General features: G+C 48.9%; 3 protein-coding genes across 8 annotated transcripts; all 3 read left to right on the forward strand.

Moving 5' to 3' along the window:
- Positions 1-817: 817 nt before the first annotated feature.
- Fbxo42 (F-box protein 42) lies at positions 818-68141 on the forward strand. 2 transcript variants are annotated; one of them, XM_076565585.1, is made up of 10 exons: positions 818-954; positions 22833-23098; positions 26049-26165; positions 35399-35533; positions 60171-60324; positions 61517-61627; positions 64094-64190; positions 64631-64687; positions 65373-65489; positions 65926-68141. In XM_076565585.1, the coding sequence occupies exons 2-10, from the start codon at positions 22849-22851 to the stop codon at positions 67039-67041; spliced, it is 2154 nt and encodes a 717-aa protein (XP_076421700.1). In that variant the 5' UTR covers positions 818-954; positions 22833-22848; the 3' UTR covers positions 67042-68141. The 2 variants fall into 2 exon arrangements, with proteins under 2 accessions (XP_076421700.1, XP_076421699.1); XM_076565584.1 differs by lacking the exon at positions 818-954 and adding an exon at positions 11136-11160.
- Positions 68142-77573: 9432 nt separating this feature from the next.
- Positions 77574-82863, forward strand: Cplane2 (ciliogenesis and planar polarity effector complex subunit 2). Of its 4 annotated transcripts, XM_042272247.2 has the most exons (8): positions 77574-77730; positions 77992-78142; positions 80606-80758; positions 81261-81385; positions 81666-81802; positions 82001-82082; positions 82180-82253; positions 82579-82863. In XM_042272247.2, the coding sequence occupies exons 2-8, from the start codon at positions 78031-78033 to the stop codon at positions 82580-82582; spliced, it is 687 nt and encodes a 228-aa protein (XP_042128181.1). In that variant the 5' UTR covers positions 77574-77730; positions 77992-78030; the 3' UTR covers positions 82583-82863. The 4 variants fall into 4 exon arrangements, with proteins under 4 accessions (XP_042128181.1, XP_042128178.1, XP_042128176.1 ...); XM_042272244.2 differs by having other exon boundaries at positions 82001-82253; XM_042272242.2 differs by having other exon boundaries at positions 82001-82863.
- A 13667-nt stretch (positions 82864-96530) lies between these two features.
- On the forward strand, positions 96531-110874 carry Arhgef19 (Rho guanine nucleotide exchange factor 19). 2 transcript variants are annotated; one of them, XM_076565586.1, is made up of 16 exons: positions 96531-96677; positions 99829-100275; positions 100614-100895; positions 101049-101157; positions 101229-101305; positions 101517-101779; positions 102644-102804; positions 102886-103038; positions 103229-103358; positions 103927-104001; positions 104085-104174; positions 104314-104474; positions 108119-108277; positions 108553-108632; positions 109966-110070; positions 110402-110874. In XM_076565586.1, exons 2-16 carry the CDS (start codon positions 99858-99860, stop codon positions 110557-110559), a joined length of 2421 nt encoding a protein of 806 aa, XP_076421701.1. In that variant the 5' UTR covers positions 96531-96677; positions 99829-99857; the 3' UTR covers positions 110560-110874. The 2 variants fall into 2 exon arrangements, with proteins under 2 accessions (XP_076421701.1, XP_015849851.2); XM_015994365.3 differs by lacking the exon at positions 96531-96677 and adding an exon at positions 98769-98852.
- The last annotated feature ends 28853 nt before the right edge of the window (positions 110875-139727 follow it).

The following is a 139727-nucleotide window of genomic DNA, read 5'->3' on the forward strand; positions in this document are numbered from 1 at the left end:
AGGCATGAGCCCCACCGCCCGGCTATTTTTATTTTTTAAAACAAAGTAGTTCTTTTTATTTTATTTACTTTTTCTCTTGAGACAGGATCTCTAGTATGTAGCTCTGGCTGTTCTGGAACTCACTTTGTAGACCAAGCTGGGATTAAAGGCATGGGCCACTGCCACTGCCTGGCTCAGAGCTTTCTTGAAGTGAGACTTTGCAGGACCCCATACCCCGGTGATGGTGACAGTGGGAAGCACAGAGAAACACAGAGGCCTGTTTCCTCCCGGGCCCCGCTCTACGTGGGTAGCTTTGAGCCTGGGTTTCCTCATTTATTAAAGAAAAAAAAAAGGGGGGGGGGTGTGGTTTAGCAACATAGCTGTTGCTACAGTTTCCAAAGGCTTCCAACGCGGTGAGATGACTCTCTCTGGCGAGATCGAAAAGCACTTCCATTCGTCACTGCCCTTCTCTGTGCTCAATGGGTACCCTGGGGCACAAATGACTTAATCTAAGTCTTTAGTCTCAAACCAGCAAGAAAAGAGCTCAGGTATCCGGGCCGCGCCGATTTCAGACCGAGTCCTGGAAAGCTCCGCTCCCTTCGGCCCTTCTCAATATGGCGCCGCCCAGCGGCCACGGCGCGCAGGCAGGCCGCGCTGACGTGTGTGCGCGCGCGCTTCCTCTGCGCCCCGCCCCTGCGCATGCGCACTGCGCGCTGTCTTCTCCCAGCTTGAGCAGCAGCGGCGGCGGCGGTGGCGGCGGCGGCATCAGGGACGGCGGCGGCGGTGGCCACCGCGGCGTTTGAGTGGAGGAAGATGGCGGCTCCGGGCGGCCCCGGGTCCCGCCAGCTGTGAAGATTCCCCGAGCACGGCAAGCACCGGTCTGAGGCAGAGCGGCCGTGCTCTGGCCCTGGCTCTGGCTCCTTCGCCATCGTCGCCGGAGACGCGAAGCCGAGAGCGCGGAGCGGGCTGGGCCAGGTGAGGCCTCTCCCGGTGCGGGGCCGCAGCCGGGCGCCGACGCCTCCTGCGCTTTATGTCCGGGGATCCCGGGGCACCCTGAGTCCGGCGCGGGCCCGGTGTAATGCGCGGGGGTGGGTCTTGGCGGGCCTGGGGTCTTGCTGTCGTCATCCTCGGTTCCCCTGGCCGAGGTGGAGACAGGCGTCCCCTTTGCAGCTGACCCTCGGGATGGATACAGACCTGTGCCCTCTCCTCAGCTGGGTGGTTCTGGTCCTGACCCGGGCCAGGAGAGGATGCGTGGCCAGGGCAAGAATGGCTTTCGGGGTGTCATCGAGCCTCACCCCGCCCCCTGAAGCCCTTAAGTCCTCGGAGAAGAGCGGGAGACGGCTGTCCTCCCGAATTGGGTCTGCGGCGAGGGGCCGGCGTCTCGGAAGCTACAGCTGCAAAGATGATTTTTTTTTTTTTTTTTTTTTTTGGAATTGGCTGAGGAATTGAAACACAAGCAGTTCCTTTCCTGACCCCTAGCCGTTTGAGCGTTCTCTTAGGAGTGGGAACTGCAGCTCTCCTTGCTGGAGACAGCAGCAGTCCACGTTGTTACTGAGGAAGGCTTGCCCTGGTGAGAATTGTCTGTTCAGAGAACTGTGGAGGGTGGGAACGAGTTTGTAAATCAAGAAAAACAAACAAACAAACAAACAAAAAAACAATTGAGTGAGATCCTGATAGTCTCAGTAGAGAAACTTCAGATGATGGAGTTGGTTCGGAACGTTTGGAACAACCGATTGCTTTGTCTGTTGAATCTTCTGAGTTTTAATAGGAAAATAAACGCTTCGTTTTGTTTCTCAATGACCAAAATATTTGGACTTTCATGTGGTAGCGTTCCAATGGCTCTAGATGCAGAACCAGACACATTTTCACTTGCTGGATGCAACATTGTGCTATTTTGTTATTTTGTTGTTGTTTTCTTGGAACAACTTTTTGTTGTTGTTGAAATGCTCGTAATTGAGTGACTTTGGTTTAGTTTTTCGAGTAGAGAAGACGGTTTGATGCCTGGTGGCCTTTTCATTGAGGAAGAATGGCTTCAGTTTTAATTGTGGTGTTGTGAATTGTTGGGACCATCTCTTTTGCTTGGACACACCAAACGTCTTTTGTAACAAATCGGGCTTTGCTTGTGCTTAAGAATGATGACATCATGGATTTAAAGGGACAAGGGAAATTGCCGAAGAAACATCATCATTTAGTCTGTAGCTCTTAAGCTGGTCAGGGGTGCTCTCTGTCAAATTCTAGCTGAGTTTATTCAGTTGTCTAGTGCGGTTGGGTGTCTTTTCTGTTGCATGCTGATCAGTTTATATCCTATAGCTGTTTGCTTTAGATAAGCCCAATTTAATATAGCGTTCAATCTATGTTGAGCCATGAGTGTTTTTTGCACTTCAGCCAGCTTTTAATGACAGCTATTAAGTTAAAACGACAATGACTTCATTTAATATTAGCTACTTCTTTGGCCATTTTTTCCCTTTCTTAAATTAGTGTTTTCTATAGAAATGTGTAGGTTTCCTTAGTGTCTTTGCTAAAGATGTAGACTTGAAGCAAGAGTTGGAGACTGGGGGGCCATTCTGCATGTTGGTTTGTTAACAGGTCATAAAATCAGTGGTGCTTTGACATTATGCTCCTTGGCATCATCTGTTATGTCGCTGTGCTTCATAATCATCAGGTATTAATGGAACTCTGTGACATCATTCACTTGCAGCGTTTCAGCTTTATTTCCTTACCTGTCTCTGGTACAAAATGAGAAAGATCAGGAAAAGCAGCTAAGGATGCTTTTTTCTTTTTAAGGTTTATCTATTTCATTTTATGTGTACAGGTATTTTGTCTGCATGTACATTATGTGCACCATGTGCGCGCCTGGTGCCATGGATCCCCTGGAACTGGAGTTATAGACAGTTGTGAGTTGCCATGTGGGTACTGGGAATTGAACCCAGGTCCTCTAGAGGAGCAGCCAGTGCTCTTAACCACTGAGCCTCGGATGCTTTTTTTTTTTTTAAGATTTATTTTTATTTATTTATTTATTTATTTATTTATTTATTTATTTATTTATTTATTTATTTATTTATTTTTTGGTTTTTCGAGACAGGGTTTCTCTGTGTAGCTTTGCGCCTTTCCTGGAACTCACTTGGTAGCCCAGGCTGGCCTCGAACTCACAGAGATCCGCCTGGCTCTGCCTCCCGAGTGCTGGGATTAAAGGTGTGCGCCACCACCGCCCGGCAAGATTTATTTTTATTTTTAAAAAAATGTGTGTGCGTGCCTGTACATGAGAGAGAAAGAAAGACGGGGACAAGGCTAGAGAGAGAGAATCCATGTGTTAGCAGAGGCCAGAGGCATCCAATTCTCCGGAGCTGGAGTTACAGGCGGTTGTGAGCCTTCTGGTGTGGATGCTAGGAGTTGAACTTGGATCTGCAAGACCAGTAAACACTTTTAACCACTGGGCCATCTCTCTAGCCCCAGGATGCTTCTTAATGTTGATTTCTGGAAGGGCTTTATTGAATATCATTTTATGTAGCTGTGTGATGTAACCTGTAAAGAGCAGGCAAAGAACAAGTCAGCCAGACCTTCGGTTTATAACATGCTGAAGCCTCCAGGGAGGCTAGTCTAGGGATGAAGAGTATGTGATTATGTGTTTTCGGGTGTTTTAGTTAGTGAATTAATAATTCTTTAGAAAACCCAAAGCCCTGTGGTTCAGTAATGGTATTCCCACACTACAAGATCATTATGTAGATAAAGAGATAAGTCTGTGAAAGCACTCTGAAAAATGTTTACTTTGAAATATGTAAAATAGTTGGTCATGACAGTCCAGGTCATTGATCCCAGCACTCAGGAGGCGTAGATAGGCAGATCTCTGTGTGTTCTAGGCCAGCCTGGTCTACTTACCGAGTTCCAGGATAGTCAGGGCTTCATAATGAGACCCTGGCTTAAAAATAACAACAACAAAAGGTACAATACAAGGGAAGTAGAAGATTATCTCTCTAATAAAACATCTATTAAAAGGCCCCCTCTCTGGGTTGGGTCCTTAAGGAAAGCAGTACTGATGATTCTGAGTTCAGCTTTTTATCTAAAAGTTGCCTAGAGCCTGGTTGGAAAGCCAGACAAGAAGACTAGTTGCTTATTATAGTACAGTGAGTCCAACCTGGAGAGAGAAGGGAGGTTCTCAGAGCAGGGGGAGGAGGATGTTCTCCAGCTTTGCTTATTCTGTCAATCATTTATTTCTTTAAAAAAAAATTGTTTTTTTAAGATTTATTTTATTATGGGTATGAATTTTTTTTTCCTCAATGTGTGTTCACATGTGCTTAAACTTAGTGCCCTCAGAGTTTAGAAGAGGACATGGGACTCCCTAAATCTGGAGTGGTGGATGGCTGTGAACCACCATTTAGGTGCTAGGAATCCAGCCATTGTCCTCTGGAAGAGTAGCTGGTGCCCTTAACCACGGAGGCATTTCTCCATCTCTGGGGTTTGTTTATTTCTTGTCTTAGTATGTATCCTGTGCTAGCCCAGGTCCTCACCACTCTCCTCCTGCCTTCCCTAGGGCTGGGGTTCTAGGTGTGCACGGCTACACTACACATAGCTTAGGAAAACTTAATTTTTTTGTTTTTGTCCTGAGTTCTTTCCCCTTTTTGTTCATTCACTGTCATGATGCTTCCTACATAGCCTGGCCCACTTAGGCTTTCTGAATTGTCAAAGATCCAGCAATCTTGGGAGATCCTTTCTGAGTGAGTCACAGATGAAGCAGGAAACATTCCCCTCAGTGAATGTCCCTCAAGTTGTGAATGAAGAAACTTCAGAGTGACACTTTTTTTTTTTTTTTTTTTTTTTCCCTTGAGACAGGGTTTCTCTGTGTAACAGTCCTGGCTGTCCTGGAACTCCCTTTATAGATCAGGCTGGCCTTGAACTCACTGAGATCTGCCTGCCTCTGCCTCCTAAGTGCTAGGATTAAAGGCAAGCAGCACCACTGCCTAACTAGAGTGACAATTTTTATTTATTTATTTTTGGACAAATCAGCACATGAGCATTGTGTTTTAAGTGCTGCTACAGGGGTGGTGGTGATGATGATGATGATGATGATGATGATGATGATAATGATGGAGAGTGCTTGGGGGACCTAGTCCCGGCCTTGCAAACACAAGCTAAATACTTTGCCACTGAGCTACATCCTCAGCCCTGTTTTGTGTTTTTATTTTTCAGTGTGATTAGGTCTTTTGCCTACATGTATGTTTGTGCACTATGTACATTCCTGGTGCCCACAGAGGCCAGAAGAGGGCATTGGATCCTGGGAAACTGGAGTTACAGAGGGTTTTGAGCTGCCATGTGGTTCTGGGAATCCAGTTCAGGTCTTCTGGACAAGCAGGGAATGGTCTTAATTGTTGCTGAGCCATCTCTGCAACCCTCTCCCCCATTTGTTTGTTTTTTTGAGACAGGTTTAGTTGGTTCCAAGCTGGCCTGGAACTTGTCACCTTCCTGCCTCCTACTCCCCAGGCTTGGATTACAGATGTCCACCATGCCCAGCGCTGTGTATTTTCACTGGCCTTGAACTCACTGTGTAGCAGAAGATGACCTGGGATTTCTGATCCTCTTGCCTCTGCCTCCCTAGCACTAGGACTCCAGGCCTCTATACCAAGTCTGATTTATTTGGTGCTGAGGATCCAGTTGTAGGTTGTGTGTGTGTGTGTGCTAGACAAGCATTCTCCCAGCTGAGCCGCATCCCCAGCCACTTGTTATGCTTTGTTTTAACAGTTTGTTGCATGGAAGTAGGATATGACCTATATATATATGTCATTTTAAAATTACCTAGAATTGAGTGCATAATACATGTTATTTCTGAAATTGTTCCTGTGACATTACAAGTCTTAGAAATTATGACATAGTGGCATTCCTGTTGCTTGAATTTTCCATTTGCTTACTGTTTTTTTTTTTTTTTTTCCTCTTTAGTGGCTGGAGAGACAGCCGTGGGTGCTGGGAACCGAACTCTTATATTTTTGGTTGTGAGCCTAGCCTTTAACGGCTGAGCCATCTCTCCAGCCCTCCATTTGTTTACTGATGCATCTATTAGAAGGCAAATTTGCTGTGAATTCTGGATGTTCTTCTTGTATTAAATTTTTTACCTTTATTTGTAAAAAAAAAAAAAATGCACTTTGTTTTTATTCTGTTTTGGTTCAGAAGGTGGAAGTATTGCACAGTACTTTGAGATGGTGTAGCCCGGCGGTGGTGACGCACGCCTTTAATCCCAGCACTCAGGAGGCAGAGCCAGGTGGATCTCTGTGAGTTCGAGGCCAGCCTGGTCTCCAGAGCAAGTTCCAGGAAAGGCGCAAAGCTACACAGAGAAACCCTGTCTTGAAAAACCGGAAAGAGAGAGAGAGAGAGAGAGAGAGAGAGAGAGAGAGAGAGAGTGTTTTTATGTGCATATGTGAATCTGATAAACATGTAGGTATATGTAAAATTTTATTGTTCTGGATTGTAGTTTAGCTTAGATAATCTTCCTTCTTTTCCTCCCTCCCTCCCTTCCTTCTGAATTGAAGCTGGGGACTTCTGCCTGCTCTGGTCACAGCCCCCACTCTGCCACTTTCCCCTTGAACTATGCTCTTAGCCCCTGGCAGTAACTATTTCACATTTCGACATAGTCATACGTAGTTTTGAGGCAGTTCAGTTTCTACAAAGGCAACCGAGTTTTAATTTTAGCTGGTAACATTCCTTAGACTAGTTAGCCATGCTCTTCCAAATGCTCCTTTATTCTCTAGGCAGGCTGTTTTACATTTTTTTGCTCTTCATTATAAAGTTTATTTAAAAAATTTAAAAAGTGCGCTCTCTCTCTTTCGTGTGTGTGTGTGTGTGTGTGTGTGTGTGTGTGTGTGTGTGTGTGTGTGTGTCTGTCTGTCTGATGGAACCTGGAAATCACAAATTGGCTAGACTGTCTGGCAACCAGGCCAGTACTGGGACTTCAGGTACATGCTGCTCTGCCCTGATTTTTGTGTCGGGGGTTGTCTGAATTCAGTACTTTCCCACTGAGCTGTCTCCTGAGCCTTAATTGTGGGAATTCAGACATTTCTAGAACTGGCTGGTTAAGTCACCTGGCATGTCCTTTAAAAATGTTAGAGCTGTCAGTAGCATCTAGAAGCTGGGGCAGCGGAGGATGGGGAATGCACGGTTAATGGGTGTGGACTGTTTGAGATGGGTAATGAGCACAATTAGCAAAAGGACTTAATGCCACCAAAGTGTACACTTCGAAACAGTAGTGAGTGGAATAGTTGATTACAAGAAAAAGTTGAAACAAGGCAGGGGAGCGGACACTGAAGAATTGGCTCAGCAATTAGAACTCTTGGCTGTTGCTCTTCCAGAAAAGCTGGGTTCAATTCCTAGCACCCAAAAGGTGGCTGACAATTGTCTGTAACTTCAGTTCTCTGGGACCTGACCTCTTCTTCTGGCCACTGAGGGCACTGCATGCAAGCAGTGTACAGACATACATGTAGACAACACGTTAATTCACATAAAATAAATAAAAAATAAATCTAGGAAAGTTTTTCTTTTTTCTTTTTTGTATTTTCGAGACAAGATTTCCTTGTGTAGCCCTGGCTGTTCTGGAATTCACTCTGTAGACCAGGCTGACCTTGAATTTAGAGATCCGCCTGCCTCAGACCTTGCCTCCCCATGACTGGGATTAAAGGCATGCATACCACCACTGGGCTAATCTAAAGAGCTTTTTTTTTTTTTTTCCTTTTTTTTTTTTTTCCGAGACAGGGTTTCTCTGTGTAACTTTGGAGCCTGTCTTGGAACTCCCTCGGTACACCAGGCTGGCCTCCAACTCACAGAGATCCTCCTGCCTCTGCCTCCCGAGTGCTGGGACTACAGGCGTACATAACCATTGCCCGGCTCTAAAGAAGCTTTTAAGCAGATCTGGGGATGTAGCTCAGTGGTAGAGTATTTGTCCAGCACACACAAGGCCCTGGTTGGCTTCAATCCATAGCACCTTCCTCCCAGAAAGGAGTAATAAAAGCAAAGAACAGGTCGGAGCAGGCGAGATGACTCAGCAGTTAAGAGTGTGTAGTGCTCTTGAGAGGACCGGGGTTCAGCTCCCGTTACCCATATGGGGCAGCTCACAACCACCTGTAACTGCAGCTCCAGCTCCTATTTCACTGGCCTCTGTAAGCACCTGCACTGAGTCCCGTACATATACATAATTAAAAACAAATCTTTTTTTTATATATACTTTTATTTTTATGTGCATTTGTCATGGGTGTCGAGGTGCCCTGAAACTGGAGTTACAGACAGGTGTGAGCTGCCATGTGGGTGCTGGGAATTAAACTCGGGTCCTCTGGAAGAAGAGTCAGCACTCTTAACCCCTAAGCCATCTCTCCAGCCCCCTAAAAACAAACTTTAATAAAATGTCATGCCAATGGCCTTTTGGTTTAAAGAACAAGGGTTCAGGTGGTTATTTATTTGAGACAGAGTCTCACTGTTTGCTCAGCTTGGGTGGCCTGGAAGGCTACATTTACTATGTAGCCCAGGCTGACCTTGAACCTTTTTTTTTTTTTTTGAGACAGGGTCTCACTATGTATCTCTAACTGGCCTAGAACTCTCTATATAGATATATAGATCAGGCTGATCTCAAACCCATAGAGATCCATGTGGCTGTACCTCTCAAGTGCTGGGATTAAAGGCATGTGTCACCATGCACAGTTGGCATCTCATAATTTGTTTTTTGTTTTTTTGTTTTTTCTTTTTGTTTTTTGAGACAGCGTTTGTATAGTTTTGGTGCCTGTCCTGGATCTCACTCTGTAGACCAGGCTGGTCTCAAACTCAGAGAGATCCCCCTGGCTCTGGGATTAAAGGCGTGCGCCACTACCGCCCGGCTCTCAGTTTTCTATTTTTTCCATGTGTCAGTTCAATGTATTTAATTTTGTCTTTGTATTAACTTTTTCAGTATGAAGTACCTAGTGGAGTCATTTAGGAACAATGCTTCATGGGAAATGTGATCTGAGCACTCAGTGGCTAAAACAGGAGGTTTGGCTGTTCTGGGCTGTATCCCTCAATGATAGAGAGCTCACACAGCATACCATGTCCAAGATTGATCCCCCAGCATTGAAAACAAAACAAAAACAAAAGATACAGTAAGAACTTGGGGTGCTTCTACTTACTTATTTGCTAGTACAACCCACATTGGTGCATTCTGTTTATCTAGCATTGCTCCTGTTGGAAGTGTTTTCTGTTTTTAATTTTCTTGTAGTGCTTAGGATTGGGCCCAGGGCCTTGAACATGATAGAGAAGTGCTTAACCACTGAACTAAAGCCCATCCCATTTCAAGTCTTGATTTATGGTTTGTAGCTTTAATGAAGTAACAGACTAAATATGGTGTCATATACCTGTAATCCCAGCACTCGGGAGGCCGAGGCAGGAGTTTGGAGAGTCTAGGTATCGTCCTTCTCTTGTATGGATGCTGTGTGGTGGGGTGTGTCAGCATTCCTTTAGAGTTTGTAAGCTGATCCAGAGTAGTCAACGTGAAACAGTGAAATTAGGATTATTCATTATAGTAGGGCATATTCTTACTTGTGGGTTCCTTTAAAGAATTTATCATGGCTGTCTGCCTCTCTGCCTTCTGGTACTGGGATGGAATCCAGAGCCCTTTGCCTAGGTAGGTGCTTTTTTCTTTTTCTTTTCTTTTTTTTTTTTTTTTTTAAAGTTTTTAGTCAGCATATAAAATACTGGATTTCATTTTGACATTTTCATATGTATATATCATTTTACTTCTCATATTTGCCCCTCTTCCAAATATTTATTTCTAAAATTTGTTACTTTTTTATTTTATTTTTTAGAGACAGCGTTTCTCTGTATAACAGCCCTAGCTGTCTTGGAACTCAATTTGGAGATTAGGCTGGCCTCAAACTCACAGAGATTCTCTGCCTCTGCCTCCTGAGTGCTGGGATTAAAGGCGTGCATTACCAGTCCTGGCTATGTTACATTTTTTGAGTATGAGGATGACATGCTACAACCTGTGGGAATTATTTCTCTTTTTCCATCTTGTGGGTCCTGTTGCTAGAACTCAGTTGACTGTTGGGCTTGGTTGTCAAATGACCCTCGATGTGTAGTTGACATAGAAACTGGCCAGTAAGAGGGAAGTGAGCGTTTCTTCTTACTCTGTCCTTTAAATGCTGACTGTAGCCATCCCTGCTTTCCCACTGTGGGAGTACATTAGGAGGTGACACAGAAAATTGGGGACAATCTGGAATGGCACTTTCCATGTATCTGGACATGGTTTCTTTTTGTTTTTGAGGTAATCTCCCTCTGTAGCCCCAGCTGGCCTAAAATGCATTATGTAGAGGAAACTAGCCTTGAACTTGCAGCAGACGTTGGTCCTGGGGAATCACAGTATGACCCATGGATGGACACTGTATCTTTTTGTTTGTTTTGGTTTTGGTTTTTTCATGACAGGGTTTCTCTGTGTAACAGCCGTGGCTGTCCTAGAACTCACTCTGTAGACCAGGCTGGCCTCGAACTCACAGATCTGCCTGCCTCTGCCTTAACTTCTTGAGTGCTGGGATTAAAGATGTGAACCACCATCATTTGGCTTGTTTTGTTTTTTTGAAATGGTCTCACTATGTACCTCTGGCTGTTCTGGAACTCGCTCTGTAGATCAGGCTGGCCTCAAACCACAGAGATTCACCTCTCTCTGTCTCCCAAGTGCTGGGATTAAAGGGGTGACCACCAGCTGGCTAGACCCTGTATCTTGAGGTTTACTTGTTACCTTCGAGCAAAATTCTGGCTCTGTGTGTTACATCTTATTATCTTCCTGCTATTTATTGTCTTTGTCTCCCCTTCCGTGGAAACCATAGCAATGAGAAATGAAGTGTGGGTTTTAATTAGGATTAGTGGGTAGAATCTAACTTGTGAGGTAGTGAAAAGAAGAAGCTCTCTGCATGGTTGTATGAATTGGCGTTGGTCTTGTAGGCCACCTCACTGGGGTTCACACAGCTCTAAGACAGTGATAGCGCCTGTGGAAGAAGGATGGAAGAAGGTCGGAAGAAGACCTCACTGGCTGAGGGTCCTACCACTCTCCAGGTCGAGAGGGCTGTTTCAGAAGTGGAGATGGCCAACAAGAACAGAGCCAGAGGTTCAAAGACACCTGACCATGTCTGAGGAACAGGGGCTCAGTGGTGGAAGTGGAATCTGTAAGAAAGGCCACTAATCTCACTGGTAAACAACCCCCCACCCCCACCCTCGGGGCGCAACCTGGTAGACACTGTCTGATCATTCTCTTTTGTTTGTTTGGAGTCAGTGTTTCTCTATATAACCTAGGCTGGCTTTATACTTGCTGTGTATGCTTAGGTGGGCTTAGAACTCCAGATCCTCTTGTCACAGCTTCCATGCTGCTGAGATTACAGGAGCCCATCTCCCCACCTCCCATAACCAAGCAGCAGAATACACCAAGTAGGTGTCCTCTGATTCAGTCATTCATTTTATTCTGACACTACCTGGAGGTAGTGGTTGTTTCAGATACCAAGGTTGAGGGTTCAGGACTGCCAGAGTGACCCCACTCCCATTCCAATGCCAACTGTAAGGCTGGTTTCTCCTGACTCCTTTGGACTCACTGAGTCTCTGCAAACACTACATATACTACTTTATCATAAAGATAGTGATGGAGTGCTGGATTGGTAGAAGATCTGCATGTGGTCCCACAGAATAAACCAGCTGTGATCCCACACCGAATCACATCTCACAGCACTGATCGGGGCCCTGATAGGATTGCTGGAGTTTGTTGCCACCAGTCGGAAAACACTAACTCCAGGGTCAGTAAGAAACCCCGTCTCAAAGGAATAAGGTGAAGAGTGATAGAGGAGCAATCTCCTCTGGCCTCCATGTGTATGCACAAGCCACACACGAGCACACACACTCAAACTCGAACACTAAAGGCTATAGTAAGTGTTGCCTACAGTGAGTCAGGTGGGAAGTGCACAAAGTCTCTGTATCCCTGGGCACCACCCTCTAGATGCCTCTACATGGTCAGTAGTCTGGACTCTCCCCAAACTCAGATTCCTTCATTTTACTTCTGGTTTTTTTTTTTTTTTTTTAAGACAGAATATTGTGTAGCCCAGACTGACCTCAATTATAGATGAGCATGACTTCCTGATTCTACTGACTCAGCCTCCTGAGAGTTGGGGTTACAGGCTCGTACTACCATGCCTAGTGACTTTTTGAGTTTGGTTGATTAAATCGTTGGCCATTGGTAGTCAAGTTAGCAGTTGGAAGGTGGGCCAATGTGTTCGCCTTCTAATTATGCCTTCATCTTTCTTATGAGCAGCACCAATCCTGAAGCTCCTGGGGCTGCAAGCTGTAAGTCAACTTACTGGTACAGAAAGATTCTACTTTGGAAATTCTCTGGTTTTTAGTTGTGTGCCAGGAAGTAGAAGAAAGGCCAATTATATATTTCACAGTTATCACAGTCACACAGGAATTCTTAGGATTGACCATTTCAAGGTTATATTTTACAACTAATCATTAACATTAACTTCCTCAGTAAAGAACTTTATGGTTATTCATTAGAGTATTGACAGCCAGGCATGGTAGTAGGTGCCAGTAATCCCAGCACTGTGAGGCAGAGACAGGCAGATCGATGTAAATTTGTGGCCAGCCTCACTACATATCAAGTTCTTGCCTTAAAAAACAAACACAGGGGCTGTTGAGGTGGCTCAGCAGTTAAGAGTACTGGTTGCTCTTGTAGAGGGCCTGGGTTTGGTTCCCAGCACCCACATGATGGCTCACAACCTCTGTAACTTTAGTTCCAGGGGATCTGATGTCCTCTTCTGACTTCCACAGGCACCAGGTACACGTGTGATGTACAAACATATGTGCAGGCAAAACACTCACATAAAAGATAAAACAACAACAAAAAGGTGTTAAAATTGCCTGGGAGTATAATCAGATGATAGAGTGCTTGCTGTGGGTTTGATCCTCAACAGTATAAGAAAGCAAAATAGTGATATTATAAGTACCTATTAGTATGCTAGAGAGGTGAGGCTTTAAAAGCACACAGGCTTCCTGACATCCATTGGAGATTAGCAAAGGTTAAAGGTTCATTTAACGTTTAGAAGCTGAAATTCCTTGTGGAAGGGTGCTTTAGATGTCTGTGGAGCCCACTCATCTCCACCTAATGTCTGTTTAAATTATGTGGGTAACAAAAGGGGTAGTTGAGGCCAGCTGAACTACTGTAGTGAGTTCTAGGCTAGGGCAACCAAAGCTGTGGGACCCAGTTATAGCATTGCTTCTCCCTAATGACACCTCAGTTTTCCAAGTTTTTATTATTACAAGGGATGTGCTCGAAGTTGCCTCTGCACATGTGCTGTGTGTATACGACTGTTTGCAGTGGAAAGATGCCTGAAAATTACCTTGCTCAGTCAAGCCCCCTCCCGTTTACATATTTAAATGGATGGATGTTGCCAAATGAAGTACTTAGACTTTTCTGCCCTCTTTTCCTTCTGCCTATGCAGTAGCAGAAATCACTCGGATGGCATTTGCAAATGCAGCTCTAGGAAATGTTAGGAAAGACCATTTCACTCTGCAGAACTGGTGTACAGAGCACGGTGAATTAAGTTCATAAAGCTGGTCCTTGTATGGACACAGGCCTGCTGTGGATGAGTGAGCTGCTCTGCTCCTCTTCAGCCGACACCATGAAGCAGTGGGCTTACCATGTCACATGTTTCTCTGCATCATGAGTTTTCTGGCCTGTATAACTTTGGAATAAGGTTTGGACTTTTTCTTCAGTGGCATTAAACTAATATCATATGAAAACCTATTAGTGAAACACCAAGCTCTGTTTAATAAGGTTATAAAACTCTGTGATTTGACTGTAATAAAGTTTCATTGATATAATCAGTTGGAGTTTATTAGATAAAAGTAAAATACAGTGTAGGTAGTTAAATCTTATTAACAATTGACCTAAATAATATAGTGAGAGAGCTGGACATGGTGGCACAGGCAATCAGGAAGCTGAGGCAGGAGGATTAGCCTGGACTGGATAGAGACCAAGTCTGGAAAAAAAAAAGGGCACTGTTTGTAACTTCCCTTTTGATATTTACTGTACTTTACAGCCAAAGCCTTCTGTTTAAAGTTATAGTTCTATACCAAATTATTATCTTTTAAATTCTTTTATTTTTATGTATTTTTAATAATTTATTTTTATTTAATTTTATTATTTTTGTTGCATCGGTGTGAAGGTATCAGATCCCCTGGACTGGAGTTACACAGTTGTGAGCTGCCATGTGGTTGTTGGGAATTGAACTCAGGTCTTCCAGAAGAACAGCCAGTGCTCTTAACTGCTGAGCCATCTCTCCAGCCCCTGTATACCAAATTATTGTAAGCAGAGTTATCCTATACTCTGTATGTTCGTACCATCTTTCCTTAGATATAGAAATTCAGGGCTAGTGAGGTGGCTACTCGGGTTAAAGTGTCTGCTGCAGCCCAGCAGTGGTGGTGCACGCCTTTAATCTCAGAACTCGGGAGGCAGAGCCAGGCGGATCTCTGTGAGTTCGAGGCCAGTTTGGTCTACAGAGCGAGATCCAGGACAGGCACCAAAACTACACAGAGAAACCCTGTCTCAAAAAACCAAAAAAGAAAAAAAAAAAAAGGTGTGTGCTGCACAATCCTGGCAACCCGAGTTCAGAGTCTGCAGCCCTCAGCCTTCACAGAGTGGAAGGAGAGTTGTCTTCTAACCTCCATCTGTGCACCTTCCCCATTAATAATAAACTTAACTGCAGAAAAGGGAAACCCAGCTCTCAGGTGTGGTGGCACAAACCTGTAATCACAGCTCTCTGGCGGCTAGTCAAGAGGATCATGGGTTCAAGACTGACTTGGCTATATGATACCTTGTCTTTAAAAAAAAAGATGATGCACACTTTTAATCCCAGCACTCGGGAGGCAGAGGCAGGTGGATCTCTGTGAGTTCGAGGCCAGCCTGGTCTACAGACTGAGTTTCAGGAAAGGCGCAAAACTACACAGAGAAACCCTGTCTCAAAACCAAACCAAACAAACAAAAAGAGAGAGCCAGTATCTCCATTTTTGGCTGAAGATGTAGCTTGCTTAGTGGTAGTTACTCAGTATCTACAAAGTCCCAGGTTCAGTCCCCAGCACTGCATAAGGGGAAAAATGCAGGTCTCAAAAAATAGAAGTTAGAGCCAGGTGGTGGTGGCACACTCTTTAATCCCAGCACTCGGGAGGCAGAGGTAGGTGGATGTCTGTGAGTTGGAGGCCTGGACTATGTCAAAAGACTGTCTCCAAGCAAAAAGAATGCTGATGGGCAATACAGTAAGTAATACAGATAGGTAATTTGAGGACATACTTTATTTTCCTGTTTTATTAAAGGGAATCCTAATTGGGTAACAGACATGTTAACCATTGAAAAAACTTACTGCTGCTGACATCTGTTATTAAATGTGGGATGCTTTATAGAAGCCACTCAGTGGTGTCTGTATCAGAGGAACTCAGTTTGCTAATAGCAGCAGTACAGTGGTAGTTATGCCAAAACATTCTATTTCTAGACTTTTTTTGTTGTTGTTAAATCATTGACTGCCAGGAATGAAGGAGTCTCCTGATTATGAGCTTCTGTTACTATAGATAAGATATTTTAATATCGTGAGTGTGGTCAAAACATCTGTTTGAGTGCCAAATGGATTTTACCCTTTTTTTCTAGTGTGTTTTCTAACTGGCAAATTATCAGTTTAAGAACTGTAATGTGAAACCCTTCCATCCCCACTTCCCTTTTGATGCTCTGAAATCCTACCTATTAGCCAAGTGGAATTCAGCACATCTCTCCAGCATCTTACCACAGTGGGTGAAGTCCTTGCCTCTCTTGAGCTGCTCAAGCTTGATACCACGCATAATTTAACATACACTGCTCTGCTATTGCTCACGTATGATATGTGTTATTAGCTATTAGTGGGACTATTCTCTTTTTGTACCTTTTGTGAGATCCAAACAGTATTTTAAGTAATTAAAACAATTTAATTTATGTGTGTGTCCCAATATGCACATGCCACAGTGGAGGGCAACTTTTGAGAGTTGATTCTCTCCTTCCACCGTGGCACCCAAGGATGGAACTCAAGTTGTCAGGTTTGTATGGCAAGTACTTTGACCATCTCCCCAGCCCTGAGTATAGTGTTATTGTTTGTTTTTTCTCTTTCAGGGGCCTGCCACCAACTCCCAAATAAATCACACACAGAGACTTAGTCTTATTTATAAATGTCCGGCCTTAGCTTGGCTTGTTGCTAGCTAGCTTTCCTTAACTTTGAATTATCCCAGCTACCTTTTGCCTTTGGGCTTTTACCTTTCTCTATTTCTATATGCTTTTCATTATTTCTTACTCTGTGGCTTGCTGTGTAGTTGGGTGGCTGGCCCCTGGTGTCCTCCTTCTTCTCTTGTTACTTCTCTTCTTTGATCTCTCCTCTCCCAGATTTCTCCTTTTTATTCTCTCTGCCTGCCAGCCCCGCCTATTTCTCTCTCCTGCCTCACCATTGGCCATTCAGCTCCTTTTAGATCATCAGGTGTTTTAGACAGGCACAGTAACACAGTTTCACAGAGTTAAACAAATGTAACATAAACAAAAGTAACATTCCTTAAAATAATATTCTACAACATATGGTACTTTGGTCCATGTACACATTGCATTGATATTTGTTGACTTCATGAAATATGGCAAAATATTATCCTTTATAATTTTTCCACTTTCTGTAACTTTTCATTTGACTTGGTACAAAGATAAGGATGATAATGGCAGGATAATCTTAAGGCTTAGTGTTCTCTTTGGGTGAACCGTATTATGATTGTGTATAGGATCCTCATCCAGCAGTGTTTGTATTGTCGGGAGCAGCACTGTCATTAGCTCACACTGGTACCTCTGAGGTGGGTGTTGTGCCCAGATCCTGACCCCCAGAGTAGACCACCGAGGATGAGCGTACCAGAATGCAAAAGCAAGGTTTATTCTGCTACAAGTCATGACAGGGAACTCAACTCACTGGCAGTGAGGCAGGGAGGAGTTCCTCTTTCTTGGGGAAGTTAGTTTTTATAGGCAAAACCCACAAAATTTCTTAGAGGGGAGGGGGTTAGTATGGGTCCATTCTTGATTGGTCCAGTTTTTCCTGGGCCTGGACTTTGTCTTATTCTAGCTTATCTGTTTGCCCTGTCAGGAGTTTTACAACCCATCTCCGGGGTCTGGTCATGTTATCTCCAGAGAGGGGCATCTCGTGGTTAATCGGTTACCATCAGACATCCTGACTTTGTTCTTTTGAAAACACCTGACTTCACCCTCTCCAGGAAGGGGGAACTGACTCAGTTTTGTTTATTTTTAAGATATCTCTTTCCTCAGCTCTTTTGGGTTTCTGGGGAAACTGTGTCTGGGTCTTTTATCTCCAGTGCTGAGATTAAAAGCGTGTGCCATCATATTCCCATTCCATTTGGTTTTGAGACAGGATCTCTATAGGCCAAACTGGCCTGTGTTATGCCCAGATCGAGTCCCCAAAGAAGCCACTGGAGACTTTAGGTACAGAATGCAAAAGCAAGGTGTATTCAAATCTCTCACAAGCAGCAGGGAGGTTGGAAGGAGCACTCCCCTTTCTTTGTGAGGCTAGTTCTTAAAGACACAGACCATATAATTCATTTCAACCTGCCTCCCTCTTTTAGTCTTTTGGTCGAATATCCTGACTCTATGTTTTTTAAAGTCCCTGTAGCAGATAGAGCCACCTGGGAAAAAGGGGTCTAAGTTCTTATCTACACTTAGGAATCCTGGTTTAAGCTTCTCTTTGTCTGTAGGGGATAGAGTGGGGGGGGGGGTTATTGAGGTATCACAGTGGGAACTTCCTAATTTCTAACAGCATGTCTGTGATTATGGTCAATTTTTTTTTTTTAAGATTTATTGATTTATTATGTATACAGTGTTCTGCCTGCATGTGCCCTTGCAGGCCAGAAGAGGGCACCAGATCCAATTGCGAGTGGTTGTGAGTCACCATGTGGTTGCTGGGAATTGAACTCAGGACCTCTGGAAGAGCAGTCAGTGCTCTTAACCACTGAGCCATCTCTCCAGCCCGGTCAAATTTTTTTAAAGTTATGAAGAGCAAGATGGATTTTGTTCTGAATCTTCAACTGCATTTTAACTGAATCAACTGAGTTTCAGTTTTATCTGTCTGTCTGTGTACATGTTCTTTGGTGCATGTGGAGAGATAGGGTAGAAACGTGTGGGAACTGGCTCTTTCCTTCTACCATGTGGGTTCCGGGGATTGGACTGAGGTCATCAGGCTTGGCGTTAAAGTGTCTTCCCACTGAGCCCTCTCACCTACCTTGAAATCTTATTGGAGACAGTCTCGCGCTGAAGCTGGAATTCATTGGTTCAACTAGTGTGGCCAGTTGGCAAATAAAAATTGACATTCTCAAAAAACAAACAGACAAACAAAAACCCCACTCTTTCTGCTTCCCTCTTTAAAAACAAAACAACACTTGAGAACTTAAGGGACACAAACACATATTAGTTTTGGCCAGCAGACTACCTTAGCTCACTCAGTGACTTAAAGAGAGGATTTGCTGTCTTGTGAATCGTTTCTGTTATTTCTGTTATAAAGGGATGCAAGGTCAGCATACAGGTGCTCTGAGGGTGTGGTAGTTTGAATGTAATTGGTCCCCATAAGCTCATGGGGAGTGGCACTGTTAGGAGATGTGGCTTTGTTGGAGTACTATGGCCTTGTTGGAGGAAGTGTGTCACAGTGGGGTGGACTTGAGATGAGGTCCCATATATGCTCAGGCCACACTCAGTGTCTTAGTTCACTTCCTGTTGTCTTTGGATCATGATGTAGAAGTCTCAGCATCTTCTCCAGCACCATGCCTGTATGCTGCCATGCTCCCCTCCATGATGATAATGGACTAAACCTCTGAAACTGTACGCTGCCACCTCAATGAAATGTTTTCCTTAAAAGTTGCCATGGTCCTGGTGTCTCTTCACAGCAATAGAAACCATAACTAAGATGGAGGGGAAATATCTAGGAAACTCAGGCTCATTGGGATGCCCCACAGAAGGCAAAGAAGCCCAGTTAAACAGCCTGTCTTCGAGTTCTAGGTCTGTTGAGTTGACTTCAGATTGTGAGTTTCCCAAAAACCATCACTGGGGAAAAAGAAGAGGTCTGACACTGGTGAGGATGAGAATTTGCCTTTTGAAACAGCTTCATGGAAACCACATTCCTTGAGTTAATGCATTTACGTAGGAGATGCTTTAGGCCAAATGAAAACAAAACAAAACAACATTCAGAGCATGAACTGCCTCTGTGTCCTCAGGGGCTGTGAGTCCTTGATCACAGAAGTGAGAAGGAAGCACTGTGTGAATTGGTGTGGTATACAGTTACCAAGGAAAGGCATCTGCCACCCGTTGTTTCGAGGTGGAGCTAGCAAGTGAGCCCTTAGGGCATGGGACTGATGTTTCTGTGAACCATGCAAGGATTGACAGTGAAAGCTCCTTAAAACTTACAGAGGCAGTGGGAATGCTGCTCCACAGATTTGCTAATTGTGCTTTTAGAAGATTTGGACAGGGGCTGAATTGTTTTCTTGAATCAGACAGATTTACTCTGCTTGGGAAAAATAGAAATGTAAATGACCTTCCATAACCTCCTCTGATTGAGGTGTTCTGAGGCCACCCTGGGCTGGCTGATACATTTGAAGTAGATGTAAACGGTGGCCTTACCCAATGCCGGGGTTTTTTCTTGGATTTTTTTTTCTTTGGTGAGTTTAGAGCAGAGTGAAGTTAAAGTAATGCAGTAAATTAGAGAAGGGAATCAGTTGTGTGTATACAGAAGTGAAATAGGAGCAGAACTCTTTAGGGAACAGGGGAGTGAGGGGAGTGGGAGTGGGAGTGGTGAGGGGAGATGGGAAATAAGCTCCAAATGCTCTGTACCTGCAAAACAATGTATGTAAGAGTCAGGGTATGGAACTACAGGAAGCAAGCGAAGGGAACTAAGCCAGGCGTGGTGGCTCACACTTTACAATCCTAACACTTGGAAAGCTGAGGTAGAAGGAGTTCAAAGACAGTCTAGGCTACAGGATGTTTGGGGGGGCTGGGGAGCAAACAGGAGGAGCTAGAGAGCTAGCTTAGAAGCACTCTAATCCCAGGCAGATCACTGAGTTCAGTCAAGGCCAGCCTGGTCTACAGAGTAAGTTCCAAGACAGCCAGGGCTATGCAGAGAAACCTTGTCTCAAAAAACCAATACCCACCCCCCAAAAAAGAAAGAAAATAAAAAAGCTGTATTCCTTAGCTGAAGAATACAGCTAAGTTGTTTGCCTCTTCAAAGTCTGCCAGAGCTTTGCAGCCAAGTCTTCTTGGAGTGGTCCCTAGCCAGTGCCTTAGCCAAATAGTGATAGAGGAGCTTCACCCTGTCCATTCTTCACCAGATCTTTCTAATTGGTTGTCTTAGTAAGGTCTGTGAGCCAGGCTTGGTCAGCTTGGCATCATGATCTGTGTCTCCTCTTGTCTGGTCCCTGCTTCTCCCATATCCCTTCGAGAGTTTACTCCCCACTAAACCTTTTTGGTCCTCATTCTGCTTAGCTCTTTCTCCTTTCAGTCTATTGGGACATAACTTTCTTGTTGAGACAGGGTCTCACTGCATAGTCCTGGCTGGCCTTGAACTCACAGAGTTCTTCCTAACTCTTCACCTATCAAGTGTTGGGATTAAAGATGTGCTCCACTACACCTGTTTTTATATAAATGACATTTTCTTAATTTTACTGTTTTTACCTTAGGCTTTGTACATGCAAATGACTTGTTTGCCTTTGTGTACGATATAGAATTTCTGTGAATAGAACTAAGCACAAAAAGAAATTTAAATTATCGATACTATCTTCACTAGAAATAGCTACTGATGAGCATATTCTGATCAACTCTTGTGAAGTACAGGAGTATTCAGCCCATGACTTTTTCACAGACAGACACTTCTGTTCCCAATTAGGAACAGAATTTTTTTTTTTTTCCGAGACAGGGTTTCTGTGTAGTTTTGGTGCCTGTCCTGGATCTCACTCTGTAGACCAGGCTGGCCTGGAACTCACAGAGATCCACCTGGCTCTGCCTCCCGAGTGCTGGGATTAAAGCCGTGCGCCACCACCACCCAGCTAGGAATAGAATTTTACCAGCACTTTTGGAACTTGGTATGTTAATTACTGTCCTCGCTTATAATAGCGCAGATGAACTTTGAACTTGTGTGAACAGTCATGCAGTAAGCATTCTGCCCTCTTTGCAGAGAGTTGCTTCTGAGAGATATGTATGTGACATGTACCTGTCATTCTTAACTTCATAGGTTTCCATTGTGAATGATAGTTCATACTGTTGATTCTGTTGTTAGGCATTTGGGTTTTTATTTTTATTGCCTAGATTTGTCATATTTTCTGTTGTCCATATTGCTTTATAGTTGGCAGTTTAGCCAATTAGGCCTGTTCTTAGAACAGTCATTATTCTCTAATTGAATTGTCCTGTGTAAGGACAAGCACTCTAATCGTGCATTCTACTGTTAAACCCTACCTACCCCCTTTCAAACTGATATACATACATACACACACATACATACATACATACATACATACATACATACATACATCTCCCCCCACCCCCCAGACAGGTCTCATTATGTACCTTAGGCTAGCCTCCGACTCCTGCTTTCATCCTCCCAAGTGCTGGGATCACAGGTGTGCGCCACTGTACCTTGTCTTAAAGCTGCTGATTTTTTGTTTGTTTGTTTGTTTGTTTTTTAAAGATTTATTTATTTATTATGTATACAGTGTTCTGTCTGCGAGCCAAATCTCATTACAGATGGTTGTGAGCCACCATGTGGTTGCTGGGAATTGAACTCAGGACCTCTGGAAGAGCAGCCAGTCAGCCAGTGCTCTTAACTGCTGAGCCATCTCTCCAGCCCTTGTTTTTGTTTTTTTAAGACTAGGTTTCTGTGTGTAGTCCTGGCTGTCCTAGAACTTGCTCTGTAGACCAGACTGGCCTTCAACTGAGAGATTCACCTGCCTCTGCCTCCCAAGTGCTGGGATTAAAGGTGTGCACTACCACCCCTTCACCCCCCAACCCCAGCTTAAACTGCTGTTTCTTAACTCAGATCTTCCTAGTGTTTTGCTCTTTTGTAGGACCCAGAGTTAGTTTTTCTTTGTCAGTGAGAGGTTTTGGATCATTGGCTGTTCCCTGAATCATGTATTAGTCAGATTTCGGAGTTAAAGGGATTAGGAAATAACTGGTTTTCTAGGTTGTTTTGCTTGCTTGAGACAGGGTCTCACTATGTAGTTTTGGTTGGCCTAGAACTCACTATGTAGAGTTTAGGCTGGTCTAAAACTCAGATCTATCCACCTACCTCTGCCTCCCAGGTGCTAGAATTTAAGCTGCTATGTTACCATGCTCAGCTTGGTGGTAGGTTTTGTTTGTTTTTAAGATTTATTTTTAATGTATTTGAGTGTTTACCTGCATGTATGGTCTGTGTACCAACACACATGTGCAGTTCCCATAGAGGCCAGAAAATGGTGCTGGGTCCCCTGGAATTGGAGTTCAGGCTATTGTGAGCCACTGTGTGGTGCTGGGAACCAAACTTGAGGCCTATCTGTGGAGTGCTCTTAACTGCTGAGCCTTCTCTCTAGTCCCGGTTTCCTTGGTGTAAGGTTACACTAGAACTTGATGCCATTCTAGAGGAAGGAGGATGTGATGGGCTTGACATTTGAACTCTCTCAAATTCTGATGGTTCCAGCCAGTGTGGGGAAATGCTGGAGCACTCTCATGCTGTGTGGGAAAGAATCCACGAGCAGCTCAGGTGCTCAGCTGCTTCGGAAAGGTGTACACTGATGTTTATTTCTTACCTCTACAGCTTCAAGTGGGATGTCATGGCCAGCTCCTCTGACAGTGAAGATGACAGTTTCATGGCTGTGGACCAAGAAGAAACTGTACTGGGAGGGACAATGGAGCAAGATGAAGAACCCCACCCAGTGTTGGAAGTTGAAGAGACAAGACATAATAGGTCCATGTCTGAGCTGCCAGAAGAGGTTTTGGAGTATATCCTGTCCTTCCTTTCACCATACCAGGAACACAAAACTGCAGCTCTGGTCTGCAAACAGTGGTATCGGCTTATCAAAGGTACTGTGGCAAAGACAGAGGTTATTTCAAATTGGTTTTTTGTGTTTGTTTCTTTGTTTTTTCAAGATAGGGTTTCTCTGTGTAGTTTTGGAGCCTGTCCTGGATCTCGCTCTGTAGACCAGGCTGGCCTCGAACTCACAGAGATCCACCTGGTATTGCCTCCCGAGTGCTGGGATTAAAGGCGTGTACCACCACTGCCCAGCTTATTTCATGTATTTTAAAGAGATACTATTTATTTGTGTGTGTGTGTGTATCTGTCTGTCTGTCTGTGTATGTATATGCTACATGTGTGCAGATACCCCTAGAGGCCAGAAGAGAGCATCAGATCCTCTGAATCTTGAGTTATAGAAGGCTGTGAGCCCTCTAATGTGGGAGCTGGAATTGAACTCAGTCCTTTGGAAGAGCAGCAAGAGCTCCTAAGTGCAGAGCCCTGATTATGTCAGCCTTTATTGAGTAATTTAGTTTTAGAGCCCCCCTTTTTTAAAATTTGTATTTATTTTTATTAATTGAAAACTTAGACAATACATTCTGATCATGATTTCCCTTCTAGCATCTCCTCCCAGATCCTCCCCACTTCCTCAGTCCTCCAACACCAACCTTCTTTTTTTTCTTTTTTAATGTGTTTCCAACATAATATTTTTATTGATTATTTGGGAATTTCATATTATGCACTCTGATCACACTCACTTCTCCGTCATCCAAAGTCTGCCCCTCTACCTTTGTGACCCCCCCCCAAAAGAAAAACATGAAACAAAAACATGTCCAATTTGTGTTGCCCATATACTCACTAGAGCATGATCAAACTCCTGGTGGCCAACCCCTTATAGAAAACTGAGTTCTTCCCCAGCCGAACCCCCGCCAGAAGCCAATAACTGTGGAGAGCTACACTTCAGTATCCTTATCACAATTTTTAAGAGCTCTCTTTGATCACTGTGTTGACATCCATGGTCTATACTGCCACTGGAGACCATGCTGAGGTCTGTGGCACGTGCTGAGGCGTGTGGTCCTTACTGTCGCTAGAAACCATGTGGAGGTCCGTGATCCGTGCTCCTGCTGACTGTAAAGGCAAGGAAGCTACCTTTGCAGTGGTATAGATGACTGCAAACTCATAGTTGAGAAGGGGGGCATAGAAGGCTTCTGTGGCAACCCCCACCCCTATCCCCCCAAAAAAGTAACAACCTGGACAGAAAAAGCCATTGAAGAGAACTCTTAGACTCCCTTTTTTTCTTTTCTCTCTTAAAGACATTATGGTTGCAAAAATTACTATTAGATAAGTTAACACATTTTTCTTATCTTAGTTAATTTTATGAACAGCTAGAACATGAATATATAATACTATACAGTTGTATAATAGTAATAGTTTTTAATTTATTTACAGTTTTAAAATGATATTTTTGTTTTGTTTTGTTTTTAAAGATTGATTTATTTGGCCAGGTGGTACTGGCACACCCCTGTAATTGCAGCATTTGGGAGGCAGAGGCAGAGGCAGATAGATCTCTGAGTTTGAGGCCAGCCTTGTCTACAAAGCAAGTTCTAGGACATAGGACAGCAGAGCTGTTACACAAAGTAACCCTGTCTCAAAACAACAACAACAACAACAAAAGGTTTATTTTTCTTCATGTGTATGAGTGTTTTGCCTGTATGTATTTTCTGTGCTCCATGTGCAATGCCTGGTGCCTGTGGAGGTCAGAAGAGAGCATCATATGTCTAGCACTGGAGTTACAGACAGCTCTGGGCCTGGTGTGTCTGTTGATTGTATGTACTTGTTAGTGTGGGTGTATGGAGATCCACCTAGAGGCTGACTCCAGTGTCTTTCCTCAGTTGGTCTTTTTAAATCATGTTTTTATGAAGCAGAAGTGGGGGTAATAGAGATGTTTTAATATATGCTTAAACATAAAGAGAAAGAAAGGTGTACTGGAGAGATGGCTTAACAGTTACTCTTCCAGAGGACCCTCTGCACTTGGGAGTGCTAACTTTAAGAAAAGTTATGTATTAGTTTTACATGTATGTGTGTATGACTTGAGTGTGTGTGCACCATGTGTGTGCACGTGCCTGTGGAGGCCAGGAGAGGGCGTGGATCCTCTGGAGCTGGAGTTGCAGGCAGCTGTGAGTCACTCACCATGCTGGAAACAGAACCTGGGTCCTCTGCAAGGGCAGTGAGTGCTCTTAACTGCTCCACCAACTCTCCAGCCCCAAGCTCCTAATTTTTATCTATTTATTTTTATTTCATGTATTTGGGTATTTTACTTGCATATATGTCTGTGTAACACATGTGTGCCTGGTATCCACTGAGGCCAGAAGCGTGTGTTGGTTCCCCTGGAGCTGGAGTTGCTGACTGTTCTGAGCCTCTGTGTAGGAGTGAACGTGGGTCCTCTAGAAGAGCGGCCAAGTGCTCTTAACCACTAAGCCATCACTCCAGCCCACCCAAGCTCTTAACTTTTAAGACACAGTCCTTAGACACACATTTAACATTTCGTAATCTATTATGTAATAATGTACGTCTACGTTCTCGCTTAAGCTGGAGAATCCCTGATTGCCATGCTCTAACTGCGGAGCTTTTTGAGCAGCTCTTTCATTACAGACACTGCTTCATTGGATTCTTCACAAAGACAAATTACTCCCCACCCCTCTGCTTTGTAGTAAATGCTACCAATTATCTTTATTGCCACATGATATAACTGAAAGTGGACAAGGGTTATCATGTGACCTGATTTAGTAACCTTGCACACATCTCTGAACCTCCTGTACCCTGGTAAAATGTAGTTCTTTCAATTTTGACATTTCTTGATTCCATTTCCTTTCTTTGAATAAAAATGAGAGAAATTTGGACTTCATCAAAACATTCATGACTTATACAAGTGATAAAACAGTTAAAAGATAAAATTGTTATGATTTCTCCCCCCACAAGTTAGATATCCAAGCTGACGCCTTTGGTTTTTTTCATCTTTAGGTGTAGCTCACCAGTGTTACCATGGTTTCATGAAGGCTGTCCAGGAAGGAAACATCCAGTGGGAGAGCAGGACTTACCCTTATCCCGGAACGCCCATCACTCAACGGTTCTCCCACAGTGAGTATCCACATGGGAAAGCAGGTCCCACACTGCCTGTGCTTGTGTTTCTAGAAACTGTTTTGGAGGCATGCACATTGTCTGGCTTTTTAAAGAAGAGAATGGAAAGTGAGAGTTTCTAACAGAATTAGGAAAAGTGAGTCTAAACATGTCGTAAAGGCTGGCATGTAACTCAGTGGTAGAGTGCTTGCTTAGCAAGGCCAGGGTCCAATCCTTAACACCTCCACAGATGAATTGCTGGGGCTTGTTAATTTTATATTATGCTTCACTTGATTCTCCTCCAGCCCCAGCCTCCTGAAGGTGAGGATTTTAGGCATCTGCCACCATGCCTGCCTATATTTTGGGCTTTTGGTAGGAAGGAACATGTATTTGTTACCTATGTCATAAAAAAGGGACCCTAAAACTGAACAGCTTAAAATAGTATTTCTTCCCTGTTCTTGAAGGTGTGGGGTTTGGAGGTGGTGTTCTGGTTTAGGAGTGTTTCATGGAGTTGCCGTCATTGCTGTCCAGAGCTTCACTGTTCTGAAGCTTAGACTTGGATTGGGCAACCTCTTCAAAAGGGCCTCAGTTTCTTATTACATGGACCTCTAGCGAGAGCCAGCCACACTGTCAGCTGCTTACTGTAGAGCAGATGATGAGAAGGTACCCAAGAAGGAAGGAAGCCAGAGCATTTCTTCACAATCACTGAAGTGAGTGCATCTCTCCCTTTTTATTCTCTTGGTCACACAGGGAATGGTAGGGGCTGTAAACACCAGCAGGTGAAGATCCTTCAGTGCCTCCTACCCCCAGATTGTTCACTAGACTTCTATCTGGAGATGTTTAGAAATAGTTATGACTTGTTGTAGTCTTTTTTTTGTTTGTTTGTTTTTTGTTTTTTGAGACAGGGTTTCTCTGTGTAGTTTTGGTAACTGTCCTGGATCTCACTCTGTAGACCAGGCTGGTCTCGAACTCACAGAGATCTGACTGCCTCTGCCTCCCCGAGTGCTGGGATTAAAGGCATCCGCCGCCGCCGCCGCCGCCACTACCACCAACCAGCTCAATGACTTGTAGTCTTAGGGTTTCTATTGCTGTGAAGAGACACTATGACCACAACAACTCTTATAAAGAAAACATTTAATTAAGGGCGGCTCTCTTACAGTTCAGAGGTTCTGTGTCCATTATGATCATGAAGGGGAGCATGGCAGCGTGCAGGCAGACGTGGTGCTGAGAGCTGAGAGTGCTACATCTTGCAGGCAACAGAAAGTCAATTGACTGTCACATTGAGGGAAGCATGACAAAAAGTGACCTCAAAGACTGTCCCCATGTTGGCACACTTCCTCCAACAAGGCCACACCTCCTAATAGTGCCACTCGCTTTGGGGGCCCTTTTCTTTCAAACTACCACACTCATTTATTGCTTTGGGGTTGGATGAAAACAGACCAAAGAGACAATCAAGTGTTTCATGCACTCTCAAGGAGCTGCTTTTGTACTTGTGCTGCTCTATCCTATTCAAAGGAGGACATCCTCAAGACCTCTGTGGGACTCACTGACGTCAACACTGAGTGTGTGACAGTGAGGGTGCTGGATTTATAAGAGTAGTTGAGGACAGGTGAGCTGGCTCAGCAGGTACAGGAGCTCACTGCCAAGCTGTTACATGCTGTCCCATCTCTAGGACCTACATGGTGGAGGAGAACTGACTCTTGCTAGTTATCCTTTAACTGTGAGTTGTCCTGTGACCTCCACATTCATGCCATGACACCTCAACAGATGAATTGCTGGAGCTTGTTAATTTTATATTATGTTTCATTTGATTCTCCTCCAGCCCCAGCCTCCTGAAGGTGAATCAGTCAATACATATAATGGGAAAAAGAAATAGTTCAGTGGTACTGCCTTGACCCATGCTGAAACACCAGCAGTTTACCCAGTGCTTCTGAGGTGTTTGTACCATTGCCAGTACAGGGAAAAGTGGCGTGCATGCCTGTCATGGCAGCAGGGGCAGAATTCAAGACCAGCTGGGCTGTCTAGCAGAACCCTGTCGCAGAAGGCAAGTGCCATCATCATTACTGCTGTTACTAAAAGAGTTTTCAAAAGGTCTCAACTGTTTCTGGAGTTCGCAGATAATGATCCAGAATGGCTAGACAAATGACATTGTAGCTGTCTGGGTCCATATTTGATTCAGTGTGTGTTACTACTACAGATAGAGGAAGAGAAGTTGACAGGGTTTCTGAAGACTGTTGCTCTGGATTTTGCAAGGCTGGGGATCGAAGTCAGGGCCTCTTGCTGAGGGCAGGCTCTTTACCACTGAGCTATGTCCCCAGCCCTGAGACTGTCCACCAGTGAGAGAAGAGTAAGTCTGCATGTGTTAGTCACCTTTATATCATCACAGCAGCATACTGGAGGCAGTCAGCTTCTGAAGGGAAAGCTTTACTTACCTCACACTGCTGGACATTCCAGCCAGAGATTAGAGGCCCTGTTACTATGAGCCTCTGGTAAGGGTGGCTCACCATGCTATTTGAAATCTAGGAAAGAGTCATAAGGTAATTTTGTTTAAAAAAAAAAAAAAAAAAAAAAAAGTTTGTATCTCATTGCTTTTTATCTGAGTCTGACTATTTTTTTCCATGTGTCTCTATACACTGCCTAGTTGACTGGCAAACTGAAAAGGGCAATTTGCAAGTGGATTAAAAACTAAGAATTCCGGGGCTGCCGAGATGGCTGAACAGGTAAAGGTTCTTACAACCAAGCCTGACAGCCTGAGTTTGATCCCCAGGACCCACACTATAGATGGAGAGAACCAGTTCCCAAAAATTATCCTCTCACCTCCACACATGCATCTTGGTACAGGGGTTCCCACACAGGCACACAGAATGAATAAAGAAATAAATGTAATTTGGTTTTGTTATTTTGAGACAGGGTTTCTGTGTGTAGCCTTGGCTGTCTTGGAACTTGTTCTGTAGACTAGGCTGGCCTTGGACTCATAGAGCTTGGCCTTCCTCTGCCTCCTGAGTGCTGGGATTAGAGACATGTGCCACTACCACCTGGTTAATAAATGTAATTTTAAAATTAAAAGAAAACTAAGGGTTTAATTTTTCCCCCTTGGCTCCATCCTTTTTCTGTTCTGTATCTATTCTTGATCCTTCAGTTTTCTTTCATATCCCTAATTCATGTTGATTCAAGATCTGCATTTTTAATTCTTCACTTATGTTACCATGGAGATACTGGATGTTTCATATTTAGTTAGCTAAAAGTAGAGCTCAGTGGCCCCCTATTCCCAATTTTCTCCCTTCCTTAATTTAGTGAATGTCATCATCATCTTGGATATACAGACTTGAGGTATTAGATTCATTCTCAGTTCCTGCCCTCAAGATCCAAGCTGGATGTGGTGGTGCATGCTTGTAGTCCCAGCACTTTGGTGGTAGAACCAGGAGGATCAGGAGTTTGAGGCCAGCCCTGGCTGCTTAATGAGTTTGAGGTCTGCCTGGGCTACCTGAGATTCTATGTAAAACAAAACAAAAAGTCAAGTTTCTGTTCTGGCTCAAGCCTTTTCTTTTTTCATATCACTCTTAATTCATAATCTGATCATTACATCTAAATACCATCACAATATATTCCTCATTTTTTCTCTTGTGATGCTGGAGATGAAACCCTGAGCCTCATTCAAAGCAAACGTGAACTGAGTACCCACCTACCCCCCACCCCCGTACATTTGTGTCTTCTTTCCTTCTCTCTATCACAAGCTGGATGGAACTAAAGGTAGACCTTGCTTCTACAAAAACAGAAAAAGCCACACTGTTTGAGAACTACCCTGACCTCTCCACTGTACTGTCCCTCAGCTCTCCTGACACTCATAACTTCTTCCTTACCATTGTCTCTGTCAGTGAAGCTCTGTCAACAGCAAAGACCTTTGCATCTGGGAACCAAATTCCTCCGGCTTCTTACCCGGTTTTTCTATTTGTAAGATGTATGTAGCAGATACTGTTTATGTTACAGGTTGCTGAGAAATGTAGTTGAGAAACACTCGTCAAAATATTATTTAGGCTGTTGGACATGAGTATGATGTCCCTTCCACGGGTGGTGTGTACTTGAGGATAGGTCCCACATTGTAGACACTCTTGTACTTCTTAGTACCCAGTTCATAGCTAGTTCTAGAATTAATATGCCTTTCCAATGAGAAATCACTCCATGCACATAGGGATTAATAAATGAAAAAGCTCTTTAATATAATGAATACTGGGCTCTGGCTAATGGCCAAAGAAGAACCAGACTCAAATAGAAGATTGCTTTAGCTTATCTATACCTTAGGCTTATGCATTTCACCCACATTGTCATCCTCAAATCTCTTTCAGGTCCCAGCCCCACATTACATTTTGAACAATTTAAATAGAGTCAGGAGACTGCAAGTCTGGTCACTTAGGCAGATGGGAGATCTACACAGCAAAGATATTGCCAGAATTATTTTAGTATGCCAATGTTATTCTTTTTCAGATAGTTGTTACCCAAGGTCATCTTCCTCACCTGGCAGAATTATGCTTTTTTGAAAAAGAGAACTGAGAGGCTATATGGCAGGCCAGGACTTAACATTGGTTGTGAACCTGTGTTGCCCCCTTGAGCTGATACGGGGATGGACCTAATGGCTGGTTGTAAGTCAGGTTGCCTCCTTTGTTATGAGAGTGGAGCCTAATGGCTGGTTAATACTGATGAGTGAACATTAGCATCCTGTCATCCTAAGTTCTTCTTGTCTCTAACAGGCCTGAGTAGTAGACTACTCATCTTTAGGGTATTTAGGAGGCAGCTCCCTAAGTTCTGTTTTATGTATCTTGATGTCTCCTACAGATCTACTAGCAAATCCTTTATAACAGCAGTTCTGTTTGAGTATCTCTATCAGTATGAATACATTTTAATAATTGTCAAGATTTATAGGCTTAAATACAACAAATATGGGCCAGTGAGATGGTTTAGTAGGGAAATGCACCTACCACCAAGACCGAAGACTTCAGTTCAATTCCCAGGACCCACACAGAAGAGAGAACCTATTCCTGCAAGTTTTCTGACTTCTACATACCTTCAATTTAAAAAAAAAAAAAAAAAAAAAAAAGCCATACACACAACAAATAGAAGTTTTGTAATCTTTGGTGAATGTCTGCAAGTCTAATCACGCCAGCCTTGGTTAATGGAGGATACCCTTGTCCGATTACTATAGAGAATCCCCAACATTGAAGTGTTTAGGCTTCTCATATAGTCAAGTAGTTCCACATGCTGCTGATCTGGCACCTGCAGGAGCCTGCAGGCCCAGACTGGATCACCACCCTCGCCTGTCCTGAGTTATGTAATTACAGACTTTATCAAATATGTTCCGGCTTGTAGATGGGAGACACATAACAGCATAGTCTCTTTCTGCATGGGATAAATGCCTCAGGGCCTTTCCCTGGTGACAGTGGGAAACAAAAGAGAGTTTAACATCTGAAAGTCTGCAAAGTTAGAGTGTGCAGCTCACTCAGGAAATCCAGAACACCATGGAAATCCAGATGCCCGAAGATCTTGAGATGATTGTAGTTCAGTAGAAAACTATTCTGGTCTGCGAAGAACTGTTGACATGTGTGGATACAGTTAAATCATGGCTGTGTGCTTTGTCTCTGGATAGACTGTTGACAAGTTGAGATAGGTGTCTTGTGGTAGCTGTTCACAGAGCACACTAACCTACTTGGGACAAACTTGGGGATTTAACAATTGGAACACACAGCTTTTACATTTCTTAGTGCAGTATGCACGCTGCTGTGAGCTCTAAGTATTGTGACATTCCAGAGGTCTAGATGTTCCAGAAGGAAAACCTATTTGGGTGGAAAACTTGAGTCAAAGGCACTTAACAGTTGCTTTGCTAATGCTTGGCCGGTGGTCACTGAACTCTGTGTGTGTCACTTGCATCTCAGTCCTTAGCTTTGGGGCCCACGTTCCTGCTTCAGAAACCTTTGTTTGCTCAAAGAGACACAGGGAAATGCAGCCTGCCCTATTTTAGTATAGGATTAAAATACATGTGAAGGCCCTCATGGGCCCCACTGGCTGGGCTTTCAATCCAAACAGAGGAGAAGAATGTTTGCTATCTCTTTGAAAAACAAAGGCACTCTGCTCTTTTGCTACATGAGGAAACTGCTGCTAAGAGTTGTGTGTAGACTGGAGGTGCCATGAACTAGCCTTGACTGTCCTAGTGGGAACCAGGGATTGGCCTTATCCTGGAGTGTGTGTGTGTGTGTGTGTGTGTGTGTGTGTGTGTGTGTGTGTGTGTGTGTGTGTGTGTGGTTCCCAGGTCATCAGGCTTGTCGGCAAGCACCTTTACCAGCTGAGCTGTCTTGCTGGCCCAGATTTGCTTTATCAAGTGCCGTAATAAATGTTATATTTCAGAGTTCTAGAATACTGTTAGGTCTTCATCATTGCCCCATTCATTGGAATTACTAGTTCATCCCAAGTCTGAGGGAATCCAGGTGTGTATAGTACTCAGGAGGCTACAGTAGGAGAATCACCACAAGCTCAAGGCAAGCTTGGGCTATATAGTGAGCTCCTGTCTCTGTGGGACCAAGATAACCTGGAGCTGGTGAGTTTCTGTGCTGGAGATCCAAACGTAGTGCCAGAATTGTCCTCATTCCTGTCGTGCCCTTTAACTTAATTCTTTGTTATTTACTGTTCTTAGCAAATGGGAGCAATGGGATTTTACTAGACTTTTTACTCTATTATTTATATTACTTTATCTTATTTTATTTTGTGGCCCTGGCTAGCCTGGAACTTGCTCCATAGACAACGCTAGACTCAACTTCTTTTTTTTTTTTTTTTTTTTGGTTTTTCGAGACAGGGTTTCTCTGTGTAGCTTTGCGCCTTTCCTGGAACTCACTTGGTAGCCTAGGCTGGCCTCGAACTCACAGAGATCCGCCTGCCTCTGCCTCCCGAGTGCTGGAATTAAAGGCATGTGCCACCACCGCCCTGCTAGACTTGACTTTTAAAACTGACTTGTTTGTCATGAAGACAAAGTAACTCATTTAGATATAAATTCAAATGATTATTTAAAAGATTTTAAATTATTTTATTACATGTATATGGATTTTTGTCTGCTTGTATGTCTTTGGGCCATGTGTATGCAGTGCCCTGGAATGACAGAAGAGACTGTCAAATTATTGGAACTGGACTTATGGATGTTAGGAGCCTCCATGTGGGGGCTGGGAGTTGAACCCCAGTCCTCTGGAAGAACAGCAGCCAGTGCTTTTAACTCCTGAGCTGTTTCTCTAGCCCCTCAAAATTATTTTCAGACCAAAAACAGAGTCCATAGATAGGTTAACATTTAAAGGCTGGGCATGGTGGCACAGGCCTTAAGTCCCAGCACTCTGGATGCAGAAGGAGGTGGATCTCTGTGAGATCTAGACCAGCCTGGTCTACAGAGCAAGTTCCAGGACAGCCAGGGCTACATAAACTTTGTCTCAAAAACAAACAAACAAACAAAACCAGACCAGACCGAAACACCTGAAGCTCCCTGTATCACTGCCATGAGTGCTGGGCAAGCAGTGGGGGTGAGTCTGTGACAGCACTGCATTTATGTCCCCGAGGTGACGACGTCTGCAGTCATTTACTGCTTGGCTGGGATCACTGGGAACCAGTGAAGTGCATGGCTCGCTTTCTCTCCATTCAGCTAGTTTCCGACATGCCCCTCATAATGAGCTGGCTTCCAGGCCTTACAGCTCGCGGAGATGAGAGAGAGCCGCTAACTCCAGAACTGATGCACACCGCTGCTCTAAGAGTGGCAGTGGATACGGGGTGGGCTGCGGGGTAGGAGCATTTCCCTTTTTCTGAACTTGAGTAAGTGGCATTGCAGTTGAAAAGAGACCTGAAAGTAGTGGTTTGTGAGACTGAGCTCCACCTGCAGCAGATCGCTGGGTGATCCCTGCCGCTAAGCACTAGTGTCTCAGAACGCTGGAGTTTTTACTCTTTGTCCTTCCTTTCATGTGACACCTACTGTTGGGTTCGTATGAGAAATGAGAGGTAACTCCCCTAGCCTGTGTGGCTTCATGTAGACACTACGAGAAGCTCTCCTCAGTCTCTTCCTGGAGCCCAGCTGTTAACGTGAGGCTGCAGGGCTTGGGTTCATCTTTTCCTAAGGACAGCAGCTGGATGATCCTTCAGGGAGATGCAGCAGAGCTCAGCTTTCCCAACTCTCATCTGAACTCTGGATTAGGTCTCTCTGGGTTTAGCTCTTTTCTTTGTCTGTTTCTTGGGAATGCTCTGGTGATGTGCGTAGGGTCGACTGCTAACTGGCTCTCCTGTGGCCTTGCTTCTCTTCAGGTGCTTCCTACTGTCTGATGTAGTCCACAGCAGCCAGCACACCCAGGGGTCCAATAGCTTTCTGCTTCCCCTTCAGTTGCTTGGGGCTTGAACTGCTGCTTCCTCGGCTGTGTTTTCACTTCACGATGAAAACCTGTCTTGGGTAGTCACGTGGGTGTCGGTTTGGTTGTCATGGCACTGGTTAGAGCTGTGTTCACAGTTGTCGTCGTCGTGTTTCATAGGAAGGTTTGTGCTTCAGTCTTCATTTGAAAATACAAAACTTAGAGAACGGCCCATGGGAAACAGGAAGGACACGTGGGGATGCGGCTTTGCTGTGCTGTAGGACAGGATGCAGTGTAAGAGTGATACCGCTGGGCTCGGAGAAGCGCCACTCTCCACGGCCACCGTCTGAATGCATGTTACTCTTCCAGGAATCCTGCCATCTTGCTCCATGATGTTATTGTTTGTTTAGTGCTCAGAAATAAGATGTTTCGGGCTGGAAAGATGGCTTGCGTGTTAAGACCACTGGCTGCTTTCCCAGAAGATTTGGGTTCAGTCCCAGCATCTACACAGTAGCTAATAACTATCTGTGACTCCAGTTTCAGGGAATCTAACATCCTCTTCTGGCCTCCATGAGCACTCCACATACAACACGGTGCACATTACATCTGTGCAAGAAAGACACCCATAAACATAAAATAAAAATAAATCTTAAAAAATTACAAATATTAATTTAAAAAAAGATGTTCATAGCTTTTCTCTGGGCTTTCTTTGAAAGGATAATGTGATATTGATCAATGTGCGGACAAGTTGGGGATAGGAATTCGGTGTCTGGCACAGAGGAGTTGTTGAATGTGTAGAATATTAGAGTTTGAAAACAAAGGGGTTATGGTTAAGGTGTTGAAGATACCTCTAAATTAAGCTGCAGTCCATGTTTCTTGTGTCCCCTGCCCCTGCAGGTGCGTGCTATTACGATGCCAATCAGTCTATGTACGTCTTTGGAGGCTGCACCCAGAGCAGTTGCAATGCTGCCTTCAATGACCTCTGGAGGCTCGACCTAAATAGCAAAGAGTGGATTCGCCCATTGGCCTCAGGTAAGTAATGGACTGCTGATTTCTGCCTTCTCCCAGAGGCCTCCTGGCATGGACTCAAGCATATGTTCCTGGTGTCTAGGTTCCTTGTCAAATCTGCTGTGAAAATGCCTAGGGTCATATGCTCATCTAAGTCTTTGCATTAAAAATAAAATTGTAGTTGGGTTTAGTGGAGCACACCTTTAATCCTAGCACTTGGGAGGCAGAGGCAGATGGTTCTCTGTGAGTGTTAGGCCAGCCTGGTCTACATAGAGAGTTCTAGGACATCTAAGACTACATAAAGAGATCCTGTCTCAAAAAATAATAGAAATAAAAATAAATTGTGTTTTATCATAATATTAGTATTGGTACCTGTCCAAATCAGTGTACCACTGTGTGAATGCATTGGTGTGGTTTTCTCAGGTGCTTGCACAGGTGTGAGTTGTGTTTGGAATGAAGTTGAAGGGCAGAAAGAGTCGTGAGAACTGTAGTTGACTGACAGGAGCTATTGTCCCAGGGCTGAGGTCTTTGACTAACAACTGTTCTTGCCAGCTCAGATATTCGGGAGTGTATGGACGTGCCTCTGCTGGTTGCTCGGGAGTGTGGGAAGATTCCATAGTAGGTGCACTCCACATGGTCCCAGGAAGTAGAATTACACTGGAAAACAGATTTCTTCTCTCCTTTCCATTTGAATCTTTCCTTTAAAACAAAAACAAAGCAATGTTTTTGCACTCATGAGAGTCCTGTCTATTTGAAGTGTCAGTCATTAGATTGGAGGTGCTGGTGCCATGAGGAAATTGAGTCTCTGGGGTGTAAAATGCTCTGCTAGCTTCATTGGCAAGCTTTTCCTGAACAATCTTCACTAGGCTCTTCAAGGCTGGAGCTTAGTCTCAACACCAAGGACTTGGGTTTTCGTTTTCCTTGGGCGCTGCCCATTTACTTAGGCCCTGCCATACTGGTTGGCTTAGGTTGGGGTCAGCTTAGCCTTTTAGAAAGGGCCCTGGTGAGAAGGCAGGAGCTTCATCTCTGGCATGATCTCAGTTTTCAGTGACTGTGAGTTATGGCATCTCTCAAAGGTGTGGACTGGGTGATCCTGTCTTAAAGGTTGGGGAAGCCAGTTCACATGCCCTTGTGTTTGCAGAACCGCTGCTGTGAAGCCGTGCCCAGAGGCTGAGATCTGCTTCCACAGCTGAGAGCTCTGTGAGCAAATGGAGCAGGAGCATGCAGACAGTGTTCCTGGAGTCCTCAGGGAGGGCTGGGGTTTGTGCAGATCTATTTACAAATACTGAAAGTATGGCTAACTGTTGATCTTACAGAAACTTTGAAGGCCAGTACTATTTTAGGGCTCAGGATTTTATGCTTAGGAACGTCTCCTTTTCTAGTTCCCTTGTTCCCTATTCATTTAGTGAAGTGTTGATTAAATATTTGGAGTCACAAATTCTTCTTTTTTAAAAAAGCTTATTTATTTTATGTGTCTGTCTGTGTGCACGTATGTGAACCATGTGCATGCTTGTTGGATCCATTGGACCTGGGCTTACAGATGGTTGGTTGTGAGCCATCATGCATACATTGGGAATTGAACCCAAGTCCTCTGTAAGAGCAACAAGTGTTCTTAACTGCTCAGCCATCTCTCCAACCGCTTAAGTCACAGATTCTAAAATATAGAATATTGAGGCTGGAGAGATGGCTCAGCAGTTAAGAGCATTTGCTGCTCTTTTAGAGGACCCAAGTTCCATTCTCAGCCCCACATGGTGACTCACAACTGTCTGGAACTCCAGTTCCAGAGGATCCAACACCCTCTTCTGGCTTCTGCAGGCACCAGACACATACATGAAGACAAAACACCCTTATACGTTAAATAAATAAATAAAACTTTAAAATGTAGAACATCTTTTCAGCTTTAGTACCTTGTGGCCACTATACATGGCATAGGGCCAGATGCCATTTCAGAGCAGCCTCGATTGTCCCAGTGACAGTGCTGGGTCTGCCTCTGTCCTGTAACTTCACTTTGCACCTTGATGATCTGCCATGGGTATGTATTGTTCCTTCTTTTGCAAATAGAACTCTGGGTTAGGGACCTTCCCAACTTTCGCTAAGATAGACAGGAAACTTTCTTTTTTAATAAACTACTAAATAACTACTTTTTAAAAATAAACTATTGTTGTTGTGTAAGATTAACTTTAGGGGGCTGGAGAGATGGCTCAGCAGTTAAGAGCACTGGCTGTTCTTCCAGAGGACCCAGGTTCATTTCCCAGCACCAACATGGCAGATCACAACTATCTGTAACTCCAGTTTCTGGGGATCTGACACTTTCATACCAGTGCACATAAAATAGAAAGGTTTTTTAAAAAAAGATTTATTTTATTTTCTGTTATGTAGTGTGGGGAGGGTGCTTGCAGAGTCCAAAAGAGGACGTCAGATTTGCTTAGCTGGAATTTAGGCAGTTTGAGCAACCAGCACGGATGCTAGGAACTGTATTTGAGTCTTCTGCATAAGCGGAGTGTGCTGGTTTTGCTAAGCATCTCTCCAGCCTGTTAAACTTCTAAGTTTAAAGACTGTGCTTTGAAATCCTCATAGTAGATTTAGAGGAGCAGCTGGTTTGGTAATTCAGAGTTTATGTGAGGAGTAGTCATTGGGAATGTTCACTTTAGGTTGATTGATGAAGACAGGGTCTCTTGTAGCTCAGGCTGGCCTTGAACTTCTAATCTTTCTGACTCTGTCAAGTGCTATGATTATAGCACCACCATGCCTATTTTCTTTTTAAAACAAGCTATTGGATATTCAAAGCCATTTTCTGTTGAAGTGCATTAAATGAATCTAGTTGCCACCTCACTTTAATCTGTAATTACAGCCTAGTTTTTTGATGGGAATTTTTTAAGATACCTATGTGTCTTATGAAATTCTCATTTAGGCAGAATTCCCTTGGGACGATTCCCTGAAAGAATGTTTGTGTATTCCTTCCTGAATCCCAGCCCAAACCCCTCTCTAACTGAAACATTGGTGTCTTTCTGGACAACGCACGAGTTGTCTGCTGGCCTGCTGTGTCCGGCCAACCTCTCTAGTGCACGGAGAGGTAAGTTGAAGGGGGGGTGCTGTGCTCGTCCAGCACCAGCTGTGAGGCCATCTAGTAGAATTGGAGTGTGTGCCACCCATGCTTGCAGCTTGAACAGTGTTCAGTCTTCAGACTCGGAGCCGCTGGAGAAGTGAGGCATCCAACAGGCAGTGGAACGCTTCTGCTTGGAGGGGTCTTGGTGGTGACTGCTCTAGCAGGCGTCTTGGTCCATGTAGATTTGGGCGTGTCACACAGAAGCCTGTGGCCGTCTTGGTCTGGCTGTCATAGCTTAGGCTGCCATAGCGAAGTTTTCAGGTCCCCCTGCCCTGCACACTGAGGTGGCAGCAGTGCTCCAGCTGGGTTGAGTAGGGAGGATGGCAGATCTCACCGTGGAAAGAGACTGCAGTTGGTATATGTTGGACTTCTTCAGAAAGATCTCATATGGAGCTTGTACTGGAGTAGTAAAGCGAAAGCCAAGGTAAAAATTACACAGCAAACCACCCAGCAACAAACTAGAAACTAAAAAGAGATGACTACTTTAAACAGGAGTGCTAACTGAAGTAGAAGTGAGTGAGAATTCATATGCAGAGACCTTTGGGGCAGCAAAGAGAAAGACATACTAGAGGAGCTGAAAGCAAAATGTATGGGGGTCACATCATGAGTGTCTTAGTCACTGTTGTACTGCTGTGAAGAGACACCATGACCAGGGCATCTCTTATAAAGAAAACATTGAACAGGGGCTGGCTTACAGTTCAGAGGTTCAGTCCATTGTCATCACGGTGGGAAGCGGGACAATCCTCATGACACTAGAACAGTGGCTGAGAGCTACGTCCTGATCCACAGGCCAAGAGATGGACCGCCTGCCATGGGCTTAAAGCCCACCACCCCCATTGATACACTTCTTCCCACAAGGCCACACCGCTCAAGGAAGTAAATCAAAGAGAACAGATTGGAGAGGTTCCATCACAGTAAGAGCCATGAGAGACGGTAAAGGCTTGGACTAGAGTCATGGCGTGGAGATAAGATGAAGTGGATGACTTTCAGCTGGATCTTTAGATTAAAATGAACTCAGTGGATTGTAAATAGAGAGGGTCAGTCAAGGCACATCTTGTGCAGCTAGATACAAAAAGTAGAGCCTTTTTCAGAAGTAGGATACATAGTGGAAAGAAATATAGGTTTTATTATTTTACTTTTTTTGAGATAAGGTCTCATCTAGGCTGACCTTGATTCCTGTTGCAGAGGTTGAATTTGGACATTTTATCCTCCTGCATGCTAAGTACAGGGATTGTTAATCCCATCAAATTTGAAGCGAGCTTTAATTAAATACTGCCCAGGATAATGGACTCTGGCCAGGTCCATTCCAGGTTCCCAGAAAATGACCAGGCGCTTATAAAGGCACACACACAAGACTAAGTACCTTCTGCTTTCCTCCAGTCAGAGGCAAGCATACATCCTGACATATTTCCTGCCTCCTTGTGATTAAGCACATCCAGTGCAGCTGGGTCAACCAAACTGCTTAGGGAAGTGAAAACATGTGGCTTGTTATCTTACATGAACAACAGCCTTTCTCATCTCAGCAAGTACCAGTCCTTGGGTGAGAGGTCCTATAGGTTAGAGGTATTTTCCCCACTCCTCACTCTCATTCTTGGGTTACAAGGCTCATATTGTAACACATGGTTTGTGCATGAGTGTCAGAGACCCGCACTCAATCCTCATATTTGTGTGATAGATCCTTGACCCACTGAGCCGTCTCCCTATACCTTCTTCGTTTCTTCAAGGAACAAATATTTGAGAGCTGTGATGTGATCTTGCTCTTGAGGTTTAAGATGCTTGTGAGTCAGTGGCAGACAGAAATCCCAATTCTAATGGAGAGTGAATTCAAATAAGGGGAGAGGGTTTTGTGTTTTTTTTTTTTTTTTTTTTTTTTTTTTTTTTTTTTTTTTTTTTGAGGCAGGGTTTTCTATGTTGCCCTGGCTATCCTGGAACTCGCTCTGTAGACCAGGCTGGCTTTCCCCACCAGCCTTTGCCCCCCAGGTGCTGGGATTAAAGGCGTGCACCACCACCACCTGGCATAACCAGGTTGTTTAAAAAGTCAAACAGCCAAGGCATATCTTTAATCCCAGCACTTGGGAGGCAAAGAAAAGTGGATTTCTGAGTTCAAGGCCAGCCTGGTCTACAGAGTGAGTTCCAGGGCTACACAAAGAAACACTGCCTCGAAAAACTGAAGAGAGAGAGACAGAGGCAGGCAGGCAGGCAGACAACCAAAAATGAGTGAATGGAAATGACAAATATGGAGTTGGATGTAATGTGTATCTGTAATCCTGAGACTGAGGGTTATGATTATGCCAGCCTGGGCTACAAAGTAAGACCTGTCTTAACAAACAAAAAATAATATAGAAAACAAATATATGTAATATAGACTGTTAGGCAGTTCTAAGTAGAAGAGGAACTACTCAATGGGTGTATGGGGCTGTTCCAGGGGAACCATGACAAGGGACTCAAGGAGAGGTAACATTGGAACAAAAAAAACTGGAGGAATACAAGGACTGGAGGAACAGTTCAGTGGTTAAGAGCACTGGTGCTCTTCCAGAGGACCCAGGCTTGGTTCCTGGCATCCACATGGCACCTCACTACCATCTGTAACTCTAGTTCCAGGGGATCTGATGTCCTTCCTGGCCTCTCCAGTCACCAGGTGTACATGTTATCTATATACATATTTGCATGCAAACATTTGTAAACATAAAATGAATGTTGTTTAAAAAAAACAAACAGACTTAATGGATACAAGGAGCAAATGAATGGGCTATGTCATCTCAAACAATGCAAAGACCCAGAGGTGGGTGTGTGTTTGGGATAGCCCAGGATTCCAGGGAGGACCCAGTGAGACAGGAGCAGAGTAAACAGGAGAGCATGGAGGGCAAGTGTCTACACAGAATAAGAAGGCTAGCGTGTATATAAGGCATTCAGCTTTTTTTTTTTTTTTCCGAGACAGGGTTTCTCTGCGTAGCTTTGCGCCTTTCCTGGAACTCACTTGGTAGCCCAAGCTGGCCTCGAACTCACAGAGATCTGCCTGGCTCTGCCTCCCAAGTGCTGGGATTAAAGGCGTGCGCCACCACCGCCCGGCGGCATTCAGCTGTTAAGAGGACTTTGGGATAGTCTTGAAGTGGCCGGGTTTCTGAAGTGAGTTCCTGGAAGGGTAACATGAAGGTAAAGAATCTAAAGAGCTGGTCGTGATCTCTAGATGAGAAATGATGCCGGCTCAGGAAAGCATGAGCAGGAGGTTAAGAACCCGCGGAAGGAGTCGGACTGTGGTTTGTAGAGTAGGAAGGAGAGGAAGGCGCCAAGTGACACAGGCATAGGATCGAGAGGGTGGTTGTCTGGGATTTGTTTCCATTCTTTGGTTCTGTGTGTCGTGTCTCTGTAGTGTGGGGTATATGCGCTAGAGTGTTGGTATTCAAGAGGCCGGAGGTGTTGAAGCTGGAGTTACAGGTGATAAAAAACAGGCTGACGGCACTGCTGAGAACTGAGCTCAGGTCCTCTGGAAGAACAGTAGGTGCCACTGAGCCATCCCTTCATCTCCTAGTTGCTTTTTTGAGATAGGGTCTCACTGTGCAACCTAGGCTGATCCTAGAACTCTCCACGTAGACCAGGCTGGCCTTGAATTCACTGAGATCCGCTTGTCTCTGCTTCCCAAGTGCTGGGATTAAAGGTATGTGCCACCAAGTCCATTGGGAGTTTAGTTGTGTGTTGGGCGCCAAATGTAGCTGGAAGTTTCTCTGGACTAATCTCTCCCACCCACGGTCCTGCAGCCACTTATAAAATAATCATTCAAAGGCTTATATTAATTACAAACTGAACTGGAGAGATGGCTTAGTGGTTAAGAGCACTGGCTGCTCTTCCAGAGGACCTAGGTTCAATTCCCAGCAACCACATGGCAGCTCAAAACTGTCTGTAACTCTAGTTCCAGGGGTTCCCACACCCTCACACAGACATATATTGAGGCAAAAATACCAATGCACATAAAATAAAAATTAATAAATTATTGAAAAAAATTACAAACTGTATGACCTATAGCTTAGGCTTCTTTTTTTTTTTTTTTTGGTTTTTCGAGACAGGGTTTCTCCGTGTAGCTTTGCGCCTTTCCTGGAACTCACTTGGTAGCCCAGGCTGGCCTCGAACTCACAAAGATCCGCCTGCCTCTGCCTCCCGAGTGCTGGGATTAAAGGCGTGCGCCACCACCGCCCGGCTAGCTTAGGCTTCTTACTAGCTAGCTCTTACAGCTTAATTCAACATGTTCATATTAGTCTGTTTTGCCACGTGACTTCGTGGCATTACCTGTTTTCTCACATCTTGCTTCTCTTGGCAGCAGCTTGCAGTCTCTCCCCTGACTCTGCGCACGCGCGCACACACACACACACACACACACACACACACACACACACACACACACACACCGCCATCCCCCTCTCGCTCTCTTAGATTTCCTGCCTGGTTCCATCCTGCCCTGTCATAGGCCAGTGTAGCTTTATTTATTAACCAATGAGGGCAACACATTTTTGCATACAGAAAGACATCCCACAGCATAGTTGCATTTTTCAAATAGTATATTTTTCAAGTGTGATGGTGAATACCTGTAATTCCCATACTTGGGAAGCAGAGTCGGGGATTCACTGCAAGTTTGAGGCCTGCCTGGTCTGCATAGTGAGTTCTAGGCCAGCCATGGCTATGATTTTATAGCATTGTCTGCATGTCAGTTTCAGTGATCTCTAGAGGAAGTGGCTAAGTCGGACAGAGAGGAGAATTGTCATCAAGGGGCGGGGTTGGTAGAGATGGGAAGTTTGACCAACCAGGTGCTGGGCAGTGGCAACTAGTCCAGGCTTTCTACTGATTGTTTTATCACTCGTGAGGAAATGGAGGGCGGAACAGGAGAGAAGCCAGGGGAAGTTACGGCTGCTTGTGAATGAACAACTGTGTGTACATAATTCTAGTCTTTGCCAAATAGTTCCAGGAAATTGACAGACCTTCTAGAATTGTACAGAGGTGGCACCTTAATTCTTAATCAGGTTTGTTTGGTTCAGCCTGTGTTTAATTCCCAAAGTAAATAAGCCAGTCTTTGGATGTGTGTTTCAAAAGACTAATGTTTAAACCAGTTTCTCAAATAAATTACTGTTAATTCATTCAAACTGAAGCTAATTCCAGCACCTATTTAATAACAACTGTAAGTCACATTGCCCTTTCAGTTGCTGTAAGTCAAGATAAAATTATTAATTTTACATTTGATAGTTCTGCTTTTTAAAACTTCCTAAAGATTACCCCATTCTCATGTGCAAAAGAGGAGAGAATTTCAGTGGGTGAAACACATTTCCTCAGTTAGATACGGCTTTAAATACTGATGGAGTCTATAAATATTAACGACGCGGAGCTCAGCCTGTCATGTCTTAAATAGCCTTGGAGCTCAGTTGATTTTCCCACCGCTTTCTCCCATAGATTCTCCCAAGGATCCCCCCCCTTCCCAGTTTCTGTGCTTTCACATGGAGTGCCAGTACTGACTTGTGGGTTTAGAATCTTGTTTTAGAAGAATTTACCAAAGGACAAAGATATGCAGCCCTGTTGCCCGTTTGCTCTCAGCCCCACACCTTCGGCTGTGTGTCTCTGAACTTCATAGCTTCCATGTCCTCTAAGCCCCAATTCCTTTCTCTGTAAGAAAGAGCATAAGCTCCTGAAAAATAGACATGACAGGTCATCTTCATCCATATCACTAGGGATATTTAGGTGTAGAGTCTTTGGTCCATAGGAGACTCACTCTTCTCATGTGAGGAGATGGGGGTAGGATGATGGATTTGGGGAGTGATGTGGTGTGTTTGTATGGTGTATATGCAGGTGTGTACACACATGTGGAAGCCAGAGGAGGGTGTCAGGTGTCCTCTGTCACTCTCTACCTTATTCCTTTGAGTCAGGGTCTCTCCCTGAACCTGGGACTTGCATTGTTTTTTACTAGACTGACATCCAGAAAACCCCTTCCTGTCTCTACTTTCCAGAGCAGTAGGGTTTTACATGCTCATGAGACTATACCCAGCTTGTTACATGGATGCTGGAATACAAATTCAAGTCCTCCTAGTTGCCACATCAAATGCTTAACCACTGAGCCAGCTCACCAGTTTCCTGGATCTGTACTTTTAGAAGAGAAAACTGGGCCAGATAGATACCTCAGCAGTACCAAGCCTGATGACCCAAGTTTGATCCCCACTACCCACATGTTAGAAGGGGACAGCTAATTCTTGCAGGTCTTCCTCTGACCTCCAGTTGTGCACCATGGCATGCATGCACGCACGCATACACGCGCGCGCGCGCACACACACACACACACACACACACACACACACACACTACATGAAACAAAGGTAGGTAGAATACCTCCCTCCCTCCCTCCCTTCCTCTCTCTCTCTTTCTCTCTCTCTCTCTTTCTTTTTCTCTCTCTTTCTTTCTTTCTCTCTTTCTTTCTCTCTTTCTTTCTCTCTCTCTTTCTCTCTTCCTTTCTTTCTCTCTTTCTTTCTTTCTTTCTTTCTCTCTCTCTTTCTTTTTCTCTCTTTCTTTCTCTCTTTCTCTCTCTCTTTCTTTCTCTCTCTCTCTCTTTCTCTCTTCTCTCCCTCCCTCCCTCCCTCCCTCCCTCCCTAGGCTGGCCCCAAATTCAGAGATCTGCCTGCCTCTGCCCCCAAATGCTAAGATTAAGGCGTGCACCACCACACCTGGCTCTAGAAAATATCTTTTTAAAGAAGAAAACCTGTCCCAGTTGACTTTTTTGTTTTGTTTTGTTTTCAAGATGGGGTTTCTCTGTATAGTTTTGGTGCCTGTCCTGGATCTTGCTCTGTAGACCAGGCTGGCCTCGAACTCACAGAGATCCACCTGGCTCTGCCTCCCGAGTGCTGGGATTAAAGGCGTGCCCTCCCACCACCTGGCCTTCTAGTTGACTTTTAACATGGCTGAATTTGGGGATCCTGTCCCACAGTGTGCAGTCTGTTGCCTCCTCAGCGTTTTCACAGTCACAGGTGGGTCCGCTGTACCCAGTGGGACGCTTTGGCTGTCATGAAGAAGCAGCTGCTCTGCTCTCGTGGCTGTTTAGGGTAAAAGTAGCTCCCTTTCCCCCCACACATTTGTGTTCGGATTCCAGGATCCCTGGCAGGGTGCAGTAAGGAAGGGCTTATTCCAGCTCACACTTTGTAGGTGTGTCCCTCACGGTGGGGAAGGCAGAGTGATGAATGCTGGTGGACAGCTAGCGTTCTTCTTTTTATTCAGGCTGAGACCCAGGAATGATATCACCGAGTTAGCATGGGCTTTCCACCTCAGTTAACCCAGCCCAGTCTAAAACTCCTCACTTACGTGCACAAAGGCATGTCTCCTAAGTGATTAGGGATTCTCTGAGGCTGACAGTCAACATTAACCATTCCCAGTTCCAAGCAGTCTACTGTCCTTGGAGATGCTTATGGACTTGAGAGGGTTTTAGGAGTAGGTCTTGGTATCCCAGGTTCTTCACACACACTCTCTAGCCTTCATGCCAACTTGATGAGGCTGGTACCACCATCACCACCATGTTAGGAGCCCAGAAGCTGAGGCTCAGAAGAGCCTGCGGGGTGATTCATGCCAACTTACACAACCAAGGATGAGGGAGCAGAGATTGCAACCCAAGACTTTATCTCTCAAAACCTTCTGCTAAGTCACATTATGAGTGCTTTTCTTTTTCCTGTTACTTCATGTTATGTTTTATTTTACTTGATTATTATTAAGGGGTGGTGCATGATACCACAGCACCTGTTTGAAGTCAGAGGACAACTTCCAGGAAGGAGTTTGTTCCGTTTCCACTATGAGTTCTGGGGATTGAACTTATATCCTCAAGATTGTGCTTTACTTTGCTAAGTCATCTCTTGACCTCTTTTCATTTCTTTTTATAAGCAGTGTTGTAGAAAGACTGAGCCAGCCAGAACTCACTGTTCTCTGCTTCAGTTGCCCAAGTGCTGGGGATTACAGGCCTTCACTGTTGTGCCCATTTTAAAACATTTTTGTTGTTTTTTCAAGACAAGGTTTCTCTGTGTAGCCCGGGCTGTTCTGAAATTCACTCTGTAGACCAAGCCTCTGCCTCCTGTGTGCTGGGATCAAAGGCATGCACCATCACACCTGGATTTTAACTGTTTAATTTTTAAATATTGTGCGTATGATGTGTGTGAGTGTGCTATGGTACATGTGTGGAGGTCAGAGAACATGTTTCAGGAGGTGGTTATCTCCTGCTGTGGGATCCAGGACTCGAACCCAGGCTGTCAGGTTTGTACAGTGAGAGCTTTTACTGCTGAGTCATCTGGCTGGAGCACATTCTTTTCCTGTCTTTCCCTTTCCTTGGCTTTGGTCGTTGACATTCTGTTGTCTTTTAGGAGAATGACTAGATTATCGAAGGACAGGGAGTAGAGAGTATGTCTCTCCGGAAAGGAAGCTGAGAGAACTTAAAATCAGTAGTGTAGTTTGTCTTCCGAGATGTTTCATGGGAAAGTGTTGACTGAGAGAAGGCCTCGGTCCCTGTGCTCTCCCAGCTGGCAGTCAGGAGTGTTGTTGTGGAAGGAAGAGCCCTTGCTCCTCAGAGCTACTCAAAGAACATTCTTGCCCTTTCAGCTGCTTGGGAATCCCACAGAGGAGCTGGTTTCCCTTTGGAACCAGAGTCAGGAAGAAGAATATCATTTACAGCAGATGCTATAGAAAAACCATCACCTCAAGGCTGAAAAGTGTTGAAACTCTCTAGAAACACTTGCCCAAAGTGTCACTGGTTTTTGTTGTTGTTGTTTTGTTTTGTTTTTCTTGATGTAAATGATACCTTTAAAAAGAATGACAATGGGAGCTGGAGAGAGAGCTCATTAGGAGCACTGGCTGCTCTTGCAGAGGCCTGTGGCTCAGTTTTCAGCACCCACATAGCAGCTCATAACCATCTTTAGCTTCAGCTCCAGAGCATACAACACCTCTTCTGATCTGTGGACACTGCATGCACATGGTGCAGACATAGACTCAGGCACACACACTCACACACAACAGTCTGCAGCTCTAGTTCCAGATGATCTGATGCTGCCTCCTCCTTTTTCCTTCCCTCCCTCCCTCCCTCTCTCCTTCCCTCCCTTCTTCTCCCTTCTCCTCCTCCTTCTCAGGATTCGTTCAAACTCCAAGTGTTGGTAGGAGCCCACTTATTTTTATGTCATGTGCATTGGTGTTTTGCCTGCATGTATGTCTGTGTGAGGATGCCAGATTCCCAGAAATTGGAGTTACAGACAGTTGTGAGCTGCCATGTGGTGTTGGGAATCATACCCAGTCTTCTGGAAGAGCAGCCACTGCTCGAAACCATTGAGCCATCTCTCCAGCCCTTAATCTCCATGCTTTAGTTTTTTGTTTTGTTTTGTTTGTGAATGAGAAGACTTGATTCTACCTTTAGATTCTTTTCCCCTTGGTTACTAAATGCATTGATTGCCAAAATGTCATTGGCTTTTTCTTCTATGCTGCAAGTTCTTCATTCTTTGACTTTGAGTCATTTAGTCAAATTCAGGTGCCTTTTAAATCCTTTGTTACTTGAGTTAAGATCCCACAGTGTTACTGAAAATACTCAGAAGGATTGCTCTTGGGTTCCCTGTGCAGTACAATCTCAAGTCATCCAGCACTGCTTCCGTTTACTCCAGGAGTTCACGGCCTCTCCTAACACTGTGGTTTATTGTAACAAGTCTCTCTGTCCCGCCAGCCAGCTCCCAAATAATGAGAGATTTCTTATTTAGTATGAAAGCTCGGCCTATTAGGCTTGTTCCTAACTAGCTCTTATAACTTAAACTAACCCACTTATATTAATCTGTGTTCTATCATGTGGTATTACCTCTCTTCCATCTTGTACCTCCTGTTTCCTCTCCGTGTCTCCAGGGTGCCTCATTACTCCTCCTCTTCTTCCTTTCTCTCCCTGGAAATTCTTCCTATACCTCCTGCCTGGCTATTGCCCCTTCAGCTTTTTATTACACCAATCACAGCAGTACATCTTCACAGAGTGTACAAATGTCCCACAACAGTTTATGACACAATGAACTTCATTTTGTACGTTGTCTTATATATCTCTAGTGCCATCTAGTTGTTAACCTTTCTTTTATGCCCGGGATGAAATTGTAGAAAGCCAATTCTAACTATAGAAACAGGTTTTATCCTGAGTCACTTTTAACTTATGCTTTCTCAGTGTGGTGGTTTGAATGAGGCTAGTGTATTTGAAGACTTGGTTCATAGTCTGTTGTGGAAGTGATCACCTGCTCTTGCTAGGCAGATGAGCACTGTATTGGTCATTTATTGACTTAAGAGTGTCAGCTTGAATTCTAGGTGGAGATTGCTTCATCCTTCAGAGCTCAGAAGCCAACTGTCTCCCAGCCTTTAGGAAATGAGGTTGAACTACCCTTCGAAAAGTCTACTTTTCAAATAACTAGTACTTTCTCTCTCCCAATCTCTGCTAGTACCTTTATGTTGAGTGTGGCTGTTGCTCAGTTTCCTGTTTTTTCTGTCATCATTGCTATTTTAATAAGCTTTCTGAAATTTTAAAATGCTACTTGATTGATATGTGTCAGTGACATGATGACTGCATTTTATGTGAGGAATGATTGCTTTAAAAAAAAAAAACTTACTTGGGGCTGGAGAGTTGGCTCAGCAGTTAAGAGCATTGGCTGCTCTTCCAGAGGACCTGGGTTCAATTCCCAGTCCCCACATGGCAGCTCACAACTGTCTGTAACTCCAGTTCCAGAGGATCTGACAGGCTCACACAGACATACATACATGCAGGTGAAGAACCAGTGCACATAAAATAAAAATAAATTAAAAAATAATTAATAAATGGCTAATTAAAAAACAACAACCACACTTGTGGTGTGTGTATGTGCTTGTGTGCGTGCACACTTGCACACATTCGTGCACTGTGGCATATGTATGGAGCTCAGAGGCCAACATCTCGGAGTTGGTTCTCCTTCCTCCATGTAGATTCCAGGGATTGAACCCAGGTGGTCAGGCTTGGCAGTAAAATCTTTACTCAATGAATTATCTTGCTAGTCCCTAAGGATGGCGTCTTGAAAACCTCACACCAGGAAGTTTGAATTCTACTTGTGGTTGTTTGCTAGTTAACTTTTTTTTTTTTTTTTTTTACTATATATACTTTTTGATTGATTAATTACTTTTTTTAAAAAAGATTTATTTATTTATTATGTATACAGCATGTATGACTGCAGGCCAGAAGAGGGCACCAGACCTTATTACAGATGGTTGTGAGCCACCATGTGGTTGCTGGGAATTGAACTCAGGACCTCTGGAAGAGCAATCAGTGCTCTTAACCTCTGAGTCATCTCTCCAGCCCTAATTAATTACTTTTTAAGAACAGAGTTTCTCTATGTTGCCCTGGCTGTACTGGAACTCCCTATGTAGGTTGGGCTAGCATCAAATCTCAGAGAGATCTACCTGCCTCTGCCTCCCAAGTACTAGAACTAAAGGCATGTGCAACCACACCACACCAGGCACATAGAGCTACATTTGCCATTGTATATTCTATGACCCAGGTTATCATTGTAAAGGGCAGGGGTTATATATCTACTGGAAAAGATTGTGGGCTTTCCCTCCATTTAAAAAATTTTTATGTGTGTGGGTGTTTTGCCTGCATGAATGTCTTTGTACCGCATGTGTACCTAGTGCCAAAAGGGTGTTGGATCCACTGGAGCTGGATTTACAGACTGTCGTGAGCCACACTGTGAATGCTGGAAATGAAACCCAGGTCCTCTGGAAGAGCAGCCAGTGCTTTTTTTTTTTTTTTTTTTTTTTTGGTTTTTCGAGACAGGGTTTCTCTGTGTAGCTTTGTGCCTTTCCTGGAACTCACTTGGTAGTCCAGGCTGGCCTCGAACTCACAGAGATCCGCCTGACTCTGCCTCCTGAGTGCTGGGATTAAAGGTGTGCACCACCACCGCCTGGCCGAGGGTTTCTATTGTTACAAAGAGACACTATGACCACAGCGACTCTTTTTTTTTTTTTTAATTTTTGTTTTAGGAGAAATGGACAGAGAGGAAGCGCATCTCGGTGTATATTGTCCTGTTCTGACAACCTGTATCTCTTGCAGGCTTTATTTATACAGAATTTAGTAAGCAGAGATACGTTCATGATGTTCCAAAACATAGATCATATCATTTTTGGTTTTGGACATGTGTTTCACTTCCTTTTGCTCATCTTTTAGTCATCATTAATAAACTATGACAGAACAGTGTAGCATGAATCTTAAAAGTTCTTATTTTAAAATCAAACCTGAAGCCAGGTACTGGGGTGAATGCTGGAAGATCAGAGAAGCAGAACAAGCCACAGCCACCTCGCTTCACCAATTCCTCAGCTGATCCTGTTTCCTTAGACTGAAGCTTCTGTGTCCTCATCCAAATGGATCTCAGCTGAAGTGTTGCTAAGAGCTGAAAAGCTTAACCAGCACTAGTTCCTGGTCCTCACGCCTTAAATACCTTTCTGCTTTCTGCCATCACTTCCTGAGATTAAAGGCTCACTTCCTTGGATTAAAAGTGTGAGTCAGGCTTTAAACTCACAGAGATCTGGATGGATTTCTGCCTCCCAAGTGCTGGGATTAAGGCATGTGTGCCACCATTTTCTGGCTTCTATATCTAGTGGCTGTTATGTTCTCTGATCCCAGATAAGTTTATTGGGGTGCACAATATATCAACCACAGAACAGAGTTATCATTTCCAATTATTTTCCCTCAAGTTTTGACATATTAATAAGCAGAGTTATCATACTTACTCATTAATCCCATAACTCAATTTTAAGAATCTGGAGGTATATGACAGCCCGTTCTCAGGCGAGTAGCTTTGGTTGCTTCAAGGACATTAGACCAAAACAAAATCTTCAAGGTACCCTGGGCATTTTGCCATGTGACTACAGCAACTCTTATAAAGAAAAACATTTAATGGTGGCATACAGTTTCAGAGGTTCAGTCCATTATCATCATGATGGGGCATGGTGGTGTGCAGGCAGACATGGTCCTGGAGAAGGAGCTGAGAATTCTACATCTTGTAGGCAACAGGAACTGATCTGATGTAGCTTGAGCATATATGAGACCTCAAAGCCCACCTCCACAGTGACACACTTCCAACAAGTCCATACCTGCTCTAACAAGGCCACACCTCCCCTTACCACCATTCACTTTGGGGTCCATTTTCTTTCAAACCACCACAACCACCGAGCTATCTCTCTAGCCCCAATGCTGTGGGGTTTTATGTATACCAATTTTGATGACTCCAATGTCCTTTTACTCAAAAAGCATCTTCATTTGGGCTCTGAGTGGGCAGAGACTTGGAGTAGCCCCTATTTACCCCATTAGGCACGAATCATTTTGTTCTGTAGAGGACTAGTGTATAGTCTAAACTAGGGTCTTCAGCACCATCCAAGCAGTAGCGGTTCCCTGTCCTCAGCAGATACCCTGACACAGGAGAGAGAGACAGAAACAAGCAGAATGCTTGTATGGTGCAGGCCTAGGCTGTGGGGGTCCATGAATGGCAGCAGCAGGGCTTCATCTTGAAGGGTGGGATGGGAGTGCCTGAGAGTTGGGCACTGGAGAGGGGATGATGGTGTTCCCAGGCTTGCAAGTAGGTCTGTCCCCTGACCAGGGTCTGTCAGAAGAGTAGTGAAAGCAGGTCTTAGAAGGAATTGGGGATCGGTATGGTCAATATGATCCACAGTTGGCTGTCATCACATCATTTCCACCTAATTCTGCCAACTCCATCTGTTAGGATGCTGGACGTGGTGGGCTCAGGGCTCAGGGCACAGCCTTCTCTCCAACTTTTGTTAGAATCCAGGGGCTACAGGAGTCTGTTTGTCCGTGACTCCATCCCGTCTGCTTCCATCTTACATTTGCAGGCGGGCCTGCTCTGTCCTGTTGGGAGGCAAGAGGGCACAGGCAGGAGGAGCTCATGTCCAGGCACCTCCCTGGGTAGCTTTGGCCTTGGTCACTACTGCTGGCCTTTGTCTTGCTGGCAGGCAGTGGGGGCCTCAGGCAATCAGAGCACAGACTGGGGAGGAAATGGGCTTGATTAGAGGGCTTCTCCACCTTTCATTAGCCAGCTCTGGCTCCTCTACTGTGTTTAGAGGCAGAGTTTATTGATCTTACTCTTATTGGGTGGCAGCTTTGCCTTGTTTCCTCCCACCCAGTGCAGCCCTGGGACAGTCTGTGCCTATGGTCTCAGGGCATGTGGGGAAGAGCAGAGGGAAGAAAGGAATTTTTGTTTATAAAGTTAAGATCCTGGGATTTTTCTAGAACACATGCTTTTTGGAGGTAGGTAGTATTCTGTGCTGCTGGAGAGAAGAGCTAGAACTGCCCATACAGCTCTTTGGTAACCTTGAGTCTCGTCCCCCGTCCCCCCAAGGGAGAGTGAATAGACTGGCATATTTCAGGGCTAGTGGGCCTTTCCTGTTTCCTCCAGGAGGGGAGGTCTGTGACTAGCAACATTGTCTTCACTGTGAATGGAGCCACTTGAAAGGTGCCCCTGACTAGGGCTGCAATTAAGTTATCAGATGTAACCTCTGCTGCCCTAGAAACTGGATCAAAAGAGAGCTTGCGGTGGAGACAAGGAACCCTTACTGTTTTTCATGTTGTTAATTTTTAGCGGGCAAGTGCTCCCTGTTCATGCCGTGGTCTTTCATGTGGCTTTGCTTATTGGCACTGGGAACAACGCCCATGGAGCTCTTTATACTCATGGCCCTGGCCTGCTTCTCATGGCAGGTACTAGAGTCCTTGCCGTTGGGGTGTTCCATAAACTACTCAGGGATGTTTTTAAAGGCATGGGTGTGGGGTGTAAGAGTGAAAACGTCTATCTTTAGTTTGCCATGGCAGCACATGCCTGTAATTCCATCACTTCAGAGCCTGATACTAGAAGATTGAAGCAAATTCAAGGTCTCCTTGGTTCACAAAACACATGAGGAGATCAGATCTCTAAACAAAACAAAGCCACATAGTGAAACCGTGCGTGCGTGCGTGCGTGCGTGCGTGCGTGCGTGCGTGCGTGTATTATGTCTGATCTTGCTGAAAATGAGCAATAAAATAGAAGGGGGTGGGGATTAGAGAAACAGATTTATACTAAGAAATGTTTTAAAGCCAGGAGTGGTGATACACACCCTTAATCTCAGCATTCAGGAGGCAGAGGTAGGCGAGTCTCTGTGAGTTCAAGGCCAACCTGGTTTACAGCAAGTTCCAGAACAGCAAGGGCTACACAGAGAAACCCTGTCTCAAAAACCCAAAAATAAATAAATAAAAGTAAAAAGGAGAAATGTTTGGTTTATCATGTTGAGATGGCAGCCACTGCCTCCAGGCTGTGTCATGATTACAGGGAGCCAACTCTGTCCCCAGCACAGGAGGGACCTGTCATCAGTAGGCTTCGATGATGGGTTTCAGTTCATCAGAGGTTTTCATAAGAAATAGCCCCTCTGCCCCAGGACAGTCTGTTATTGGGGGAGCACAGTGTATAAATAAAGCAATGGGTTACTGAGGTGACATGGGACTCCTCTCCCTCCCCAGGCCTTTAGCCCAGCACAGACAGAAGTGTGTTGCAATGGTCTGAGGACTGTATGAGTGCAGTGCCACTCATAAAGACCTGAAGAGGGCATCAGATTCCCAGGAGGGCGAGTTATTAGTAGTGTGGGGACTGGGAACAGAACTCGGTCCCTTGCAAGACCACTGAGCACTCTTAACCAATGCACCATCTCTCCATCTCCAAGAGAACAATGTTTACGTTGGTTTCGGGGACTTTAGACCATGCCCTCTTTAAAAAGCAACAACATACAATTAAACACATGGGAGCCAGTTTTTTTTTTTTTTTTTTTTTTTTTTTTTGCCTGCTGCTTTTCTTCTGGAGTCATTGGCATGCTGTTGAGTTCCATTCTCAGACTTTACCTCTGACATGTTCCTAAGGTCTAGTCCTAGATTAGTTTTCAAAATTGTCAGCTATTATCAAATCACATGTACAGCTGGAAGTCTTTTGTCAGTAATGGGAACAATCTGGGTTTGTTTTTATTTACTTTGTAGTATAGTTCAGTGACTAGGGAAATATTTGTATAAAAAATGTTAATGTTAGTAACCCTTTACTCAGAACATTTGGAAAGTGAAACCCATTTTTGGATTTTTATCATTATCCCATTATTGAAATGAAAGGGGTCTAGATAGTCACATGAAGGGGGTGGTGAATGAATATGAGTTTGTGTAGATTATAAAAGAGATTCATAGCCAGGCATGGTGACATATTGCTTTAAGCCCAGCACTTAGGAGGAAGAGACAGGCAGCTCTGGCTAGTCTACAGAGCAAGTTCCAGGACACAGAGAAACCCTGACTTGAAAAACCAAAAATTAATAAATAATAATAAATAATAGTAGATAATAAAATAAAAATCAAAGATCCATTAGAATGGCTTACACCATAGGGACTGGGTAGTCTAACCGTGGCCATCTGCACACTAGCTGAGAACACTAGCTGCTCAGCCCACAAAGCCAGATGCCTTAGCAGTCCCAATCTGATGCTGAAGGCCTAGAAGATTCCTAGAGAGTCAGTGGCCTTCAGTCCTGATTGGAAGGCCAAAGAAGCTGGGGTCTGATGTCAGCGAAGGGTGGAGGCAGCAGCATCAGGGGTGTGCACACTGATCAGCAATCCTAGCACCGACTCCCAAGTGCTAGGAGTGCCGCTGTGCCCAGCAGGAGGAGTCTGAACACTGAGTCTGTCCATGTGTTTAATCATGATGGGCTCTGGAAGCAAGCAGGAGATGCACCTCTGGGCAGGTCCATGAGAGCATTTCCAGAAAGGATTATCTGAGAGCAGAAGACCATCAGAATGAGTGGTGCCCTCCAAGGGGAGACCCCTATAAATAAAGAAGTCAGAGGAAAAATCAGTATTGCTTGCTCCCTGCCTGCCAACTTGAATTCCATCCCTGAAACACACAAAACGGAAGGAAGGAACTACAAGGTATCCTCTGACCTCCACACGGGTGCTTTGACAAGTGTGTAACCACCACACACACACACACCACATGTGTAAATAAAAATGTGCTGTTTTTTGCCAGGCGGTGGTGGCACACGACTTTAATTCCAGTACTCAGGAGGCAGAGCCAGGTGGATCTTCATGAGTTTGAGGCTAGCCTGGTTTACAAAGCGAGTTCCAGCACAGCCAAAACTACACAGAGAACCCTGTCTTGAAAAATCAATCAATCAAACAAACAAAACAAAATGTACTTTTTTTTTAACTTATTTAATCTTAAAACCAAGATAACAATCCTATTTGTTGAGAATATAAATGATTTTTGAGAAAGTGATGGGATTGTAAATCTTCTTATTGTCTTGTGACATTTGGCTGTTACTGCCATGAAATCCCTATGAGTTTGACCTACCCACATCAATCATTAATCAAGAAAATGTTCTACAGATTTTCCTATAGGCAGTCTGTTGGAGGCATTTTCTCAGTTGAAGTTCCTCTCCCCAGACAAAAATACCTGTTTAGCACTGATTCTTTTTTTTTTTTTTTTTTTTTTTTTTTTTTTTTTTTTGATTTTTCAAGACAGGGTTTCTCTGTGTAGTTTTGCGCCTTTCCTGGGACTCACTTGGTAGTCCAGGCTGGCCTCGAACTCACAGAGATCCGCCTGGCTCTGCCTCCCGAGTGCTGGGATTAAAGGCGTGCGCCACCACGCCCGGCTTAGCACTGATTCTTTATTTGCTCAGGGGATTTTATTAACCCAGAAATACAATCCCTGACTCAATGTAGATGCTCTAGAGATTGTTTTGCAGATTAAAGGACTATATTTTGAAGGGCTGGAGAGAGAGATCAGTAGCTAACAGCACATACTGCTGTTGCAGAGGATTCAAGTTTAGTTTCCAGCAGGGGCCTGCAGTTCTAGCTCCAGGGGAGCTGATGCCTCTGGTCGCCAAGGGCACCTATACTCATGTGCACGTGCACCACACACACACACACACTTACACATAAATACTTAAATATATCTTAATAAATAAAAATGACTGGGCAGTGGTAGAGCATGCCTTTAATCCCAGCACTTAGGAGGTAGAGGCAGGCAGAGCTCTGTGAGTTGGAGGCCAGCCTGGTCTACAAAGCAATCCAGGACAGCTAGAGCTGTTACACAGAGAAACCCTGTCTCAAATAATAATAATAATATTAATAATAATATAATATAATTAATTAATTAAACAGATAAATAATAAAAAAATTGCACTCTTGTTTGTTCCATTGTGTGGAAGACCCGTGGTGTTAAGCTTCAGTTTCTACACTTAACTGTGAAGTCGTATCACCAGGTCTCAGATCAAATCCACATGCTAGACTGGAGGCTTTACAGAGTTGAACAAATGCAACATAAAAGCATGCAGTGCATCTTTGCATTGTTAAACAAATAGTCCACAGCATAAATGGATGTAGTACATCTTAAACTAATATTCCACAACATTTCCCCCTTTTTGTCTAGATAAAAATTAAAGGTTCTAACTTTAACATAGTAAAACTACATATCTATCTTATCTTAGTGGTTCCAAAGTTTATACCCAATTTACCACCTGTCTTAACTAAGGGAAACTACAACTCTTAACTATTTAGTCTTTAATTCCATCAAAGACCCCAGAAGGATGTAATATTACCTATCAAGAGAGCTATTTGGTTGCCTGGACAGTCACCCAAAGTTCCTCTGCAATGTTAGGGCATCCATCTTCAGTCTCTAGGCCTAGAGTATCTGGCAGACTTTTCAGTGAAGCAGGAAATTTGAAGGACTGTCCTGCCTTGTATTGGCAAAGTTCGTCAATCGCTTCCCTCTGGGTCCTGCAGAATATCTGGAGACTCTCCTGTGAAGCAGGAATCTTGAAGGACTGTCCTATCTTGTCTTTGCAAAGTTCAACAGTCTTTTTCCTGTGTTCCACTTGTTCAGTCTGTATAGCATATTGTCATCAGTCAAGGCAATAACAGTTTCTTGCCCTATTGGCTAGCCTTGCCCCATTGAAAGCAAACTTCATGTAGAGTTTTTTCAATATCCATCAACCTTTTGTGAAGTAAATTGGTGCTGCCAGGAGCAGATGTGTCTCATTGTCCTGAAAAACCTTAGGTTATTAAACATCTTAAATGCCATATTCTATAGTCTTTGAAGTGTTTGAAAATCATCTATCTGTCTAAAATATACCTGTTTAACCTTAAAAACATACTTAATGTGACTACAAGTTTGATTATTATAGATTAACTACTAACTTCGTTTCTTAATTATACATTACATTTTTAAATGAGCTGCATAAGCACAATACCCCAAACAAGAGTAGAAACATATATACAGAATAACAAGAATAACTTTAATGTTCTATCAATATGCCAAAATCCATGCCAGTGCAAAATATCAGAGATTAATAGTTGTCTTTTTATCCTATATTTCTATATTCCCTAAATGATAACAAACATCCATAACCCACCAAATAACCAAAAACCACCTACCCCATCTCTTGGGAATGTGGGTGTTGTGTTCTCTAGACTGCTTCCTGTTGTCTGTGGGTGGAGGCATCTTTAGGAGTCCCTGAAAAAATTGAGATGATGGCCAAGTCCTGGAAAGACCAGTTGTAACCTTTGTTGATATATATCACCTGTCAAGATTCAAGAGGTCTTCCTCAATCAAACCTGATCCACATTAACCCTGAAAGAATCCACAGCCTCTGGTTTTCTATGGAAACAAAAGCAAAACCTCTTCTCCAATGTAACACATTTTTTTACTTCTTTTTTAAAGTTAAGATAGCCCTCAAATATCTAGACTGGTTCAATTTAGGAGTCCAGTTCACAGTACCACGTCTGTCAGCTGCTGTCGTTTGCTAATCAGCCTTCAAAAAATTCAGTATCAACATAACATTATACAGGATCCAGACTCCCTGTGTATTTCCCACCTCTACATGGCTATTCTTTTTGTTTGTTTGTTTTTTGAGAAAGGGTTTCTCTGTGTAGCTTTGGTGCCTGTCCTGGATCTCGCTCTATAGACCAGGCTGGCCTTGAACTCACAGAGATCCGCCTGGCTCTGCCTCCCGAGTGCTGGGATTAAAGGAGTGCACCACCACCACCACCACCACCACCACCACCACCACCCAGCATCAGCAGAGCTTCTTAAATGAGCTGTTTCCAGTTTTTGCTTGTTGTTTGTTTTGTTTTGTTTTAGCTTTCTCAGGCCCTATGTGGAAATTCAGGTCCCACATTGGAATGCCAAGATGTAGTTGTAGTTTTTTTTCCTTACTCTTTTGGGGCCTGCAGCCCAGCTCTCAAATAAATACATGGAGACTTATTTTTAACTTATGAATGCCCAGCCTTAGCTTGGCTTGCTTCTAGCTTTTCTAACTTAAATTATCCCATTTCTCTTTAATTATGTTTTGCCTCTGGGCTTTTGACCTTTCTTTATATCTTTCTTTCCTTCCTTCTTACTCCATGGCTGGCTGGCTGGGTGGCTGGCCCCTGGCATCTTCCTCTCCTTTTCTCACTCCTTGATCGTTCATCCCTAGATTTCTCCTCCTACTTATTCTCTCTGGCTGCCAGCCCTACCTATTCGTCTCCTGCCTGTCAATTGACCATTCAGCTCTTTATTAGACCAGTCAGGTGTTTTAGACAGACAAAGTAACACACAGCTTTACAGAGTTAAACAAATGTAACATAAAAGACTGCATACATCATTAAACAAATATTCTACAGTACAAATGAATATAACACATCTTAAACTAATATTCCACAACAAGTTCTCTTAACTGCTAAGCCATTTCTAGCCTGGCTGGTTTTTTTTTTTTTGTTTGTTTGTTTTTTTTGATATTCCAGTATTTTCTGACCCCTAGATTTTGGGACAAATTACTTTCACCATACTAACAATGAGATACCCAGTGAGGAATTGGGAGAAATAGCAATGATCATTTCAAAACAGAAACTCTAGAAAAGTAGGTTCCTATCTATGAGATATTTGCCATCCCATCATGGGCCAAATTTCTTACTTTTTTTTTTTTTTTTTGATAGTGTTTCTTGGAGCCCAAGCTAGTCTCAAACTCCATGTGATTTATGATAGGGTTATAGTCCAATAAACCCATTCTAAGTGGGAAGTATATATAATATACCTGGCCTCCCAGACACCCCAACACAGCAACATAGAGTGGTGTGCAGTGCCCACCATTCCTGTGGCCAGGAGACTGACTGGGAGCTGAGGTTCACTGCATTACCCAGCATTCTCACTAGCCTATAAAAGATGAAATTTCAAAGGAGTCTTTCCACTGACTGTTGGCTACTGCAGCACCATTGTAAAGTTAAGCTAAGGTAAACTGGGACCTTTTGAGATGGATACCCAGCCCATTCCACTTTCCAAAGAAAGCTGAGTACCTTTCTCTGTTGCTTATGAAAATGTACAAATCAGTAATGAGTCTCTCAGACCTGAAAACACAGCCTCTCTCCCCTGTGTGACATTGGTCCCCTCCTTGTCCTTCCAAGGGAAGATGACCTGTGGCTAGCCTAATGAATTGTATGTTCCTATTCCTAACCATAGTGCTGATGCCTCTTCCTAGGGTCCTATCCTTCCCCCAAAGCTGGAGCCACACTAGTCGTGTATAAGGACTTGCTAGTGCTATTTGGTGGCTGGACAAGGCCAAGTCCCTATCCCTTACACCAACCAGAGAGATTCTTTGATGAAATCCACACATACTCACCATCTAAAAATTGGTAAGTCACAAAGATAATACATTCTATATCTGGAAGAAATGGGTTTCATTGTATTACTTTTTTGGTTTGTGTGTGTGTGTGTGTGTGTGTGTGTGTGTGTGTGTGTGTGTGTGTGTGTGTGTGCGAGCGCGCGCTACAACATGTATATGGAGTGCAGAGAACAACTCTAGGAGCCATTTTATGTCCTTTAACCATGTGAATCCTAGGGATCATACTCAGATTATTAGGCTTGGTGGCAAGTGCCTTTGCCCATCAAGCTATCTTGCTGGCCCAAAAATGGAGTTTAAATCAATGGATTTAGTTTTTGTGTATCAAGAATCCCTTGGAGGGGCTGGAGAGATGAAGAGAGGACCAGAGCTCACTTCCCAAGTTCTCAGCTCCAGAGGATCCAACACCCTCTTCTGGACTCTGGGCATCCCATCCCCCACCCCCAACACACACACACACACACACACACACACACACACACACACACACACACACAGCATATACTCACATAGACACACATTTATATAAAAATAAATATTTTTAAAATTATTAACGCAAAACAACAGAATCCCCTGAAGAGCCTGATGGAAACAAAAGTTCTGTCCAGGCGGAGAGTGCACAGCAGAAGCTTCCTTCTGGATTGAGATGCTTTGCAGTGCCCTTTCCTCAGGAGAAGAAGTAGAAGAGCTCTGGTTGTCTCTGAGGAAAGTGGGCAGGCCAGTTGGAGAAGGCCTTCTCAGTTTCATTAGTTCCACTCCAGGAGCACAGGAGCAGTGTGCACATGGGGACCCCTGTGGACTGCCACATTCTCAGACCAAGCGGGTTGTTTCTCACACATGTCTGTCTTATTTTGTGTTTCTGGTTTTTCGAGACAGTGTCTCTCTACATAGCCCTGGCTGCCTTGGAACTCACTATTGTAGACCAGGTTGGCCTCAAAAGTCACAGTGATCCTCCTGCCTCTGCCTCCTGAGTGCTGGGATTAAAGATGTGCACCACCACGCCTGACAGACATGTCTGTCTGTCTGTCTTTCTTTTTTATTTGCACTGGTGTTTGGCCTACATGTGTGTCTGTGAGGGTGTCAGATGTCTGCTAGAAAGGTGACGACAGCCTGTCTAAAGTGGATGCCACTAATCCTTTATTCCTTAAGCTTTCAAGATGGCTAGGTGGTTCTGACTTTCTCTTCTTCCTTCTGCTTTCCACTAGGTGGAACTGCATTGTCACCACCCATGGGCCTCCTCCCATGGCTGGCCATTCCTCCTGTGTGATAGGTGACAAAATGATTGTCTTTGGTGGCTCTCTAGGATCCCGGCAAATGTGAGTATTTCTGATTTGCTAATGTAAAGGTAGAAACTCCTAGACATACCAGGCCAGGAAAGTGAACTAGGCACAGCATATCTCTGAACATAGTTCTCCTCAACCTAGTTAGCTACTTCCTTCCAGCCTTTAGTTCTTTGGTCTCTCCATCACCAATCACTAGGTTGAAAATCTCCACACAGTCAAGGTTAAGTGGAATTTCTTTCTGTTTAATCCGATGGGGTGAAGTTCTTGTGAAGCCTCCCCCTTGTCTACTATCTTGTGCCTATAGAAGGTCACCTTCCAAGAAGCAGGCTGCCCTGTTGCCCAGCGCAGGCCCTCCAGGAGAAGGAGAGAGGCATAGTCACAGGATAGGTAGAAATCATGCACCCTCCAAATGGGATAGGAGATTGGGAGAGTGAGTTAGAAATGAAACTGTCCAGCCACTGCCTTCCTTATCACTGCCCATCCTGTGAAGTCCAGAGCCAGAATAGCAGTTCATCTGCATTACTGGTGTGAGTAGGAACCACAGGAATTTTCTATATGTTCTGAATAAAATGGGGAGTTGATGAGCCATCAAGAAAGCAGACCCAAGCTTGCTCTCTGACAGGACTCATGGGCTTTGTGTTTTAAAATAGTCATGGAGGGGCTGGAGAGATGGCTCAGTGGTTAAGAGCACTGACTGCTCTTCCAGAGGCCCCAGGTTCAATTCCCAACACCTACATGGCAGCTCACACCTGTCTGTAACTCCAGTTCCAGGGCTTCTGATACTCTCACACAGGCATACATGCAGGCAAAACGTTAGTGCACATAAAATAAAAATAATAAATTATAAAGTGGCCAGCCTAGTCTACAAAAAAAAAAAGTTATGGAGGAGTTTAGGGTTATTCTAGGCTACATTTAAGGCCAACCTGGGCTATATGAGAACCTGTCTTTAAAAAAAAAAAAAAAAGAAAGAAAGAAAGCAAAACAAAAATGTAAATTAAATATAAAATATTTATGAAGAGAAACAAAAAAGGAACTGCCCTCCAGATGCGAGAGGGTTTAGGGTTTAAGTTTGGGATTACTTATTTTGTATTATATTCTGTAAGTAAATAGAAGACCTTAAAGAGATAACCATAAACTAGAGACTGCCAGCCAGGAGTCAGTCCTTGCCCAGATTCCTTCTTCTTTTTTCTTTCTTTCTTTTTCTTTTTCTTTTTCTTTTTCTTTTTTTTTTTTTTACAAAGTCTTACTTATAGCTAACTCTGTCTGGCCTTGATTCATGCAATTCTTGGCCTTACAAGTACTGGGATTGCAGTGGGGGTGGAGAGGCGGGATGTCCATGCCAAGGTCATACTACTTCTTTCCTTTGGCAGGAGAGGTTGGTGTTTTGAGACAGGGTCTCTGGCTGGCCTGGAATTTATGTAGACCAGGCTAACCTTGAACTTACTGCTGTCTGCCTGTCTCTGCCTCCACACCCAGCACTGCTGCCTTCTTGAGTTGAATATAGCAGTTGGTTCCTGATAAAACTGAAGCTTTTAAGCCAGGCGGTGGTGGCACACACTTTTAATCCCAGCACTTAGGAGGCAGAGATAGGTGGATCTCTGTGAGTTCCCTGACAGCCGGGTCTACAGAGCAAGTTCCAGGGCAGCCAGGACTGTTACAGAGAGAAACCCTGTCTTGAAAAACAAAAACCCGATGCTTTTATGAACCACTGTGAAATACTCTGTTGTCATGATCAGTGGAGCCTTTTTTAGCTCCTGCACTGTGATAAATGCCTTCAGGATCATTTTTGTCTCTCTTGTGGTTTTTGTTTTTGAAAGGTGGTCACTTGACCAACTGCCCCCTGCTTGTACTTTGGGTCTAACATGTGGCTGCTCACTCAACTCAGATAAGACCTCATGGCCACAGAGGGGTAAAAGGTTGAAAAGTCCCAAGATGGGGTCAGTGCTGAGTGTGTGCTGACACCTTGATAATGTAAATAGTTTCTCCGGTTCTCTGGTGCACCCTCCCTCCCTCCCCCCCTCCCCCCTCTCCCCCCTCTCTCCCTCCCCCCCTCGTTTTGTTTCCCAAGACAGTTTTCTGTGTAGCCCTGGCTGACCTAGAACTCATTCTGTAGACCAGGCTGGCCTGAGACTCTGGCCTCTGCCGCCCTGTACCTCCCCACCCCCACTAGGGTTAAAGACATGCTCCACCACGCCTGGCATATGCCTGGTTTCTGTCAGTTCTGAAGATCAGCAGTGTTTCTGTTTCATAGGAAAGGAAACCAAAGGTAGAGAAAATAAAGATTCTTGTTAAGGCTACAAAACTAGGGTTCAGCCACGATTTTTTTTCTTCTGAAGCCCTGGACTCTGAGGAAATCATCTCTGGAGCCTCCAGCCCAGACAGGCTGTGTGTATGAAAGTGGTGTAAGTTTCCCCGCTGGGCACAGGCACAGAAACTCCCAGGCACCACTGTGCTCCCTGGAGCTCTCAACTTCCTTATGACTGTGTTCTTATCTCACAGGAGCAATGAAGTCTGGGTCCTTGACCTGGAGCAGTGGGCGTGGTCCAAGCCGAACATCTCTGGCCCCAGTCCTCATCCACGAGGTGGCCAGTCCCAGGTGCTAAAGAGTTTTAACTATTGAGCAAGCACTGTAGTTAGTTAGTATCTTCATGGGAATGAGATGAGATACTCTGTGCAGTAAACCAAAGAGAATTTCTCTTTTTCTTTTCTCTCTCTCTTTTTTTTTTTTTTTTTTTTTGGTGCTGTTTGTTCTCAGCTTCTATTGCTGTATTACTTATAGTGGCCTTAGTGGGGTTTTATTTCTTAAGAGAATTCTTCATTTTCTGTGATTAACACTCTTGTGTTAATATTTTCTTAAGTTAGAGTATGTCTGTTCAAGGGTCATCAGTTCAAAGGGCTAGCATTGATGTGGGTTGGGTAGAGTGGGCAACTGGAAAGCTCACTGGGAGCTGGGCATGCCATTTGTGTATGTCACTGAATCATGAGTCAGATGTCTGTGTCTTTGTAGGTTGATTTTAAATTTCTTCATCTTCCCAGATTGTTATAGATGATGCAACTATCCTAATCCTTGGCGGTTGTGGCGGTCCCAATGCTGTGAGTATTGCAGTGACTCTGCCTCAGCGACTGGAAACATGTTTGTCCTGCTTGTTTAGTAAGATAGAGTCCTCCTTGGGCATGCTGACTCAGAGAACACCCTCACACTTTGAGTAGATAGCTTTTGTATTTTCTGCCCTTTTCTCTGTTCTTTTTTCCGGGGAGTGGAGGGAGAGGTACTTTTGACCAGAAACATTGGTCTCTTACTCATTCCTCAATTCCTTCTAGCTCTGTTTCTTCTTTAAACTACAAAGTTTGCCAATAAAGGGGGCAGTGGGGTAGAAAACAGGTGGATAACCAAAGTCCACACGGAATTTACTTGAGAACGCAGACTGAGAAAGTTAATGGATATATTATTGCTTCCCTGTGCGTGCGCGCGTGCACACACACACACACCAGTTACAGTTGATGTATGGGTAACAGTTCCATGTGCCAGGACAGTCAGTGGCCATGTGTGAGTGAATGGAGGCAGGAGTCATAGATGCAGACAAAGGCAAATATGAATAGCTGAGGATTTAGGATGTCTACCCTGCAAAGCCCACACACTTTCATCCAGGTAGCACAGCTCTAAGACGATAGTTCTGTCACACAATAATAAGTCAGTGTCAAACAATTGTGGGGCAGCAGTTGTGTGTGTTGCAGCACATGCCAACCCTGAGTTCTGCCCTTGGGCCTTCTCTTTCAGCTGTTCAAAGATGCTTGGCTGCTGCACATGCACCCAGGTCCCTGGGCCTGGCAGCCACTCAAGGTAGAAAATGAAGACCACGGTGCCCCAGAACTGTGGTGCCATCCAGCCTGCCGGGTAAGTGGGGATTGAGTAGCCAGCAGGAAATGCCCTCAACTGAAAAACCAAAATAATTTGTTAGACTTACAGAAGTAGAAACCAGTTTGGTGTCATGTCCTCTTTTAGTATTTCCCATGTCCATGAGCTGCTTGGTTGGAGCACATAGGTGTACATCGTTTTCCTTCTAGCTTTAAGGATCTGTTTGTCTAAGAACGTCCCCAGGTCCCTCACACAGATGCCCCTCTCCCGCAGCCATGGTTGATGACAGCGCCTCACACTGTAGCAGCAATCATCCTCGTCTGCCTGCCTTTGTAGCCAAAGCCACTGTTCCTTTATCTCCACCGCTCAGGCCTACAAACAGCTGGCCTCCGTTCCCAGTGACCATGTTAGAGATAGTTGCTAGGGTGATGAGAACTGTAGGCGAGGCTGTGAGCACAGGTCCTTTGTCTTCCAGGTGGGACAGTGTGTGGTGGTCTTCAGCCAGGCTCCCAGCGGGAGAGCGCCACTCAGCCCCAGTTTGAACTCTCGCCCGTCACCTATCAGTGCTACTCCTCCAGCCCTGGTTCCGGAAACCCGAGAATACCGCTCCCAGTCCCCAGTGAGGAGTATGGATGAAGCTCCTTGTGTTAATGGCCGCTGGGGAACACTGAGGCCCAGGGCTCAAAGGCAGACTCCCTCGGGTTCCCGGGAAGGGAGCCTCTCCCCAGCCAGGGGAGATGGCTCTCCCATCCTCAACGGTGGAACCTTGTCTCCAGGAACAGCCACTGTCGGGGGTGCTTCCTTAGACAGCCCTGTACAAGTGGTATCTCCAGGCACCCCATCTGCCTCTGAAGGATATGACCTAAAGATGGGACTTTCTCTAGCCCCCCGACGAGGGTCTCTGCCAGATCAGAAGGACCTGAGGTTAAGTTCCATTGATCTGAATTGGGACCTGAAGTCCGCTTCCAATAGCAGTCATGTGGATGGTCCCGACAGCAGGACAGTTGCGGGGAGTGTGAGACACCCTCCAGAACAGACCAATGGTGTTCACACCCCACCGCATGTGGCCAGCGCCCTTGCAGGGGCTGTATCCCCCAGTGCCCTGCGTCGGAGTTTGGAAGCCATCAAAGCGATGTCATCCAAAGGCCCCTCAGCCTCGGCCGCACTAAGTCCTCCTCTTGGGTCTTCTCCAAGCTCCCCTGGGAGTCAGAACCTGAGCAGTGGAGAAACAGTACCCATTCCCCGCCCAGGACCAGCCCAGGGAGATGGTCATTCCTTACCCCCCATTGCCCGACGCCTGGGCCACCACCCTCCACAATCCCTCAATGTTGGCAAACCCTTGTACCAGAGTATGAACTGCAAGCCCATGCAGATGTATGTGCTGGACATTAAAGACACCAAGGAGAAAGGCCGGGTCAAATGGAAAGTCTTTACTAGCAGTTCTGTGGTCGGACCTCCCGAAACCAGCCTGCACACAGTGGTACAGGGCCGAGGAGAGCTTATCATATTTGGAGGGCTCATGGACAAGAAGCAGAATGTGAAGTACTATCCAAAAACAAACGCCTTGTACTTTGTGCGAGCAAAGAGATAATGTGTTCAAAGTCCTTTCCTTTCTGTGGCTTTTCATTTGGAATTTCCAGTGTACAAGCGTTTGGACTGAGACTTGGGAAAACAACATGCTCCCACAAACCAAAACTCCAATTCCACGCCTAACTCACTCCAGGCTGGGGTCAAATCTCCATTAAGGAAAAGATTATATATAAATATATACAGATATATTCTATAGCCAACTCTGTTTACAAATAAAGGTGAGATCTCCGCCGTCCTGGTTCAGATCAGCTGTTGCTGTCTGCGGAGGCTGTGCTGGCCTTTTCTACTCTGCGATAACCGGACCAGGAAGTGAGGGACAGACTAATAACAGTAACTTCCCACAAGAAGCAACCTGAAGAGCCCCCGTGATCTTTCTGTGGCCTTCTCAGACAGGACCCCAAGGAAGAGGCTTCCGACGCTGTGCTGCAGGATCAGAGTCCCTTACAGAACACAGTTCTTTCCTGTCCTGTTTAGACCACAGAGGACCTGTGACGTTCTGCAAAAGCAGCCTTGCCTGGTCCCTTCTGTGATCCAGAGACGATGTCACCCAACAAGAAATAACACTGTTACCTGTATGCTGGAGTCACGGTGGAACAATGTTTATAGAGCCGCCATCCATCCGTCTGCCTCCTTCCTGTCCGTTATCTTTTGAGTTCTCCCTATATGTCTCAGCAAACATGCAGTGTCTGATTATGGGATTTTCTGACAATCGTGTTTGGTTGCAAGTTGCCAAAAAAACATATTCTTTTCCTTTTATAATTGGGTCCTCAGGGGCCTCTTTTCTGTCTGTAGGCTGCTCCCCTGTCCTTTGGTGGTTTGCTTTGGTTTGGAATGTTTTACTTTTTGTTTTGTTTTTGGCATTTGACCTTTTTTAAAAAGCATCTGTTGCTCCTGCTTCTCTTACAAAGCTCCAGTGTCTATAGAGTCTGATGCTCTCGAGCCTTCCATCGCCAGGGGCCAGTATCCATCTCAGTGTCAGGGCACACACCTGTAATCCTCACACTCGGGCAGAGGCAGGATGATGGGGCTAGCCTGGGTTATATGATGAGACCCTGTCTCAACAAAACAAAGTAAACTTAAAATGCCAGTACCGTTTTTTTTTTTTTTTTTTTTTTAAATCTCTGAAGCATCAAAAGACACCTCTTCCTCCCCCCCCCTCCCATTCCACTCCCCCAAGGCAGGGTCTCACTATGTAGCTCACAGAGATCCTCCTGCCTCTGCCTCCCAAGTGCTTTGAGGAAAGGCATGTGTTACCAGGCCTAGCTCAGAAGATTGCTTTTTCTGTTTCTTTTATCTCCACATTACAGTGGGCACACCCATCCCTATTAGTAGAATGTAGAAGTTGATCTTAAAAGGGAATCTGGGAACAGTTCCTTCCAGAAAGGGTCCCACTGTGACACACCTTCTGCTGTGCTGTTGACAAGTGGCTGGTTTGAGAACCATGTCCTTGACCTTGGAGATCCATGTTGACCTGGGAGCAGCTCCATCCCTCATTTTGTCTTTTGTCCTTCAAACAGGGCCTTGGTTTGTACTTTCACTCATTTCTTAGATAAAGTACAGGCACCCAGGAGAGTGTTGATTTTGTTCAGAAGACGACACTGGAAATTACTAGTCTTTAAACCATAACCTGGACATAGGAGACATCAAAATAGGAGTATTTTAAATGGCTGTGCAACTATGGATTTGGGTGGTTTCTCATCAGTGGTAAAGGATTTTCATTTTGCCTTTAAAACCAAAATTGAAACAACAAAAAGTGTGTTCCCCAGCCCCTCTCTCTCCCTTCCTCTTGTCTCCCAGGCACAAGGCCACTGCTGCTGGCCCGGGTCCTGGCTCACAGCCAGCGCTCTGCCTGTCGGACAAGTGTCTCCTGCTTCATGCTCAGGCCTCTCTTCGCCATTAGCTTTGCTGTGATGGTCCTGGCAGGAAAGTCTCCCTGTGGAAACCCAGGGAAGGGCTGGCTCTCGAGGAGAGGCATGTGCTCTGGAGCTGCTCCTGGAACGCCCCTGTGCCTACTTCCTGTGTCCCACCGCCCCAGCTCCCTGCCCTGTTGCTTCCTCCAGTCCTTTGGCCAAGACTGTTTGATCCTGCGGGGCCCTGACTTAGAGGCAAGGCCAGCGGATGAGCAGCCTGGCATCGCTGCCCCTGGCTGTGGTGTGCTTGCACGTGGACAGTGCCTGTGGACTTGCTTTCTACTTAGACATCAATAGTCAGACATTTGGAAGTTCAGAAGCTCCACTTCTGTCGTCTTTCTGTTTCCCTTGTGGCCTTCCGAAGCTGGCTGTCAGCTGGTGACTCTTCTGCTTTTCCCAAGTAGGCAGACAACAGAAACATTAACCTCTTAGAACTCCGGGTCCTGGGGCTGCCCTCACTGCCGAGAGCCAGGTGTCTACAGTCCCTCCAGAGAAAACAACAGCCTCGCCTGCACACAGCAGGGTAGGACTTGGTGGTCCCTGAGCACTGTGGATGTGTGCTGTGGGAAAGTGACTCGGCAGTCAAGATGGTGGGCTCCTCAGCCGCGTGAGACTGGATGTGGCAGAACTTCCGGTGTCTCCACAGAGGTCAGCGTTCCCACAGCACTGTCAGTTCAGATTTAACCACAACTCCTTTTGTTGACACGATACCAATTTTGTCTTAAAATTCGCTGAGAGACATGAGGCAAAATATTTTGTTTGAACCCTCAGGAGCACCTAAAGCAAATATTTATCAGTATTTAAGTATTTAAAAATACATCTTGTTTCTACTTGAAGCTTTAACCCTTTCCATTCCTGCAAGTGTGCCTTTGAGAGCCCTTGGTCATATTAACTTCAGTTATTTTGCTGGCCTCGTGTGAGCGTTCTGGGCACTGCTCTGCTCCTGCACAGAGCTTCCTGTTCATTATCCCACACCATGCAGCAGAGAGCATTCGTTTTCATTCCCCTGTCTGCCTTTCTTCCTCGCTTGGGGTGAACAGGTCACAGCCCCATCTCCCCCCACATTGTGGGAGCGCCAATAAGGTATAGAAACAAACGCCAACTTTGTTTAAGATAATGCTGGGGCGTGCTCTCCTCCCAGCCCTCTGTGGCTCGATTGATTTTAATGTTTGAGCTGTAGCAAGAACTGAAGCCAGGAACTGTGGAAGAGCGCCTTGGAGCTCCTTAAAATGCAGGAGAGGAGAAGAAGGGGCATGGCAGGAAGGCTCAGCTGTGAAGGACGGAAAGTCACCGACAGCGGAACAAGGGGGCCTCCTTCCTTTACCACTCTTTCTAGGTTTATTCTCTTTGCTTTTTCCCTCTTCGAAGTGAATCACTGCTTGGTCTGTCCATCTGTCTGTCCTTGTCCTCATGGTGACCCCAGCATGGTGACGGACTCTGTGTTATCTGTAGTCTCACCAGCGCAGAAGACGGTGGGAAGATCTGAATGGTCCAGCACCAGGAAGCCTGGCCTCAGTACTTCATAAGGCATGACCTGCTGTCACCAGCAGGTGACACCACCGTCCTTGTGAATGAAAGCCAGCCTCATCGGCTCCACTGTGCTCGCTCTGCTCACCTGCCCCCTCCTACCAACCAGGGCTCATGTCAGTGTGCACCCACCGTGCCCTGGCGAAGCTGGTGCTGTGAGTGATGTTTCCCATACAACTCAGGGGTGCCGGGTGGCTCGCCCTGATAGTCATTGTAGGCACATCACAGTGTAGGAATGAAAATGGAACCCATGGATATTTAAATCTGTCAATCTCATTTTTGTTAATGTTTTCCCCTGATGACTTTTTAGCAGTTTAACAAATAAAACAAAAATGGACTGAATTGTCTTGACTGTTTTATTAGCACAGGAAAGAAAGGGGAGTGGAATCCCCGGGATGGGGGTCAGTGGGAGGAAACAAGTTGGTCGGAAGGTTGTGTTTGCTGAGAGGGACTGTTGTCCCTGTCCCCACCTGAGGGACTCGGCGCTGCAGATCTTCAGTCTCACCCTGAGATAGAGACCCAAGGGAAGTGAGGAGTGACATGCAGAGGACCAGGATAGCCTTTGCACCACAGTGACCTAAGCAGAGGTGCGGCAGGACCGTGCTGCCTTGGCAGCTAAGGCTGGATGCCGCTGCCCCTGTTTGCTCCTCCACCCTGGGGTGCAGCTCTTAGCTAGGGGGTAGTTGTTTCCACCCTATGGGATCAGGAGGGTATACTGCAGGTGTAGAGGAGCACACCAGCATTGTGCCTGGCCTATGGTAAGTTGTCATCCACGGAGACTCCTGCAGACCCAGCCCAGTACTCCGCAGCCAGGTGGCCTGTAGATGACCAGGAAGAGAGACAGGGCAGACTCACCCAGGTCACTACCTTGAGCCTATGCCTTTACCTTCTGGGAACCTGAGAAAGGTCCCTAAAAGCAGTGGGCCTGGAGCACCCATGGGTCTGTCAAGATAAGGGCACCACCTCCAAACCTAGCAGGCTGGCCACGTGACCGGGCCTTCCCCTTGCTGCTTCTCTTCCCTCCACCCCAGAGGACAGCATCTCTTACCTGCATTGGCCCTTCTACAGTATTGCCAGGGGATGAGTGGGGAGGGAGGGGATTTCACCATTGCTGGGAGTGCTTGCATGGAGACTGATGAATTGCTGAGGAGGAAGTGACAGCTGGTTCATGCATCAGGTCAGGAATGAGCTCTTCATTCCCCTTTTGATTCTTGAAACAACTTGGCTCTTTGGACTCAGAGGGACTTAGGAGAGGGGTTATAATACAGGCTTTGAACCAAGATAGACTTGGAACCAGAGATGAGCTAGGACAAGCCTTCTCACTTTGAACCTCAAGCTTTGTCAGTAAAGCGACAGTGTTGGGAAGCCATCCTCTAGCAATTGAGCTGGAACCAGGCAAGGCTTAAGCTTTTGAATGGATGTGATTTCCCAACTGGCCACTTGGGGGAGCGCTAGGAAAGGCTTTGAATGCTGCTAGGAAAGGCTTTGCATCTGTGTGTGCTGTCCAACGCAGCAGGGACAGCGACAAGATGGCTTGCCCATTGTTTCTTTCAGAACCCTGGTTGGCCCTCCCTGACTAGCCTGCCTCAACTTCAGAGGGCCACCCCCAGGCTAACCCTTGCAGGCCCAGCACAGCCCGCCCCAGTGTTCTCTGTCCCAGCCCCCAGCTGTGGGAAAAGGTATCTCTCTGAAGCGGGGCTCTGGGATGCAGATGCTGTCGATATACACAGAGCCAGGCTGATGTCTTAAGACCTAGAAGTCCTGGCATCATCTTACCTGCCTACCCCCTGCAGGAGAAAAGGAGGGCTGCTGCAAACAAGGGCGGCATGAGCTGTTGCCTGTGGAAAGGGTGGCACTGACCCTCACCCCCAGACAATGGGCCCCCCAAAAAGCGGCTACACTGGAAAGCCCCACCCCGGCATGAGTAATGTACTCCCCCAAACTGTGGAGATGACATCTACCCTTTGGTTAATTTTCCTCCTATATACTGTACTTCCTGAGACCACATGCGGTTGGGGCACAATTACAATTGGGTGGGGGTGCAGGAGGGAGTGGCTGGGACCTCGGGTGAAGGTCAGACGTCCCTCACCCCTCCTTTGAGGGACTGTCAGCAGGCCCGTCTTTTCTATACTCACGGGTACCCTGCTTAGGCTAGTCATGGCTGTCACTATTGGCAGCCTGTTCCAGGACAATGTGATGGCCTCAGTTCATCCTCTCCGGTGTGGCAGGAATGATCCCAACCTGAATCGCCAATAGGAGGAGAAAATCAGAGACGAGACCAGCACCGAAGGGCTCAGTGTAGTTTCCCTGGAGCAAACTCTTTGAGAGATGGCCTCTGAGTGGACCATCATGCTTCCCTGGCATTTGAATAAGCTTCCTCCAACACTGAACATGAGCCCCAAGGCTGGGGGAGCAGGAGATTTAAAAAAGAGGCTGGGCACTTGAGAGACAGAGGCAAGTGAATCTCTGAGTTCTAGACCAGTCTGGTTTACATAGTTCCAGGACAGTCAGGGCTATGTAGGGAGACCATGTCTCAAAAGAGAGCAACAACAGTGGGGGCGGGGCAGGGGGAGGGAGAAATAGCTGAACTAGAGTTTACCTGGAAATTACTGATTCAGGGATAAATTAAAATGAGACAAGAGGTCAGGCAGTAGTGACGCACATCTTTAATCCCAGTACTCAGGAGGCAGAGGGCAGATGGATCTCTGTGAGTTCCAGGACAGCCAGGGCTACACAGAAAAACCCTGTCTCAAAAAACGGGGAAAAAAGGCTATTTTATTCTGATCTATCTCTCTCTCTCTCTCTCTCTCTCTCTCTCTCTCTCTCTCTCTCTCTCTCTCTCTCTCTCTCCACAGTCTAAAGATAACTTGTGGGGGTAGGTTCTCTCCATCTATCATGTGGGTCCCAGGAGTTCCCCCTTCCACTATGTGGGCCCCAGGGATCACAGGTCAGCAAGCTTGGCAGCAAGTGCTCCTACCTGCAAAGCCATGTAGCCTAACTGATCCCAGGAGGCTGCAGAAGAGACAAGTTTCTGCTGAGAGCTGCCTGGAGAAGCTGGTCATGGGAAGATTTTCTTGAAGAGCGAGCAGGCTGTGTGTGCAGGGCATCTGGAGCAAATGCCTAGGGTGGTGTCACTGACGGAGGAAAGGCAGTGTGGCTCGCACATCTAGGTGAGGGGAGGGTGGGCTGGTGGCCTACAGGCTGCGGTGAGGGAGCAGAGTGGGGTCGTCTAGATGCAGAGAGGTACCACTCACTGCACAGGGGTACGCACCCAGGCGGAGCGTGCCAAGAGTGGCCACCTCTGTTTCCAGCTCCCTGGCACTGGGGCCCCCAGCTCTCCTATCAGTGCTTGCCACTTCTCAGCCTCCTTGAGGTTTTCCTCAGCCCAGACTTGGTGCTGTTATGGCTGGGTGGCAGCCAGGCTCCTGCTCTGCCTGGATGGCTGGCGGTGCCCAAGTGGCCAGACCACTCACATCCTACACCCCACTGGCTGTTGTCACCTCCAGATGGTGTCCGCCTGGCCCTCTTTCGGGGACTCTTCCTCTGATACTCTGGTCTGCACATCCTTTCCCTCTCAGGGGAACCACTATCCATCCAGTGGCTGGAGAGACATCATGATGTGGCTGGTACCGTTGACTGGGCAGGTTGTTCTTTCAGTTTGGAGAGTGACCCGAAGGAGGCTGGTGGGCCATGTAGGAGGCCAAGCAAGCAAGAGTCCAGTGAAGACTTGTATATATATATATATATATATTACAGTATACAAGTATATTATATTACTTGTATATATATACTTGTATATATATACATATGGTTTATTTATTTATTATGTACACAGAAGAGGGTGCCAGATCTCATTATAGACGGTTGTGAGACACCATGTGGTTGCTGGGAATTGAACTCAGGTCCTCTGGAAGAGCAGCCAGTGCTCTTAACCTCTGAGCCATCTCTCCAGCCCCAGACTTGCATATTGATGAGCACACCTTGAGCCAAAGAGAGGAGAGTGGCTGCTACTCCAGGCGCACTGAGGGCCCGGTAGAGGGTTTGAGGCTATGTCCCTAGCTGCCCCACCCTCAGGATACTCAGGCAGGGCTGTCCATTGCTTGCTTTTAACTTCACCCCACCCAGCTTAGGTCTTGGTGTGCCCGCCCACCTAGAGCTCCCATCTACTCAAGGCGGGTGATATGTAACTGCCTTGAGGACTCCTGCCCCACCCTGGGCCCCCCCCCATGACCTGTGGTGCCCTTGTCCCGAGGTGCTCAATGAATGTGTGCAGGGACATCAAACTGTGGAGAAGGGAGTGGATGCACTAGAAGGATCCTTAGGGAGATGGCTCACCTGCTTCTCCTTCGGTTTAAAGAGAGAAACAACTTCCTAAAGCTGGGGGGAGGGGGGAGGGCAGTGACCAGTGAATGGTTAGGGAACACAGCAGAGTGGAACCCAGCACACCGAGAGAGTCCGCCAGTTCCTGAAGCACAGCTCTGAACTTGTCATCCCCAGCCCCTAGGTTGGCTGGCCCCCTGTCCCCAGCAGCGGTGTTTAGTTAGTTAAGGTCTTGGGCCCTGCTGCAGATTGACTTGTGTCTCTACGATATGTTGAGGCCACACTCTAACAAGGCTATATTTGGAGATGGATCCTTTAGGAAGGGAGTTAAGATTAAAACAGGTCAAAATGGTGGGGCCCTAATCCAACCAGATAGTGCCCTCACACAGTGTACCGGTCAATGCTCTTTAGTCCCAGCACTCAGGACAGCAGAGGCAGGCATCTCTGTGAGTCCGAGGCTAGCCTGGTCCACATAGCAAGCTCCAGGCTAGCCAAGGCTGCAGAGCGAGGCCCTGCATCAAAATAAAACAAAAAACAAGAAAGAGTGAGAGCAGCAGAAGCTGGTGTGGCGGTGCACGCTTGGTTTTTTGGGGTTTGGTGGTGGTTGTTTTGGTTTTTTGTTTGTTTTGGTTTTTTGTTTGTTTGTTTGTTTTGTTTTGTTTTGTTTTTTGAGGCAGGGTTTCAATGTGTAGCCCTGGCTGTCCTGAAATTCACGCTATAGACCAGGCTGGCCTTGAACTCAGAGATCCACCTGGCTCTGTCTCCCGAGTGCTGGGACTAAAGGCGTGGACCACCACTGCCCAATTGGTAGTGCATACTTGTAATCCCAGCACACAAGAGGCTGAGACAAGAAGATCAGGAGTTCACCGGGCCAACCTGGACTACATAATGAGAGCTCACCTCCATAAAGGAAGAAAAGAACAGCAGGGTATTGAGCAAAGAAGAGGCCATGTCCAAATGTGGAGAAGGCGGGGGCACCAGAAACCAGCCCTGCAGTCAGGTTGGAGATGCAGCCTTGGGCTGTGTGGAATTCTTCTCTGTGGTCTGAGCCCCCAGTCTATGGCACTAGCTGAGCAGCACAGTGCATGTGTTAAACGTACAGACACACATCTCCTTCCAGGCCCGAGGCAGAATCTCTCGGCACTCGCAGGCTCTGTGTTCCCTGGTGAAGCTGGGTCATCAAGTATCTTTCCCTGAGCTCAGGCAAAGCAGTGAATACTAACCTCCTCACCTCTGGCCAGCAGCTCCTCTAACCACCAACCTCCCTGTCAGTGCCCAGGATGACGGATGATGACGTCTAACCAGCAACCAGCTCCCCCACCCCCAGGGTAACACCAGCTCCCTCTGCCAGGGTGCTGCATTTCCTCATCCCCTCATGGAGCCTCCCACAAGCCAGACCTGGGCAAGGTTGCCTGTGAAGTCTAGAAGCCCGAAGACAATTCAGATCTGAGCACCCCTGGCCTGTGGAGAGAGCTGTGCACAGCTACGGATAACCCTGACTGGGCAGATCCCTAAGCACTGTAGAAGGGACCCAGGAGCATGAGCAATGGATTCCAGCCGCAGAGTCCTGTATAAATGGTTTCCTCTGGTACTTCTGCCTCAATGCCTTGTAAGCCCGTGAGGGAAACGCCCTCTCTCGCACCCTCCTCCCTTCCCTACCCAATGAGATGCAAACCCAAAGGCTGCCTCTTGAGGGTTTGCAGCCCTCTTCCTAGCCTCACCAGCCCCTCCTAAGTGCTAGGGTGAAGTGCTGAATACCCAAAACCCAATCTGCCTGAATAGATACATGTGTTTTTAGAGTCAGGTAACCCAGGCCTCTGAGTCTGTTTTTCCACTGACTAGCTGTGTGGCGGGTGTAACCTCAGACAAGTCATGTCATTCCTCTGAGTTTCTTCATCTGTGATAGAAAAGACATAACGCTGTTTATATGGAGATGAATGTCCATAGACTCCAGTGCAGCAGCCTCCACAAAGCCCCCTTAACTCATTCATAGCCAGGCAGTGGCTGGCCCTCCTTGAAGTCACTGTGCAAGATGCCGGTATAGACTAAACGTACTAGTCACCTGCCTCTCAGGGGTGGCCCCTACGTCCTGTCCAGCCCACAGGCATTTACTGAACAGCCGACTTCTGGGGTGCTCACAGGCCCAGGCTGGAGCATCCAGTCCCGGGACAAGACTGTGGCTCCCCCTTGCTCCCCCAGCACCAACTTGATGCTGAGCACACAGTTGGGGCTTGGTCCCTGCTGAATGAAAGGGATGAATACATCAATTAGTAAACAAGTGACTCTTTATTCAGACCTCTTACAAAGTCCCTTGACTTCTCAATCCAGAGGTGTCTGAGGCTGGACCTGCTGAGCAGGATTGATGGGGCCGTGACATTAATAACATCAACATAATAACTAAATCTGCTGAGCTGTGCAGCCCAGACACTGTTGTAAAGAACGGTATGTGGGGGAGGCGGGAGGCGTGGTGGTGCACACCTTTAATCCCAGCACTAGAGAGACAGGAGCAGGAGGATCTCTGTGAGTTCGAGGCCAGTCTTGTCTGCATAGGAAGTTCCAGCCCAGCCAGGGATACATAGTGAGACAGTCTTAAAAAAAAAAAAATGAAGAGGAAATCGAGGTACAGCGAACTGAGGAAGCCTCCTTCCTGGGGAAGATGATCACTTTTGAGAGGAAAATCTGAGCCCAAACTGGTAAAGCCAAAGACATCCAGCTGAGGGAAGGAACTGCAGACCTTGCAGAACCCACAGAGACCGGCCTGAATTCAGGAGCCCTTCCTCCCCCTGCGTCGCCATGGCAACATTCTGCACATGCGCTTCACGGCTGCGTCTAGGCCTGGCGGAAGCAGGCTCTGCGGGCAGGGCAAGAACACAGGGCGGGCTTTTAAAGGGATAATCCTTCCTCCTGCCAGCCTGCTTGCACGGACTGTGAAGGTTGGTGGTCCCGGGAGTCAGAGTCTAGGAGGCAGAGGTGAAACGTGGCTGGGAAAGCGATAAGGCAGAAGAGGATTGCGGAAATACCTTCCCAGGACAAGGATGGGCTATTTCCCCAGAGAGCGATGTGGGGGTGTGGGGCTATGGAAATGCACCTTCGGGTGGGGAGCCAGGCTCCAAGGGAGAGCCAGAGGGAGATTAAGAGGAACCACGGGGCCAGCTTGGGATAATGGTCACCCCTCTCTCCACTTCTACTCCCAGTATTCTGCTACATCCTAACCTCAACCTACAGCCTCAACCATGGCTAGACCTCCCGTGCACGGTTCGGTGATTGTCCCAGACTGGCATGAGACCGTCGAGGGCAAGGAGTACTTAGCCTGCATCCTGCGCAAGAATCGCCGGCGGGAATTTGGTGAGTGCCTCCCCTGAACACGCGCCACATGCCACACGTGCACTCTTGACACTGCCTGGAGTGGCAGAAACAGGACAGTGGGACCTGCCCCACAGCAGTCCTCACCATCGAGGTCCCCAGGATGCCATCTCTCTAGGGCCCCCTCCCCCAAATCTCCTTAGAACTAATTCCACCAACAGAGCCAGGAACATGGAAACAGCCCATCCCTGCCAACAGCAATGGTCACCAGAGACGCTGTTGCCTGAGCCCTCCTCACCTGGGGCCACGCCCTCTGCGGGGCCACGCCCTCTGCCGGGCGCTTTGCACCGTGGTCCCCTGTGCAGTCTTTTTTTAGACAGGGTTTCACTATGTAGCCGGAACTCTTTATGTACACCAGGCTGGCCTTGAACTCAGAGATCCACCTGCCTCTGTCTTCCAAGTGCTGGGATTAAAGACCTACGCCACCATTCAACTTTCTTTCTTTCTTTTTCTTTCTTTCTTTCTTTCTTTCTTTCTTTCTTTCTTTCTTTCTTTCTTTCTTTCTTTCTCTCTCTCTCTCTCTCTCTCTCTCTCTCTCTCTCTCTCTCTCCTTCCTTCCTTCTTTCTTTCTCTCTTTCTCTCTTTCCTTCCTCCCTCCCTCCCTCTCTTTCTTTCTTTCTTTCTTTCTTTCTTGGGAGGTGGGGGGTGGGTTTGGGGGTTTTGTTTGTTTGTTTGTTTTGTTTTGTTTTTTGAGACAAGGTTTCTCTATGTAGCCCCTGGTTGTCCTGAAACTCACTCTGTAGACCAGGCTGGCCTCATACTGAGAGATCCACCTGGCTCTGCCTCCCGGGTGCTGGGACTAAAGGTGTGCGCCACCAGGCCAGGTCTATTCAACATTTTTAACAGCACATTTAAGAGACTTGTTTAGGGTCACACCCTAATAAGCAAAGGAGACCCCTTCAGTGTCTTGCTGTCTAAGGTCAGACATTGGTGTGCCCAGGATTAAGCCAGGTTACCCAAGCAAGGACAAGAGGCATGGCATCTGCTTTTAGAGTCCAGCACCATCAGACTTCAGACCAAAGCTACTGGAGAGGCTGAGGCAGGAGGATCACAAATTCAGGGCTTGCCTGGGCAACACAGCACGATTCTGTCTCGTGGGGGTTGGGATATATGGTAGAGCTCAATGGTAGAGCTGTCACCTCGCATGCCGGGGCTGTTCCGACCCTGGCACCACCAAGAAGACAAGAACAAAGACAGCTTAGACTTCAAATCATCAGACTACAGAATAGCACCATTTTGACTTCTTTTTATGTGAAAGTTTTTTATTATTAAATATTCTTTATGTGTATGGGTGTTTACCTGGTGTAGGTATGTGCCCCACATGCATTCAGTGCCTCAGAGGTTAGAAGAGGAGGACAGATCCCCTGAGGCTGGAGTTACAGATGGTTGTGAACTACCATGTGGGTGCTGGGAATGGAGTTCCTGTCCTCTGGAAGGGCAACTGGTACTCTTAACCACTGGGCCATCTCTCCAACCCCTGTGTGAAAGCTTTAAGAACTCATAAAGCGGGCTGGAGAGATGGCTCAGAGGTTAAGAGCACTGACTGTTCTTCCAGAGGTCCTGAGTTCAATTCCCAGCAACCACATGGTGACTCACAACCATCTGTAATGAGATCTGATGCCCTCTTCTGGCCTGCAGTCATACATGCTGTATACATAATAAATAAATAAATTTTAAAAAAAAAGAACTCATAAAGCTCTCAATGAATTGGTTTTATGGGATTTATTTCTAGTAACTGTAAACACTTTTGTTTATATTTCCCTGATAAAGAAGAAATTGTAAAACACTATGTTTTTGTGTTTGAGAAATCCAGATTGACTAGTAACAGTATCATAAAAAAAATATTTCAAAGCCAGGCACATGCCTTCAATCCCAGCATTTGGGAAGCAGAGGCAGGCAGATCTCTATGAGTTTGAGGCCAGCCTCATCTACAAAGCAAGTTCCAGGACAGCCAGGGCTACACAGAGAAACCCTGTCTCAGAAAAAAAAAAAAAAAAGTATCAGGCTAGAGATGGCTCAGCAATTAAGAGCACTGGCTGCTCTTCTCAAGAACCCAGGTTTCATTCCCTGGTGGTTCACAACTGTCTGTAACTCCAGTCGTAGGGAATCCAACACCTACTTCTGGACTCTGCAGGCACCGGCACACAAAGGATACACAGACATACATGCAAGCAAAACACCCAGTGCTCTGTCTGTGTTTACAGCAAAGTGTGCCCAGAGGAGTTTATGTCATCCAGGCCCCCAGCAAAGATCTAGAGCAGTTGACAGTTTGAACAGATCAACCGTGAGATCCTAGGCTGTCTCTGTGTATTCTTGGCCTCTGTAGAGCTGAGCTGAAGGCTGAGAACCAGGCTGGCTAGTTAGCTTAGATATAGGGTATCTCTCCCAGGGTCTGAGCAAGAGCAGAATTAACTCCCCACCTCCCTGGCTCCCTCCTTGCCACAGGGTTGCTTGAACGGCCAGTGCTACCCCCTTCAGTGGCCATCGATACTGCCAGCTACAAGATCTTTGTGTCCGGGAAGAGTGGTGTGGGCAAGACCGCACTGGTGGCGAAGCTGGCCGGCCTGGAAGTGCCTGTAGTGCACCACGAGACCACTGGTGAGTGCATCTAACCCTCAGCCTATCCCTGGTGGCCTTCCATGAGATGGAGGCAAGAACCTGGCCCCAGACCGCATTAGCCGGGGTTTATACATAATTATGCCAATTCCTCTGTGACCTTGGGAAGTCATGTTGTTTGGATTGGTACTAGAGACAATGGTAGCTCCCTGTCTCGTGTCTAGTTAGTATAAAGGTAGATGCTTAAGACAGGCCCATCCCCCCGTTATGTTTCTTTCTGATCCATCATATGTCCTGGAACCTTTGAGGTCTTCCTATATAAGCAGTGAGACCTCTTTCTTGTGGTGTGGGTCAACTTGGCATGGTCTACCAACAGCAAAGCATCACTGTTCCCTCCTGATCTGAGGATTCTCCCAGGTCAGAGACCATGCCTTCCATGTCAGAGCGATGACGTACAGGATGGAGATGTAGCTCTTCTTCATACCTCTTCCAAGCCCCCCCCCCCCCATCCCACTTCTGAATGGCTGGTCCCAATTCTCCTCAGGTATTCAGACCACTGTGGTGTTTTGGCCAGCCAAGCTAAAGGCCAGTGACCGTGTGGTCATGTTCCGCTTCGAGTTCTGGGACTGTGGGGAGTCCGCCCTCAAGAAATTTGATCACATGCTGCCGGTAAGCTGGGCAGGTGGGCCTGGGCGGGCTGTGGGTGGATGGAGGCTGTCAGAGACCCACCCCATCCACAGGAGCCTGACTTGAACATTAGTTACCTGAGGGCGGTGTCCTAAGCTTCAGGGCTCTGACTGGCATTGGGGACTGTGTCTCAGCCACTCTCTGCTCTGGGTCTCAGTTTCTCAGTCGGTGGAAGGAAGGGGTGCTACTGATCCTTCTTGTAGTTCCATGGGTTTACGTGGTCACGTGTCTGTGTGCCACAAGCCAGCCTCTTGGTCCTCAGGCTTGCAAAGAGAATGCAGATGCCTTCCTGTTCCTCTTTTCTTTCACTGACCGCGCCTCCTTCGAAGACCTTCCTGGGCAGTTGACCCGCGTAGCCAGCGAAGCTCCTGGGGTCGTTAAGATGGTTATTGGCTCCAAGTATCCTTTGAGTAGCCCCTAGGATGCACTCCTGGTGAGATATCTGTCACCCTGTGAGGTCCAACCCATAGGTTTTCCTTAAAGGGTGTCCAGGACCTACACTAGCCCCTGGGTGTGGCCTCTAGAGAGGAGGCCAAGGCTGGGTCTGATGGAGTGGTGAGCAGAGCCTCTTGGCTAGGAGCCTTAACCCTCCCCCAGGTTTGACCAGTACATGCACACAGACGTGCCAGAGCGAGACCTCACGGCCTTCCGGCAAGCCTGGGAACTGCCCTTGTTACGGGTGAAGAGTGTTCCAGGGCGGCGGCTGGCAGATGGGCGTACACTGGACGGGCGGGCTGGGCTGGCTGACACTGCTCATGTGCTCAATGGCCTTGCAGAACAGCTGTGGCACCAGGATCAGGTGGCAGCCGGCCTGCTCCCCAGCTCCCCAGAGAACGCTCCTGGCTGAAGGGTAATGGCATCCTGAGTAGGGACAGAGACTGATGATCCCCACTCCCATATCTTGAGTGACCCAGGACAGATGGTGGGACCTAGGGCCCAAGGCTGATGCCAGAACACAGTCCTCAGGACTGGCTGGGGAGGGCCCTCACCTGGCGGGAAGATGGGGGGACACAAGGCTCCAGAGCCGAAAGGTCTCCCAGCCCCTCTGCCCTTCACCCTTCTGCAGCATCCACCAAGGGTGTGGTGGTGGTAGGAGCACCTCAGAAGGACCCTGGACCTCTCTTGACTTCGACCAGGAGCATTACTGTTTGAAGTAACACCATTTGCTCCAACAGATAAACTCTGAGATCTCAGTGGCTGAACTCTGTAGAACTGGATTTTGCTCCGTGCACTTACTCAGATGCATGTTCCCAGCTTATTAGCATCCCCGTCAGCAGACCTGGAATAAGTGCATGGCTACCAGAGGTTTCTGTGGACACACTGCATTAACCAGCACCCAGTCACATGGAACTAAAAGGGAGCCTGAGAGAAGTCGTCTACCTGCATATTCATAGCCCTTCTCTCTGGTGACTCTTGACCTTGACTACTATGAAGCTATAAATAAACCGGCCTTCAGACAAGGGTTTTCCTAGGAGTTGGAAAACATCCCTGGGCAGGGCCAACGACCCTCCCCTACTGCATAGGGGATAGCATATGAGGCAGCCTGAGCTAGCTCTCCTGTATGGGAGGAGGGTGAGCGGAAGCAAGGGCACAGGGAAACCACTGATCAAGACCACGGGTAGAAAGAAAGGTTTACTGGGATCAGAATGCCAAGGCTGTCTCTTAGTGGAGGGAGCAGGCAGAGAAAGTAGCAAAATGTTGGAAAAGCAAGCAGATTTTATATGACAACAGAGTAGGATTTTTGAGCTGATACAGGCTGTTCAGATTAATTGGGAACTAGATGCCCAAAGTAGTTGACCTTTGGGGCAAATTAAGGGAGGTCCTAGTTAGCAGAAACCCAATTTAGGGGTTTCCTGAGGAATCCCAAATTTAAGTGTCTGTTTACCCAGCCAGAGTCCTTCTGTTTAGGACACTGTCACCAGCACTGCCATTTTGGCAGGCTGCTTTGGACAAAGCAGCGAGCAGATTCAGCTTTGTGTCATCCAAGCCCCCTCAGTCACAGACACCAAATGGAGGCTGGTGTGGCGGATTTTAGTAGCTTTTGTTTGGTTGTTTTTGAAGACAAGTTTTTTTCTGGCTGTCCTGGAACTCCCTCTGTAGACCAGGCTGGCCTCAAACTCAGGGGTTCGCCTGCCTCTGCCTCCCCAGTGCTGGGATTAAAGGTGTTGGCCACCGCGGCCCGACTGATTTTAGTAACTTTTATATTAGTATAACAAAGTGACAGAAGCATCTTGGTCAAGGAAGGATTTGTCTGGAGGCAGAGGCATGTGGACCTCTGGGAGTTCAAGGCTAGCCTTATCTACGTAGTGAGTTCCAGGACAGCCAGAGCTACATAGTGGGACCATGTCTCAAATAAACAAACAAACAAAAACCCAGAGTTCGGCTTCTAACGCAAAGGTTCACAATGTCCCAAACAGCGCGTCTGTTTAGGAGGTGTTCAGACAGCTGGGCCTGTGAGGGACAGTGCAGACCCAGGCTGTTACATTCTGTGACTTGTCCCCATAGCCTGTCTCCTACTGAAAAGCTGCATTTTGTCTAGTTTCAAGAGACCCTGCAGTCCAAACAGTCCCAGAATAAGTCATGTACCTCTATCTAACTTACAAGGACATCGAGTCAGCAATTCCATTCCAAAAGAAGGATGGAGGAGAGAGGCAGAGTTGAAGCCCAGCATGGCAAATGTTGGCCCCAAGGCTCCAGGTCCTTTGCCAGGTGCCATGGGAGCCCCTCTGGGCTTGCCCAGCTCCGTCTCCCCCATTCTACAGCACTCCCTCAGAACCTCTCTCGGGTTTCCCTCCATTTGGTAACTACAGCTTTCTTCTGAGATGTTCCGTGTTCCTGAAATTTCCTGAGGTCCCCTGGAAGACAAAGGTGGTGACCAGACCCCAGGTGGGATCAGGGCTGAGCTGGACTTAGAAGGAATAGCCGGGGAAAAGGAGCCATTGGCCCCTCACAGCTTGGGCCTCTGGGCTTTGGAGCTCTGGAGAGCGCCGGTAGCTGGTAGGTGGTGGGGCTATCTTCCCTTGGACTGGGAGGGTGCAGATGTGTGTGCAGCCAGGTCCAGCCCCACTGTTTCTCCCAGACCCAGGACTCCCTAGCTCCCTTCTCTTGCCTCCTCACGTCCTACAGATACAATGAGGCCGAAGCCCAAAGAGGAACAGGCAGCCGAGGTTTCAGAGATGCAAACAACCCTTGCGCAGATGGGTCAGGCTGCTCACTAGCTTCCCTTGCCCATCTTTTTATTATATATATATATATATATATATATATATTTTCCCGAGACAGGGTTTCTCTGTGTAGCTTTGCACCTTTCCTGGAACTCACTCTGTAGCCCAGGCTGGCCTCGAATTCACAGAGATCCACCTGCCTCTGCCTCCCGAGTGCTGGGATTAAAGGCGTGTGTCACCACCACCCGGCTCCCTTGCCTATCTTGCAGGAGGGGAGATACCTTGCTGGGGGCTCCCTCCCTCCTTCCCTTTCCCTCCCCACCCCTGCTCTCTTCCTCCTTTTCTTCCTCTGCTCCTGCTCCTTCCCTCTCCTGTCTCCACCCCCTCCTTGGCCATGCTGAGCCACTAGTCAGGTTCTTGCCAGTTGAGCAGCCTGGCCTTAGGATGTCAGGGAACATCCACAGCAAGGTACTGGGATACAGGACCGGATCACGCAGAGGCTGCTGGGTAGGCCACAGGAGACCATGGCTGAGTCCTGGGGTGCGGTGGTGGTGGTGGCTGAGTTTTCTGTCCAGGCCCCAGACCTTACTCCCTGGCCAGCCTGTGCCTGTCCTAACATTCCCATGCTGGGTGCAGACTAGGGGGAGAGGGGAGTGTGCAGAGCTAGGGGCGGGGGCTAAGGGTCCGGGCAAGTCAACAGAGGACTAAACAGTGTGTGTGGGGGTGAGCTAAAGGATGGGGGCTGGGATGTCAGGAGAATGAATGCTCCACTTCTAGAAAAAAGTACAGGGGAGAGACTGAGGCTTACTTAAGGGGTGGTCCAGCGGGAAGAGGAGGGAGACTGAGTGGCACTGGGTATTTCAGTAGTCACCACGTACTCAGCTGACATGCTGTCCAGGGGAGGTGACAGCAGCATGCACTCCACCCAGCTTCAACCCTCCCAACACCAAGATACGGTGCAATAGTGCGGACTGTTGCTCGGGTCTTGTTTTGTCTTAGAATCTCTTCTGTTCGTTGACAATGCCGTAGACGCATACAACGTATCTTGATCTTACCTGTCCCTGACTCCCCAACACATCCCCATCTCATCTTCATGTCTTTTCTTTCTTGTAACCCACTGAGTCCAATCAGTGATGCCTGCTGGAATGTTCACTGATTTCATTGGCTTGAGCTAGTGCAGGTAACCATAGTTACCGTGAGTCCCTGAGTGCCACAGCCAAGCCATGCCCAGAAGTCAGAATTTCACAGCCCTCCTCCCATCCTTCGGCTCCTACTGGCCCCACCCCACTTCTGTGTTGTTCCGTGAGGCTGGGGCTGGGCACGGGGTCTGTGTATGTGTCCTGTTCAGTCCCGAGCATCCAGCCATCACTTGCTCTCTTGTCATTTGATTAGCTGTGCATCTCTGCACTAACCACTACCCACTGCAGAAGGCTGGGAGCAGCGCCAGTCTGTGGGCATAAACACATGTTTAGAAGGAAGTGCCACAACATGTCCACTTAACAAAACAACCGTTTAAGGCTCCCCGCTAGAGCCTCTGACCTCCAGAGCCTTTGACCAGACTCACGGTACCAGACATGAATCCCTCCCTCCTCCTCTGGAGCAGACCTCAAACCCAGTCAGAAAGTGGTTGGTTACCTGGTTACTCCAAAACGTTCACGCCACTGTTGTACCAGTGCAGAGGCCATTCTTACGATGGAGGTGACTCCGAGGCCGAGAGCATGACGGGAGTAAGAAGGGGCTCAAGTCTGCCAGGGGACCTTCCTTCTTCTGTCCTTAGCAGTGACAGTGAGTAGAGGAAGGGGTGGCCCAGCTGGGCTGCTCGAGCAGCTCCTGGCTCCCGCAGATCTGCCTTCTCTGGTCACCCATCCCTTCACACCTCTTCCGCCTGAGGCAACGATGACCTGCAGACAAAACCCCAGTGATGACCAGGGTCTCTGGGTACCGTAGGGGCACTCGTGCGTGTCCCATTCCCCAGTGGCAGCATTGTCTTCCGGGTGAGAGGCCTTCACCCCACCAAGGAGGCGGGAGTAGCCAGGGACCATCTCCCTTGAGCTGCCCCTCTCCCTAAGAATGCCGAACACCTCCTTTCCCACTTCGTGGAGTGGTTAGTCCTGGGGGGCCTGGTCACCCTTGACCCCCAGCTTCCCAGGAGCACAGCCGAGTGATGCCGTCCTGACCTTGCCATGGGGACTGCTGTTCTGCTAGGCACTGAGCCTATGGTCATGCTGCAGGTAGAGGAGCAGTGGAGTCACCTCAGGGATGGAGCCCCTCCAGGTGGCTCAGCAGTTAAGAGCACTCTTGCTCTACCAAAGGACTCAGGTTTGGTTCCCAGCATCCACATGGTGGCTCACAAGGGTCTGTAACTCCAGTTCCACGGGATCCAGCATCTTTTTCTGGCTTCCTTAGGCACCAGGAACATATGAGGTACACAACTGTATATAACTCGAATTCAAGGGGATTTGGTTTCTAGGGACACCGGGCACACACATGGTGCACAGACATACATGCAGCCCAAATACTGTATACATAAAATAATAATAAAATTATTTAAAAAAAAAACTATGGTTGCATCCTGCTCGTGACCTAGCTATGTATGCTCATATGGGTCACACTTGATGATCCATCCACACCCCTCCAACGACCTGCAAGTCCCTGTTCCATCTGGCCTTGACCGGTTCTCCCTGACTGGCACTACTGGATCTGTGAGTAGACACATTCACTTACCCCCCAGTGCCTTGGTGCTGTTTTCTGCTGGGGTTCTCTCCACTCAGATTTGATGTTGATTTAGGCGTCAGCATTAACACCACCTTCCTTCCTAAGGGCTTCCTTGACCCATGTGATCCCTAGAGGCCCCGTCCCTTGAGCCTCGTCACAACATGTATCACTCTAGTTTGTCTGTCTTCTGCCACTAGAATGAACTCCCTGAGAGCAGAGACCTGGTGTGTCAGGCCAACTGCTTTACCGACGGTGCCCAAAATAGTCTTTAGCATGAAGAAGGTTCTTAGTGAGTGGTTGTTGAATGAATGCATGAATCTAGCTCTCCGTCTATCCAGCCATCTGTCATCAATCCATTCCATGGTTAGTGTTTTCAGAAAGCAAAACCCACTATTTTAACAGGGAATTCCATAAGGTTTGGATAAATTGGCTCAGGAAAACTGAAAAAGCAGAAAGGGAATTGAAGTAACAATGTCAATGTTAGTGGTTCCCTCTGGAGCCACAGCATACAGCTCACATGACTTTCCACAGTAGCCTGTTCTTGCACACTGCCCCACCCCCGCCACTGAAGAGCTCCCTCCACTGTCGTCCATTTTATCTTCTAGGTCTCAGCTAATGGTCATTTCCACAGAGTGTCTGTCTGTCCCTGCAAAGGTTTTCTTCAATAGGACCTACTCACATTGACATCTCTCTGCTCCTTTGATGTCGGTCTCCCCAGCTAGTCTGCAGACTCCACTAGTATAGACCTCATCTAGTGTGTTCACTGTGGGATACCCAGCACTGTGGATACCTATCACAGTGTCCACTGCAGAGTCTTGCACAGTCAATTAACACTAGTGAAACTGGTAAATTAACCTTCCTGCTCATCTAGCCTCATATCCACCAACCAGCCAACCATACTTTCATCTGCTTAACCATCCGTACATCCATCCACCCACCCATTTGTCCATCCACCCGCCCATCTGTCCATCCACCCACCCATCTGCCCTTCCCACCCGTTTGTGTGCCCGTCCCACCCACTTGTATGCCCTTAAAGAGATTTACTGGCTGTCCAGTTCATCTGCTTATGTATCTGCCTCCTGCCCAGCCATGCACTGGTCTCTCTAGCCCTCTGCATATATCCACCCAATTATTTATTTCTCTGTTTACCCACCTATTGGTCAGCTCCTTCACTAAGCCACACATTCACTTATCTGTCCAAACAAGTACCTATCCATCCATTGATTAACCTCCACACTCATCATCTACCAACTCACCCATCCATATAGCCATCTCTCCACCTACCATTTATCCACCCATCCAGTTTATCCATCCATCTACCAAGCTGCCCACCATCTAGTCATCCATCCATTCATCCACCCATTTACCATCCAGTCATCCATCCACAGACTTTTTTCTTTTTCTTTCTCTCTTTCTTTCTTTCTTTCTTTCTTTCTTTCTTTCTTTCTTTCTTTCTTTCTTTTTTTCTTTCTTTTTTTTTTTTTTAGACAGGGGACAGGGTTTCTCTGTGTAGCTTTGGAACCTGTCCTAGAACTTGCTCTGTAGACCAGGTTGGCCTAGAACTCACAGAGATCCGCCTGCCTCTGCCTCCCGAGTGCTGGGATTAAAGGGGTGTGCCACCACTGCCTGGATTACAGACTCTTAAGTAGCCCTCGGGAGAAAAACCATACAAAACCAAAGATGATGCCAAGTATAGTGGCATACACCATTAGCACCAGCCTGAAGGAGGCAGAGACAGGTAAGTCTGTGTGAATTTGGTTTGCATAGCAAGCTTCAGGCTAGTCAGGGCTACACAGTGAGACACTGTGTGGTAGTTCAAATGTCATTGGTCCCATAATCTCATAGGGAGTGGCACTATTAGGAGGTGCAGCTTGTTGGAGTGGGTATAACCTTGTTGGAGGAAGTGTGTCACTGTTGGGGGCAGGCTTTGAAGTTTCCTATGCTCAGGATACCGCCCAGTGTCTCAGTCAACTTCCTGTTGCCTGCAAGATTCAGGACTCTCAGCTACTCCTCTAGCACACACTGCCTGCATTCCACCATACTCCCTGCCATTATAATTGACTGAACCTCTGAAACTATAAGAGAGACACCCCAATCAAATGTTTTCTTAGAAGAGTTGTCTTGATCATGGTGTCTCTTCACAGCAATGGAAACCCTAAGACACCTTGTCTAAAAACAACAAAAATGAAAATGAATTTGATCTTTCCCTCATCTAAAGGCTGAGACATCAGCCTCACTGCCCTAAGATGCTATTTTCTGCTGGAGTACCCATTGCTCTGGCCACACTGATGCCTAGGGCTCTGTGAACAGATCTGAAGGAGCCCTACTTCCCACAATGCATCACCCTGCCCCCATATGCACCTGCTTTGCCGAAATACTCTTCATGGAGAGAAGGCTTTGGTCCCTTGTTCTAGGACTGACTCCTCCAGATGTCTGGGACCCGAGTGGTCCCCCCTCCTGCTATGAAAGCCCTCTCTGCTCCTCCAAATCTCCCCACAGAGATGCTGTGTCTATTAACAATTTACTATGGGCTTCTCAGCATTGTCCCATTCTGAGCTGGCAACTCCATGTTCCTGACCCAGGTGCGCCCCCTCTGGGGCGGTGAAAGGCAAGAGCACTCCTCCAGGCCCTAGGCAGGCATCCACAGGTTCCTCCCAGTGGTCCAATGGGGGGGGGGGATCCAGGTGATGTCCCAGCCCTCCACCTAGGCTGGCAGTGTTAACCTCTAGCAGCTGTACCACACTCAAGCTGGTATTGACCCTAAGCTTGGAACAGCCAGGTCTACACCTCTGTAGCTGGGAAGTTCATGAGATAAGAGTGTGTGAAGCTATGAGTGTCAGGGTTGCCCTTGTACCCCATAGGAACTGGGAGCCCTGAAGCAGGGCTACCCATAGCTCTGGCTTTGGATCAGAGCCTCCCAGCCGGCATTAACAGATGGTGGCCTGGGGACAGGAGCATGGCACTGACCTTTGTACCTAACAGAAGTCCAACCAGCTCTGCTCTTTCCCAGAGATGCTCAGGACCTAGACTCTGCACCAGGATACTCATGTTCAAGGTCTCATCTACAGTGTTGATTTGTATATCTGGTCTAATCAGAGGCAGTTCCAGGCCAGCCAGGGCTACATGGTGAGAGACCCTATCGTAAAACAAACAAACAAACAAACACCTAGGGAAATGGGGGCTGAGAGCTCAGGGTTAAGAGTACTGAATGTTCTTCCAGCAGACTCGCACTGGATTGCCAGCATCCACATGGCTGCCAGCAACCTACTGTAACTCCAATTCCAAAGAGATCCGCCACTTTCTTCTGGACTCCACAGGCACCGCACACATGTGATGCATAGACATACATGCAGGCAAAACACCCATACACATGAAAAAATTTTAATAATTAATCTCTTCTAAATTTTAAAACAAAAAAAAGTTATATGGAAATGGGAGCTAAGAGCAGAAAAATCCAGGTTAGTGATCTGACAACCCTGAGGGTTGGTTGGCATGGTGTGCTGCTAGCCCAGCTTTTTTTCCTTAAAATATTGTTCATTTATTTGAATATTTTCAGTTCTGTTTGTGTGAGTAGTATACAAGGTATCCCACATGATGGGGTTCTCTCGGCACGTTTATATCACAAACACTGGGTATTTTTTAAGAAATATTTATTCTTTGAGAATTGTATACAATATATTCTGTTCATATTCTTTCCCCTCCCTAATTCCTCCCAGACCCTCCCCCCTCCCTACCCACCAAACTTCATGTTCTTTCTCTCTCTTAAAAACAAGTGGACTGGAGAGATGGCTCAGTGGTTAAGAGCACTGACTGCTCTTCCAGAGGACCTAGGTTCAACTCCAGCACCCACATGGCAGCTCACAACTGTCTGTAACTCCAAGATCTAACAGCCTCACACAGGCATACATGCAAGCAAAACACCAATGCACGTAAAATAAAAATAAATAAGTTATTTAAAAAAAAAAAGAAAGAAAAATTAAGCAAAATAAAACAAAATTCGGGCCTGTGATGGTACATGGCTTTAATCCCAGCACTCAGAAGGCAGAGGCGGCAGATTTTTGAGTTCAAGGCCAGCCTGGTCTACAGATTTCTGAGTTTGAGGCCAGCCTGGTTTACAGAGTGAGTTCCAGGACAGCCAGGGCTACACAGAGAAACCCTGTCTCGAAAAATCCAAAACCCAAACAGAACACAAGCCAAAAACCTTGGAGGCAGGTTTGCGTCCGCCAACTACTCCTGAGCATGAGGCTGCTGAGTATGGTTGATATACCCGGTGTCCTCCATTGAAGCAAACTGATCTTCTCTTCCCTAGCCAGTATCAGTTGCAAATAGCCACTTGGTTAGGGGCGGGAGTTTGTGCCCAACTTCACCTTCTGCATGCTGGGATTTTTGTCTTGAGCTTGAGCAGGTCATACACATGCTGTCACAGTCTCCGTGAGTTCATATGTGCATCTGTTGAGTCTGAAAAATGTGGTTTCCTTTGGATTTCAATCAGCCACCTCTGGCTCTTACGGTCTCTCTACCCCCTGTCTGGAATAGATCCCTGAGCCTGAGGGTATGATAAACATCTCCCATTTAGTGCTGCAAAGTCTTTCAGAGAGCTGTGAGTCTCTCTGCTAATCCCCATCCACTGCTAGAATCTTCTCTGATGAGGATTGGGGTTGAGCAATGTACTGATCTGTGGGTACAGCAGTGTGTCTTTAGTAGTCATTTTATTGCTATGTTCATTAAGCAGAATAATGGGCTGTTTTACCCTAGGGCCCATGACCTAGCAAATCTCAGGTCAAGCGCAGCTTAGTATGAGCATAGGTTTGTACCTGAATGGTGGGGTGAGAGAAGAAGGACTGGTCCTTGAAGGCCTTCCCTCCAACGGTTTGCCACACCTCCCATACCAGTTAGAATACCGCAGTCAGCAGAGAGTCTTTGTCAACTTCACTCTGGTGCCTGTGCCCTTCACCTGGCCCCGATCCAGAGCAAGCACACACACACCCTGCAGGTGGAAGACCCATCAGGCACGGAGGAGGGTGGGGAGCGACTGTAGGGGCCCTGCGCTAAACCTGGGTGGGACCAGGCCTGCCTGGGAGGAGGCAGTGTGCTGAGTCCTGGAGCGGTGAAGCCGGCCTGGGTGGGGCAGGGCCTCCGGGGAAGGACCGGAGAGCTAAGCCTCGATAGGGCGGGGCCTGCCTTGGAGGGGTGCTCAGCCTAGGGGGCGGGGTCTGAAGGGGGCAGGGGTGCTGAGCTTGGGTGACTGGGGGCGGGGTAACGAGCCTGGGAGAGGAGGAGGTGCTGAGCATAGAAGAGGAGGAGCAATGAGTCTGATCCGGTGAGGCTCTGACTACAGAAGAGAGGGACCTAGCTGGAACCGCAGGAGCTGAGTCTGTCTAGTGCACAGCTGTTCAGAGTCTACTGGGTGGAAGCCGCAGGACCAACTATGGGCGGGTAGGGGCAGGAGTGCAGAGCTCGGAGTCCACACTCGAGAGGCTCTTGGGACCCCCAGGTCCAAGGCCTTTCAACTACTGGAAAATGCTGGCCATGCATCTGGTTTCTTCGTCCACTTGGAGGAAGGACGAGCTCTGGTCTAGGACCTGCAATGTGGGTTGAGTTCAGGCTCTGACACTGGCATTGGCCAAGCTGCCGTAGGAGGAGGTACAGTGTACAAGGTCGCTGTGAACACCCATTGTCAAGGAACTGGAGAGATGACTCAACCCTTAAGAGTGCCCGCTGCTCTTGCAAGGATGCGGGTGACTTATGATCCTCTGTAACTACAGTTTCCCAGGGGATCTGATGCTCTCATCTGGCTTTTGTGGACACCAAGCGTGCACGTGGTGCACAGTCATGCATATAACGTGAAATAAATCTTATTTAGTTTTTTATTTTATTATTTTTTATGCATAAGAGTATTTTGCCTGAACGTGCATCACATGTGTGCCTGGTGCCCACAGAAGCCAAAAGAGGAAATCAGATCCTCTAGAACCGGAGTTACAGACAGTTGTGAGGGATCATGCGGGTGCTTTGAAACTAACCTGGGTCCTTTGCAAGAGCATCCAGTTCTCAACCTCTGAGCCATCTCTCCAGCCCCAAATAAATATTTTTTAAAAAATAAAAATTAGCCGACCGGTGGTGGCGCACGCCTTTAATCCCAGCACTCGGGAGGCAGAGGCAGGCAGATCTCTGTGAGTTCGAGGCCAGCCTGGACTACAGAGTGAGTTCCAGGAAAGGCGCAAAGCTACACAGAGAAACCCTGTTTCAAAAAAAAAACACTAAATGGGCCGGGCGTTGGTGGCGCACGCCTTTAATCCCAGCACTCGGGAGGCAGAGCCAGGCGGATCTCTGTGAGTTCGAGGCCAGCCTGGGCTACCAAGTGAGCTCCAGGAAAGGCGCAAAGCTACACAGAGAAACCCTGTCTCGAAAAACCAAAAAAAAAAAAAAACAAAAAAAAAAACAAAAAAAAAAAACACTAAATAAATAAATAAATAAATAAATAAATAAATAAATAAATAAAACCGACACCAAGCACTCAGAAAAGGTGGAAGCAAGAGACTCCAGAGTTCAATGTCATCCATCCTTAGTTGCAAATCGAGTTCAAGGCCAGCCGGGGCTGCATAGTCATTTTGAGGTCAGCCTGCGCTACATAAGAGAATCTGAAAAACCGAAATAAAAAGATTGCTACGGGGCTGGAGAGATGGCTCAGCCGTTAAAGGCTAGGCTCACAACCAAAAATATAAAGAGTTCGGTTCCCAGCACCCACGGCTGTCTCTCCAGCCACCCAATTTAAAAAAAAAAAAAAATTTTTTTTTTTGCTACGGTTATTGCTCTCTGGTCCCTCTTTCCTCAGCTCCTTCTGATCTCCCTGCGTCTGTTAGTCTGGCTCCTGTGGAATGGGCCTGCTGTGGTATCTACCAAGTTCAAGTGAGCTCTTGGCTGTCCACCAAAGGGCTACCGTGGGTCAGTAAAACCCGCGGACCCCGGGTCCATCCATACCCGACTGATCTCGCCCCCTAACCTGCCCCACACCCCTCAACCTGCCCCACGCCCCTCAACCTGCCCCACGCCTAGCCTCAGCTCTTTCAAGCCCTGCCTTCTGGAGCGGAGCAGAGATAGCCAGATTCCCGATAATAGTTTCCCCTTGGTCCAGCCCTTTACCCAACCCTGCGCACGACACGCTCCCTTTTACCTTGACCTCTCGGTGGGCCGGGGAAGGTTCTCTGTTCTGGAGAGTTGGCCTGCTTCACCCAACCGGGTGCAACAGAGGCACAGCCCCCTAAGCTTCTCTAGAGCTCCCGCCCTACCCCACCCCAAGGCTGGAGCCCTCTGGTTTCCAGCGAGGGGACCGGGCCGTGCCTCTCGGGAGGACGAGAAGGTTGGGGTTTTTTCTCCACATCCCCTTCTTCCTGCTCTCTGTACAATGTTGACATAACCCTGTCTTCCCCTACCCACTTTGGTCAGTGTCTTCTTGCCGGATGATGGTGTTCAGGGAGGGCAAAGCAGACAGGAGGAGAGGACTCCACTCTGAATTTAATGTCACCAATAAGAGGCTAAGGGACCCATTCGGAGGGAGAGTTCACTGGGGTCTGGGCGTGAAGCGCAGCAGGGCCCGTGGTATAGTAGGAGCAATCGCCTCCGGGCTTAGCTAGGGTCTGGGGATGCAGGCCTGGCATACAAGAGGGTCTGAGTTCAAACCTAACACCCCCCCTCCAACCCCCCACCCCAGCCCACACTGTGTAAGCTGGGTGTGGTGGTGCTCAGTATAATCCCAGAACTCAAAAGGCAGAGGCAGAAAGCTCAACATCCCAAGATCCTCTTTACCTACACACTAAGTTTGAAGGGGGAAAAAAAAAGGATGGGGATGGGGATGGTACTTAGGTCAGCTGGGCATCTCCCTGTACACAGTCAGTGGTTAAAGATGTAGGCACATGGTGGGGTCAGACGGATCTGGGTCTCAATCCTGGCTATTCTTTTCTTTCTTTAAGATTTATTCATTTTTATTTTTTATGTGTATGAGTGTTTTGCCTGCATGTACGTAAGTGTATGCACCATGTACATGCCTAGTGCCCATGGAAGCCGGAAGAAGGTGTCAGATAATCTGGAACTGGACTGGCACATGATTGTGAGGCGCCACGTGGATCCTGAGGATTGAGTCTGACTCCTTTGCAAGAGCAGCAAGTACTCTTAACCACCCAGCCATCTCGCCAGCCCCTGGTTGTTCTTGTTCATGACGCCCCTAGAACATCAATGTCACATCTGTAGAAGATGAGGGGGACCTCACAGATGGGATAGTGCACATGTTTAGGGACACAAGCCTTGTGTGCTCACCTGCTACGTGGTAACAGTCACAGTATGGGCTTCACAGGGCCGTGATGGACAGGGAGTGAACCCGTGCATGTGAAGTGCTTTACACACAGGAAGTGTACCAGTTATTACCCCCGTGGGCATCATCTTTGTACCCACCCTACACACTCTTATGAATAACACCCGCTGGGCAATTGCAAGGTGCTCACTCACACGGCGGGTCCACTGGGAGGAAGCAGCTTTACCTCTTCCACAGGCTTGGCAAAGTTGTGTGCCTGGCGCAGAGCGTGCCCTTCCCCCACCCCACCACCCCTCCACCCCTTACCCCCACCCCCGTTATGGAGGATGCCTTGATCTCAGCTGTTTCATTGACCTTACTGAGAATTCCCTCCAGGTAGGAGGGACTCTGGGAAGATTTCACTGGGGAGGCAGCTGCTGGAGACCTAGAGCCTGGTCCTTCCAGCAGGCAAGGGTCGCTGGTGAGGCGTGGCCATGATGGAGGGGCCATCCAGAAGATGACTAACTTTCAAGATCGACTTCTGTCTCCCTGCTGTGCAGTTGAGGGTTCCCAATCCACAGATATGGGACAGGTTCATAGACAGAGGGGGGCAGAGGAGGTCTCAGGACCCCCGAGGGGAATTCCGGGTTTGGAGGTTCCTTTGCAAAGCTCCCAGGATGTCCTCCACTCTCACAAAGTCCCTGCCTATCCTTAGTATTTGGGAGGCTCTGGAGAGGGGTGGTCCACCTCTGAGGAGCAGAACTCTGCTAACCCCATCTTTAGGCAGTTGTCTGGGGTCCTTCAGAGCCTCCAGGAGGCATAGGACTCCCATTGTTCCAGCCCCCTCTTGTACCCGACTGGCCAAACCGGTTCTGGGGAAGGGGGGCGGGGAGCAGGCACGTCGAGACAGCCGCCTGCCTCTGCAAGGCTCCCTCCCTCACCCTCGCCTCCCCCCTCCCCGCCCCACACAATACCCAGGAGCTTGCATTGCCCAGCATTGGAGCCATGCCGGCATGGTCCTCTGAGGACTTGGCTACAACCCCATTGCCCCCAGGGTGGTCTGGAGCCCTGGACTGTACCAGTCGCTGGACGGAGGAGCTCCCTGGCTGAGGTAGGGCCCTGGGTCAGCAGCCCAGCCGCCTCCTGCTGTGTCCGGAGGGAGTCCTTTGTGCTGGGCTGCCTGGCCGCTGCTGCTGCTGCTGCTGCTGCCTTCAACCCATTCTTGGCTTCCTGGGGCTCTGCTCGACTTGGAAACCCCTTTGGGGCATAACCTCCAACTAGATTTTGTCCCTTACGGAGCAAGGGATTCTGGCAGGCTCTCCGTTCCTCTGAGCAGGGAGCCAAGGGATACTCAGCCGGGAGAGAAAGTCTTGGTACCAGGGCCAAGGGTGCTATCCAGACAAGAGCAGTGCCTAGGGCTGGTCTGACACCTTGCTAGACAGACCTGCTGTCCTCTCTAGCTAGTAGTGCCCCCTCTAACTAGTAGTGCCCTGCACAGACCATTCCTTGGCCTCCACCAATCCTTCTCAGCCTGCAGAGACACCTATGACACAGGTTTCACAGAGGAGACTTGGGGGGGACCTGAGGGTCACTTGACACACATGGACACCAAGGCCCAAGGAAGGGCTTGTAATTTGCCTAAAGCCTCACAGAGCTGGTCAGTGTCAGCCCAGGCCCTGGACCTGGTTTCCAGAGTGACCCTTGCCTCGTGAGCACCCGTCTATCTTGGGGTCAGATCTGGAGCCAGCCGCCTGAAGCCAGTGCTCCCTGACTTTGTGGGTTAACAGTATTAAACGCAGCTCTGGACCCGGATCACCAACATCAAGGCTGAGTGGGCTGCGGCCTGAAAAGCTACCGGACTGGCATTCCCATGGCCCTTCCGCCTGAGCACAGTGGAGGCAGACCCACCCTGCTACCCTGACACCCTTTCCTATCCTGTGTTCCAGAAAGGCCTGCACACTCTCTCAGCTCCCCCAGCCCTCTCTGAGGCCTTAGTTGAAGATGCTTCTGCCTTCAGTTCCCATGCTTTGTTTCTTTAAATCACAGGAGAGGGGCTCGTTTCCTGTTCTCCAGGGCCTTCCCAGGGCGGGCTACGTTCCCATACCTAAAAGAGACCTGTGTGGGGGACAGAAGCTAGCTGTGTCTCCTCCCGACTGCTGGCTGCTGGCCCAGGCCATCCCCCGCCAAAGACAGAAAATAATAGGGGACTGCCTGCCGATGACAAGGTCCCCCCATGCCCCGGGCCTGAGGCACCTCCTGTGCCCTGCCGTTAATTCTTGTCTGAGCAGTTAGGAAGTTGGTACCAGCTCTCCCACTTTGCCGACTGAGGAAAGGGAGGTTCAGAGAGACTTACCCAGATGGGCACCACAGACTTGAGGGGCAAAGGCTAGATAAGGGGGTGAGTGAGGTACAGCTGTTGTTTTTGTTTGGGGGAGGGCCCCTGAGGAACAGTCAGCCTTTCCCTCAGGCTTCCCAAGCCAGGAGTCCTGGGAGAAGCAGCTGGGGTGCAGGACGGAGACCCAACTGTCCTCTACTAGATAGACCCGGTCTCTGGTTCAGACCGGGGATTACAACCCCATCTCTTTGTACCGGGTCCCTGAGGGTTTTAACTTTGAAACAGTGAGCTGGGACCTCCTCCTCCAGGAAGCCTTCCTTGCTGTACTCAGATTGGGCTGGGCCCAGCCCCCTACCGTGTTAGTGCCTGTGGCTTGTTTCTCGCCAACTCAGATTGTAACCGCTTTTGTATTTTGGCTCTCCCACCAGCCTGGCAACCCCACTGGGCATGAGCTATTATTTGTTCATCTGTCTCCCTGTTTTTTGCTTGTTTGTTTGTTTCCTGGATTTCCCATCTGCCCGAGCATCTGGACCAGGCGGAAATCCTTGGTGTCTCGGTTGTCTCAGGCTCTGGGCCTCAAGCGTCTCAGCCTCTGTGGTTTCTCTTCTGCAGTGGCTCAGAGTAGGTTCCCGAGCTGTTGTCTCCAAGGCCGCTCTTTCTCTGGGTCTCCCTCTCGTTTCTGTCAGACTGGGCACTGCCCCTTTGGCCCGAGGGGCCTCTGCAAGGGTCCTTGCTGCCCAGACTGCCCACAATGTACCCGGGCAAGTGTAGGCCCCCGCCCAGCCCCAGCCCGCTGCCTGCTCCCTCCCTCCCCTGGCCTTACCACAGGGTTTGATGAATCAAACCCTTTGTCTGGGTGGGATCTCCCCCAGCCAGCTGGGCAGAGAGAGGGCTTCCCCTGCCGGAGCAGGCAGGCAGCATCAGCAGCAGGCTTCAGTCTCTGCTGAAGAGGTGAGGGGCTAGCGGGAGGCCACAGAGGGCCCTGGGGCCGAGGCTGGAGGGGCCTGGACCTCTGGGCTCATCATTCTGTCCTGGGGTGCTGGCAGACTGCCTGGGGATGGCGTCCTGCCCAGGAACAGCCCATTCTGCCTGGCTTGATCTAGTGTCTGGGAGCTGGGATGGGGATAAGCCCCTCTGTCATCCCACACTGGGGATTGGGCATCTCCTTGCTCTTCCCTGGGAGGGACTAATCTGGGTGGTGGCCCGCCTGCCAGTCTGTGACCCTCCCAGCCAGCCTGGCAAGGATGTAGGCATCACTCAGCATGAAGGCCTCAAGTCTGGGTATGGAAGGGGGTGGATAATCTCAGAACAAGGACATTGGGGCCCGTATGTATTTGCATCCTGGTGTGTGTGTGTGTGTGTAAGGCAAAGGGTCAGTGTGTGTCACTGAGAGAAAGTTTCTAAGCCTGTGTAACAAAACAAAACAAAGTATGTGAGCTTGTATCTGCATTTGAGATGTCTCAAGTTATCTGTAAAAATACATGTGCTGGAAGAAAATGTGTGGCTATGTGTTTGGAACATGAATTTATGTGGCAACTTATGTTATCTATATGTCTGGTCACGTGTCCATGTGTGTTAGAGAATGTACAAGGTGGCTAAAAATGCAAATGTGGAAGTCGGGATGCCTATGTGGAAAACCTGGCTCTGCTATTTGGGGGATAACCACTGTGCCTCACTCTCCTCACCTACAAAATGAGGGGTAACGGCATCAGTTCTGAAGGCTGGTAGATATTAAATGAGGTGCTACGCGGGTGCTTACTCAGTTAATAAGTAGTGACTAATACAGACGATTACTAGATGGGCATGTGAGTGTGTTTGTGTGGCTGCGTACATGTGTACAAGAGGGTTTGTCCAGGCCTCCGGGACACGATGCTCACCGGCCCTCCCTGTTGTTCTATATCTGGGTCTGGTCCCTTCTCCTCTACAGGCCCAGGAGGGTGGCAGAGCAAAGGAGGAATGGACTGTGGGCCACCTGCAACCCTCCAGCCTCACCTGGCTGAACCACCTGGCACTGCCCGTCGCCCGGTAGCCGTGTGCCAGCAGGAAAGCTTGTCCTTTGTGGAACTGCCCACCCTGCAGCCTACAAGGCCAGTGTGCGTGGACCTTTTCCCCATTGCTCCAGAGGAGCCACAAGCTCCTGGTAGCCGCTGGTCCCTGGCGACCCCTGCCCCTCTCCAAGGACTGTTATGGCCGCCATCCCCAGGAGTCCCGGATACCCATATCTCCACCAGCGGAGGAATGAGACCCAGCAGGGCTGGCAGCTGGCCCCACTGTCCTGGTGCCCAGCCCCCAACTCTGGTGGGACCCTGGAGCTCTCAACACATGCCGCCCCAGCGCAGGGCCAGCCACGGCGGCTCAGAGAAGAAGTCAGCCTGTGAGTCACCCTGGTGGGGGATGAGCCTTTGGGGGCAGCTAGGGGAGGGACTGGGCGGCTCTTTTTGAACTCTTTAAACTTCAGAATGTCCCAAAAGACAGGACAAGTTTTAACGACAAGGGAAAGATGGCTCATGGGGTCCAAGTGACTTGCCAACATTACATAACCATTTTGGCAGCCCCTGTTTCCCCGTTCCCTTGCTCTCTGCAGTCAGGACCTCTGCTGTCCCATTGCCCCGGGGATCTCATTTTGATGGTTAGCGTCATGCCACCACAACAAGGAGGAAGATGGGACAGACTACCCTGGGTGACAGCTGTTGTTCTACCTCCACCCCCTAGGGCGCAAGATGCAAGTGTATCATAATGAAGAGGCCACTGGTGGTACTGAGACCCCCACGGGCCTTCTGGAGACTGGCCAGGCTGCACAAGAGCAGGCTCTGTGTGCGGAAGAGCCCGGGCCACAGGAGCTTTCCGGAAACACCAGAGGGGGTCTTGAGGCTCAGGAGCGAAGACGCTTCTCAGCCTCTGAACTGATGACAAGGCTGCACTCGTCTCTGCGCCTCGGGCGCACGGCCACCAGGGCTCTGACTTCAGGGTCAGGTGCTGGAATCACCCGGGAAGGTACCCAGCTATTCTCCCGGGCACTGAGGGCAGCCTGAGCCAGGCGGGTAGGGCACAGCCTATCCACCCGTGTTAACATCTTCAGGTGATCAGCCGGGTGTCCCACACGCGTTGTTCTCTGGATCGCCCACTCCCAGTTCTTGCTTTCTTTAGGGAAACTGCCTGTGAGGGAATCCCGAAGAGCGGAGATGAGGGTGGACAGTGTGTCGCTGCCAGCACCTGTCGACCCAAATGAGGTCCACAGTGGTCTACTGGAGCCCAGGTACCCACCCACCTCTTTCTTGGGACTCGGCTTGGGGAGGGATGCAAAGAGGTCCTGACACTCTTTCCTAGGCTGGACCCACACGAAAAGCCCTCTCAGGATCCCAGCAGCGCCACCGAGCGGCGCCAGTCCCGCTTTCTCCTTAACTGTACGTGCAGAGTTGCTGCGAGGGAGACAGGGGGGATGGGGCCGGGGCGTTGGAATCTGGGGAGCCTGCTTTTGGGGAGTTGGGAGGTAGAGACAGTGTGCGAGGGACAGAATTGCAGTACCAGGGTCTAGCAGGTGGGATGGCATACAGTTGGTGCCCAATTAGTGTTTCTGGCATGGGTAAATGAGTTCCCGTCCCCCGCCCCGCCCAGCTGTCCTCTACCAGGAGTACAGCGACGTGGCCAGCGCGCGCGAGTTGCGGCGGCAGCAGCGCGAGGAGGAGGGCCCTGGGGACGGGGCGGAGGGCGCGGAGGAGGGGCCCGGGCCACCGCGCGCCAACCTTTCCCCGAGCAGCTCCTTCCGCGCGCAACGCTCGACCCGAGGCTCCACCTTCTCGCTGTGGCAGGACATCCCCGACGTGCGCGGCAGCGGCGTCCTGGCCACGCTGAGCCTGCGCGACTGCAAATTGCAGGAGGTGAGGGGCGGGGCTTGAGGCAGAAGATGGGGACCCACAGGGAATCAGGGGCTGTCCACGTGGAGAAGGGGTGGGAGGACCTGGGAAAAGACTCGGGAGCCCAGCGGGGAAGCCAGGAAAGGGGGCGGGCGGAGTGGAGCCTCGGATGGGGCGAGGCCAGAAGCAAGTGATTTGGACCCTAGGGAGATGAAGGGCTGTCAGCTTGCAGGGTGAGGGGTGCGGGGACCTGCGCAGCCCCAGAAGAAGAGTCTTGAGGGGTCTAAAACGGAGGGAGGAGCCTATGACAGGGACGGGGCCAGAAGTAGTTGACCATACGACTCAGCTGGGCCCACGGACTGTCAAAGCGAAGGGTAGGGGAGAAGACCTGGGAAATAAGGCTCCTAGAAGCTATGAGATCGGAGGGACAGAATCTAGGACGGGGCGAGGCCAAAGGCAGGTGATCAGGCACTTAGTAGGGGTGAAGGACTATCAACATGGAGAGTGGGTGGGAGAACCTGGGAAAGCAAGGGTCCTGGAAGTCCTAGGGGTTAGCTAGGGGAGAGGGCTAGGTCAAAGACAGGGCGGGGCAACACAGGGGCGGGGCCGTTGAGACCACCCTCCCTGTTTGTGGGCGGGGCCAAAGGCAGGTGCCAGGTGTCGCCGAGCGCCGTGGGCGGTGCAGGCTCCTGGAAGACTTAAGTAGTGGAGCTTGTCAGCTGGCGACTTCGGGCGCGCCCAGGCCCCACCTGGCGCCAGATTATCCTTAAGGCTGGTAAAGGGCAGGGAAGTAGTGTCTACAGAGGCCTCATCCTGCTGGGAGATTTGAGACCCATGTCCCGGGTGGCCAGACTTTGCTCTCACCACCTGGCTTCCACCCTCCCTCAGGCCAAATTTGAGCTGATCACCTCGGAGGCCTCCTACATCCATAGTCTGTCGGTGGCCGTGGGCCACTTCCTAGGCTCCGTGGAGCTGAGCGAGTGTCTGGGGACTCAGGATAAGCAGTGGCTATTTTCCAAACTGCCCGAGGTCAAGAGCACCAGCGAGAGGTGAGGGAGTGACCTTGCCTGGCTAAGAGTGGCAACAGAGGTCTGCAGTGGCGCTGTCCTTGACCTTGGCTCACCCGGCAGGTTTCTTCACGATCTGGAACAGCGTCTCGAGGCCGACGTGCTGCGCTTCAGCGTGTGCGATGTGGTTCTGCACCACTGCCCCGCCTTCCGCCGGGTCTACCTGCCCTATGTCACCAACCAGGCCTATCAGGAGCGCACCTACCAGCGCCTGCTGTAGGAGGGGCTCTGCGGGGGGCGGGGGGCGGCGCTTGGGCAGGCGTGGGTGCGGAGGACTGGGTGAGGCAGGGTCCCAGGCGAGGGTTTCCGGGAAAAAGTTCTAGGTCTGTGATAAATGAGACCCACCGCGTGGGGTAGGGGTGCTGAGAGGTCAACCTGTGACAGAACCTTCCTGCCCACTGTCCAGCCTAGAGAACCCCAAGTTCCCCGGCATCCTGGCTCGCCTGGAAGAGTCCCCTGTGTGCCAACGACTGCCTCTCACCTCCTTCCTCATCCTGCCCTTCCAGAGGGTCACCCGCCTCAAGATGCTGGTGGAGGTAGCTCACTTCGGGAAGGGTGGGGAGGGAGAGGCTGGCCTGCCACCAGTGATTACGTTTTTGTTGTTATATCGAGTTTGTCTTCCTTTTATTAGCATATATTAGTTATGCATGATAGGTTCCACTGTGACATTTCCATACATGCATAGGTCATACTCAACCCCCACCCCCCCTTTTTTTTTTTTTGGTTTTTCGAGACAGGGTTTCTCTGTGTTGCTCTGTGCTTTTCCTGGAACTCACTTTGTAGCCCAGGCTGGCCTCGAACTCACAGAGATCCACCTGCCTCTGCCTCCCAAGTGCTGGGATTAAAGGCGTGTGCCACCACCGCCAGGTTCAACCCCCTTTTTCCTCTCCCCTCGCACTGGTCTCACTGGTCTCCTTCCTCTTCCCGGGGGTGGGGGTGGGTGAGGGAATGGGGGGGCTCCTCCTCCTATGTCTTTTTTGTGTGTGACCCAATGAGTTTCAGTAGGGCGGCTCCTAGGAACACAAGTGAGGGCCTATTTACAGGAATTTGACGGGTGCCTTACTAGACTACAGCACTCAAGAACACCTCTCTCTCTCCCACCAGAACATCTTGAAGCGGACAGCACCAGGCTCCCAAGACGAGGACATGGCCACCAAAGCCTTCAGTGCACTCAAGGAGGTGAGCTCAGGGGCCAGAGCTGAGGCCTCCTGAGGGTCTCCCTTCCCATCCCATCCCCAAATAACTTCCCATCCCATCCCCAGCTGGTGCAGGAATGCAACGCCAGCGTGCAGTCCATGAAGAGGACTGAGGAGCTCATTCACTTGAGTAAGAAGATCCACTTTGAGGGCAAGGTGAGGGAAAGCCTTGCTTCCTCCTTCCCCTGGGGGTGGGGGGCCGGAAGTCACTGTGCATGGCCTCCCTTCCCTGCCCCGGACTCACCCAGCACCCCCAGCCTCACCTGCCCTCCCCACTGTCTATCTCTTCCTCCAGATCTTTCCGCTGATCTCCCAGGCCCGCTGGCTGGTGCGGCACGGAGAGCTGGTGGAGTTGGTCCCCATGCCCGCCGCACCGCCCGCCAAGCTGAAGCTGTCTAGCAAGGCCGTGTACCTTCACCTCTTCAATGACTGCCTGCTGCTGTCCCGGAGGAAAGAGTGAGTCTGGAGGGAGAGGCCAGGGAGATCAGGGACTCCATCACTCATTTCCTGTGCAGGGCTTGCCTCCCACGGCCTCACAGGCTCCACTGGTGCCAGGCTGAGCCGCAGAGTGTCCTGGGCCTTGGAGGCTCTGCCACCAGAGCAGTGAGGCAGGTCCATCTATGAGGCAGAGCTGAGGGGTAACTGTGTCCTGGGGGGCCTGCCGCTGCACTGAGCCTAGGGCAGTGATGAGACACACAGCCAGGCCCAGCTCCACCCCGAGTCCTGGGAAAGCCAGCAGCAAGGACTGGCAGCTTCCCTGTACTGGCACGCTGCACGGACTGCTCCCGTCTGTTCAGAAGACGCCTCCCTGGCAAGCGAGTCCCCTTGTCAGTCTCAAGGTCAGGGCACTAGCGATAAGGAGCCGGGAAATGGCCAGACACCAGCTTGTTACCTACTGCCTTATGTCCTGTCTTTCTCAGTATGGAGAGCTCCCCACAGTTAGGATTTTATTAGTGAGCAGGATGAAGAGAAGGAGTTGGGGGGGGCCATAGACTGGAGAGGGGGTGAAAGGGCAGATATCTTTTAAATTTTTTTAATTCAATTTTATCTTGTGTGTGTATGTGTGACACCATGGTGCTCATGTATGGTGGTCAGAGGACATCTAGGGGGGAGTCATTTCTCTTCTTCTATCGTGTGAGTCTTGGGGAATCAAAGTCAGGTCACCAGCGTTGGTAGCAAGTGCCTTTATCCACTGAGCCATCTTGCCAGCCCGAGGTATCTTAAGCTAAGAGAAAAGTTCCTTCCTGATTGGCTCAGTCAGTAAAGTGCACCTGCCCTGCTGGGCTGTGCTTACTGTATGTCGCCTGCTGAGGACGGAAATGTGGATGAGATTTGCTCTCTGTCACAGGAGCCCAAGGCCAGCGGACGTACATCTTCATAACGGTGTCACTGGGTTTTTTTGTTTTTGTTTGTTGTTGTTACTGAGTGTGTTAATTTTGAGGTACGGTTTCACTACGTCACGGTTGGCTGTCCTGGAACTCACTGTGTAGAGCAGGCCTGCCTAGGATCGCAGAGATCTGCCTACCTCTGCCTCCCAAGCACTAAGATTAAAGATGTGTATCAGCGAGCCCTGCCTGGGTTATTTGTTTGTTTGTTGTTTATAAGACAAGGTCTCATTCTGTATTCCACACTGACCTGAAACCCCTACAGAGTCCAGGCTGGTCTCAAACTCACACAGATCTGCCTGCCTCTGCCTCCTGAGTGTTGGGATTACAAGCGTGGGCTACTGTTTGGTTGTTTCTGTTTGTTGGTTTTAATTACATGTCTGTGTGTGGATATGTGCAGGTGCCCTCCGAGGCTTGCCCTTAGATTGCCCTGGAGCTGGAGCTCTTAACCACTGAGCCATCCTTCTAGCCCCGCTCCTTCATTCCTTCCACCCCCAACCCCACCCCCCAGGTTTTAATGGGAAGATGTACTAAAGTAGAGTGAGTGAAGTTGCCAGAGGAAGAGACATTGGGACTGATTTGGTTGTTTTTTGTTGTTGTTTCTTTTTTGTTGTTTTGTTTTCTTTCTTTTTTTTTTTTTAAAGATTTATTTATTTATTATGTACACAGAAGAGGGCGCCAGATCTCATTACAGATGGTTGTGAGCCACCATGAGGGTGCTGGGAATTGAACTCAGGACCTCTAGGAAGAGCAGTCTCTCCAGCTCTTGTTCTGTTTTCGAGACAGGGTTTCTCTGTGTTGCCCTGACTGTCCTGGAACTCACTCTGTAGACCAGGCTGGCCTTGAACTCAGAGATCCACCTGCCTCTGCGTTCCAAGTGCTGGGATTTTTTTTAAATTAAGATTTATTTTGGGGGGCTGGAGAGATGGCTCAGAGGTTAAGATCACTGCTTGCTCTTCCAAAGATCCTGAGTTCAATTCCCAGCAACCACATGGTGGCTCACAACCATCTGTAATGAGATCTGGTGTCCTCTTCTGGCCTGCGGGGATATGTGCAGACAGAACACTGTAGACATAATAAATAAATCTTTAAAAAAAAAAAAAAAGATTTATTTTGGGACTGGAGAAATGGCTCAGTGGTTAAGAACACTGACTGCTCTTCCGGAGGACCTGGGTTCAATTCCCAGCACCCACATGGCAGCTCACGACTGTCTGTAGCTCCAGTTCCACAGGAGCTTGCACCTTCACACAAGCATACATGCAGGACAAACACCAATGCACATGAAATAAAATAAAATGCTGGGTGGTGGTGCACGCCTTTAATCCCAGCACTCGGGAGGCAGAGCCAGGCACATCTCTGTGAGCCTGGCCTACAGAGTGAGTTCTAGAAAAGGATCCAAAGCTACACAGAGAAACCCTGTCTTGGAAAAAACAAATTTATTTTCTATGTATGGGTGTTTTGTCTACATGTATGTGTGCACCACCATGTACAGCATGCAATGCTCAAACGGTCCAAAAGAGGGCATCAGATCCCCTAGAACTAGAGTTATGGACAGTTGTGAGTTGCCACATGGATGTTGAGTTCTAAACCCATCTCCTCTGGAAGAGCAACAGGTACTCTTAACCACTGAGCCATCTCTCCAGCCCCTGAGCTGCGTTTTTGAAGAGTGAGTAAGAGTTTTGTGTTGAGAAGTGATTTGGAAAAGACAGAAAAGTTGTGGCAGAACAGAGTGTGTCAGGGGGATGGTGAAGCCAGGCTGGGGACTGGAGGAGAAAGGGCAGAATGCCAGGATGGTGGCACATGCCTTTAGTCCTGGCACTCAGGAAGCAGAGACAGAGATGGAGGGCAGCCTGTATAGGGCAAGTTCCAGACAACAAGGGCTCTATAGTGATCCTGTCTTTAAATAAACTAAATAAATAAGCAAGTCAAAGAGATGGGCAAGAAAAGGGAGTGGAGATGTTGAAGTCATAGTAGAGGCTGGGCTTGTTCTGAGGGGAGGGATGGGGGTGCGCATCCTGCTCCTGGCCAGTTCGGAGGGTAAAGAGGTGGGAGGGACCAGAGGCTCTATCTAGGTGAGCTTCGATGGCCAGGAGGTGGCCAGTGCTTCAGGCTGGGCAGATGCGGGAACGGGAAGGCAGAGGAAGGACCTGCCCCCTGTGATGTATGTATGGGGAGAGGTGGACACACACGATGATGGGGACCCCTGCTCAGTGAGATGTGGCAGGAGGGGGGGCACGCGGGGGGGGGGGGGAGCGGCCCTCTTTCTGTGCTAGGGTAACAAGCCCAGGGCCCGCCCCGCCTCCCAGCCTCCTCCCCTGCAGCCCCAGCAGCACCTGGTTCTTTGGTTCTGACTTCAGGGCCGAGAAGCAGCTTCTGCTGTCCTGGTGCTAGTCACCTGGGAGTCCAGTTGGAGCCAGGGAAGGGCGCAGAAAGGAACGGAGAGTGTACCTGGGCTAGGAGCCTGGCTTCTGTAATCTGCCAGCAGAAAGCCAGGCAGTTGAACTCGCAGCTGTCCTCCTGCCCTAGCACCTCTCCTTGGATGCCCTGGTGGGAGCCTTACTGGTTACTGAGAAATGGCAGCCAGTGAAGCCAGGCCTGGGAGAGCAAACGGTCCTTCCTCCTCCTTCCATCAGCTCACCTACCTGGTCCTGGGGTGGCTCCGAGGGGAGGACCCAGGCTCTGCTGACCCTCCTTGACCTGGTGTCTGTCCTCCAGGCTCGGGAAGTTTGCTGTTTTCGTCCATGCCAATATGGCGGAGCTGCAGGTTCGAGACCTGAGCCTGAAGCTGCAGGGCATTCCGGGTCACGTGTTCCTGCTCCGGCTGCTGCACGGGCAGCGTGCCAGGCACCAGCTGCTGCTGAGAGCACGGACTGAGTAAGCACCCCAAACCCTGAGCAAGGGTCCTGCTGAACCCTTGGGGCAAAGAGCGAGGCTGGATGGCCAGAGCAGTGCCTGAATTCTGGCAGGCGGCACCAGCCACGGTGCCCCACTGCCAGGGAGGTGGCGCGCACAAGCAGTGGGGGTGGGTCTCAGGCCTGGAGCCTTGCGAGTAGCCCAGAATGTCTGGCCCTAACCATAACTCTCCCAGCCCAGGTTCCCAACCCTGCTCTTGTACCTTGCCTGTTATGACCATACTTCCCTCTCTGCAGAAGTGAGAAACAACGATGGATCTCAGCCTTGCGTCCATCCAGCCCCCAGGAGGACAAGGAGGTCACCTGTGATGGAGAAGGTAGGACCCAGAACCCTCTGGGGTGGCCCTGAGGACCACTGGGGGCTAGGCAGGGTGCACAGGACCACCCCATATGAACAGGCAACTCATCTTGCAGACAATGAAAGAGATTCAGAGAGGCCAAGTGCCTCATCCAGGTCCTCCCGGCTAGACCACAGCTCTGTCTGTCTGTCTGTCTGTATCAGTTGCAAAGCAGACAGGCCTGGTGTGTACAGAGTGCGGGGGTGGTGTCAGAGTGATAGTGGGTAGCAGGGTGAAGGGATGCTCAGCTGGGGTGGAGGCAGCTCCCTTGGGTGTGACTAAGGCTGGCAAGCCAGGCTGTGTCTAGTTGGAGAAGATCTTGGCAGTGGGCAGTAGGTCGTCCCGGAAGGTGTTTGGATAAAGGGGTTGGGTTATCGGTCTGGGATGGGGAGGAAGGTACACTCCCAGCAAGTACCTGCTGTGGATGAGGCTGGGGTCTGAACTCTGTACTTTCACTCATTTTATTTAATCCTCATAGTGATCCTGTTAGCTGGATTCACTGTCTTCATTTTTCACACCTCTGAAAACTGAGGTTCAGAAAAGTTAAGTAATTTGCCCAAGGTCACACAGCCAGTAGCTGGTAGAGCCAGGAATGGGGCCAGGTCTGGTCCCCCTCCCTTCCTTCCTTCCTTCCTTCTTCCCTTTTTGAGACAGATCTTGCTGTGTAGCCCAGGCTGGCCTTGAATTCGTAGCAAACCTCCTGCCTCAGTTTCCCTATTTACTGGTATTAGAAGGATAAGCCGCCACACCCAGCTCAAACTTGGTTGCAAAGCTCCTGCCCATCTACTCTGCCATAAGGAACTGGAATGGAACAGATTCTCTGGCTTGGGCTCAGTGTCCCACTGAGGCTGAGGACAAGCCCCCTCCTCCAGACAGAAGGGGGGAGGGAGGGCCTCCTGGCACATGGCTCTGAGGCAGAAGGCATCAGTCACTCAGGCGCCACAGGAGCCCTGTGTGGCTGGAGCTGTGTGAGCCTGGGAGGGAAGAGGGCTGGGAGAGGAGGTGAGCCAGAGTGGGCCGTGTCAGCACGTGGAGCCTGTGGGTCTGGGGAGGTCTTTGGATTTGAACGTCAGACACCCAGAGGCCTGCCAAGGGCATTGGTGGGCACCTGGGGTTTGTGTGCGAGTCTAGAGGTCAACACAAGGTGCTGCAGTGAGCTGGGGAGGTCAGCGCCCTTCACCAAGAGCCTCAGGTTAGCGAGACTCAAGCCCGGGACGGGCAGGGAAGCTACTGTGGCCCCCTCCTTCATTTTCTCCTTCCTCCTGCCTCCCACCTCTGACCTGTGGCTCCTGGACCCTCTCTTGGCTCTCAGACTGCCCCCAGGTCCAGTGTGTGAGGACCTACAAGGCCCTGCAGCCGGATGAGTTGACCTTGGAGAAGACAGACATCCTGGCGGTGAAGACCCGGACCAGTGATGGTGAGAACCAGGCTTTCCTGACAGCCCTCTTGAGGGGCAGAAGAAGGAGGGGCCGGTGACCAGCCTGTCACAAGAGAAGGTTATGCAAGTGGTGATCAACCACAGCAGCATTTGGGAACCCAGTTAGACCAGAGGAGGAACTTCCCGCTTGAGAATGGAGAGTGATGGGGGAGAGCGGGAAAAAACCTTCTCAGAGAGGTGGGGGTCCTTCCCGGGAGCTGGTGATGCTATGGTAATGTCACCCGGCTCCAGGCTGGCACCAGGCCCAGTTCCTTCTCGGGCCTCCCCAGCACTCATCCCATGCCACTGATCCTGACTGCTGTGTTCCTAGGCTGGCTGGAGGGCGTGCGGCTGGCTGATGGTGAGAAGGGGTGGGTGCCACAGGCCCACGTGGAGGAGATCAGCAGCCTTAGTGCTCGACTTCGAAACCTCCGAGAGAACAAGAGGGTCACCAGTGCCAGCAGCAAGCTGGGGGACCCGCCTGCCTGATGCTCGCCTGGGGCCCAGCTGGGTCCACTCCTGTGCCCTAGGCTTCTGTGTGTCTGGGGGCTTCTCTGCAGGTGCTGGGTGGTAACAGTTCTGTAAATACACCCTGGCTGCCTCTGCTTGCAGTCTGACCTGAGGGCCTTTGCATTGGCTTCTGTGCCTGGAGAGCCCCGCCCCATCAGGAGGGTGCTAGCTGTCTCTAGGTGCCCTGAGGGCAGAGGGGCCGTGTGTCAACCTGCTACTTTCCCTCCAAGTAGCAAAGTGTCAGATCCAAGCAGGCTTGAGTATTAAAGTGACTCCATGAGTTTTTGTAGTTGACTCTTGCGGCTTATGCTAAGAAAGCACCACCAAGAGGGGTGGCGGGTGGGATGGAGGGAGTGAGGGATGGGGCTTGAAACTATTCCACTGCAGCTCAGAGGCTGGGCTCTAAAATCAGCCTCCTTGGCTGAGCTCCAAGTGGAGTTGTTCTGGGCCCCATCAAGGTCTCAGGAGGGAATTGCTCTTTGCCTCTGTGTGCTTGGTGGTTGCCAGTGAACTGCACTTGCAACCATATCCCAGTCTTATTGTATGTCCTGTGTGCCTCCTGCTGTGAACCTATGGCTTCATTTGGAGTTCACCTAGACCATCTCTCCATTGGCCAAACCATCTACTGATACACTTCTCCCATGTTTTTCTGCTTAAAAACATTATTTCAGAGATTTATTTATTTAGGTTTTTTTGAGACAGGGTTTCTCTGTGTAGCTCTGGCTGCCCTGAAACTCACTCTGTAGACCAGGTTGGCCTTGAACTCAGAGATTCACCTGCCTCTGCCTCCCCAGGTCTGGGATTAAAGGTATGTGATTTATTTTATTTTATGTGTATAGATGTTTTGTCTGTATATAGGTATGTGCACCATGTGCATGCAGTACCTGGGAAGGCCAGAAGAGGGCAACAGATCCCTTGAAACTGTAGTTACAGATGATTGTGAGCCACTGTGTGAGAGCTGGGGACCAAACCCATGTCCCAGCCAGTGCACTTAACCCCTGAGCTACCTCTCCAGCCCCTGACATACACTTTAAAGTATGTAACATTTGCCAGGAGATGATGGTACACTCCTTTAATCCCAGCACTGGGGAGGCAGAGCTCTGAGTTTGAGGCCAGCCTGGTCTACAGAGTGAGTTCCAGGACAGCCAGGGCTACACAGAGAAACCCTGTCTCAAAAGGAAAAAAACCAATTCACAAAAACAAAAAGATGTAACATTCATAAGTCCCTGGAATATGGACATAAACATACATTGCAGATATTTTTCAGCCCGTCACAGATATTTTTCATCACAGATCTCAACAAAAGTGAGGAAGAAAACTGAGCTTCAGGCCAGGCTGGATCAAGCGGTTCATGGCTGAAGACCCAGCTCTTCCTGTCTTCCCATTCTAGCTCTTACTATTAGCATCCTCCACAGGCTTCTCCAGGCCCTACTTGGAAGAAAACTGGCAGAATTTCCAGGTGGAGTCCTGGGAGTCTCTGTGATTGGACCAGCTTGGGTCCCGTGGTTTCTTCTGGACTGATCTAGGCCTAGTGTGTGCTGATAGGCCCTACTAAGTGTGGGGCCTTTTTTTCTGTCACTGAAAAAAAAAAAAAATGCCTGAGATAATCAATTTATGAAGAAAAGTTTGAGTCCCCAGAGGTTTCAGTCCACAGTCACCTGGCCTGGTGCTTTGGGCTTGTGGCAGCCCAGTAGTTCGTGGTGAGTATGCCTGGCAGACAGAGGGAGGGTGGGGTCTCTATATCCCCTCCCAGGCATGCCCCCAATGATTTAATACCTCCCAGGCAGACTTGCCTCTAACACTGTTAGAGGTGTTAGACCACCTCTAACACTGCCTCAGGCTGTGACCCTTCAGTCCCTTGGTCTCTGGGAACATTCAGATGCACAGTCGGCCCTGTGCACAGTCCCGAGAGCCAAGCTGAGCACCTCTGACCTGGAGTCCCATGGGTCTCTGCGTATAACCGGCTGCCGGGGCAACGCAGCTGACCCAGAGGGCGGAACGCCTCGGGGAATTAGCTGTGAACAGTTGGGGTTAGCATGGTGGTGCACACCTGTAATCCCGGCACTAGAGAGACAGGGGCAGGTGGACCTCTGTGAGTCCCAGGACGGCCGGAGCTACATAGTGACATTCTGTTCCTCCAAAAAAGGGGAGGGGGAGGAACAGAAGAGGTTGGTGGCCCTAGCCATGGGTGGCCAGGAAGGAATGCTGAGCAGGGCTTTAAGACGATGTGGGATTGTGTCTTCCTCCTCCTTCTCCTGCTTGTCCTGTTTCCGAAGGATACACTCCACCTCCGAGTCCAAACCCCAGTCTCTCTTTGGTTTTATTAGTGTTTTTAGACAGGGCGATGTAGTCCAGGCTGGCTCAAACTCACAGTGTAACTGATGACCTGAACAGGAGTCCTACCTCCTCTTGCCTACACCTCCCTAATGTTCCTTGCTCAGTTTGGTTTTATTGATTTTTTAAAAATTATTTATTTATTTATTGGCAAGGTCTCCAGCTCAAACTCCCTACACAGCCCAGGATGAGCTTGAACCCCTAACCCTCCTGCGTCCACCTCCCAGTGCTGGGATTACAGACCTGTGCAACCACATCAGGTTCCCATGGTGCTGGGGGTGGACACAGCTTTGTGCAAGAGGCAAACCCTCCCAACTGAGCTGCGCCTCGGCCCCGGGGCTGGTTTTGTCCTTTGGGAGCCTCCCTGAAGCCCAGGCGGGCTTCCCTCCTCTCCCTCTGTGCCCACATGACCCGGTTGCCTGGCGCCGGCAGCCCGGGTTTCACGTTTGCCACACATGCCATCTCCGGTCCACCCTCTCACTTGCCTGTCTGTCAGACTCAGCTTCTCAGTTTTCCCTTGTTTTTCCTGACCTGGGCAATTTTGAGGCACTCTGGTCGGTATTTTGTAGACCATCCTGCAATTTGGGTGTATCTGATGTTTTTCTCATGACGAAGCAGGAGTGACTGCGGCTTTTGGGCAAGAACACCACAGAGGTAAACAGAGTCCTCGGCTCATGCAGTCAGGAGGCACGTGACGGCCACATGGCTCACCACGGGGGCTGGGTTTTTTTCTTTCCTCCCCACCTCCTCTTTTTTAGTATGGTAGCCCAGGCTAGCCTCAAACTCAAGGCAATCCTTAGACCTCTTCTTCCCTTCCCAAGTGCTGTCATGACGGAGATGAGCCTCCAAGTCCAGATGATGTTGATTAAAAAAAAAAGTTTTAGAGAGGGTCTCAGTGTGGCCTAATCCTCCTGCCTCCACTTCCTGAGTACTTGGATAACAGACACATGCCCTCATACCCCGCATTCAAAAACCATTTGGGGAGATGCTAGAGATAGATACTTGGCTCTTCCTGTTTCCCTCCCTCCCTCCTTTCTTTCTAGGGCTGGAGATGGAACCCAGAGCCCCACACAAGCCAGGCAAAACCTCCAGCACTGTCCTAGACCCAAAGGCCCTCCTGGATCAGGTGTCTCCATGTGTCACTGTGTTCTTCCACCATGCAGGTCCACCCCTCCAGTTCAATCTGTCAGTCTGTCCTGTCTGTCAGCGTGGACTCCTCATTCTTTGGATTGCCATCCATTATCATAGTGTTTACTTTCATTCTCCTTGTTCTAGCTAGCTGGGTGTGGTGACGCACACCTGCAATCCCAGCATTCCCCTGGAAGGGTGAGGGACTCACGCAAGGAGGCCAGCCTGAGCTACATAGTAAAACCCTTCTGTCTGAAAAAGGCGGGGAGGGTTGGAGCGGAGAAGAGACATAACTTAGTCAGTGAGTGCCCGACAGCACCGACGTGGCCCTGAGCTGGATTCCTGTACTGCTAAGAGCAGGTGGGATGGCGCCGGCCACGCCAACACTCAGAGGAGAGGGAGGGGACAAGGAATTCAAGGTCACTTTTGACCACATTCTGATTCAGGGCCAAGCATGGGTTGTATGCAAGACCCTAACCACGAGCTCTCTGGGGTTCATCCTGTCCCGTATGTGCAGCATCCTCTCGGGGCTCACACTACAGGATGCTCCAGGCTCAAGTCCTGCCCAGACGGAGACTTGGTCAAGGAGTGTGGCTCTTTTCAAAGTTTGGACAGTAAATTTAGAAAGTGCGTTCATTGCTGCTGAGGTGCTACTGCCTCTGGGCCTCACAGAAGGAAATACGTCTATACATTACACATATTTATTATATTGGGGGGGGGGTCAGAGGACAAATGCAAGGAGCAAGTTCTCTCCTCCTACCTGTGGGTTCCAGGGGGATTGAACTCAGGTCATGAGGCTTGGTGGCAAGCACCTTTATCTGCTGAGCCAACGTGCTGGCCCAAATTCATACATTTCATATCCTCATACCGTGAATCTTGGAAGGCATCAAGCCGCTTTAAGGCTTTCTGTTTCAGCTGTAAACAGGGACGACAACAGAGCCCAGATGGATAAAGTTGGTGCGAGCGACAAGCTCTGGAAGACGTACAGACAATGGAGGTTTTGTTGTTAGAGCTTCTGGCCAAAGCAAAGGGCTTCCTTCCCTCCGGCCCCTGAGGACTCCAGCCACTCAGGCCAAGAGTGCGAGTCCCTCGTGAAGTGTGGACCAGGCCTCTGAAATCCTCCAGTGTCGAGTCTCACTGTACCAGGGCAGCTAAGGCTGTCACCTCCCACAGAGTAGAGGGGGAAGCTGTGCAGGGTGTGGCATGAATAATCCCAGCACTCAGGAATGAGCACAGGCAGGCAGAGCTCTGTGAGTTCAAGGCCAGCCTGGTCTACAGAGTGAGTGCCGTGCTAGCCAAAGCCATACAGTGAGATCCTGTCTTCAAAAACAGGAGGATGCGGGCCAGTAGTGGCACATACCTTTAATCCTAACACTGGAGAGATGGGACAGGGGCAGGTGGATCTCTCTGAGTTCAAGGCCAGCCTGGTCTACAAAGCAAGTTCCAGGACAGCTAAGGCTGCTAAGGCTGTTACATAGAGAAGCCCTGTCTCCAGAAAGAGAGAGAGAGAGAGAGAGAGAGAGAGAGAGAGAGAGAGAGAGAGAGAGAGAGAGAGAGAGAGAGAGAATAGAGGAAGGATGCTCCCGGCATCTGGGTTGCCTGGCACACCTGGACTCAGCTGGCTGAGAGTCCAGGCTACATACTTGGGGAGCCTGGGCTGATCTGGCACATGCAGCCAGGCAGAACCAATGTTGCAGATCTCCATCTCCAAGGGGCCCATGCCCCACTCTCCACCTCCCCCCTCCAGGCAAAATTACAGGGTGCACCTCCCTCTGAGATGCCTGCCTCTGCCCAGGAGGCCCTGACCTGGCAACCAGCTTTGGCTATGGACCCAGGGCCCTGCCTCTGCTTGCTGCAGAAGGAGGCACACAGGCCGTCTGCAGGACAAGACGTGGGGAGGGCAGGTGTGGGCAGAGGTCTGGCTCTAGCACTGTCTGTCCAGCTGGTCTCCAGGCCTTGGCCCTCAGGCGCTGGCTTCGAAGGTTGCTGGTACTCACTCCCCACCAGTATTTGTTTCTGCCTTTGCCCAAGGACCTGCTGCCCTGGCCCTTCCCCTGGTCACCAAACTCAGCCCATTGTTCAGAAGGCTTTGTCCTGAAGTAAGACCCTTACTAAAATTAGAGTTCACACATTTAGCACACAGGAGGCCCCGGAGTCCATCTCTGCTCTGCACCCAAACAAAGGGAGTAGGGGGCACATACAAACTACTGTCCATTTTGGCCAGGCATGGTAGTGCACACCTGTAATCCCAGCACTCAGGAGGCAGAGCCAGGTGGATCTCTGTGAGTTTGAGGCCAGCCTGGTCTACAAAGTGAGTTCCAAGAACAGTCAGGGCTGTTAAACAAAGAAACTACATCTTGAAAAACCAAAATAAAGGGCTAGAGAGATGGCTCAGAGGTTAAGAGCACTGGCTGCTCTTCCAGAGGTCCTGAGTTCAATTCCCAGCACCCACATGGTGGCTCACAGCCATCTATAATAAGATCTGGTTCCCTCTTCTGGTGTGCAGGCATATATGCAGACAGAATGCTGTATAAATAAATAAATCTTTAAAAAAGAAAAAGAAAAAGAAAATAAAACAATAACAAAAGCCCCAGCCCATTTCCACAGTACCTGTGGCTTCTCTGAGAACCAGTGAATCAGGCTGTGGTTCTCAAACAATGGTTCTCAAACTGTGGGTCATGACCCCTTGGGTTGTATATCAGATACTTACATTACAATTCATAACAGTAGCAAAATTACAGTCATAAAACAGCAGTAAAATAATTGTAGGGTTGGGGTGGATCACCACAACCTGAGGAACTGTATTAAGGGGCTGCAGCGTTAGGAAGGTTGAGAACCACTGCTCTAGAGCATCAGGAAGCACAGGGCCCTGTTCACTGTGTTCTTTGTTAGTTCCCTCCCTACTGCCTTCCTTCTCTTCCTCACACCGTCTTTCCCCTTAGTCTCTCTCATCCTCTCTCTCTGTGTCTCTGTCTCTCTCTCTTTGTCTGTCTCTGTCTATCTCTGTGTCTGTCTGTCTCTCTCCTCACTTCTATGGACAGGGAACTCAGTTCTTAACCTTAGATTTCGTGGCTCCCCCTGCTGGATAAACAGGGAAGTGCAGGGGCTCCAGACTGTCCTGAGGACTGGGAAGCAGTGTGGCTATTCCTAAGTGGCCTGTGAGAGGGTGTGACTCGGAAGGACTGCTCAGAGAACAGCTGACTGCATCTGCTGGGCTGCGCCTCCCCATGAGTCAGCGTCTGCTGCCCTCCTTGGCACACACCCAACAGAAAGGGTCAGGATGTCCCCGCGGTGGTGTTCACAATACTAACCACTCACTGTCAAAATAGCAGGAACCACCAGATGCTTGTCAATGCTACAATGACAATTATGGTGTCACACAGCAAAACACTTACAAAGATGAGAATAAAACACAGCAAAAATGAGGACATGGATGGGACACAAGAGAGCCCAGACCACAGAGAGACATTCTCAGGAGTTCAAGAAACTGCCTGAGCAATACAGCAAGACCCTATCTCAAGAAGAAAATAAATAGGGCACAAAGCTTGCCAGTTAAGAGCACTGGCTGCTCTTGCAGAGACCCCAGGTTCAGTTCCCAACATCCACATGATAACCTACAACTGTGTGTAACTCCAGTTCCAGGAGATCTGACGCCCTCTTCTGGCTGCCATGGGTACTGCACACACATGGTATACACACACACACACACACACACACACGTGCAGGTACAGGAAAATCTTTTAAAAAATAAGTCAAACCAATTCCTGATTGCTATGTTTGTCTCCTAAAGGCCATGGGTTGAAGGCTTTGTCCAACCTATGGCATTGCAGGGGAGTAGAGTCTGCCTGCTGGGAGGAAGTTAATTGTCATTAGTAAGTCACTGGTGGCATCTCCTGAAGAAGACACGGCAACCCTGGCCCCTTCGCCTTTTTCTTGTGCCTGCCAGCTGCCATAAGCCACTAGGAGGCTGGTCTCTCTCTTTCTCAAGATTTATTTTCATTTTATTTGTTTGATTTTTGGGACAAAGTTCATCTGTGTAGCCCTGGCTGCCCCAGAACTCACTCTGTAGACCAGGCTGGCCTTGAACTCAGAGATCCACTTGCCTCTGCCTCCAGAGTGTTGGGATTAAAGGCGTGAGCCACCACTACTCAGCTTCATTTTTACTTTATTTGTGTATACCTGTGTTCATGTGCCATGTCTGCAGGTGCCACAGGCCAGTAGAAGGCATCAGATCTCCTGGAGCTGGAGTTACAGGCAGTCATGAGCCATCCAGTGTGAGTGCAGGAACCTACTTAATGTAGGTCCTCTGAAAGAATAACAAGTGCTTGTAACAGCTGAGCTATCTCTCAATCCCTTATTTTTCTTTCTTTCTTTTTCTTTTTTTTTAAGATTTATTTATTTATTATGTATAGTGTTGGGCCTGCATGTATGTCTGCAGGCTAGAAGAGGGCACCAGATCTCATTATAAATGGTTGTGAGCCACCATGTGGTTGCTGGGAATTGAACTCAGGACCTCTGGAAGAGCAGCTAGTGCTCTTAACCTCTGAGCCATCTCTCCAGTCCCTCCCCCCTTATTTTTCTTCTTCTTATTTTTTACACTTTATTTAGTATGTGTTCTTTTTAAAAATAATTTATTTACTTTTATTTCATTTGCATTGGTGTTTTGCCTGCATGTATGTCTGTGTGAGAGTGTCAGATTTTGGAATTTAGAGACAGTTGTGAGCTGCTATGTGGGTGCTGGGAATTGAACCCGAGTCCCTTGGAAGAGCAGTCAGTGCTCTTAACCACTAAGCCATCCCCCCAGCCCTGGTGTGTGTTTTTGCCTGCACTTGCTACAGCATGTCTGGAGATCGGAGGATTGTGGGAGTCGGTTCTCTTCTACCACAGGAGCCTATAGATTAGAATCGAGCCATCAGGCTTGGATGTAGTACCATTAGCTGTTGAGCCAAACTTTTTTTTTTTTTTTTTAAGATTTATTTATTTATTATGTGTTCTGCCTGTACATATCCCCACAGGCCAGAAGAGGGCACCAGATCTCATTACAGATGGTTGTGAGCCACCATGTGGTTGCTGGGAATTGAACTCAGGACCCCTGGAAGAGCAAGCAGTGCTCTTAACCTCTGAGCCATCTCTCCAGCCCGAGCCAAACATTTTTAAAATTTTTTTCTTTTGTCTGCATATGGTGGCACACTCCTTTAATCCCAACACTTGTGAGGCAGAGGCAGGCAGATCTCTGTGGGTTCAAGGCCAGACTGGTCTACATAATGAGACCCTGCGTCAAAATAAATAAATATCCCTAATTTTAAAATAAACAGAAGGTTCGACAGGAGGAATCTGACATCCATGGAGCTGATGACAACAGCTATTCACAATAGAGTCGTGGCCTTCTCACACAGGAAGACGCCTGCGAGGACTCTGCCCAACAACTGTCCCATTTTGGAGGGACATTACCTGTTGATTCTTGCAGAGAAGAATCACTGTGTAAAAATGCTTTCAGGGTGGTGGTGGTGCACACCTTTAATCCCAACACTCGGGAGGCAGAGACAGGGGGATCTCTGTGAGTTCAAGGCTGGCCTGGTCTACAAGAGTGAGTTCTGGGACAGCCAAGGCTACACAGAGAAACCCTGTCTCAAAAAAACAAAAATAAATAAATAAAAAATAAAAATGCTTTCTGAAGCTGGGCGTTGGTGGCACACACCTTTAATCCCAGCACTTGGGAGGCAGAGGCAGGCGGATCTCAGAAAGTGCGAGGCCAGCCTGGTCTACAAAGTGAGTTCCAGGACAGCCAGGATTGTTACACAGAGAAACCCTGTCTCAAAAATAGATAAATGAATGAATGAATGAATGAATGAATGAATGCTCTCTGTAAAGCTCCCTGCAGACCTTTGTGGATCTGTCCTCACAGTTCAGACATCAATTGCCCCCTGCTGCTCTCCCCGCCCCCCCCCCCCCCCCCCCCGCTTCCCCTCAACTCCACAGGTCCCCTGTTGGCTCATTTGTGGCTTCATTCACTGTCATTTTCCCTGTGTGCTGTGAGCTCCGTGAAGGCGTGGACTTCGGCTGCCTTCCAGTGCTGTGGCCTTCATGGAGAAGAAAATGTGGACCAGTGCTGGTGGCCCAGGAGTTACATCCAAACCCGCACAGCACTGAGTCCGAGCCACTCACCGCCCCTCGGTGCCTCTGCTCCCCACTTCCTGAAGCAGCCTGAGGAGCCAGTGTGGCAGGAGTGTCCTCGGGCTGTGGGGGAGGCTGTTCCACCCAGGCTGAGCAACCCCGGGCACCGAGAGACCAGCTTGGCCGCTCTTCCCACTTCGACCTGGGTTTGAACTTGGGCTGAGCTCTCCCTTCCTGTTCCCGCGTGTCTCTTTCCTGTTCTGAGGCACCGTTCTCAAGTGTCCTCCCCAGGTCATATTTCTGACACTCCTGGGAGCAAGAACAAAAGGAAATGGGTGACATGGCAGCGGGAGGGACCCTGGCCTGACACCGGCAGGGTTTACCCACTGTGGGGACTGTCACAAACAGCTGGGTGGGTGGAGGAAGTGGAGTTGTGGAATCCTCGCCACTGAACATCGAGAAGAACGGGATGTACAGTCATCTTGGGCGGGGTGCAGGGGGGTGAGCGGGATGGCCATTGCAAGATGTTGGCTGCTCTTGGCCTCTGGTCGTTGGCTGGGCCTGGTGCTCCAATGATGGTGTGGGCATGGGAGGCATGGCCAGGGCTCTGGGTAGTGGTGGTGGTGGGGTTCCAGGTTGGGTTATGAAATGGCTGCTGTGGGCTATGGGGAAATGGACCAGGGCTGGAGAACAGTCTGAGCCCTGACTTCCATTGACAAGCAAGATGCTTTAGTGTGTCACATCCCCTCTGGGCCTCAGTTTCCTCACATATTAAATGAGGGTAACAATGCGGATTGAAGGTGGAGATACAGGCAAATGCTGCGATGGTGCTTGCCTGTAATCCCAGCCCCTGAGAAGCTGGAGCACAAAGGTGAGGAGTTCGAGGCCAACCTGGGCTACACAGCAAGACCACCATCTCAAAAACAGTCAAGAGGGGGCCGGAGAGATGGCTCAGAGGTTAAGAGCACTGCCTGCTGTTCCAGAGGTCCTGAGTTCAATTCTCAGCAACCACGTGGTGGCTCATAGCCATCTGTAATGAGACAGAGGCAGGGTTTATATATTTATATTGTATACATAATAAATAAATAATCTTTAAAAAAAAAGTCAATAAAGCCAGGTGTGGGGGTACATGATTGTAGCACCTGGGCAATTAAGAGGACCAGGGGTTCAAAGTCACCCTTGGCTATCTCAAAAAAAAAAAAAAAAAAAAGACAAGAGAAGGCCAGAGAGATGGCTCAGCTATGAAGGGTACTTGCTGCTCTTCAGAGGACCGTGGGGTTCAGATCCCAGCACCCACGCAGGCTTCTGACTCCCTCCCCTGTTCTTTGTGGTTACCTGAACACACATGATTACACACATACTTATACACATAAAAATTAAAAAACACAATAATAAATAAATAAATAAATAAATAAATAAATAAATAAATAAATAAGGCTGGCACAAGCCTAATGTCCTGAGTTTGATCCCGGAACACACACACAGGAGAGAATCGACTCCTGAAAGTTGTCCTCTGACCTTCACGGTCATACAGTGGTGTTGTGGGATATTTGTACACAATGTGAAGATATGTGATTGGTTTAATAAAGAGCTGAACGGCCAATAGCCAGGCAAGAGGTATATAGGCAGGACTTCTGGGCAGGCAGAGAGGAAGTAGGAGATGAGTCTAGGTGTGAAAGACGCCATGGAGATGTGGAATGAGTGGGACACACAGAATGGGAGAGAGGTAAAAGCCACATGGTAGAATGTAGATTAATAAAAATGTGGATTAATTTAAGTTCTAAGAGCTAGTGGGACAAGTCTAAGCTAAGGCCAGACTTTCACAATTAATAACAAGTCTCTGTGTTATTATTTGGGAGCTGGCTGATGGGACAGAGAAAGACTTGTTACCACAGTGACACATCTATGCCTGTACTTACACACGTATCATACATACCATAAGTGAATAAGACCTTCAGAAAGTGGTGTGCAAATGAGCGGTGTCTCATGGACTCACGGCAGGAATTCTTAGGACATGGTTGTCCTGTTGTCTGCCACTCAACCACGGCGCCGGGCGTCGGGACTCTTAATCCTTCCTACACCCTGTTCTCATCATCCCGTTTTACAGCTAACTGAGGCTCCGAAAGGTGACATGCCAAGGCCACAGCTTGCTCTGATTATATCCCATCTGAGGGCTGAGGGGATGGCTCAGCGTGTGGAGGGGCTGACCACCTGATTTCGACCCCTGGGACCCCCCATGGAAGGAGAGAATCGACCCCCAAAGTTGTCACCTAACCGCCACAAGCGTGATTCCCCTGCCACAAAACAATATGGAAGTGGTCCTCTCTGGTTTCAGCCGGAATCCTGCCCCCTGTTCTGTGCATCCTAAGACTGGTGGAGGACGCATTCCACAAACGGTAAGACCATGACATCCTTCCCGGCCACAAAGGTTCGCATCTCTTTAGGAGCAGCAGTTCTCCTCGGCAGCCACCAGGGGGTAGCAGAGGCTGGGACTGGGCTGGAGGACCTGCGCGCCACACCCTGTGGTCTCCCTTTGCTGGTGGCTGGAGTTGGCCAAGTGCTGAATTGTGTCCTGGGGTAGGGTAGAGGCAGTGGCAGCAGACTGGACAGGGGCTGAGGGAAGGCACAGCCTCTGGGATCGGGAGTGCGTACTCAGCTCTAAGTCTGGAAGAAGCTTTTCCCGGAGGCTCATGACCCGTATCCTGGGCTGCCCCAGCAGCGTGCCCAAGTTCTTGGCAGAACAGTTGCCAGCATGGACAGTGGTTTACCAGCATATCAGGCTGTTTACCAAAGCGCCTCCTTTAGCAGCGGCCCCAGGAGCCCGTTCTATTTGTATGGTCCAAATCTGACCAAGCAGGAAACCAAATTTTAGAAAGGGGCTGTGACTAGCTTTAGCTCACACAGTAAGTGACTCCTACCTGACCAAAGGTCTCCCTGTGAAGCTTTGGTGTGAGTGTGTGATATGATGTGTGTATGGGGTTTAGGGCCTGTGTGTGTGTGTGTGTGTGTGTGTGTGTGTGTGTGTGTGTGTGTGTGTTGGTTGTACAGGGACTTCAGTGTGTGGGGGCCACAGATGTCCTGAGCTATCGTTCTCCACCTTATTCCCTTGATGCAGGGTCTCACTGAACCTGGAGCCCCATTTCAGCTAGACTGCCTTGCCAGAAACTTCTGAGAGCCTCCTGTCTCTGCCCCTCACAGGTCCAGGGGTGCAGCTATGTGCTCAACCACACCCACTTTTTCTCCTGAGTCCCCGGCACCCAAGCTCAGGTCTTCATGCTTGTACAGCAAGCATTCTTACCCAGTGAGCCATCTCCGAGGCCAAAGCCCTCATCTGTAATGAGCTCACCCCCACCTCCCCATGTCCCAGCTCTCAAAGTATATATGCATACGGTTCTCACAACAGCTTTGTAAGGCTGGCAGCTGGGGATGGGGTGGGGGCACCTGCCAGTGCTGAGCTGAGGCCCCCTCAGATGGGCTCTCAAGAGCAGCTCCCCCTCGACATCCCTTGCTGGGGAGCTACATGATGCTGAGGACTGGCCACCGTGGGAACACGATACCAGGGAAATCTGCTTCCCCATGCCTGCCTGTCAGCTTCCTCATGCTGTCCCAGGCCTGCCCCAGAAGTCTCCACATTTACCATCACTGACCTGTGAACAGCTGCCCTCTGAGGCTGAGAGCCACAGGCGAGCAGTACAGGGAAGGCCAGCCCCCCTCCTGGCTTCAGTCCCTCTGCTGGCCCTCATGAATGCCTTTGCCTCCCTCTGCCCGTGCCCCGACTGGGTGTGAGGACCAATGTAATCTGCAGCAGGCCAAGCCCCTGATCCCATTATCCCCTCCAGAGTGTAACAAATGACTGTGACTAGCCCTGACAGGTGCCTGAGTACTGGGATGCTCCTGCACTCCATCCCTCTTCTTGGGCCCCTGCTGGGCAGGGGGATGCCTCAGGGCCCAATCCTGTGGAGGCCTTGGAGTCCCTAAAGTTGGCCCCACTGCAAAGTAGATCTGAGGTCTGTAAGGAGTCCGCACGGAAGACTGTCATACAGATTCCTTCCACACTGCCCCTCAGGGTGGGGCCAGATGAGTCTCTGCTGAAGGCAAGTGGGGGCACGCCCCGGAGGCTGTGCTCTGTGGCTAGGGTGGGCATTCAGTCACCACCCGCCCTCGCAGGTCCGCGGTGGTTCTGGACCTAGGTATGCAGAGGAGGCACCAAGGCACTCGGAGTGTGTGGGAAAGTCAGGGGAATCGAACTCAGGACTGTGTGTATGCCAGGCAAGCACTCTATCAACTTAGCAGGACAGAAGGGGTGTCCACTCCTCCTCCTCCTCCCATAACAGGTGCCTCCCTCCTCAGTGCCGCCCCCCCACCCCCCACCCCACCCCCCGGCTGCTGTTTTCCAGGAAAAAGCCAATGCAATCACTGAGTCAGCGCATACAGTTGGTATTGCCCAGGTGGCCCCACAGGACAAGCCTGCTGCTTCCAGGGCCTGCCCAGGGGCCCTGGCCTGGCCAGATTCCCGTTACCCGCCCTGCACTGTGGCTCCCGAAGGCGCCTGGCCCTGCCTCCCTCACTCTTCTTGTCTCCAGTCCCACCCTGTGGCCCCAACATCACCTCATGCCCAGCCCAGCGTCTCCTCAATTCCAGATGCCAATCTTGCTGTCTCTGGGTAGGCTCGGGTGTCAAACTTGGATTTGGATGCAGGACCCTGCTTCCTTGCTGTACGATTGTGGGTTAGTCCCTTGACTTCTCTGAGCCACAGTTTCCATGGGAATGAGACCACCACGCGATGCCATGGAAAGTATATTAAGTGTCCCGTATGGTGCGGGGCATGAGGAGGGGACGCAGGAAATGGCTCTTACCAGAATCCATTTCTGTAAGTGGCCGGTTCTTCCCCAACCCAACCTGTTCTCCAAGGGCCTGTGAGCAAGGAGGAAGCAGAGCGTGGGACTTTCTGCTCAGTGCTGCTAGCTGCCAGTCAAGCCCCGGTCGAAGCTCAACTCTGTTCTGGGCTCTCCGTCAGCTGCTGGGCCTCTGGCTGCAGCAGAGCTGGCTTGAGCACCAGGTCTGGGGCTTGGGCGGTCCAGAGCCGGAGGTGCGGTAAACGGGGTTGGAGCTTCAGAGACTCCTGAAGAGGAGAGAAGGGTGGGGATGTAGCTCAGTTGGCACAGTGCTTGCCTGGCACACAGTCTTGAGTTCGATTCCCGGCACCTCATGAAGTGGTGCCGGCTGTGGCCCAGGGCATAAGCCAGTGTCTGGGGGATTTCTACTCAAGAGATCGTGGATGGGGGCCAGGAGGGGATCTCTCCCACCAAATCCCAGAGCATCTTGGCTGGAGTGAGGAAAGGGGAAGGTCCAGAGCAGAGAGTGTCAAGAGAGCTAGGAAGAGGCCCAACAACAAGGGGGCGCCCAGCATGCGGGAGGTGAAGTCAGGAGGATCAGTTTGGTGTCAGCCGGGCGGTGGTGGCCCACGCCTTAATCTCAGCACTCAGGAGGCAGAGCCAGGAGGATCTCTGTGAGTTCCAGGCCAGCCTGGTCTACAGAGAGAAATCCAGGACAGGCACATAGAGAAACCCTGTCTCAAAAAACCTTGCCGGGCGGTGGTGGCCCACGCCTTTAATCCCAGCACTTGGGAGGCAGAGCCAGGTGGATCTCTGTGAGTTCGAGGCCAGCCTGGGCTACCAAGTGAGTTCTAAGAAAGACGCAGGGCTACACAAAGAAACCCTGTCTTGAAAAACCAAAAACAAAACAAAAAAAACAAAAAACAAAAAACAAAAAACCCAACAACACAAATAGTTCAGTGTCATCTCAGCTACATACAGAGTTCAAGGCCAGCCTGGGCTACATGAGACCCCGTTGAAGAATAATGAAGGTGGAGGTGGTGATTGATAGGGGTGATGGTGGTGGTGGTGGTGATAGAGGCGGTGGTGGTGGAACTGGACCTGATGGCACAGTTTTAGCTACTGGGCATCTGAGGCAGGATGATCAAAAATTCAGGGCTAGCCTGGGCAATTTAGGAGGCCCTGTCCCAAACAAAAAGTGAAAATAAGATGTGTAGCTCAGCGGTAGAGTGCCTGCCCAGCATGTGGGAGGCCCTGGGTTCAGCCATCTCTCGAGGCTCCTGTGCTGGCCCTGGCCAAGGAGCCGTCAAAGGGGCTTAGAGCCCACACCCTGGTTCTGGTCTCAGCATGCTGCTCTGATGCAGGCAGCTCCTTTACCGTCTGAGGTTTGGAGGAATTAAAGACCCGGAAGAGTCCTTAGCAGCTTGGTGGCACATTTGGGAACGGGAGAGTGGCCTGCCAGGCGGGAACGGGCTGGGTACTTGGGGATTACCCAAAGTATGACTGGTAAGGATGGAGGACTGTGGGAGCGGCGGGCTGAATGAGGAAGTGAATCAGTGAATGAGTGAGTGAATGAATGAATGTGTGAGCTAGCGCTTAAATGATGACGTCAGCGGAGGCTTTTATGGTTCTTACTAAGCACCTGGGATTGTCCCAAGCTCTTGTGTGAATTTACTGAGCTGGAGAAAGAACTATTACTGTTTTCATTCCAGGGATGGGAGCACAGAGAGGTTAAGTAATTTACCCACAGCCACACAGTTTGCATGTGTCTGAGGGAGGACTGGACCTGGGCAGGCTGGCTCTAAAGTCTCCAAGTGGGACCATGAGGAGCAGACACACACACACACACACACACACACACACACACACACACACACACACACACACACACACAGGGGACGGGATGATGGGTGTAGACTTCAGCCTTCATTCACTCTACATGTCTCCAGGCACCTGCTAAGTCATTCACTCGCTCTTATGGCTGTGGGATTATGGAGGGTGATGTTAATAGCCATCCTGCTTGGCTAGAGTTAGCCCTTCAGGGCTCATCTCAGATGCTGCCTCTTCTGGGAAGCTTTGTCCAGATTCTGAAGAGAGCCCTCATGCCTGGCTCCCTGATACTCTCTTCCCTCCTCTCCTTAGCCACTAGTTCTTGGGACACAGTAGTCAATCAATAAATGCTTAAAGGGCATCCATCCCCTTGGTACTGGGCCTTCAGCTCTCTTGGTCCTCTCTGCTCCCCTGGCCCTTTCTCTTCCCTCACTCCAGCCAGGATGTTCTGGGATTTGATGGAAGAGAGGGTGACATCCCCTACTGTCCCCTCCATGCCCCATGCTGTGATCTGTGGAGTGGAAACTCCCCAGACACAATCTCCTGCCCTGGGCCACCGTCAGCAGGGCTGAAATTCACTGCTGTCCCGGAGAAGGGCTGTCCAGCTCCGGCTCAGCAGCCGGGGGCAGCCTCTTCCTTCCCCGGCCCAGTGTTTGTTTTCAAATTCCTGAGGCCTGTGTCAGCTCTACCAGGAGTGGAGTCCGCTGGCCCGGGGCCTGCCTTCACTTCCTTCCTTCACTTGCTTGACCAGGCTGGTCTGTAGGGTGGGGCACCAGGCCAAGCCTCTCCCTCTCACTGTCCACCGGTTAGAGCCAGAGAGCCTTGAGCTGGCGAGTTGGGGAGATGGGAGGCTGGGGGGGACAGGGAACAGGGTTTACCTTTACAGCATGGTGATGCCAACTCATTTGCTCTGTGGGAAGGATGCAGGCCTGCAGGGAGTCATGGGCTGGTGGCCGGAATTAGTTATCTTTAAGTGTGTGTGGTGTACAGGGCTGGGGAAGTCCTTGGGTGGGGGCCACTGTCCCCAGCCTCTAAACATGACCTGGTCAGGACCAGGAGCCCCAATGTAAGAAAAAAGGACCATGCACAATTTCTCCCCAGCAGGCAATCTGGGGGCAGCTGTGTGGTGGGTCTCAGACCATACCTCTCATGTCAGAGTCCCTGGGGGAGCTAGACAGAAACAGAATCTGGAACCCTGTGTCCCAGATGCTGAATCTATGAGTCTAAGCCAGGCCTGGGAATCTGCACTGACCAGGAGACTTGGATGTAGGATGTCCAAGAAGCTGAAGGGTAACAACTGGAAGCTTGAAAAGGCAAATGCACAGGCCTTTAGATCTCGGGAGGCAGAAGCGGGCAGATCTCTGTGAGTTCAAGGCCAGGCTGGTCTACAGAGTTCCAGGACACCCAGAGCTATACAGAGAAACCCTGTCTCAAAAAACAAAAAAACAAAACAAAGAAGAAAGAAAGGAAAGAAGGAAGGAAGGAAGGAAGGAAGGAAGGAAGGAAGGAAGGAAGGAAGGAAGGAAGGGAGGGAGGAAGAGCGAGCAAATGCTATGTAGTTGAGGATGACCTTGAACTCTTGATACCCCTGCCTCAAGCTCCTGAATGCTGGGATGGTGGATGTGTGCCATCACACCTGTTTATGCATCGTTGGGGCTGGAATCCATGGCTCGTGTCTCCTCGGCAGTTTTTCTACTGAGGTACAGCTTGGTGCCTCGACATTTATTTATTTAATGACAAGGTCTTGCTGTGTAGTTCTGGCCAGCCCCTTGTGATAATCCTCCTGCTTCTGCCTCCTGAGTGCTGGGATTCCAGGCATGTACCGACACATCCTGCTTCTGCTTAAGTCCATTAGAGTGGACAAAACTGAAAGTGGTTTTTCTTTGTTTTCGGTAGCGGCCTTCGGAGTGTTAACGGCTGTTGGAAGTGAGTGGACAGCGGGCTGTGCAAAGCAGTTACAGAACACACCCACCCACGTGGCTTTCCACCCAGAGAGCTCTCGGGACAGCACTGTTCCAGAATGTCAACAAAGCCAGGAATGTCTGCCTGGTTTGATCGTTGCTGTGTTGCGGCATCCCGGTGAAGCACTCAGAATAAAATTAGAAATCAGCTAACAGCTTTTTTTCTTTTTCTTTCTTTCTCTTTCTCTTTTTTTGGGGTGTGTGTGTGTGGTGGGGTGGGCAGGGCACAGGGTTTTACTATAACCCTGGCTGACTTGGAACTAGTCCTATAAACCAGAATTTGTTATGTAGATCAAGCTGACCTTGAACTCACAGAGATCTTCCTGCCTCTGCCTCCCAAATTAAAAGTGTGCACCATCATACCCATCTGTACATTCTTCATTTCATTTTTTTTTTCTTTTTTCCTCTTTGGTGTTTTGAGACAGGATTTCTCTGTGTAACAGCTCTTGCTTTGTAGACCAGGCTGGCCTTGAACTCATAGAGATCTGCCTGCCTCTACCTCCTGAATGCTGGGATCAAAGGCGTGTGATCCCACTACCTGGCTACATTTCTCTCTCTCTCTTTCTTTCTTTCTTTCTTTCTTTCTTTCTTTCTTTCTTTCTTTCTTTCTTTCTTTCTTTCTTTCTTTCTTTCTTTTTAAGATTTGTTTATTATGTATACAGTGTTCTGCCTGTATGCCAGAAGAGGGTGCCAGATCTCATTATAGACAGTTGTGAGGCACCATGTGGTTGCTGGGAATTGGACTCAGGACCTCTGGAAGAGCAGTCAGTGCTCTTAACCTCTGAGCCATCTCTCCAGCCCACATTTCTCAATTTAAAAAAATCCTTTTATTACATGTATGTGTATATATCTGTGTGTGTGTGTGTGTGTGTGTGTGTGTGTGCAAGCCATGGCATGTGTGGAGGTCAGAGGACAACTTGAAGGAGTCAGTTCTCTCCTACCGTGTGGGGACTGGAGACCACACTTGTTGGGCTTGGCAGCAAGCTCCATTATTCACTGAGCCATCTACCAGTCCAGTTTATTAGTAAAATAAACACAGCATAAAACTGACTATTTTCATCCTTTGTTTTAGTTTTTCTTTTTTTGAGACAGGGTCTTGCTATGTAGCCCAGGATGGTCTTGAACTTGCCATCCTCCTGCCTCAGCCTCCTGAGGGCTAAGGTTACAGCATGAACCACCATGCCCCATCATTTTAGCCATGTTTAAATGTGCAGTTCAGTGGTTTTCCACGTGACAGAGGAGGACCACTGCTGGTGGGAATCACATGCTTTGTTCCAGGGGTGTGAGCTGCTGACCGACTGACTTCCGGCTGGACTGACTTGTCCAGAGTCCTCTGCTGTGGCCTTGTTACACCTGGTAGATGGGGAGAGAGACTGGAACGCTCCCTTGCATGATGCCATTATACAGGCAGAAAGTCTGGGGCCTAGGGGACACAGGAAGGCAGGGCCAGGACTGAACCAGGACTCAAAGCATCAATCCAGATGACACTATCTTCCTGGACACTTAGGGACTACCCAGCGAATGAATGAGTGGGTGAGTGAATGGGTGAGCACTAAACAGTCAAATGAGCCCCATCTAGCCGATGAAGAAACAGACCCTAGAGGTTAAGTGAGGTACTTGGCCAATATTTACTTAATTGATGACACAGTGTCACAGGGCAGGGCTTGCTGTCCTATCCAGGGGCTCTGAACCTGTAAACCCTTTAATCTCTGCCCCAAAGGGACAGTCAGAACCGTTCCTTGTCCTGCACAGGAAATTGTCATGATGGAGTCAAAGGAGAAGTTAATTCTGAGTGACAAGGACGAGGAAGGCATCCCCTTGGTTTTTCAGGCCACAGGCTCAGATCTGTCACCTGGCCTGAGACCAGGGATCAGTGTGTCTGAGCTTAGACTTTCTAAGGCAGGGATCCCTCTGGGACACTGTGAAAGTGGTGGCCTCCAGCCAGGGGTTGGTAAATGTTTAACACCAGGCAGGGAAGCAGGGAGAGTGTGGGGAGGGAGAAAAGAAGGGGTCAGGAGAGGGAGGGAAGGAAGGAAGGAAGGGAGGGAGGGAGGGAGGAAGGAAGGGAGGGAGGGAGGGAGGAGGGGAGAGCAGCTCCATCAGAGGTGTCCATGTGGCCCCTCCCCTTCTCTCTCGTCTGTTTAAGGAGTCAAGTAGAGAGCAGGCACAGGCTGTCTTGCTGGCTGGAAAGATGAACTGCCCTGAATCAATCTCCCTTTACCTTGGCTCAGGAGGGGAGAAGTCCCCTCTACCACCAGGCACCCTCCCACCCCGCCCCGAGCCCTGGCACGACTCCAGGGCTCCCAGGGAGTTCAGCCTTGAGAGTAGAATGTCCACTTATGGGGTTCCCCCACACACTGTGCCCCTCTCCTCTTGATGATGGCATCCAAGGTCCTTGCAAACCCAGGGGGCCCAAGCACCTCACGTCTGGGGGGTTGAGGTCAGGCTGTGGGAGGCAGGCTGCATTCCTGACTAGAGGCTTCAGAATTTCCTTCCACAGAAGGAGATGGGAACGTGAAGAAGTGTTATGACAAGATGGTATTCCGTGCAGAGGCAAGCCTCCTTACACAGAGGGGGAAGCTGAAGCCAGGAAGGGCAAAGGTCACGTCCGAAGTCACAGGAGGACCTGTGACTCAGTACCTGAATTGTCCAGCTCTCTTCCCACTGCCTGGCACAAGAAACAGGGAGGAGGAAGGAGAGGCTGCCATGTGCTTGTCCTGGGGGGAGGGGAGGGTCTGGTGTTAACTTGGGGCCCCTTGTGCTAGGTGACCACCTCAGAAGGGGGTGTCAACTTCTTAGAAAGCACAGCTCCCAGTTGGAAGAACCAGGGACCCAAGAAGCCCACAGACAAGGTTGGAAAGGCCCCCTTGTGATGAGAGAGCTATCTCTGCCTCATTTTATCTCTCACCCCCATGCAGCTGTGGGCATCCATGGGCTCCTGGTATCCATCTTTGATTGCAGAATGAGAAATGATATCACTTGAGATACTGTATTTGTTTGGTGCTGGGGATGATCCGTAGGGTCCTCCTTCCTCCCTGATAAGCAAGCACTCCGATTTTAAAACTTATTTCCAGCTTCAGAACTATATTCTAGATGCTCAGTGCAGACAGGAGACATGCCAGGCGGTGGTGGTGCACACCTTTAATCCCAGCACTTGGGAGGCAGAGCCAGGCGGATCTCTGTGAGTTCGAGGCCAGCCTGGGCTACCAAGTGAGCTCCAGGAAAGGCACAAAGCTACGCAGAGAAACCCTGTCTCAAAAAAACAAACAAACAAAAAAACAAACAAACAAACAAAAAAAGAGACATGGAGGAACAGATTTGACTGGAAGCAGGGGGTACAGGCAGAAGCCAGGGCCCTCAGCTTCTCAGACACCCCTCCAGTGCGGGGCAGGACACCCTCATGGGACCGAGGTCTGGGCCGCACCAGAGGTGCCTGAGCTGGGGAGGTTGTCACATTTACCTCCTGGAGGCAAGGGAGAAAGATAGGGAGAGAGACAGAAAAATCCAGAGACAGAATGAGATAGGGAGAGGGAAGAGATAGACAAAGAAAGGGAGGCCCAGAAGAGGAGACTGTGATAGGGGGGGGGGGGGGGGGGGGGAGAAAGCACATGCTTCCACTCAGGGCTCTTTTGTTAAATACCGTTGACCCTCGAGTCTCTGCTATTGATAGCTGGCGGTAGCCCAGGAGTGTGTCCTTGGGGCTCCTGTCCCCATGCCTGGAGATGAAGTCATGTCTGTCTGCCTTAGCCTCTACTTGGGGACCTTGCCCCCTGACACTGGCTCCGGCCTGAGGGCTCCTGGAGAGAGATCCCCGCAACAGAGAAAACCCTGGTGTTCTCAGATGCCCCCCCCCCGGGGGGGGGCAACAGCTGAACCGGTTGATCATTCTTGGCTGGGAGAAGCCAGCCCCCAGAAAGCCTGGGGCTGAAGCCAGGCAAAGGCTGCAGCCGGAAGCCTTTGAGAGGCACAGGCTGGGGCTCTCCGCTTTAACTTGGGGTCTGATCAGCAGAGCTTGGACAGCGCGAGCAGGCAAGGTCTCCACTTCTTAGCAACACAGCCCCTGGCACTGTGGCTAGGGGCCCTCAGCTGGAAGTGAGGTGCATGCTCCCAGGTCGGGGAGGTGTTAGGGGAGGCAGGAGGGTGGTAGCAGGTTGGCTCTAAGCACTGGGTCTGCTTGATCTGAGCCATCATCACACGGGCACACGAGGGCACACATGTATGTTCTGCGTTCAGACCCAACCTTTGCTATGGTCTGAGTTCCACACACTGAACCTCAGAGAATCCTCAACCTGCCCTTGGCGGCGGCATCCATTACCGTGTGTGTGTGTGTGTGTGTGTGTGTGTGTGTGTGTGTAGTCCTCATGCGTGCACACAGGCAGGCACGCACTACTTTGTGAATGGAGTCGGTTCTCTCCTCCCATCCAGCCTGTGAGGCCCAGAGATGGAACTCAAGTCAAGAAGCTTCACCCCGTGAGCCACCTCACCAGCCCACCATGTCCCATTTCAAGTGGCAAGTGAGACAGGGACTCGGTGGCACTGGCAGAAATGACAATATTCCGAAGAGACGCCTGCGTCTTTCAAGGTAACTGTCAGACCATTGAAACGGTAGACACCAAATAAATAGGAATTTCCCCAGGAATCTCATAATGGGAGAAGGAAAAGTCCCACCCAGGCTGGGAGGGGATTTGTCTCCTGGAGAGATTCCACACAGTTCTAACAACTCGTTGGACCACCGTACAGGATGAGGCTAAAACCCAGATAATGATGGGGGGTGGGGTGGGCGGGACCACACCACGACCCAGACTGTTTAGATGTGCATACCCTTGGCCTTCCGTTTAACCTTTAGTCTCACTTCAGGACCCCAGGACGGATGTGGGGAGTCTGTGAGCTCTCTTTGTCCCTATCCCCAATGTGACCACACTGAATAAATCTCCTTTTTCCGCTTTCCACTTTTTTGTTTGGTTTTTCCAGACAGGGTCTCTCTGTGTAGCCCTGAGTGTCCTACTCACTCTGTAGACCAGGCTGACCTCGAACTCAGAGATCCACCTGCCTCTGCCTCCCGGGTGCTGGGATTAAAGGCGTGCGCCACCACCACCTGGCCTGCTTTCCACTCTTAATTGGCGTGTTGAGGACGGGTGTCAGGACCCGACTTGGGGTACAGGCTGTAACTCTCAAGTTTGCTAGCAGGGTCAAGCCCATGCCCCAGTCTCCTGATGACTTAAGTGGAGTCAGAATTCTAGTTCCTCCACCACCACAGTCTCACACCCAGGGAAGGGGGCAGTGCCCAGGGTATGGTTCCCTATTGCAGGGCCCAAAAGGGGCACAGCACACCCCTCAGGCTTCCGGGAGGGGGCTTCTCAGATAACAGTTGATCCTAGGATTAAAGGCCCACGGATCCCGGCTTAGCAGTGAGTGGTGCATGGAGGCCGTGGTCCCCTCCCTTGGCTGGGCTGGCAGCTCGTCCAGGGCCTGGAGAGCTTAACTTGCTTTACAGAATCTGCCTCAGAACCCGAAGGGGAAGCAAAGTGGGGCAGACCTGGGGCGTTAATGGAGGCAGTGAGGGGCTGGGGTGCACACCTGCATGGACTCTGATTTTCTAAGGACAATGAGCTGGGTACATCCTGTCTTCTGTTGCAGTATTGGTAACACATCTCAAGTACCTCTAATTCAGACATCAGAATCTCAGTACCTGTGGCTGCCACAAGGATGCCCGATCAAGTTCAAATTTGGGATTTTCAGAAGAAGGATGCTCAGCCTTGAAAAGGTCTAGACAAATATTCTAAAATCTGAAATAGTCCTGGGTCCAGAGAGGGTGGGAGATCTACCTAATATCACACAGCAAGACAGAGACCGAATCAGCACGCAGGTCCCCAAGGCCCGGCCCAGAGTCAAGGCTTCTATTCCTGAAAGAGCTGTCCCTCTCTCTGCTCCAGAGAAACAGGGGAAGGGACAGAAAGGGACAAAGGGAGGGAAGAAAAAGGGAGGCTTCCCTCGGGGAAGGAGAAGGTCCCCACTGGGACAGAGTTCCTGGAAGACCAGGTTTCTCTCCTTAAATTCCGCAACAGTCCCTGTGAGGAGGGGTGGAGGGTTTCCTTAAGGCCTAAGACAGAAAGCAACTGGGTGGTGTTCTGGGGCTCTGGTGGGTGTGGAGGATGCAGGAGGGATGTCACAGGCAGCCTAGTCCAGGAATTTGGCTGTGCTGTGCTGCCTCAGTGGGGGATAAATCCCTCTCTGGGCCAAAGTCCCTCCCTCTAGGCTCTCAAAACCTCAAGTCTCCCTTCATCCTCTCATGGGGGTGTAGAATCTGAAAACGAGGGTCCCCTCATGAGCAGATGCTCGGGAGAAGCAGGCTTTCATGATAGTAGGTCTGCTTTTCAGCTAAAATCTTAGGTTCAGGCAGGCATTGCCCAAGGTCACATAGACTGTAAAGATTTCAGAGTCTCTAGACTTCCACTTCGGGCCCCCTCTCCTGGGGCCTCCTACTGGTCTATTGCGGCCAACTGGACCCAGAGCCAAGGCTGCCGCAGAGGTCTGGGCTCTAGTGTGAGGCTCCCCACTGCCCAGTGCCAGGGTGGCGGAGGAAGGAAGGTAAGGCAGTTTACCTGCCCCCCAGGTCCCAACCCTACTGCTGTGGCAGCCCCCAGGAATGCTACTGCATTCCTGTGGTGGGGTGTGGCTGTCCACAGCTCTGTTTGCCCAGGGCCTGGCTGGGTTGCTAAGTAAGCCACAGCTCCAGGTGCTGAGTCAGCAAGCTGGGTGCCCATCATTCTCTGGAAACCCAGTCACCAGTTAGGTAGTGGCAGGAGGCGGCTCGGAACTCTCAGCTTCCTCTGGAGGAGGGAGGGGTGCCTCGAGGCTCCAATGTGGGGACATCAGCAGCAGGAAGGGGTGGGAGAAGCTGGGCCCGGCGATCCGGATGGGGGTGGTAAGAACTTGGGGGTCACTGTGTGTGTTCAGGGACCAAGCTGAGGATTTGGGACCCAGAGAAAGAGAACTGCTTTGCTGTGCACCTGTGTATGACCATGACCGGCGCCGAACTGGCTGCTGGCTCCCTCTCTCTTATCTCATGTAATAAAACTGACTCAGCCATTCCTTACCCTTGATTTTGCACATGGGGTAGCTGACATGTATTGGGGGACTGTCAACGAGAGCCTGGACTAGCCCCTCTCCCTCCGGTCCTCAGTTTCTCAAGCTGGCTGGGGTTCGCAGAAGGTCTCTAAGTCCCGGAAGCCAGGAAAGAGATGGCCCGAGGGATCTGGAGTACAGCTGATATCCCTCACTGGCCTCTCCCCTGGCCGCCTTTGATCGTCCAGCGGCACCGGCAGCCTGATTCTCCTTATCTTTATGGGCAGCACCTTGGCCTGCTGCCTCCCCACCCCAGCCTGGCATCCTGAGGGTAAGACCGGACTCCCTCCCGGAGGAACGAGAGTGGAACAGAGTGGAACAGAGAGGAGCAGAGGGCCAGAGCCACAGGGGCAAGGGGCATCAGAAGTCTGGGATGCTGGCTTCCAGGGCCAGATCTTGCCCCTCGATCTCGTCCCCCTGGGCCTGCTAACAGCAGAATGCACAGGGTGTGGGCACCGGGTGCCAGGGTGGGGCCCACAGAATGAGGTGCGGGGTCACGAGGCCAGGAGTTTCAATGGCTGGTTTTGGTGACTTTTGATAAGAATGGAATGGCAGAGCCGTTGGGAGATGGGGTGGGTAGGACGGGGATAACTCCAAGGTGGCCACCCTTTACTCCATGGTCCAGTCCAGTCCTGCTGCTACCCTGCCTGGCTGCCCCCTCCGAACAGATGACATCGACTTGAGTCAAGGCTACAGGTGGCAGTGTCTGCCGGGCTGATGCCCCCTTCTCTGAGAGGTTGACAGTGAGGCAGTGTCTGACGAGGTGGGCCTCAGCCCTGGGAGCATCCCTGGCCCCCAGGTGGACCAAACGCTCCATCACTGGAAAGGCTTGTGTTCTGCAGAAGGAAGCATTGGACTCCCCTTGGGGAGTTCACAGGCAGAGGGTGGAGGCAGGAAGGACTGTGGAAGGCCAGTCTGGAGGTGAGGAAGACGGGGTGGGGCCTCAGGACCCTGGGGTCAGGCCTGGATGAGGACTTGTTCACAGGAGGGGAGTTTCCCCCAGGTGGGCCTGAGGCGTATGTTCAGGTCATAACACACACGAGGCAGATGCTCTGTGCAAAACAGTTATTAGCATTGCTCCCTGGGGAGCCAGGGCCAAGACAGAAGGTCTATTACAGGGCAGCAGCAGCAGCAGGCAGCCTGCCTCCCTCCCCAGCTCCCCACCACACACCTCCTACACAGACACACAGCCCTGCATGTGTACCCACAGGAAGACACTCGCATTGTTCTGTCTGTGCGTGGGGCGGGGTACGTGTGTATGTTCATGTATGTGCAGATGCCCATGTGTGGAGGCCAGAGGGCAACCCGGGATGTCCTTCCTCGGGTTTGTACCCTTTTGCTTGAGTAGGCTCTCTCCCTGGCCTGGAACATGGCAAGTAGCCTAGGCTAGCCCTTGCCCCTCCTCTGCAGTGCTGGATTATAACTGTACTCCACTACAATGGCTTTTGATGTGGGTGCTGGGGATTGAACTCAGGTCCTCACGCTTGCAAGGCAGGTGTTTTGTCAACTGAACCCCCCCCTCCCCATCATCATCATCATTATTATTATTTTAGAGACAGGATCTCAGGGTTGAAGAGGTGGCTCAGGGGTTAAGAGCACTGGCTATCCTTCCAGAGGTCCTGAGTTCAATTCCTAGCACCCACATAGGCTTACAACTCCAGTTCTAGGGGATCCAACGCCCTCTTTTGGCTTCTGAGGGCACCAGGCACACACGTGGTACACGTACATACATGAAGGCTAAATGCCTATACACATAAAATAAAATACATTAGACGAGTACTCATGTAGCCAAGGATGGCCCCTAGCTGAGGATCCTCCTTTCTCTACCTCTCAAGTAAGTAGGGTTACAGGAGCATGTCTGTCACATCTGGCTTTTTTCTTTTGGTTTATTGAGATAGGGTCTCACGGGGCTGGAGAGATGGCTCAGAGGTTAAGAGCACTGGCTGCTGTTCCAGAGGTCCTGAGATAGGGTCTCACGCCACAGCCCAGGCTGGCCTGGAATTCACTATGCAGTTCAAGCTAAGCCAAAACTCACAGCTGAACTTCTGCCCTCACCTTCTGAATGCTGGGATCGCAGACCCCCATCACCACACACGCCCAGTTTGGGCCGAGCGAACCTAGGACTTGTGCATGTTAGGCAAGCACTGGACCGCCCGAGCCACATCCCCAGCCTTAGGTGTATGACCCAGCAAGACTTTTGCCTCTCCCTCCTGCTGCTCTGCAGGGTGCTGACAGCAGCCCGTCTGATACAGTTGCTCTGTGTCCCAGCCTCTGCTCCAACACTCGGATGTAGATGCACGTGCGGCCCCACACTCTCACCTGACCCCGCAGCCCGGCTCAACCCTGCCCTCAGGCCTCACATGTCATGTGCCTTCACACAAGGGCCCACCCATGTGTCTACAACACAGAAGACCTGACCAGCGCGACAAGAGAAGACTTCATCCCCTCCACCAGCAGCTTGCTGTCTCCAGCCTCCCCACCTGTAAAGCGGGGAGGTGAGCAGTCTTTGGGATGGACTCTGTGGGAGGGTCCATCGCAGCGCGATGTGTGTGAAGTTCTGGGGTCCAAGCCAGATGCTCAACACACGCTGGCTATGTGGCCTCTGGAAGACAGGATCTCTGTGGAGTTGCCAGAAGACATAATGGCCGGGTGCTTTCAACAAACCTGTTATGTTCCAGGCCCTAAGCTGGGTTTTGAAGCCTCAGATTGACAATGAAGTAAATCACTCTCCATTCCCTCCCTTTCCTGAAGGTGCTCACCCTGCACCAGGAATGCCTCAGTAGTCAGCTTTGAGTCAGCCCAATGGAGAGGCAGGGTGCCTGGGCAGGAACAGAGTTGTCACTTGCCAGGGGGTAATGTTTGTCAAGTGACTTTCCCTCTTTGACTCAGTTTTCCTATCCATAAAATGGGCATAAAACGGCCACCTGGCTGGGCTGTTGTCCACATTCAAGAGGTATGGGCACACAGCCAAAGGGGATGATGGCTGTGGGTGTTTGTCACCCTGGACTGGTGTTGTCTCTGGGCCCCTTTCTCTCCTTCTAAGCCTGTGTTGGGAAGGGTCTCAGAGTATGGCCAAGGCTGTCTGCTCCCATGGCAGAGTCTAGCTCTGGAGTCAGTCACTAAGTCTCAAGGCCAGGAAAGAGGCTGAGAAAGACACCTGGATGTGCCTGTTCCGTGGCAAGACAGGGCAACTCTCATCAGCCTGGCTTTGGGCATTTCTAAATTCTTAAATTCACAATTCTTAGCATTGTGTCTGCAGGACAAGGCTGTGAGTGGGACACTCAGCTGGGCTGGGGAGGCAGGGTCACAAATCATGCCTAATGACCTAACACGCTTCAGGATGTGGGAGTTGGAGGTCCCTTAGAGATGTCTAGACTCACCAAGAGCTTGGAGAGCCCCACTCAAGGCCACAAGGGTGGCACTCACTGGCACTGTGTGGTGCAGCCGGCACTGGGGGCAAAGGCCAGCTGGGGCCTGTGTCCCTTATCTGTAGGTGTTCAAAGCCAGGGTTTGGGGTGGGATGTAGCTCTGGTACTGGATGCTTCCCTTTAAAATAATTCTCTCTCTCTCCCTCTCCCTCCCCCCTCTCTCTCCCTCTCCCTCCCTCTCCCTCCCTCTCCCTCTCCCTCCCTCTCCCCTCCCCCCTCTCTCTCCCTCTCCCTCCCTCTCTCCCCCTCTCCCTCCCCCTCCCCCCGCTCTCTCCCTCTCCCTCCCTCTCTCTCCCTCTCCCTCCCTCTCTCTCCCTCTCCCTCCCCCCTCTTCCTCTCCCTCCCTCTCTCTCCCTCTCCTTCCCCCTCCCCCTCTCCCTCCCTCTCTCTCC

Source organism: Peromyscus maniculatus, chromosome 2, assembly GCF_049852395.1.
Source record: "Peromyscus maniculatus bairdii isolate BWxNUB_F1_BW_parent chromosome 2, HU_Pman_BW_mat_3.1, whole genome shotgun sequence".
Lineage (NCBI taxonomy): Eukaryota > Metazoa > Chordata > Mammalia > Rodentia > Cricetidae > Peromyscus > Peromyscus maniculatus.

Coding starts and splice junctions, on each gene's coding strand:
- Fbxo42 (XM_076565585.1), top strand. CDS start 22,849: ATGGCCAGCTCCTCTGACAGTGAAGATGACAGTTTCATGGCTGTGGAC. Junction 61,628..64,093: donor TCTCTAGGATCCCGGCAAAT/GTGAGTATTTCT, acceptor CTTATCTCACAG/GAGCAATGAAGTCTGGGTCC. Junction 64,191..64,630: donor CACGAGGTGGCCAGTCCCAG/GTGCTAAAGAGT, acceptor TCATCTTCCCAG/ATTGTTATAGATGATGCAAC.
- Cplane2 (XM_042272242.2), top strand. CDS start 78,031: ATGGCTAGACCTCCCGTGCACGGTTCGGTGATTGTCCCAGACTGGCAT. Junction 80,759..81,260: donor AGTGCACCACGAGACCACTG/GTGAGTGCATCT, acceptor AATTCTCCTCAG/GTATTCAGACCACTGTGGTG. Junction 81,386..81,665: donor AATTTGATCACATGCTGCCG/GTAAGCTGGGCA, acceptor CTTGGTCCTCAG/GCTTGCAAAGAGAATGCAGA.
- Arhgef19 (XM_076565586.1), top strand. CDS start 99,858: ATGGACTGTGGGCCACCTGCAACCCTCCAGCCTCACCTGGCTGAACCA. Junction 100,896..101,048: donor TGCTGGAATCACCCGGGAAG/GTACCCAGCTAT, acceptor TGCTTTCTTTAG/GGAAACTGCCTGTGAGGGAA. Junction 101,780..102,643: donor GCGACTGCAAATTGCAGGAG/GTGAGGGGCGGG, acceptor ACCCTCCCTCAG/GCCAAATTTGAGCTGATCAC.